The sequence below is a fragment of the Planococcus citri genome, chromosome 1 (assembly GCF_950023065.1).
Source record: "Planococcus citri chromosome 1, ihPlaCitr1.1, whole genome shotgun sequence".
Taxonomy (NCBI): Eukaryota; Metazoa; Arthropoda; class Insecta; order Hemiptera; family Pseudococcidae; genus Planococcus; species Planococcus citri.
The window spans coordinates 83457715-83584887 of record NC_088677.1 but is presented as its reverse complement, the minus strand read 5'-3'; the positions used below and the strand labels follow the sequence as shown (position 1 = coordinate 83584887).

At 35.1% G+C, this 127173-nt stretch overlaps 9 protein-coding genes and 1 long non-coding RNA gene across 19 annotated transcripts; 3 read left to right on the top strand and 7 right to left on the bottom strand.

Annotated features, from left to right (window-relative positions):
• Positions 1-29858: 29858 nt before the first annotated feature.
• Positions 29859-33715, top strand: LOC135838452 (uncharacterized). The gene is made up of 2 exons (XM_065354092.1): positions 29859-30166; positions 30290-33715. The coding sequence occupies exons 1-2, from the start codon at positions 30140-30142 to the stop codon at positions 33128-33130; spliced, it is 2868 nt and encodes a 955-aa protein (XP_065210164.1). The 5' UTR covers positions 29859-30139; the 3' UTR covers positions 33131-33715.
• A 12256-nt stretch (positions 33716-45971) lies between these two features.
• On the bottom strand, positions 45972-50034 carry LOC135838437 (uncharacterized). Of its 2 annotated transcripts, none has more exons than XM_065354071.1 (7): positions 49883-50034; positions 49217-49602; positions 49023-49138; positions 48705-48938; positions 48472-48618; positions 48208-48378; positions 45972-48117 (listed from the first exon to the last, which is right to left on the bottom strand). In XM_065354071.1, the coding sequence occupies exons 2-7, from the start codon at positions 49593-49595 to the stop codon at positions 47878-47880; spliced, it is 1287 nt and encodes a 428-aa protein (XP_065210143.1). In that variant the 5' UTR covers positions 49596-49602; positions 49883-50034; the 3' UTR covers positions 45972-47877. The 2 variants fall into 2 exon arrangements, with proteins under 2 accessions (XP_065210143.1, XP_065210151.1); XM_065354079.1 differs by having other exon boundaries at positions 49897-50013.
• Positions 50035-55665: 5631 nt separating this feature from the next.
• On the top strand, positions 55666-58664 carry TyrRS-m (Tyrosine--tRNA ligase, mitochondrial). Of its 3 annotated transcripts, none has more exons than XM_065354043.1 (11): positions 55666-55738; positions 56475-56534; positions 56617-56764; positions 56842-57026; positions 57095-57311; positions 57383-57461; positions 57523-57731; positions 57800-57866; positions 57955-58140; positions 58220-58345; positions 58440-58664. In XM_065354043.1, exons 2-11 carry the CDS (start codon positions 56503-56505, stop codon positions 58475-58477), a joined length of 1287 nt encoding a protein of 428 aa, XP_065210115.1. In that variant the 5' UTR covers positions 55666-55738; positions 56475-56502; the 3' UTR covers positions 58478-58664. The 3 variants fall into 3 exon arrangements, with proteins under 3 accessions (XP_065210115.1, XP_065210105.1, XP_065210096.1); XM_065354033.1 differs by having other exon boundaries at positions 55729-55867; XM_065354024.1 differs by lacking the exon at positions 55666-55738 and having other exon boundaries at positions 56223-56534.
• Positions 58665-59095: 431 nt separating this feature from the next.
• LOC135838429 (uncharacterized) lies at positions 59096-60134 on the bottom strand. Its single transcript, XR_010557407.1, has 3 exons — positions 59969-60134; positions 59668-59902; positions 59096-59594 (listed from the first exon to the last, which is right to left on the bottom strand). It is a non-coding gene; the product is annotated as an uncharacterized LOC135838429 (long non-coding RNA).
• A 172-nt stretch (positions 60135-60306) lies between these two features.
• Hrs (Hepatocyte growth factor regulated tyrosine kinase substrate) lies at positions 60307-73144 on the top strand. 7 transcript variants are annotated; one of them, XM_065353981.1, is made up of 17 exons: positions 60307-60457; positions 61183-61225; positions 61296-61380; positions 61458-61533; positions 61608-61796; positions 61873-62022; positions 62098-62219; positions 62590-62700; positions 63061-63127; positions 63226-63321; positions 63442-63507; positions 67069-67522; positions 67601-67785; positions 67987-68122; positions 68205-68327; positions 71471-72175; positions 72538-73144. In XM_065353981.1, exons 2-16 carry the CDS (start codon positions 61192-61194, stop codon positions 72154-72156), a joined length of 2580 nt encoding a protein of 859 aa, XP_065210053.1. In that variant the 5' UTR covers positions 60307-60457; positions 61183-61191; the 3' UTR covers positions 72157-72175; positions 72538-73144. The 7 variants fall into 7 exon arrangements, with proteins under 7 accessions (XP_065210053.1, XP_065210058.1, XP_065210035.1 ...); XM_065353986.1 differs by lacking the exon at positions 60307-60457 and adding an exon at positions 60629-60782; XM_065353963.1 differs by lacking the exon at positions 60307-60457 and adding an exon at positions 60888-61066 and having other exon boundaries at positions 72541-73144.
• On the bottom strand, positions 72922-82637 carry LOC135838397 (uncharacterized protein in vnfD 5'region-like). The gene is made up of 2 exons (XM_065354013.1): positions 82464-82637; positions 72922-78271 (listed from the first exon to the last, which is right to left on the bottom strand). Exons 1-2 carry the CDS (start codon positions 82516-82518, stop codon positions 76428-76430), a joined length of 1899 nt encoding a protein of 632 aa, XP_065210085.1. The 5' UTR covers positions 82519-82637; the 3' UTR covers positions 72922-76427.
• A 492-nt stretch (positions 82638-83129) lies between these two features.
• Positions 83130-98332, bottom strand: LOC135838420 (uncharacterized). Its single transcript, XM_065354056.1, has 7 exons — positions 98175-98332; positions 97913-98054; positions 86817-86934; positions 86564-86648; positions 86395-86468; positions 84103-84256; positions 83130-84013 (listed from the first exon to the last, which is right to left on the bottom strand). Exons 3-7 carry the CDS (start codon positions 86904-86906, stop codon positions 83913-83915), a joined length of 504 nt encoding a protein of 167 aa, XP_065210128.1. The 5' UTR covers positions 86907-86934; positions 97913-98054; positions 98175-98332; the 3' UTR covers positions 83130-83912.
• Positions 98333-108469: 10137 nt separating this feature from the next.
• LOC135836888 (glucose dehydrogenase [FAD, quinone]-like) lies at positions 108470-109115 on the bottom strand. The gene has a single exon (XM_065351962.1). The coding sequence runs from the start codon at positions 108839-108841 to the stop codon at positions 108470-108472; it is 372 nt and encodes a 123-aa protein (XP_065208034.1). The 5' UTR covers positions 108842-109115.
• Positions 109116-111427: 2312 nt separating this feature from the next.
• On the bottom strand, positions 111428-113543 carry LOC135838351 (glucose dehydrogenase [FAD, quinone]-like). Its single transcript, XM_065353944.1, has 2 exons — positions 113385-113543; positions 111428-113290 (listed from the first exon to the last, which is right to left on the bottom strand). The coding sequence occupies exon 2, from the start codon at positions 113271-113273 to the stop codon at positions 111459-111461; it is 1815 nt and encodes a 604-aa protein (XP_065210016.1). The 5' UTR covers positions 113274-113290; positions 113385-113543; the 3' UTR covers positions 111428-111458.
• Positions 113544-117948: 4405 nt separating this feature from the next.
• LOC135838343 (glucose dehydrogenase [FAD, quinone]-like) lies at positions 117949-120020 on the bottom strand. Its single transcript, XM_065353930.1, has one exon. The coding sequence runs from the start codon at positions 119847-119849 to the stop codon at positions 118035-118037; it is 1815 nt and encodes a 604-aa protein (XP_065210002.1). The 5' UTR covers positions 119850-120020; the 3' UTR covers positions 117949-118034.
• Between the last annotated feature and the right edge of the window lie 7153 nt (positions 120021-127173).

Sequence of the window (127173 nt, the reverse complement as noted above, 5' to 3'; positions counted from 1 at the left end):
ATTTTTTTCATTATTTTCAACTTAGTTGTTTGATCGTGTAAGGTTGAAAATCGCAAATAAATCAATAAGGCTATTGACGTATTGCGGGTTGCATATCGGTTTGCCTGAACTTTAGTGATGGCAACGATCGATAGTTTTCACTATCGATAGTGTTTTCGAGTGAAAATTTCAATAGTTTTTACTATCGATAGTTTTTTCGGTAGTAACAAAAACTATTGATACTATCGATAGTTTTTTCGATAGCTTTCAATTTTCATTAAAAACTGATAATGGATGTGATTCCACGAGTTTGGAGGTTCATTATTACGTTTTTTATCTGAAAAAATCAAGGGACATCATTTTGAGAGAGAAAAAAAGAAACAATACTTTTTTTTATTGAAAAAATGAACAATAGCGATCCTTTTTTACAAAAATTTGGTTGAAAATTCAATAAAACATTGGATTTTCGATAGTTCGATAGCATCCAAAAACTATTGATAGTTTTTTCAATACTTTTAAAAAAAACTATCGGTCAAACTATCGATAGTTAAAAAAAACTATCGATACTATTGAAAAACTATCGATAGTTTGCCATCACTACTGAACTTTATCGGTTTGGTGGGCATTCTTATCAGTGAGTATCAAAATTTCATATTTTGAGCCATTTTCACAAGGTGTTTTTGAAATTTATAGCTTTTATTTAGTTTTTCCTTCAATTTTAAACACTGTTAAATCCTGTGAAGGAAAAAGATCCGCTCTTTGTCCAGGTTCAAAGACGTTTTGTTAACTTCTTTAAAACTCGACGAAGAGAGGATCTTTTTCCATTACAGGGTTTAACAGTGTTTAAAATTGAAGAAAACACTAAATTAAAGCTATACATTTCAAAAACGCCTTGTGAAAATTGCTCAAAATATGAAATTTTGATACTCACTGATAAGAATGCCCACCAAACCGATAAAGTTCAGGCAAACCGATATGCAACCCGCAATACGTCAAAAGCCTTATTTTTATTCGATTCATCGATTTTTGATCACAATTGATTTATTATTGAGAGGTTTGTGCTCGAGGCTAGAATTGATTGGTTATTATTTCAAACTTGTTTGAAATCAATTTTTGTGTTCGATAAATCGATGTTTGATTACAATTGAGTGTCAATCAAGAGGTTTGTTATTGAGCCTGAAATTGATTTTTTATATCAATTCAAACTTTTTCAATTGCAATTTGTACACGATTACACGTTTACACAATTACACAATTACACATTTACACATTTACACGATTATATGATGACACGTTTAGACATGCAAACGTGCAGACGGGCAGACATGCAGACGTGCAAAGGTGCAGACGTGCAAATGTGCGGACGTGCAAACGTGCGGTTGTGCAAACGTGCTGTTGTGCAAACGTGCTGTCGTGCAAACGTGCAGTCGTGCAAACATGCTGTTGTGCAAATGTGCTGTCGTGCAAACGTGCGGTTGTGCAAACGTGCGGTCGTGCAAATGTGCGGTCGTGCAAACGTGCGGTCGTGCAAACGTGCGGTCGTGCAAACATGCGGTCGTGCAAACGTGCGGTCCTGCAAACATGCGGCCGTGCAAACGTGCAGTCCTGCAAACATGCGCTCGTGCAAACAGGCAGTCGTGCGCAGACATGTAAACAGGCAGATATGTGAGGGCGCATACAAAAAGGGACCTAAGGACCAAAAAAAAAAAAAAAAAAGTTCTCTGAAATTGTTGTGTTCCTACAACAATTTCAGAGAACTTTTTTTTTTTTTTTTTTGGTCCTTATAGGTCCCTTTCCTTATGCGCCCTCACATATGTAAATGTGCTAATACGTAGGTAAATGTGTGAATGTGTGAATGTGTAAATGTGGGAACATGCAAACTTGCAGAATTAAAATAAATTTACCTGCACTTATTGACTTCAGTTATTGCTCCACCTATGTGCTAAAATCCCATTGCTTATTGGCTTAAATAATTATGCCTCTTTACATATATAGTCCTAAAGTGCCACTAATTATTGGTTCTTTATTATAAAAACACAAAATCATGGTAAACCAAAATTAAAATAAAATAGAGCAATAACAAGAACCAAAAGGTGAAAAAATGTACACATTGATAACATACACCAGAATAATTCTGCATAAAAAATACAAATAAAATTACAAATCCAATCTATGAAACTAGTGAGAAAACAAACAAGTAAGAAATACATAATATAATATAATTGTTCACCTAACAGGTAGTCACATGATCCTCTTATTTTATTCACCTAATCACTGCAAATACAAACTCATTCTGACATTGGCCTGTGAAAAGCAAAGATATGAATTTAAAATGAAAACAATTTAAGAATGCACTCATTGTACTATAAATAATTATTAGAAAATACTCATACCTATATAATTACAATATCTACATCTCTAAAAAATAGTAAACTGAAGTGAACTGCAAACATGTAATTGTGTAATTGTGTAAACATGTAAAAGTGCAGTTGTGCAAACGTGCAGTCGTGCAAACGTGCAGTTCTGCAGTCATGCAAACGTGCAGTCGTTCAAGCGTGCAGTCATGCAAACGTGCAAACGTGCAGTCGTGCAGTAGTGCAAACGTCAAATGTGCAGTCGTGCAGTCGTGCAAACGTGCAGTTGTGCAAACGTGCAGTCGTGCAAATGTACAGTCGTGCAAACGTGCAGTTGTGCAAACGTGCAGTTGTGCAAACGTGCAGTCATGCAAACATGCAGTTGTGCAAACCTGCAGTTGTGCAAACATGCAGTCGTGCAGTCGTTCAAATGTGCAGTCGTGCAGTCGTTCAAACGTGCAGTCTTGCAAATGTGCAAATGTGCAGTCGTGCAGTCGTGCAAACGTGCAGTCGTACAAACGTGCAGTCATGCAAATGTACAGTCGTGCAAACGTGCAGTCGTGCAAATGTGCAGTTGTGCAAACGTGCAGTCATGCAAACGTGAAGTGGTGCAAACGTGCAGTTGTGCAAACGTGCAGTTGTGCAAACGTGCAGTTGTGCAAACGTGCAGTTGTGCAAACGTGCAGTTGTGCAAACGTGCAGTTGTGCAAACGTGCAGTTGTGCAAACGTGCAGTCGTCCGAACGTGCAGTTGTGCAAACGCGTGCAGTTGTGCAAACGTGCAGTTGTGCAAATGTGCAATTGTGCAAACGTGCAGTCATCCGCACATGCAGTTGTGCAAACGCGTGCAGTTGTGCAAATGTGCAGTTGTGCAAACGTGCAGTCGTGCAAACGTGCAGTTGTGCAAACATGCAGTCGTGCAAATGTGCAGTCATGCAAACATGCAGTTGTGCAAACGTGCAGTCGTGCAAACGTGCGGTTGTTCAAACGTGCAGTCATGCAAACATGCAGTTGTGCAAATGTGCAATCATGCAAACGTGCAGTCATGCAAATGTGCAGTCGTCCGAATATGCAGTTGTGCAAACGCGTGCAGTTGTGCAAACGTGCAGTCGTGCAAACGTGCAGTTGTGCAAACATACAGTCACGCAAACGGTGCAGTCGTGCAAACGTGCAGTCTTGCAAACGTGCAGTCGTGCAAACGTGCAGTCGTGCAAACATGCAGTCGTGCAGTCGGGCAAACGTGCAGTTGGGCAAACGTGCAGTTGCGCAAACGTGCAGTCGTGCAAACGTGCAGTCGTGCAAACGTGCAGTCGTGCAAATGTGCAGTCGTGCAAACATGCAGCGTGCAGTCGTGCAAATGTGCAGTTGTGCAAATGTGCAGTCGTACAAACAGGCAGACATGTAATCATGCAGATATGTAAATGTGCTAATATGTAGGTAAATGTGTGAATGTGTGAATGTGTAAATGTGGGAACATGCAATAATGCAGAATTAAAATAAATTTACCTGTACTTATTGACTTCAGTTATTGCTCCACCTATGTGCTAGAATCCCATTGCTTATTGGCTTAAATAATTATGGCTCTTTACATATATAGTCCTAAAGTGCCACTAATTATTGGTTCTTTATTATAAAAACACAAAATCATGGTAAACCAAAATTAAAATAAATTAGAGCAATAACAAGAACCAAAAGGTGAAAAAATGTACACATTGATCACATACACCAGAATAATTCTGAATAAAAAATACAAATAAAATTGCAAATCCAATCTATGAAACTTACAGTAGGAAAACAAACAAGTAAGAAATACATAATATAATATAATTGTTCACCTAACAGGTGGTCACATGATCCTCTTATTTTATTCACCTAATCACTGCAAATACAAACTCATTCTGACATTGGCCTGTAAAAAGCAAAGATATGAATTTAAAATGAAAACAATTTAAGAATGCACTCATTGTACTATAAATAATTATTAAAAAATACTCATACCTATATAATTACAATATCTACTTCTCTAAAAAATAGTAAACTGAAGTGAACTGCAAACATGTAATTGTGTAATTGTGTAAACATGTAAAAGTGCAGTTGTGCAAACGTGCAGTCGTGCAAATGTGCAGTCGTGCAAACGTGCAGTTGTGCAAACGTGCAGTCGTGCAAACGTGCAAACGTGCAGTTGTGCAAACGTGCTGTCGTGCAGTCATGCAAACGTGCAATTGTGCAAACATGCAAATGTGCAGTCGTGCAAATGTGCAGTCTTGCAAACCTGCAGTGGTGTAGTCGTGCAAACATGCAATCGTGCAAACGTGCAGTCTTTCAAACGTACAGTCGTGCAAATGTGCAGTCGTGCAAACGTGCAGTTGTGCAAACGTGCAGTCGTGCAAACGTGCAGTTGTGCAAACGTGCAGTCGTGCAAACAGGCAGACATGTAATCATGCAGATATGTAAATGTGATAATATGTAGGTAAATGTGTGAATGTGTGAATGTGTGAATGTGTAAATGTGTAAATGTGGGAACATGCAATAATGCAGAATTAAAATAAATTTACCTGTACTTATTGACTTCAGTTATTGCTCCACCTATGTGCTAAAATCCCATTGCTTATTGGCTTAAATAATTATGCCTCTTTACATATATAGTCCTAAAGTGCCACTAATTATTGGTTCTTTATTATAAAAACACAAAATCATGGTAAACCAAAATTAAAATAAATTAGAGCAATAACAAGAACCAAAAGGTGAAAAAATGTACACATTGATCACATACACCAGAATAATTCTGAATAAAAAATACAAATAAAATTGCAAATCCAATCTATGAAACTTACAGTAGGAAAACAAACAAGTAAGAAATACATAATATAATATAATTGTTCACCTAACAGGTGGTCACATGATCCTCTTATTTTATTCACCTAATCACTGCAAATACAAACTCATTCTGACATTGGCCTGTAAAAAGCAAAGATATGAATTTAAAATGAAAACAATTTAAGAATGCACTCATTGTACTATAAATAATTATTAAAAAATACTCATACCTATATAATTACAATATCTACTTCTCTAAAAAATAGTAAACTGAAGTGAACTGCAAACATGTAATTGTGTAATTGTGTAAACATGTAAAAGTGCAGTTGTGCAAACATGCAGTCGTGCAAATGTGCAGTTGTGCAAATGTGCAGTCGTGCAAACGTGCAGTTGTGCAAACATGTGGTCATGCAAATGTGTGGTTGTGCAAACGTGTGGTTGTGCAAATGTGCAGTCGTGCAAACATGCAGTTGTGCAAACGTGCAGTCATGCAAATGTGCAGTCATGCAAACGTGCAGTCATGCAAACGTGCAGTTGTGCAAACGTGCAGTTGTGCAAACGTGCAATTGTGCAAACGTGCAATTGTGCAAACGTGCAATTGTGCAAATGTGCAGTCGTGCAAACGTGCAGTCGCGCAAACGTGCAGTCGTGCAAACGTGCAGTCGCGCAAATGTGCAGTTGTGCAAACATGCAGTCGCGCAGACTGGCAGACATGCAAACATGCAAACATGCAGGCTTGCAAATGTGCAGAAGTGCAAACTTGTAAAGTTTAATCACTTGCACAGTTACATGTTTGCACGTTTGCAAGGTTACATGTTTGCATGTTTACACATTTGCATGTGTGCAAAATTACTCAATAACACGTCTACACAATTACACGTTTACACAATTACATGTTTACAAGTTTACACGGTTGCACATTTACGTGTTTGCATGTTAACATGTTCACACTTTTCACATTTGCATGTTTGCACGTTTAGACATTTGCATGATTTCTCGATTACACAATTACACATTGACACATTTACATGATTACATGATTCCATGTTTACACGTTTGCAAGTTTTCACATTTGCTTATTTCAACGTTTACATGTTTGCACATTTACATGTTTGCCCATTTACACATTTGCACGGTTACACATTTGCACATTTACACTTCTGCACAGGTACATGTTTACACATTTGCACAGTTACACATTTGCATGGTTAAGTACCAGTGTTGCAAGAGTGGAGTAAGAGTAGGAGTAAGGAGTGCAAGGAGTGAGATTTTTTGAGGAGTATATGCTTGGAGTAGGAGCACTCCATGCTGTAGTGTGGAGCCATACTCCTATGCTGGAGTACTCCCACAGTTTCAAAAAGGAGTAGGAGTGTAGTTGGAGTGTTGCCAAATCAAAACTCCTTACTCCTCCTTTTTTTCCCAATTTTGTGACTAATTACATCAAAATGTTGCTGTTACTCGCGTATTTTTAATTCTCTTGTTTCCAGTACGTGTTGGAACCTGTTGAGAGCGCAATGGAGGTGTCCGAGGAGGCGAAGGTATGGCACCAACGACTCGGGCATCCGAGCGATAAAGTCTTGAATAAAATTGAGGATCTTCCGTCGAACTCCGGATTGTCGATGACCAACTGTGACGTGTGTGCGAAAGTGAAACTCTGCAGGAATCCCTGTAACAATGAGAGACATATTGTAGATAGAATACTCAAGCTCGTTCATACAGACGTAGTGGGGCCATTGCCTCAATCGGTTGAGGGCAGGGATGGAAACCGAAATGAAAAAAAATATCCGTTATTTTTTTAGCGGTTATTTTTTTCAAAATTATTTATTATGGTTACGGTTAAGGGTTACGGTTATGACTCAAAAAAATAAAGGTTAAGGTTAAAAATAAAGGTTATGGTTTTCTTTCATTTATCAAAAATTAATTGCACTTCAATGTCAAAAAAGTGCGCCTGCAGCCAAAAAACCGAAAAAAAATGCTATTTCACAGCCAATTTTTGAGTTTGAAGAAAATTTTAGACAAAATTGAGCCCTTTTTTTCTAAAAAATCATGATAAATGTCATATTTTACACGAAAAAGTGAGATTTTTACTTTTAAAATATAACCGTTATGTATTTAACCAAAACGAAAAAATGAATCGGTTAAGGTTATGGTTAAAAAATTTCAAATCAATAATTTCGGTTATGGTTATGGTTACCGTTACAGTTTTTTCCTCATTTTAGCGGTTAAAATTCATTTCGGTTAAAAATTTCGGTTACAGTTTTCATCCCTGGTTGAGGGCGACTCCTACGTTCTGAATTTCTTAGATGACTTTAGTCATTATAATGTGTCGTACATTATGGTTCATAGGTGCGATGTAGGTTGGTGTTTCGAAGATTATGTGAAACATACCGAAGCCATTCATAGTGTGAAGCTGGTGTTTATCCGTTGAGATAACACGTTGGAGTTTGTGAAGGGTATGTTTTAGAGGATTTGTCAAGAGATAGGTATTACGATGAAACGTGCTGAGGCATTTGTGGGGACCAGGACATTTGACCCATGCGACATATGACCCATGCGACATTTCACCCATGTTTTTATCAATTTTGGATTTTCTCAAAACGACATTTGACCCATGCGACATTTAACCCATGTTCTGATAGATGTTTGCATCACATCAATATGAGACATTTGACCCATGCGACATTACACCCACATGAATATCCGATGTGAAATAGACATTTCGCCCATGCGACAATTGACCCAGGGTAAATCAAAATAGCGACATTTGACCCAGGCAACGATTTAATTACAAATTGGCACATTTGACCCATGCGACATTTGACCCATGATGTTATTAATGCTGAAATGTCTCCTTTGCGACATTTGACCCATGCGACATTACACCCATCATGAATATGAAGTAGAATTCTAGATATTGTGAAAGTAGCACTACGCAGTAGAGGAAATCAAAGGCAGCCAACCATCTACATAAAACTTCTTTTAGATCTTTCCCTGTATTTAAAAATCAGTGCGTGCGGTGAAATACAAAATATACCTTTTCAATTTTCATTCTCTGTTTTATATGGGAATGCCAGTGTACTCTCGTCACAGTATGGTTCCGCATTTCAATGCTTTCGTTTATTGCAGGGTCGTAAATAAATACTTACTAGGAATGTTGGGATATACCTGTTTTTTTCTTCTTTTTTTCCAACAAAACTACCCTTCGGCTACAGTATAGTATAGAAGAGGACGATCTTTTTTTTTATTTCCTATGCTGCATTCTGCATTTGATCTGTTTTCACTGTACGAGTAAAATCCACTTACAAAGTCAAGTTTTCGAATGTTAAGAAATTCATGTAATTGATGTAACATGATTTAAACATATTCTTCACTTACCTACCTAAAATTATACGTACCTAACAAGGGAACCTCTTGAGGTGTCCGCCTCCGATTTGAATGGGACCGCGATTTTTTGAAAGAGCATAGTTTAACACCCGCGAAACCAAATTTTCAGCTGCCCAACTTCATATCTCAATATTTGGCGAACGTTTGTAAATTCAAAATTGACTGTTTTTGGTGATTTATACTTTTTTCAAAAAAGTACCTACGTGCATACCTAATCAGTAAAAATAATCAAAATAAATCCTAAGACTGATATTAATTCCCCAAATCCAAATTTCGCCATTTCCAGTCATTCTGGAGCCTCCAGCGCGATTTTTTAATTTCTCCAGAATTTTGAAGGTGCTGCAGAAGGCGTGAATATGCAGTTGGGCAGCTGAAAATCGAGTTGTGTGTTATACTCGACCTGTTAAACGAATTTACCGACATTTGAGCCGATTCTGGAGGGGACACCTCAAGAGCGGTTTTTTGCATGATCAGCTTTTTTTCAAAATAAAAATATTCAAAAATCAAAAATTTTTTAATTTACCGTTCGCGAGAAATTTTTTGAAATTTGCGCGAATCGCAGTATTTTGTCAACAACTAACCTTCCGAGACCAAATTCCGCCATTTCCCACCGATCTGGAGCCTCCAGCGCTACTTTTAAATTTCTCCAGAATTTTGAATTTGCTCCAGAAGGCGTGAATATGAAGTTGGGCGGCTAAAAATCGAGATGTGTGTTAAACTCGATCTGCTTAACGAATTTATCCATATGTGAGCCGATTCTGGAGGGGACACCTCAAGAGTGGTTTTTTGACCAGCTTTTTTTCAAAATAAAAATATCCAAAAATCAAAAATTTCCCTTTTACGAGAAAATTTTTGAAATTTGCGCGAATCGCTGTATTTTGTCATTAATTAATCCCACGAGAACGAATTTGGCCATTTTCAGCCTATCTGGGGCCTCCCTTTATCGAGAGCTTTTGCCCGAGCGATTCAAAAAAAATCATACCTAATTCGAATACAATTAATATTTTGAAGCACAATAATAAACTTCTTATAAGTTATAAGTGACTCGTCTCACAAAGAAACATCATTTTTCATATCTCTCAAAATATGTACTAATTTTTCAGAGCATTTGCTCTCGCTTCGCTCGGGCTCGTTTGATTTTTAATTTTATTTTCAATTTTGAATTAAAAAAAAAATCATTATTTGAATTTAAAACTGCTTAAAGTTGCCTAGATACTCGTCACACAAAAAAAAACATCGTTTTTTAAACCTCTTGAAATACTGATTCTCGAGAGCTTTTTGCTCTTGCTTCGCCAGCTCTAAAAATTATATTTTCGACATCCGCCTGCTTAAAAAACGTCTTGGGATGTTTGAAGACATTGGAAAAGTGAAAAAGATGAATACCCTCAAATTCGGGGAAAATTAATCTCGTTTAATTTACTTACCTAGCTTAGAGTATTTTTAGCAAAATTGATGAATTTTGATTCTATTTTAGCTCAATTTTGAACCTAGAACCCCCACCACCAAGTTTATCAAAAATCCGCCCATCCCCTCTTTCAAAATTCTCTTTTTTGCTCTATAAAAGTTTCTTTAATGGAAAAAATGATAAAGGCACAAGTACTTGTTCCTTGTTCAGAGTGTCGAGCACTAGTGGAAAACAAGTGGTTTCAAAATAATGTTAATTACCTACTCTCAGGGCTTTTTTTGTGGGGGGGGACTCGGGGGGACGCCGCCCCCCCCAAGAAAAGTTCGAAATTATCAAAAAAATTCCATAAAAACTAAAAATTGAACGAATTTGAAAAAAATGAAAAAATGAATAAATTTTGGTAACTTTTTAAACAAATGTTGAATTATCGGAATTGTAAAGTGCGAAAACGAGATCAGAATTACGATGAAAATTCGTAAATCTAAAATTTAGCATTCAAGTTTGTACCTCAGTACTTATTTTGCACGTCGGGGAGCCCGCTCAAGAATTATTGCACCCCCCCGTCGATCCTCTGGGAGAACTTTTTTCTTAAAGGGGGAGTCCTGAGGAACATTTTTAGCCCTTGTACTAAAAAAAAAGTGGCCCTACTTACAAAATGGCGGACATTTTGATTGACAGATCAGCCGAAATCACAGATTTTGCATTCCAACATAGGCCTTGCACGAAATTTTTAAACCTTACAAGGTAGATCGAAAGATCAGGCAAAAATTTTTCATCTGTCAAAATTTCAAGTGCTTAAGTGCATTTTTCGATTTTTGGTGAATTTTTGAAAATCAAATTCAGGCCAAAAATGAAACGAAAAATCAAAATTTTACCCAATTGACCAAGAAAGCTGAAATTTGGGATATACCATATTTTTGACATGCCAAATCGATTGAAAACTGTTTCAAACCGTTTTGAGCAGTTTTGGAGCCTCCAGAAAATTTTCGAAACTCGAAATTTCCACAAAATTTCATCAAAATAATTTCAATGCGCTACGAAGTACTGCCGGTAAATTTCAAGTCGTTTTGGAGCCTCCAGCAAGTTTTTGAAAATTCTGGAGCCTCCAGCAGATTTTTTAAATTTTAAATTTTTACAAAATTTCATCAAATGGCGATGGAAAGCTGAAATTTACTCTACACTCCAAATTTTAACACTCTCTGAAGACGACTTCAGGTGGGTTCAAGTCATTTTGGAGCCTCCAGCGACTTTTTGAAAATTACTGGAGGCTCCAGCAGATTTTTTAAACTTTAAACTTTTACAAAATTTCATCATTGGAGATTGAAAGTGAAATTTATTTCGCAGAGTAATTTCAATGCGATTTAAAGTCGCATACATGGTGGTTTCAAATGGTTTTGAAGCTTCCAGCTACTTTTTGGAAATTTCAATTTTCCAAAAAACGCCGTACGACCTTTCAAAAAGTCGCTGGAGGTTCCAAAACAACTTGAAATCCACCAGCAGTCGACTTCGTAGCGTATTGAAATTAGTTTGCAGAATGAATTTCTACTTTCCATCTCCGTTTTCGAGTTTCAAAAAAATCTACTAGATTCAGTAATTTTCAAAAAGTCGCTGGAAGCTCCAAAATGACTTGAACCAACCGGAAGTCGTCTTCAGAAGGTGTTAAAATTGGAGTGTGTAGATAAGTAAATTTCAGCTTTCCATCTCCATTTGATGAAATTTTGTAAAAATTTAAAGTTTGAAACTTCGATTTTTTTTCTCTCAAAAATTCAAATTATGTGCAGAGACCGAGTGGGGGGGGGTGAAAATTAGGGGCTTGCAACTTCAATTCAGCGTCCCCGTCAGAAAAGAAATACAAAAAAAGGCCTGCCTACTCTTGTCTACCTATCTTCCAACCAAGTTGGGTAGGAAAATGAAAGTGGTAAATAAGCACTCGAAACTCACATATTCCACTAGTAATTGACATGCTGAAAAACTTTTGTTATCATTATTTTTTGATTAAACGGTCCTTTCACTTGAAATAGATCAAAAAAATGTTGTGAAAAAAATCAAAATTCATCAATTTTGAGCGGAACATGGCCAGAAAATTATCGCGAAACATGCGTTCCCACTAATTTGAGGTCGCTAAACATGAATTTTGATTCAATTTCAACACAACTATACACCCTGCACTCCCCAATCCCGCCAATTGTGTTTCACCACAAATTCCACCCCCCCCCGGCCATAAGAAATTTTTTTTTGAAAAAGTAATCTGCGGGCTAATTAATGATGTTCTGATTGAGCCATATACCAATTTTCAGCTTGTTCGGATGGTTTTCGGCCAAAATAACCCTAAAAAACACATTTTTATACTGTTTTTCGCCTGAGCAGGAAATATCCACTTTAAGAGTATAAGCTGTACTCCACTATACATCGCAATCTAAAAAATCCAGCAGAAATAGTGAAAAAAATAATTTTCTGGGGTTGTAATTAAACGAACAAGCTGAAATTTAGTATATGACTGTTTCAGTAGAACATTGATGTGTCTGTACACAAATTTTACAAAAAAATAAATTTTGGGAGGGGAGGGGTGGATTTTGGGACGAACTTGATGGTGAGGGTTTTTTATTTAAAGTTGGGGTAAAATAGAATCAAAATTCGAGTTCAGCGACCTTGAATTAGTGAGGAAACGTGTTTCGCAATAATTTTTTGGCCATATTTGGCCCAAAATTTGACAAATTTTAATTTTTTTAAAATTCTGTTTTGCTCAATTATAAGAAAATGGCTGTCTTAATCGAAAAAAATGCAATAACAAAACTTGTTTAGCATGCCAAGTACTAGTGGAATATGAGAGTTTCGAGTGTTAATTTCCTAATTTCATTTACCTACCCAACTTGGTGGGAAGTAGGTAGACGAAAGTTGGTAATAATCATTTGAAATCCATGTATTTGAATCACTTATTAGAGAAGGGGCGTAAGTCCCAAAAATAAAATTTTACAGGAGAAGGAAAAAACTGTTTTACTACTAAACTTTTGAAAATTTTTGAAAAACGATTGCACCACGAAAAAGTACTTATCAAGCCGAGTATTTTTCACTAATTACATCAAATCTTGAGTTCAGCGCAACCTAGCGAGGTTCGATCGAAGGTTTTGGACTTACGCCCTTTCTCTAATAGATTTTTTTTTTCAAGTTTTTTTCAAGTTTTTTTCAAGTTTTTTTTGCTGAAAACAGTATATTTTGCCACAAAATGAAATTAAAAAGTCAATTAAGTCGTCTTCTGAACCTTTTTATTACTTCAATATTTATGAAAAAAAAATAAAAAATGGCATAAATCAAACTTATTTGAATTTCGATATTAATAATGTTACATTTTCGACTTTACAAAAATAAAACATGAGATTTTCGACTTATCTAATTGAAATTAAACCAACATCTCAAACGTAACCTAGTAAAGTAGTCAGGATTACAAAAACCTTTTTTTTTCCTTTGGGTTTGGTTCGCAAAAATCATCGTCACTAGCATGATCTGACATTATTGTAGTGTTTAAATCAAGAAAAATTATTCAATATAATAACACAAAATTTAGGATGCCGACTGTTATCGAATAAATTTAAATTTACAACCACCATGAGAGATCCGGGATGAAAGCAAACAGCCAATCTGTTTCATATTTTAATTTGCTATAATGTAGTTCCAAAAACATCCGTACCTATTTCAAGTAGAAGAAAACACATAAATAGGTCCAGGACTTACGCCTTTTCTTCAATAGGCAACATCCGTAGTGTGTTATATGGGTACCATGTTTCCGCAGGAAGAGAAACGGCGCAAGTCCGTACCTATTTCACGTAGAAGAAAGCGCATAGATAGGTTCAGGACTTACGCCCTTTCTTCAATAGGCAACATCTGTAGTGTGTTATATGGGCACTATGTTTCAGCTGGAAGAGAAACGGCGCAAGTCCTCGGACTTGCGCCGTTTCTCTAATAGATGAAAACTCTGGTGCTATCAAAGTAGGAGTATGAAGCATGGACTTACACCATTTTTTAGCATGATGTGTGTCGACATGAAAGGAGTCGATTTTAGTGAAAAAACGATTTATGCCAAAACTGTGACTTACGCCCCTTCTCTAATAAGTGATTCATTTCATTAGTACACGAGATGCTAAACAACTTTTGTTATCATCATTTTTTTGATTAAACAATTCTTTCACTTATAAATTGATCAAAAAATAATTTTGAAAAAATTAAAATTTGTCCATTTTGAGCTAAATATGAGCAGAAAATTAACACCAAACAGGTCCCCCACTAATTCGAGGTCGCTGAACTCGAATTATGATTCCATTTCAGCCCAACTTTCAACCCAGAACTCTCACCAGAAAGTTTATCTCAAGATTCGCCCCCCTCCTATTGAAATTTATTTTTTGGAAAAATTTTTGTACACACGCATCAATGAGGTACTGGAACAGTCATGTACCAGATTTCAGGCTCTTCCGACGATTACAACTTCAGAAAATGAATTTTTTCACTATTTCTACTCGTTTTTAAGATCACGATGCAAAGTGGACTACAGCTCATATACAGCACATGGATATTTCTCGTTTAGGCGAGAAATGTACCAAAAATGCGTTTTTTGGGGTTATTTTGGTCACAAACTAACCGAATGAGCTGAATTTTTGTTTATGGCCGAATCAAAACACCATTGATAGGCCTGTAGATTATTTTTTCAACAAAGTAAAATTGTCAAGAGTGGGGGTGAATTTTGTAGTAAAATGCGCTTGAGGGGACAGGGTTTACAATTGCATAAAAATGGAATCAAAATTCGAGTTTAGCGACCTCGAATTTGTGGGTAGACCTGTTTTGCATTTATTTTCTGGCTATATTTAGTTCAAAATGGACGAATTTTGATTTTTTTTCAATTTTTTTTGTCCTTTTGTAAGTTAACGATTCGTATAGTAAAAAAAGTGATAAGAACTAAACTTCTTCAACGTATGGATGTGAATAATAAAATATAAACTGTGAAAAAATCATTTTTTCGCGTTGTAACTATTACATCAAAAATTTGAAATAAGAATATAGCAATATACCTACATTAGCGATATGTTGGTACCTATACCTACTATTTAAAAAATAATTTTTGGGTGTTTGACAATGTAAGGGCAAGGGCTTGTTCGTATTGCAGAATTGAGGATTAAATTGACTTCAAATTCGAGTTTTGTGACCACGAATTAGGAGGGAAATAAATTGTTGCTTGGGTAGGTATAGTTACCTATATCGTGCAGTTATTATTACTCGTATTACCTCGTTATTCTGTTCAAAGTTGATGAATTTTAATAAATTTACTCCCAAAATGGATGTTTTGAAGAATGATTTGAACGGGACCGCGATTTTCGGAAAGAGCATGGTCTAAAACTCAATACCAAATTTTCAGCTGCCCAACTTCATATCTCGATATTTGGCCAACGTTTGAAAATTCAAAATTGACTGTTTTTGTTGATTTATGCTGGAGCCTCCAGAACTATTTTTCAATTTCTCCAGAATTTTTCATTTGCTCCAGAAGACGTAAATACGATGTTGGACATGCTAAAAATCGAGTTGTGTCTTATACTGGACCTGTTTACGATTGTGTTCACATTTGAGCCGATTCTGGAAGGGACACCTCAACAGTGGTTTTTTGGCCAGCTTTTTTCATAATAAAAATATCCAAAAATCAAAAATTTCTCGTTTGCGAGAAAATTATCGAAATATGCGCGAATCGCTGTATTTCGTCATTAATCAAGCCCACGAGGGTAAATTTCCCCATTTTCAGCCTTTCTGGAGCCCCTGGAGAAATTGAAAAATAGTTCTGGAGGCTCCAGAATGGTTGGAAATGGCGAAATTTGCCCCTCGTGGGTTTGATTCATGACGAAACACTGCGATTCGCGCAAATTTCGAAAATTTTCTCGCAAACTGGAAATTTTTGATTTTTGGATATTTTTATTTTGAAAAAAAAGCTGCTTAAAAAACCACTCTTGAGGTGTCCCTTCCAGATTCGGCTCAAATGTGAATAAATTCGTTAAACAGGTCGAGCATAACACACAACTCGATTTTCAGCTGCCCAACTTCATATTCACGTCATCTGGAGCAAATTTAAAGTTCTGGAGAAATTGAAAAATAGCGCTGGAGGCCCCAGAATGGCTGGAAATAGTGAAATTTGGATTTGGGTAATTAATATCAGTTTTAGGACTTATTTTGATCATTTTTACTCATCAAATACGTACGTTTTTGAAGAAAGCATAAATCAACAAAAACAGTCAATTTTGAATTTTCAAACGTTCGTCAAATATCGAGATATGAAGTTGAGCAGCTGAAAATTTGGTTTAGGGGGTGTTAGACCATGGCTCTTTCCGAAAATCGCGGCCCCGTTCACATCGGAGGCGGACACTTCAAGAGGTTCCCTTGTAAGTAGGCTACTTAAAATTGGGGGTATTACCTATCACATTCCTATAAATATGTATAACGCCGGGGGAAAACACAGGTCTCGTCTCTGTCTAATCTATCCAACTTACGTTAATTTATAAAAATTAACTACATACTTATGTACATCTACATACATAGGTACAATATGCTTAAAATAACGATTCCGCCATTCAACCATTGGCGACTTCGCGTCTTCCTATTTCATTCATTCATGGGTGTAGTTGGGGGGAAGGGTGAAGTCGGAAGGGTCTTTAGCAGTTTACTGTTACATTAGTACGTGTTACATAGTTAGTATAGAGCTGTTAGAGGGTGTACAGAGGGAAGTAGCTGTACCATAGCTACAGTAAGCATTTCCGTCCGTCGCATTTCTAAATAAACTAGTTTGAAAAAAAAATCAGGATCGACCCACTGGCTACCATCTAAAATCAAAATCAAACCAAGTACATATTTTCAAAGGGAGACATTCCTGTTAGTTGCATACACTGACAACTCCCATCCTTGCTAAATTTAAAGAGCTTTAGGTAAATTCAACGTTTCAAAAATCTATAGGTTGGCAGCGGCGCTGCGTTACCTGGATCTTGCCTTACACCAAATACTATCAACTAACAATACTGGCAACTTCATTTAAAATACCGCGCAGGGATGGTAACCGGTATTCGTACCGGTAAAAATCCCGCTACCGTACCGCTATTTTTAGTAAAATTTGTACCAGTACCAAAATACCAGTACCGGATTTGTTTTCGGTACAATACCGTTATCAATACCGGTATGGAGCAATATTTTTAACAGTGTAATACCGGTATACCGGTATTGATACGCCGTTTTCGGTACATCATTGAAACCGGTACAATACCGGTACAGCCTGTTTTTCACAATTTCGAGTAAAAAAAAGTAAATTTTCAAAAAACGTCAAGACATGTTATAAAATGACCTCTACTTACGATCAGGGTTGTTGCGATTCGAATCGCGTAATGAATCGCTAATCTGCATTTGCGGCTCCCAAATTTTCAAGATTTTGCCAAATAAATGTGAAATTTCACAGTTGACTTCTTCAATTTTTCCCCTAATAGTCCGACATATGACAATAGGAGTAATTGCACTCCCCCTGCTGATCCTCCGGGACAACTTTTTTCTTACAGGGGACATCCCAAGGAACATTTTAAAGCAAACTTGCCAAAAAAAAGTTGGCCTTACTTACAAAATGGCGACCATTTTGATTGACAGGTCAGCCGAAATCGCAGATTTTGCGTTTCAACAAAGGACTTGCACAAACTTTTTCAAACCTTATAAAAGTAGATCGAAAGATCATGCAAAAATTTATCACCTGTCAAAATTTCAAGCGCTAAAGTGCGTTTTTTGATTTTTGGTGAATTTTTGAAAATCAAATTTTTAGGCCAAAAATGAGGAAAAAAATCAAAATTTTACCAAATTGACCAAGAAAACTAAAATTTGGGATATACCCTATTTTCGACATGCCAAATAAATTGGAAACGGTTTCAATACGTTTTGAGCAGTTCTGGAGCCTCCAGCAGATTTTTGAAGCTCGAAATTCTCACAAAATTCCATCGAATTAGAGTTGTAAAGCTAAAATGTATTCCAAAAACTAATTTCAATACGCTACAAAGTACTGCATGTGAATTTCAAGTCGTTTTGGAGCCTCCAGCGACTTTTTGAAAATTCCTGAAACCTCCAGCAGATTTTTTAAACTTTAAATTTTCACAAAATTTCATCAAATGGAGATGGAAAGCTAAAATTTACTGTACACTCCAATTTTAACACCCTCTGAAGACGACTTCAGGTGTGTTCAAGTAATTTTAGGCCCTCCAGCGACTTTTTTTGAAAATTACTGGAGCCTCCAGCAGATTTTTGAAACTTTAAAGTTTCACAAAATTTCATCAAATGGAGATGGAAAGCTGAAATTTACTCTACACTCCAATTTTAAATTTTTAACACCCTCTGAGCTACTGTTAGGAAATTTCAATTTTTCAAAAAAACGACATACAACCTTTCAAAGAGTTGCGGAAGGCTCCAAAACGACTTGAAATTCACCATCAACCAACTTAGTAGCGTATTGAAATCAGTTTGTAGAATGAATTTCGACTGTCCATCTTGGTTTGATGAAATTTTGGGGAAATTTCAAGTTTCAAAAATCTACTGGAGGCTCCAATAATTTTCAAAAAATGCGTTGGAGGCTCTAAAATGACTTGAAATTCACCTGCAGTACTTCGTAGCGTATTGAAATTAGTTTTTAGAATACATTTCAGCTTTACAACTCCAATTTGATGGAATTTTGTGAGAATTTCGAGTTTCAAAAATCTGCTGGAGGCTCCAGAACTGCTCAAAACGTGTTGAAACCGTTTCCAATCGATTTGGCATGTCAAAAATAGGGTATACCCCAAATTTCAGCTTTCTTGGTCAATTTGGTAAAATTTTAATTTTTTTCCCCTCATTTTTGGCCTAAATTTGATTTTCAAAAATTCACCAAAAATCGAAAAACCCACTTTAGCGCTTGAAATTTTGACAAGTGATAAATTTTTGCATGATCTTTCGATCTACCTTTATAAAGTTTGAAAAAGTTATTGCAAGTCCTATGTTAAAACGCAAAATCTGCGATTTCGGCTGACCTGTCAATCAAAATGGCCGTTATTTTGTAAGTAAGACCAACTTTTTTTTGGCAAGTTTGCTTTAAAATGTTCCTTAGGATTAGGATGTCCTCTTTAAGAAAAAAGTTGTCGCGGAGAATCGACGGGGGGGGTGCAATTACTCCTATTGTCATATGCCGGACTACAAGTAGTGTAGGTTTAAAACTAAAAAGTAAAGGGAATTTTTTTTCGTTGCTTTGCTCAATATTCGTCTGATTTCAAAATTTAAAAAAAAATGGGAACCGCAAATGAGAACCGAGAGTAGAACCGCGGTTCCTATGCATAAAGAACCGCAAACAAACGATTCTATTACAAAAATCATAGAATCGCAATTTGAGAACCGCGATTCTTTTAGCCTGAGAATCGCAACATCTCTGGTACCGATATACCGATATTATACCGGTATTATATCGGTATACCGGTATTATACCGGTATTGTACCGGTATACAAGTCTCATACCACTATAATACCGGTACAGATACCAATACCGCATTTTTTATTGGTACAGTACCAATATCTGTACCAGTACCATCCTTTTTTTTGGTACAGTACCAGTACCAGTACCGGTACCGTTATCATAACGGTTTCCATCACTGATTGGGCGTTTTTGTCGCAACAAGGGCGCTATCTGAGCGACTTGGCAAGTAACAGTAATTAATAGGCATTTATGTCAAGGGCTGTGATTGGTCGATTTAAATCTCGCGGATATCAGTAGTACCACACAACACACACAACAAACTAAAAAAACGAACTGATAAAACATCATTATCCCGCAAAATTCAATTCAACCAATCAGAATGCTTCTAATAGGATTTAGTTACTTGCCTGGCCGCTAGGAGGATTAAACATAATTTTTCAACAGAGTTGCCAGTATTGTTAGTTGATAGTATTTGCTTACACACAACGTTCCGTGATGGGTCTAATGTCGCATGGGTCAAATGTCGCAAAGGAGACATTTCAGCAATAATAACATCATGGGTCAAATGTCGCATGGGTCAAATGTGCCAATTTGTAATTAAATCGTTGCCTGGGTCAAATGTCGCTATTTTGAATTACCCTGGGTCAATTGTCGCATGGGCGAATTGTCTATTTCACATCGGATATTCATGTGGGTGTAATGTCGCATGGGTCAAATGTCGCATATTGGTGTGATGCAAACATCTATCAGAACCAGAGCTGTGGGACCGAAACGATCCCGAAACCGGAACCGATTAAATCCCGATTGAAATCCGATCCCAAAACGAATCCCAAAACCGAAACCGTTATTTTTCTTGATCCTAAAACCGAAAAAATCCCGAAACCGATATAATTTTGAACCCTAAACAATCCCGGAACCGAAACAAAATCGTTTCGGTTTTGGGATTTAAATTTTCGCCTTTTTTCCGCGATTTTATTATGAAAAATGGTCATTTTACATCATTTATCGTATATCATTCAGATTACAATAAAAATTACTCGACGAATTCAACAAAATATGCACTTAAAACGTTAAAATAATCACTCCATTGGATTTTTCACATCAAAACCTCCCATTTTTTGGACCCCTGCAAGGTCCATTAGTGAATTTGGGCTTAAAATTGGTTGAAATGAAAATCCCGAAACCGAAACCGATTCAACCCGGAACCGAAATGAATTTTTCAATCCCAAAACGAATCCCGAAACCGAAATAAAAATTCTAATAACAAATCCCGAAACGAATTCAAACCCGAAATGAAAAAATTTCAATCCCGAAACCGAAATCCAATCCCGAAATCGTTTCGGTCCCACAGCTCTGATCAGAACATGGGTTAAATGTCGCATGGGTCAAATGTCGTTTTGTGAAAATCCAAAATTAATAAAAACATGGGTGAAATGTCGCATGGGTCATATGTCGCATGGGTCAAATGTCTCACTGCCGATCATTTATTCGTTTATTTTACAATTTGAATTTCGATTCGAAAGTTTATTTGTTCGGGACCAGGACATTTGACCCCTGTGCATTTGACCCATGCGACATTTGACCCACGATTTCGTAAATTCGCCATTTTTAAAAAACGACATTTGACCCATGGGACATTTCACCCAGGTTTTTATCCATGTTTACAAAATACCAATGAGACATTTCACCCATGCGACATTAGACCCACAGTAAAATATAAAAATAAATCGACATTTCACCCATAGGACATTTGACCCACAGAAATTTAAAATAGAGACATTTGACCCATGGGACATTTCGCCCACAATTTGAAACGAAGTAGGACATTTGACCCATGCGACATTAGACCCACAATAAAATATAAAAATAAAATGACATTTGACCCATGCGACATTTGACCCATGGTAATTAATGTCAGTGTTGCAATATGCCGCGGCAAAAATTCTTTTTTCTTATTGAATATTGAAAATCAAAACAATTTTTCTCCTTTGAATCATCCAGCGGCAACTAAATTAATTTTTTCAGGGTTTGTTGGGGGGGGGGGGGTTTGAACAGTCTTGTTTTTTACCGATGGGTCTTTGTAGTCTTCCTGAAGTCCTGCTTTCATCAATTTTATACAAAAGTCGAAGTCCTTTAGTTATTTTTCTTTTCAATGAGACTTTTTCAAATTTTCAATTTTCCTCTGCTTTCTGGAATTTGAACCAAATTTTGTGGAAAACGGAAAAGGCTCATTTGTCGACCTTCCTAGAACTTAAATTACACATTTCTGAGAGCTTTTGCCCTTGCTCCCATATAGAACACTTGTTGTTCAAATTCAAGAAACATTCAAAGTTAAAATCAAAAAATAAACTCCTCCGTCCCTCAGTGGGCTGTGAGCACTCTCAAAACGCCTGTAATTCAAAAACTTACAATGAATCCTAAAACAATGGCACAATAATATCCTCCCTTATGTTTTTGGGGTCGCAGAATACGAATTTGACAATATTTATTTTGTAGCCGGGGTGAAAGGGGTGAAAAATTCAAAATTTGACAATAATGACGTGTGATTTGTCAAAATGTATGTTTTTGAAGGTGAAGATCACGAATCTGATAATATTTTTTTCGTGGGGGTGAATGGTGGGGGAGGGGATGAAGGGGGTATAAAAAGTGAAAATTCAAAATTTGACTATAATGATGTGTGATATGTCGAAATGTATGTTTTTGAGGTCGCAGAATACGAATTTGACATTATTTTTTCGTAGGGATGATTAGTGGGGGATGAAGGGGGTGAAAAATTCAAAATTTGACCATAATAATGTGTGATATGTCGAAATGTATGTTTTTGAGGGCGTAGATCACGAATATGACAATATTTTTTTCGTGGGGGTAAATGGTGGGGAATGAAGGGGGTGAAAACGGTAAAAAATTCAAAATTTGACCAGAACGATAAGTGATATGTCAAAATGTACGTTTTCGAAGGTGAAGGAAGGGTGAAGGGTGGGGAATGAAGAAATTTATGTTGGGGAGTCGTCAAAGTCCCAGTAAGAAAAAATTTGTAACATTTAAACAATAGTCACCATGATTTTTCACTACAATTGACTATGGAGGTCGTTGGGTCACTTTTGGTCAAAAATGGCAATTGACATCTTGAAATACACTATCTCAAGTATTACCAGCCACTGGAATTTCTCGTGCATCTACGTGCGAAAATTTTTTTCTATTCCAATTTATGCAGCCAAGTAGGCAAAAAACGGAGTTTTAAGGTGAATTTTATCTCTATAATCACTTTATAAAAACTAAAATCCAGTAAATTGATGAAAAGAACTTACTTTCATTTGAATTATTCATACTTGGTACATTTTGACATATCACACATCATTATAGTCAAATTTTGACTTTTTCACCGTTTTTACCCCCTTCATCCCCCACCTTTCACCCCTATGAAAAAAATATTGTCAGATTCGTCATCTACACCCTCAAAAACATAAATTTCGACATATCAAACATCATTATTGTCAAATTTTGAATTTTTCACCCTCCTTCACCTCCTCACCCCTCGCCCTTACAAAAAAAATTGTCAAATTAGTATTCTGCGACCCCAAGGAAGGATATTATTGTACCATTGTTTTAGAATTCATTGTAAGTTTTTGAATTACAGGCGTTTTGAGGGTGCTCACAGCCCATTGTGCGTATCCTCCCACCATGAAAAAACTTTATTTTTACTTACTCAAGTTCTCAAAACACGAATTTTTGAGTTGACAGCTTTTGACCTAGCTACATTTGGAATTGTTTTTCTTTTTCCAATTCTGACTTCTTTTTAAATCATCATTCAAATGAAGCAAAAATAGCTAACTTCCTTCATTTATCACACAAGAATTAAGAAAACGATCGTTTTCATACCCCTCAATATGCTAATTTACGAAAGCTTTTGTCTTCTCTTCACTTGGGCCCCTTTGCTTTTATTTTTAAATTTTGAATTTTTGAATTTAAAACAAAAAGAAAAAAATCATTCGAAAACTGTTGCTTTGTTTCTCAGAAGGCTGATTTCCGTCAAGAGTTTTCGCCCTCGCTTAGCCAGGGTCCAGTTTGTTTCGCTTTTCCATAGTTGAAAAATTTCAAAATTGAAAAAAAAAATGTAAAAACGACTAACTACCTTCAATGATTTTTTAGTATCCTGCTCGAAATTTTCAAAAATCTGCATAATTTTTTCCAAGTTTGGTGAAAATACTTGCAATGGAACGTTTCAAGTCATTGCCAGTTGGTACCAATTTTGCCCTCTTTTCACCATAGCATGAGTATTCATAAAATAACTTCCAATGAAGGCCTGTGAAGTTTTGAATTATTTCCCAAAAATGTTGACAAATACCCAAAAATTCATTTTTTTTCAATCATTCTGGAAGTTGACATTTATCATGCGAGAACGCTGATTCTAAGAGTTGTAGCAGGTTAGGTAATTGAACATTTCAGAATTTTGAGCCTTTCTTCAGAAAAATTTGGACACTCAAAACTATAACACTGTTGTCCTGTCTTATTGAACCCAATATAAACGACAAATGGGTTTTCAATGTTTTTCGAATAATTCTCTTTACACATAGGCATATACCATACCGCATTGTAATTTCATAATATGATACGAACCAGAAAAATTGTTTTGTTACTTTTTTTCACTTGTATTGAAGAACAAAATATTTACCTATTTGAAAATAGTTACTTTTTTTTGTTTTGTTTTTTGTTTTATTTTTGTTTGTTATTTTTTCTTTTCCTACCATTTTCATGAGGTGTTGACGTTGTCCATGTGTGCGTTATTCTCTCAGTCTCACTGTCTCAGATCAGAAATCTAAATAACTTTTTGGCCAAGTTGAAAAATTACAAATTTTGAAAAAATTGTCTGATGCGGCTCAAATTTGGCAAAGAGGTAGTGAAGGGAGAAGACTGAAATGACATCCTAATTTTTTTCAGCCCCCGACGAAATTTTTTGTGCCTCAAAATCCAAATTTTGGGTACAGCCCCACCTTTTGGTGCCTGAATGGTCCGAGCATCCGTAAAAAAATGGGAAATATATGATCGCACGACAGAAAAGGGTGTTTGAACGACACCAGCAAACGACAATAAATGCTGTGGTAGCGACAAATTAGGTCTTTACAACGACAGGTTTTCAACGACAAAATAATGAGTCAGAGCGACTATTTTTAATTATTGATCACGACAAGTCCTCCCGACAAAAAAGGATGTCTAAGCGACAGAATAAAATTTTAAACGACAGAACAATTTATCCAATTGCAAATCTGAAAACACACGAAAAAGCGATAAATAAAATGTTGGTTTGGGAAGCTAGCAAAAATACTTACTTAAAAATTGCTCTGAAATTAGTGCAAAAACTGTGTGACAATTTTCAAACGTAAACTGTGAGGTTCCTATGGACTTATTGAGATTGCAATTCGCACAATAATACAGTAGGTACCTTTGCGTTCTATGATAATGAGAATTCGTCAATTTTTTCAACGAAAAAAAATGAAGATCATTACACTTTATATATCATTCATTTTCAAAAACATGGCGCTTGACACACAAGTCGAAGGACATTTTGGGGTATAAACCCGAATGTACACTAATGAAAGAAGGGCTAAAAATCTCTAAAATAAAATAAAAATAATTACCTAGGCCAAAACCGTTGAGAAATTTGCTGTGTACACAAAATTTATCACTGTTTGAGAATTACCCTCCTATCATTTTATGAAAATTTCTATTTTTTTTTTTTCATTTTATTCGATTTGTAACTTTTTTGGTAAAAATAGGCGTGTTGATAGATTAAAAAAAAAATTAAAAATAGACGTGTTAATGGATATTTCTGTCGTGATTTTTTTTTACTATTGTCGTTGAATTTTTTTTAACTGTCGTTCAATTTTTTATTTGTCGTGGACATTTTTTATCTGTCGTGCAAACATTTGATTGTCGTTCAACTTTTTTTTCTGTCGTTCAATTTCTTTTTTGGTCGGGCATTTCTTTTATTTGTCGGGCCTGTCGTTTAGACCACCTTTTCTGTCGTGCGATTCACCTATTCTGTCGTAACGATAAATCATACCCTAAAAAAATGAGCGTCTTTTTGGGTGATCTGGAGGCCGTCTATTGATATTTAAAATTTTTCTTCAATTTTTCGAGAAAATTGATTTCAGGTGGGCCTGTACTTTGATTTTTGATATACCTCACTGGCAATAATTTTTTAATTGAACCCCTCCTCCCATAAAGACGTCCTCGAGGGGTTTCAAGTGGGTCGGACACCTATTTGGGTCACAGGATCGTAACCATGCACCGCCTACAAAAACGTACATTTTCTGATATGAAGATAGATTTCAAACAAGACTCGAGACTTCAAGATTTGAATACCCCCCCCCCTCCCCGGCACAAACACATTTAAATACCCAAATTTGGGTAAGAGAGTTTCATATTACAAGAGAGATATGAAAATACTAAGTACCTATATAAATAGAGAACTGCCAATGAAGCACAACATTTAATTTACTTATTGTTGTGCTTCCTCATCCTTTTTAGTTTTATTTTTTATTGAAGGCAATTCGCCTCCAGCTCCAGCTCCGGCTCCGGAGATTTTTTTGTGAGTGCCTCCGCTCCAGAATCCAGAAATTTGTGGCTCCACTAGAAAAATTTTAAGTAGCTCTTTACTACAATACAACATGACAAGTACCGGTGTCGTTGAAGTTGCCGCTAAATGATTCAAACAATACAAATTGTTATTATAGTCCAGTCAAATTAGCTCATATTTTTCTGCTACTGGGGGGGGGGGGGGGGTTAATTGGTCAGCCCTTGCATCCAATGGAGGCAGTTGAATGTGCGAGTGTAGCAGAAAATCTGACGTCATATTCGTGCTCAGCAGTATCAAATCGTAAGAAAACTACACGAAAATCATCAAAGTAAATTTATTTTAAAAATCTTAAAAATTGAGGGGTGAGACTGAGGGGTCCGGAGGGGCTGTGTAGGTGTAAAACAAAATCTGAGGTCATATTCGTGCTCAGCGGTATCGAATCATAAGAAAACGACACCCTACTCATTGATATTCATGTTTCTCAAAATTTCAAAATCACGCCCACCCCCCTAAGACACATTTTTTCAACTTTTCAGCACGGCGCACCAAAGCAAAAATTTTGAAAGAACTACATGATTTTTGGGGGTCGAAAATACATCCAAAAAACGTGTTTTTAAAATTGTACCTCGCAATCTTGATTGTTAATAGGCATAAAAAAATGAAAAAAACGCCGTTTTGAGGGGTAAATGTAAATATGAGGGGAGGGGGTTGAAAATTTTTGTGGGAGTACCTACTAAGGATATACATAACTCCCAGAAAAATTTTCAAAATCAGTTAAAATGGGACTGAGAAAAGTGTTATTGAAGTTTCAGAAAAGGGGGGTCACCAAAAAGGGGAGGGGATGTGAATCTGAAATTTCCCACGCGCAAGTTCCTCCATCGTACCCACCTTCCATGCTGATATCAACTCGAACACTTTCGGGGACCATTTCACCCCTCTTAGGCGCCTATAGCCTTTATGTATTTTTCAGGAAACCCCCCTTTTTTGAATGGTTCCAGCCCCACCCCCCTTGGGGGTAGAAGGACAATTGATACATCACTAGATCGGAAATTTGACGTAGAACGCAAAAATAAGATTATTTTCGACGTAAAATCAACTGCTCGCGAGAAAATCGCGAAAAACGGTGCTGGGGGGCACAAATGTGGGTCTGGGGGGGAGAAGCTCCAGGCGGATTTAGGGTGGGTTTTAGTATGTCATTTAGGACACCATCCTGAGCATTTTGGTGCAAAAAAATTTTCCCCCCAATTTATTCCAGGTGAAATTCCTATTTGACTGTATTATTAATATTTCAAAAAGAATTTTCTCCATGGCATATTGGTTGCAACACTGACATTATACCGTGGGTCAAATGTCGCATGGGTCAAATGTCATTTTATTTTTATATTTTATTGTGGGTCTAATGTCGCATGGGTCAAATGTCCTACTTCGTTTCAAATTGTGGGCGAAATGTCCCATGGGTCAAATGTCTCTATTTTAAATTTCTGTGGGTCAAATGTCCTATGGGTGAAATGTCGATTTATTTTTATATTTTACTGTGGGTCTAATGTCGCATGGGTGAAATGTCTCATTGGTATTTTGTAAACATGGATAAAAACATGGGTCAAATGTCGCATGGGTCAAATGTCGTTTTTCAAAAATGGCGGATTGCTGAAATCGTGGGTCAAATGTCGCATGGGTCAAATGCACAGGGGTCAAATGTCCCACTGCCTATTTGTTCATTTTAGTTTTAATCGCCTGTTTTGTTTTTCAATGATTTGTATAATCATTTTAGTTTTAATCAAAGTTTAATCTGTTTCAATTTTAAGTTTGTAAGTTGAAAATCAAATTGATGTTTTAGTTTTATGATGCCGCTAGTGTTATCATGGATAACATTATTCAATAGTTTATTTCGATAGTTTTATTCTCATTAATTAGTAATTATTAGTTTCAAGATTGTATTCGCCAATCACCATTCGTGTTTTAGTTTATCATTTTATTCAATAAGTGTTTCAGTTTCACTGTTCGATCAATGTATTTTTTTCAATTTTTTTTCATTTTCCCATGTTCATTTTTGATCAATTTTTGTGATTTTTTTTTTTCACTTTGAATTTTTTTTTCTCGCTTTCCCCCCAGTGTCGTGTACATAGTACACGAGTATGCCGTTAGGCGCGCTATTTATCGAACTGTGTCTGTGATCCTAGTTTTAAGTTGTTATAAAGTTGTTAATAAACCATCAAAAATGGTAAGATGTTCGCGTACTTATTTCGCTCATTAATTCGCAATTAACAATAATTTGCTCGTGAGAATTCTATTCTCTCGACAGTATTTATAGTTACCAGGTATCCAGTACTTCCAGTACACATAAATCACCCACGCCTAGATGTACAAGTGGCAAGTCCTTCAATCTGTCACACATTTACAATTACACTGCATACGTGTCGAGAATCGGTTTACTAGGTGGGCAATATCGTTCGGATCGGAAGTATTGCCTACATTCGGCTGTCCTGCTATATTGTAGCGACCTCGCTACACAGCTCTGATTCGGTTACGGCTACGGCGGTATCGTCGGATGTGGAAGCGGTTTCGATAAGATTTTCTAGATCGTATTCGGCTGTATCATTCGGTTCATCTGGTGTTGGTTTCCAGGGTCTCAGTTGGCTTATATGAAGGTCTATTAGTCCGGTCTGTGTACCTTCTCGTCGTAAATCTTGTATGCGGTAAATATCTCGGCCAATTCGTTCGACTATGACCATTGGTCCACGGAATTTAGGCTGTAATTTTCCAGGTGTCGGTACCTTGTAAAACACAATTTCGCCAACGGTGAGCTCGTCGCCTACGCAATGACGGCGATCGAAAGCTGTTTTCATCTGCTCCTGAGCTTTAGCGATGTGCTCGTGGGCTAGATGACGCATAATATCGAGGTCTTCGGTGTTATCGGCTTTGTCGATGATCCTTGCCATCGACCTACACACACGTCTGAACCAACTCAAACGTTGATCCGCTGAACACGCTCAATCATTCATTCAATGTACCGCCAATGCCGCCGATCAGCGATTCCAGGAATCCGCAGTCAATGCCACCGCCAGTACACAGGCACAAAATTTTCGCCTGTCCGTAGCGCGATCCAAATTCGCTGTCCTCCGTGTCCAATTGTGACTGAATCCAGTATTGAGAAAACGCAGCAACGTCGCCGCAACGAACATCGATGCTGCCATCCAATTCGAGGAATTCACCGTCAACATCGTCGCCGAAGCACTGACAGCCCTGTAGATGTATTCCTAGATACTTCTTTTTTCGCTTTTTTCTTTTTTCCCTCGGGAGTGTCGCGGCGATGCGTTCTGACCCAAAAACCAATAAAACGACACAAGCATCTCGTTATCCGCTAATGTACTTACGATTTACGATGTAATGAATGAAATAAAACGTCAATTATATTCGTCGCTTTATTCGAGTGTAATTTAATTATACCGCAAAGTGATCTGGAGTATTCGCACTTCCAGATAGCGGATAGGCGGCATCCCTGGGCGGCTATTACCGAAATATTTTTGCCTCCGCAATCGCCGCAATCGACGTAATGAGCGTTGCAAATTATTGGCGTTATCTGGAAAAATAAAAAATTTTAATTGTTAATTGGGCTTTTATAAACATTATTGTTACTCAAATATTAAAATAACGCACATTACGCTCAACACGGTTGCTTTTTATTTACGCAAACGACGCAATCTTTTACGTTCATTGCGTTGGATTACGTCGATTGCGGAGGCAAAAATATTTCGGTAATAGCCGCCCTGATCTATACCGCTTGTTGTAGTTCTCATCATTTCCGCTACGTGGCGACTCTTGTCATGCACCATCCGAAATATTAAACACTTGACAGAAAATAAAAACAGGGACAGCGAGGCATCGCAGACGGAGATTCCACTTTGTAATTTGAGGGTTCCACTTTGTCGAACATTTCCAAAAAAACAAAATTTTCGTCGTGTATTTTAATGAGTTCTAGTCAATTTTTCTATTTTAATTCGATATATCGAGTTTTACGTAAAAGAGAGTAATTCGAACATCAGATACGATAGCCTTACCATCACTACCAACTACCATCACCGTCACCCGCAATTTGATAATTTCATCTATCGAGCTTTCATTCACCAATTCACCATGTCTTCAATTATCAATGATGAGAGGGTAAGTCTACTCCGGTGTTATGTTATTCGTTATTCTATATATTCTCAGCAACTATAGCAGAAAAAGTTATCAATTCATCTAATTCCGTCAACTTCATTCATTACGTACCGTTTTCTGTTACAGGAATGGATCCAAAACGCTATAAAACGCTACGCAGAATGGGATAAATCACTGTATCTATGGAAAGCGTTTCAAGCAGACCAGTACGAGTCGCTGAAATCTTACGTTAGTCGTTCACTGTACGGAAATCCATCTCAAGAAGAACAGAATATAAGTGATATTTGGCGCGAATTTCCCGACAAACAACAAAAAAATATCGACGAGTTGAGCAGAAAATTCAATTACGAGAATGGTCGAGTTATCGTAGCTCGTACATATTTGTATCTTGATGATGATGAAATAGCTTGCGTTTTCAGACAGTTGAAATCCAACGATGAGGTTATTTTCATCGACGATATCGGACGTGTTTACAAATCGTGGACCCATTTCCTTAATACGAATCGATTACCGAATTGCCATTACGTAGCACCGGACGACGGAATGCATAAAAAAATCAAACAAACATTACTGGAGTATAAATCTCCAGCCGCTGGTATAGGTCATGTAGTACTTAAAGTAGCAGATATTGCAGCGGCAGGTACTTCGATTGTGGGAGTTGTGCTATTGACATTGGTTACAGCTCCTATTTTAGGCTTTATTATAGCCGTCGCTAGTACGGTGTACGCCATCGGAAGGAATATCGGTGTCTTAGTTGATCGTGGCGTACATGAAGAATCGATCGGTTTCAATAATGCTCAGTCGGCCTTGGCTTGGTTGACTATAGGAACATCTGTGATAACTGGAGCTTCATCTTTGGTTTTATCTCAGTCCGCTTTGATCGTTGAGAACGCTGGTAATTTCGCTAACGTAGCCAGAATAGTTTTACAAGGATTTAATTACGCAGCTTTGGCGTCAAATTTGTGTAATTTTAAAACCTACGCGTATTTTCTGCAGCTCAAAATCGAAAATGACGAGGAACTGACTGTGTTCGATTTGATTCAAGGGTGCGTCAGTATATTCTTGATATACGGAGCTGTTTCCAACACTAAACAAATGCATAATTATATCAATAGCTTGGAGACGGCACCCACAACACTTACAGGACGTTTGACTCGATCTGTTAAACAAAGTTTAAAAGAATTACAAATTCAATTGCATGATAATGAAGGCAACGCTGGTGTAAAAGAAGTAACCTTTTTGGAAGAGAACATACCCAGTTGGGGTAAGAATTTTGTGTTGAATGCTGGTCAACAATTCTTAGCGAAGCATACAAACATCGAACATATATATTACAAGTGCTTGGAAATTTTGAGTACTTGTTGCGATTTCCGGTACAAGAAAATTGACGACATTGTTTTCTTCTCCAATATGACTAACCATATTCAGAATCTGCTTATTTTAGTCTCCAATGGCTTGGTTTCGATTAAAGAACGATTACAGACATTTTTGAAACCGTATTTTTCGTGGGCGATCCCTGATTCACTGATTGAACAAATCGGTCATATGATTGGAAATACAACGACCGCTGTCAAGAACGTGAATGAAACGTTGATCGAAGACGAAGAACAACCATTTGCCGAAAATGAATCAAAATTGTACTACGAAATTATTTTCGAAACGGCCAAAAATCGTATACCTGAAACGACCAAATCCAATGACATCATCAGTGTGTTTAGTTATCAACTGCTATCTCTCGTTTGTGAAATAATGATCGAAGCCCACGATAACTACGAAGAATGGGTATCGAAAAATAAAGAAAAAATGGGCAAAACTGACGCCAGCAAACGATTCTCCAAATTAGGCATAAAAACGCCAAGTGATTTTGCCAACTTGAACTTCGTTCATATCATGAAAAATAAAAATACCACATCGGTAAATCGAAACATGGAAAATGAATTAACGCTCCAGAAAGTATCTACTCTGTATGAAAAACTACTCTTCAAAGTGACACCGAGGAGTACTCTCGTCGAACTTGGTGTTTTGGAAACGTGCCAATTCCTGAAAAGATCCATTATCGAATTTTTCCCGCCACTTGGTGAAAGATTCAAATCTGCTAAAGACATGTATGAACTCGGCGCACCGTTAGGGCACCACATCGCAATGAATTCGGTATTCTACGTACTGAATGTGAGATCGAATAATAGATCTTACGTGATGAATGACTCAACCTTTTTCGAACTAGCTGCGGACGGTTTACCTTTGGATAAAATATCTCGAGAACTTTCAGCAGAACTAAGTGACTGTAAACAAATATCTAAAACCAGTAACCAGCTTTCCGATGAAAATATTCGCTGCACTGTGTTATTTTTATGCGATAAATTCTACCGGAAAGTTGATTCCATGCTTCGTGTGACCGGTCAAGGCGAACGTGAAGAAAGAGTTAAAGATTGTTACCACTATCTGATGGGAAAATTCACCGCTTTGATTCAAAATATGGAAAAAGAACGCAAAAACGAGCTCTCTGATTGTTTCGAGTTTCAAAACGACGTTTATTTTGATCGAAGAAAGTTCGCAAGCGTTTTCAGAAAAGCATGCGAAGCGCAAAAACACGAAATGTTCGCTTCTGCGGTGGAGTATTTTACTCAAGAGGAAAACCTGCAACGCTTAGCTCAGCAATATATCACCGAGCGTAGAAATTTTGATAATTTTTTCGTCGAGGTGTGTACCGAAATTGATAAAGAAGATGGAGTGCAAATGTTTTCCATTGATGAAGGCAACTTTTCAAGTTTACGAGCTTACATGCAACGAGCTGCTTCCCTATTTGACTTGGATGAGAATCGAATGGAGCTCGTCAAATGGGAGAATGGAGTAGTGATTTTAGAATGTGGTGATAAAATTGTCGTATTTCGGAATGTTGATACGAAATCGATGATTGTAATGGAGCTCGATACATCTAATCAACTTAATTCGAATTATTTCCAGTGAAATGTACGTATCTAATACTGTTTCCTCAATTTAGTAGAGATTGACTATAAGCATTATAGAGCTTTATTTTGATGTGATTTTTTTCACCTTCGCACTTTCTAAAGTGATTGATATTTTTAGCACAATCAATCAATCATTTTGTTCATTGAACCGGTTTCATTTTTAATTATTAATATCGATTTTTTTTTGTTATTTTTTTATTATTATTAAGGTACCTATGCCTATTTCTACTTTTTATAAAATGATACTAATATCGACTTATTTATGTATATTTTTAATGTTGTCTTACGAATCGCGGTGTTTATTTATAGATAGCCAAGCTATACTATATACAATGAATGTTGCCCAAAGTGTATTATGAAAGTGTAAAATTTTGCAAAATGCATTGTCCAAAGGTACGAATTTTGTTTAAAAATGGTTTGCATTGTGTTCCAAGTTGCAACTTTTATCACGTTTAGATTTAGATATCACTACTTTGAACTTTCGATATCAATTGTACCTACTCATATTTATTTTTATCGAATATCATTACTTAGGTATTCACGATTGTTTTGTAGTTTTTAAAATGAAAATCTTTCTTTCTTAGTAAGTACATTTTTTTTACGTGTGTTTGAAAATAAAAATATTGAAAATTTCTTTCCAATTTGAAGGCGACAACAATTTTTAAAAACCGCGAGCTCTGAAACCCCATAACCAAAATTTCAGCTACTCGAGTGATTTTTCGAATTTAGGTGAATTTTTAAGAATTTAAAATTGGCCATTTTAAGGGACTTATATGCTCTTTTAAAAACTCGAATAAGTATTAATTATTGGGTGCCATTTATCGGCACGACAGATTAAATGATTTGAACGAACAAAAAAAAGTGTTTTGCACGACAGATGCTAACGTCCAAAACCACTTTTTTAACGACGGAAACAGTTCTCAACCATTGCACGACAACAAAAATTCAAGTGCACGCCAAAAAAATCAAGTGAGCGCCAGCGTATGCCCGACAAATTGAATGAAATGCATCGACGACTTTAGGAAATGAACGACGACATAATGATATGTAGAAGCGACGAATTTATTCACAAAACTAAAATTTCCAAAAACGATTTAGGTATGTTGGTTTCGAACCAATCTGAAGCCTCCCCCTCCAGTGCATTTTCCAATAAAAACTTCCTAAAGCTAAAAAAAATGAAATTCAGCACTTAAAAAGGCACATTGGGTACATATCTTAAAATTCTTTTTAAGCAGATTCAAATCCAAAATTTTCTCCAACGATCACTTTTTTTTTGAATTGGAAAATTAAAAAACAAGATGAGAGGCACTAGGAGTCCTGAAAGTAGCTTTTATTCACACTTGAGAATTTTTTTACAATTTTTGTTGGCTTCCGCTCCCTTTATAGTTGTTACTGTTTTTTTTTTTGAAAAAAAAAACAAAAAAAACGCTGAAATGTGTATATTCTATTTTCCGATAAAATTGAGACATATTCGGGGGGGGGGGATGGTAGCGCAAAAACTCGAAGCTTCAAAATAAGTTCAGCCATATTGTGCTACTTTGATATGAAATTATTTTGAATTTTGTTTAAAATTCCTATTTGATAATTAGGTACCTACCTTGTGAGTAAGAAATAGGATTAAAAACTGTTTTCGCTGCAATTTTTTTCAAATTTTTAAATCGTAGCTTTCGACTTAATTCTCATTGCAAAAAGTCAAACTTTCAGCTTGAAAATTTTATTTTGATTATTTTTAAAAATTTTAATCAGGTAAATGTTCACCAATTTCGAATCATAACCCTGCAAAAAGACTCTCTCTAACATTATTCACAAATCAGCCCCATTCATGTCCACTAATTCAAACGACAGATGAATAATTTGAGATGTCGGTCAATTGAAATTATTTCGTCGTGCATTCCCTTTTTCGAGGCGTGAATTTTCTATGCTTGTCTTTCGAGGTCTGTCGTTCAATGCTGTCGTTTTAATGACCAAAACTGTCGTTGAATCGCTGTCGTTCAAAAACACGATTTCGTCGTGGGATTTTTCTGTCGTGCAATCAAAGTTTTCCCTTAATTATTTATTTAAAATTATGAGTATTTAACTAATATCAACTCTCCTGATCGAATTTCATCATTTCTAGTCATGCTGGAACCTCCAGCGTAAAAATTTAGTTGTGACTTAATCTTGACCTATTTTATTCAACGAGTTTATTCACATTTGAGCTGATTTCCAAGAAGGACCCTCCAGTGCATTTTTTGATCAAAATACTTGAGAAAGAAATTCAATTTTTGTTCATAAAAAATTATTATCATTTTTTCACAGACGGCCAAATCTTGTCTAAAATTAACTTCAAACCCCCCCCCCTCATTCTTTAAATTCGAACTATCCTGAAGTCTCTAGCGTGATTTTCAATCTCTTCAGGAAATGCGGAAATTAATGTGACCCACTAAAAATCGAGTTGTGGCATATTCTCGAACTGTTTGGAAGATTTATCCACATTTGAGACATCTCGAAATGTATCTTACATACCTATCTAAAACCACCCTTCCCTCCTCGAAATCAGAATTTCGCAATTTAGAGCCGTTCTGCAGCCTCCAGACTCCAGAGTGATTTTGGATTCCTCCAGAAAGTTTAGAAATTAATTTAATATCGAGTTGTGGCTTATTTTCGACTTATTTAACCAATTTAAATTCACATTTAGAAGTCATAACTGATCATAAACCGTTATGTACCATATTTGGACCCCGTTCTAAACCTTGCGCTCGTTTAGAACGTTGGATCATTGACCTTTTGAGATATGGACTGCTAGCGGTAGCGGTACATAAGCCAGATCCAGTCCTGCCAGTTCAACCAATGTAGTCCAAGGGAGAACCAGGCAGGAGGGCAGTAGTATGAACAGGGTTGCGGAATGATAAAACAAAACGGTATCGGTACGTGGTATTGGTACCTATTTCAAATGTGGTGGCTAAAACGGTATTGGTTTTTCGGTTTTCATCAATTTCTACCTCAAAATTTCGGTTTTCGGTATCGGTTTTTCCAATTTTTGTGAATTTTATTTCGGTTTTCGGTTTCAGTATTGGTATTTTATCACTCAAAAATCAAGCTAATTACAGAACACTTTGGCTTAAAATTCAGAAATTGAGAGGGTAGTAGTATAAAAGTTGAAATGAGAATGAAATGAGAGGAAAATCAACAAAGAAAAGTGATCATTGAAATGAATAAACTCATTTTGTTTGATGTTGGAATTGTTTCATTTGCAGAAATATGCAAAAATGAGTACCAAAATACAGATTTTAAAATAATTTCGGTAAGTATTGGTTTTCGGTATTTTGTACCGATTTTGAAATTATATTGGTATTTTCTAAATCGGTTTTTCATTTGTCAACTTATTGGTATCGGTTTTCGGTTTTTTCAATTTTTTTCAAAAATTAGGCGGTTTTGCCGGTATTGGTTTTTTGGTATCGGTATCGTTCCGCAACCCTGAGTATGATTGTATGAAGACTGATTTATGACTTTATGAGGGTGAAAAACTAGCACAGCTCAGGGTAGAAAAATATAAAATTGGGTGGGGGAATGGTGCGCGCGTTCTTCTGCTATCATTGGTTAATAATTACGTCATGATAAGGGCTAATCCACTCCTAAAGATAAGGAATCACGGCGCGGATGGCGCGGATATTCGCATCAGGTTGTGTAATTATGTAATATTTTTCTCCCAGTAAGGAGGTATGAATATATTTCTCCCTCTACAAATTGAATGATGCTTTTCAACTTCCGCATCAGCTCTGCTATTTTTCTTAGTTCTGTCAGTAAAAATTATTCTCCATTTTTTAGTTTTTCATTCAGCGTTTCATTTTTTTTTTTTTTTTCGTTTTTAATGAAAACTGCAGTTGATTAAAGTGTAGCGTTTTTTTTTTTTAATCCGAAGAAGTATCCAGTTCGAAGAGAAACGTATGAAAAAAATCCCCCCCCCAAAAAAAGCCTCTTCCTTAGTTAAAGTAGGTATGGGATAAGTATAGAAAATTGAGAAACTTGGAAAATTGGTCTGGAAAACCTGGAAAAGTCAGGGAAAATGACTCGCCATAAATTGTGGACACCCTGTTCTAAAAAAAAAATGTCACTCAACTTTTTAAGTGAAAGAATGAACTTCTCGCATAAAAAGTATTATATTCAGGCTTGCATCAAAAAATCGCAAATATGCATCAAAACGTAAACAAGAAGAAAAATTAGTAGTTGAAATGACTGGAAAAAGAACAGTCGAAGCAATTACAGTTTTAGAGTCAAGTAGAAAGAAAAGAAAAGAGGAAAGCCCGAAAATTTGGATGACACGATTTAAATGCTAAAGAGAACATTGGTTTTGCACAATTCTTTGCTTTGTCCTTAGAGTATGTATGTATACTTCATACGTATATTTTATGTCGAATGGAAACTCCACCCCCCCCCCCCCGCAGTCGCGAAAAAAGGTGAAAAGTAGCGATTTTTGAATATCAAATTTTGGTAGTAAGTAGAAACTCTGAAATCGGATGGTTTTTATGGCATTTTTTGAAAATATGGAATTTCCAAAATTCATCTAGGTGATCCGGAAAAGCTTGAAACCACGTGCTGTCGAAATATATACCTACTTTCTGTGTTTGAAGTAAATTTCAGCTTTTCAAATTCGTCGGGTAAAATTTTGTTGAAACAACTTTCAAAAATTTTCTGGAAGATTCAGAAGATAGGTACCTTCTCAAAACTGCTATAAACTGTTTCCAATCGAGAGAGAGAGATCCAGGAAAATGCTTTCGAGGTAAATATTTTGACAAGTTTGATTTTCTCATGTTTCAAACCCAAATTTGATTTTTAAAAATTCATGAAAAATCGAAAAGTGCAATTCAGCGTCTGAAATTTTGACTAATGATTGTATTTTTAATTTTTTGCATACTGTTTTGATTTGCCTTTGTTCAACTGAAAAATTCTTGTGCCAGTTAGAATGCCTCGTTATAGTCATGCTAGGTAGGTATAGTAAGAAGTAGGTACCTACTGCAACTTTCTTACAGAATAAGCCTACTTATTAAATTTGAAAGTAGGCTTGGCAGGCTGGAAAATGAAAAGAGTTAAACTGACTATAAATGAAAAAAATTTGCACTGAAACTGAAAGTTAAAAAATCAAAATCAAAACTGAAATTTTGATGGATTAGTAAATTGACATATTTGTGATTGTCAGGGGTGCTAACCTTCGGTTTCACTCCAATTTTTTTGTTGACATTTTTCGGTTTTGATTTCGGTTTCGGTTTTGAAATTCAAAATTTCGGTTTCAGTTTGGGTTTCGGTTTTACTCACAAAAATTCCGGTTTTGGTTTCGGTTTTCGGTTTTTTTGGGTTTCACATATTTTTTAAAAAAATTTCTTCCCAACCCAAACAGCAACAACCAAGGACCCAATTTGTTAGGTTCAGTTCATTATATTTATCAATTTCCCTGGATTTCGACTTTCGAGTCTCAAAAGTCAAAAATTAGAAAAAATCTCCCCAAAAAAATTTAAAAACCGAAAAAAACCCAACAGAAAACCTTAAAAAACCTTAAAAAAACCCAAACTGAAAACCGAAAAAAACCGAAATAAATTATATCGGTTTAGGTTTCGGTTTCACTCACGCTGCTTCATTATTTTTGTTCTGGTTTTTTACGGTTTTTAAAAAACCTATGAAATTTCGGTTTTTGTTTTCAGTTTGGGTTTGAAAATGGCTAAAATTATGGATCTTGTTTGAGTTTGGGTTTGGGTTTTCGGTTTTTTGCGGTTACGGTTAGCACCCCTGTTTTCAAGAAGGTCCTATCGACAAAAAACTGGTTTTGAGAAAAACGCATTTTTATATTTCAGTGTTTTGCCATTTTGGTTTAAGGTGGTTCTTTACACTTTGAGGGTAGTATATTCAAGATGTCAAGGCAGAGTGTATACGATTTTTAATTTCGTATTTTTTCTAAAACGGATGCATTAAACTGTTGGAAATTTATGTAGTGCATGTGATTACGATTGAGAAAGTGAATTAAATTATTAAGAAACACTCAAATGGCTTTAAAGGAAAAATATTAAGCTCATTGTGAAATTATCATGCACACGGACACTCGCTACGGTTTTAAGGATTTCTCAGGATGTACTCGATGGAATTTGATGAATTTTGGATATGTTGTACAAAAATGCCCACTTTACATCGAGACAAAGCCCTTTTTTTCGAATTTTCATTTTTTCAATGACTAATTTTGGAAATTATGAAGTCGCGAAAAGATGTAACGAATTTGGGGTCTCAAACTCAAAATTTTGAAAAAAGGGCTTTGTCTTGATGTAAAGTGGGCATTTTTGTACAACATATCCAAAATTCATCAAATTCCATCGAGTACATCCTGAGAAATCCTTAAAACCGTAGCGAGTGTCCGTGTGCATGATAATTTCACAATGAGCTTAATATTCTTCTTTTAAAGCCATTTGAGTGTTTCTTAATAATTTAATTCACTTTCTCAATCGTAATTACATGCACTACATAAATTTCCTACAGTTTACTGCATCCGTTTTAGAAAAAATACGAAATTAAAAATCGTATACACTCTGCCTTGACATCTTGAATATACTACCCTCAAAGTGTAAAGAACCACCTTAAAATGATATAGCGAGCTCCGTTTTTTTTTTTGTTGAATAGAAGCATCTTTCCACTATTTATTTCCTGCGTAGTAATTTTTTTTCCACCACCAACATTTCCATGGGAGGGCTTTACAAAAGAGACCTCGATAGGACCTTCTTGCGGTTATTCACCTAAAAATCGATTTTATTCCTTCTCAAACCCACCAAAAACATGAAATAGTAACTCTTGAGTAGTAATTTTCAACGCAGAATTCAAAGTTTGAGTCAATTTTGCCCCTCGACCCAGGGGGGGTGGTACCAAATGAAAATTTGGGGAAAATGTGAAAAAATCGAGTATAGTGTCAAAATCTTGATACTTTGAGTTAAAAACCACGATTTTTGACATCGATATTACACTAAATGGATACACAGCGTGTAGAGAGGCGGGTGGGAAATGCAGTGCTCGCGAAGTTCACAGGGGAAAGGTGAGGTTATTGAGGCGCATCCGTTCGACGCAAGTGATACCCATCGAAACGTTTTGCAAGGGGGAAGAGGCGATCAACTTCAAATTTACGCGGATCTACGCGGCCACCAAATTTGAATTCAAAATCAAAATTGACCAATCAGATACCATGCGCAGAAAAAAAACGCATCAATAACTAGATAAGCCAATAAGCTATCGTTGTTGTTCTTGGCGGCGGGGTAAATGGACTTGCTGGGTATCCATTTAGTGTAATATCGATGATTTTTGAGTCAATTTCCCTCGTAGCCCCCCAGGGGGGTGGTACCAAATGAAAATTTGGGGAAAATGTGAAAAAATCGAGTAGGGGACCCTGCCCTATGATGGCGCAGTTCCTAAGACGGCGCAATTCAAATTTCTGGCATCTAGCAGCGCTGATGTAAAAACCAACTGCACCCTGTCTTTGTGCTTCACATTCTTGACTTTTTACTGTAGTCATATCCGCTTGAACAATTACCTTGCGTTCTTGAAAACGTATTTTTCTTTTCTTGCTTAAAAATTCGATCATTTCGAATTTTTGGTGGAAGCTTTTTCAAATTGGTTTCATTTCTAAAAGTGACTAAAAGTATCTTATAATGTGCGAAATTTCATCTACTTTCTAATGCGCTACTCAGTTTTTTCATTAGAGTTCATGTTCATTCATAAATTGACTGAAATTTGGATTTGTATAACCAGTCCTATGATGGCGCAGCCGCAAAAGCAGGCGCTTTTCAGCAACAAAAACGGGTAGATTTAGGTGAATCCTGTAGTAGTGTATATAGTGTGCCTAATCTTACATATTTCTGTTCAAAATATTTCATAAAAAGGTATTATTGCGAAAATATTGAAAAAAGTGGGATTGTCAGCCAAATCACTAAAAAAACTTCTAACAGCCTCAAACAAAAAAATTGGGGGTAAATTAGAGATCCTAATACATTTTAAAATAATAATTTCAATCGAATTCAAACGATATAGTTACAGTTTTACATTTTAATTGAATTTGCGCCGTCTTAGGAATGGTTTTGCGCCGTTGGCACATTTGAACTGATTCACAGTTCATTTGATTGAGACAAGAGATTGAAACCAAAAGTTTTACGTTTCTGGTGGTAAGTAGTAGATAGTCTGAGGGACCTTCCATCAAATTTTTGTCCATTTTGGTTGGATACTTTAGGAGCACCAAGCTTCAGAAAAAAAATTGCGCCATCTTAGGGCCGGATCCCCTATAGTGTCGAAATCTTGATACTTTGGGTTAAAAACAACGATTTTCGAGTCAATTTCCCTCGTAGCCCCCCAGGGGGGGTGGTACAAAATAGAAATGCGAAAAAATCGAGTATTCGCCAAAGAAAGCATTCTAGACGGCGCTAGTGTAGGGCTCGCGAAAAGTAGCAAAAACATAAACATTGATAACGAAAATGGTGAAGATCACAAAACACCATTGTTTTATATGTAATTTTTCGTGTAAAAAATGTAATTTTTTCGGTTGTTCGGAAGTTCGGGTAAAGTTTTAGGTATATCAATTTAAAGAGAATGAAATTCTCTATCGATTGATGTGAAATTTATATCATTTCGCGTAAAAATAACGATTTTCTGACCATTTCTATTTACGCTTTTTTCATACTACATATGTCAACTTCAAACTGTAATTACTCAAAATTTAGAGTGGACACCTAGGTATTTTAGTATCGCAAAATGTTCGTTATTTTATCCTCTTCAAAATGAGTGTTTACCGAAAGCTCTACGTGCAACCGTTCAAAAGTTCGAGAAGTTTAAAGTTGCGAAAACAAGCTGAATGCGGTAAGTATTGAACTTCAAACTAAAATTACTCGAAATTTTGATCGAACACATAGGTATTTTATTATTGCAAAATGTTCGTTATTTTATTCTCTACAAAATGGTTCTTCACCCAAAGCTCTAGCTTTTACCGTTCAAAAGCTCTCGTAGTTTAAAGTTGCGGAAAGTGGTCGAATTGTGTTAATTTCTGTTATCAGTAACTTGTGTTGATCAGTAACCACTTTCCGCAACTTTAAACTACGAGAGCTTTTGAACGGTAAAAGCTAGAGCTTTGGGTGAAGAACCATTTTGTAGAGGATAAAATAACGAACATTTTGCAATAGTGAAATACCTATGTGTTCGATCAAAATTTCGAGTAATTTTAGTTTGAAGTTCAATACTTACCGCATTCAGCTTGTTTTCGCAACTTTAAACTTCTCAAACTTTTGAACGGTTGCACGTAGAGCTTTCGGTAAACACTCATTTTGAAGAGGATAAAATAACGAACATTTTGCGATACTAAAATACCTAGGTGTCCACTCTAAATTTTGAGTAATTATAGTTTAAAGTTGACATATGTAGTATGAAAAAAGCGTAAATAGAAATGGTCAGAAAATCGTTATTTTTACGCGAAATGATATAAATGTCACATCAATCGATAGAGCATTTCATTCTCTTTAAATTGATATACCTAAAACTTTACCCGAACTTCCGAACAGCCGAAAAAATTACATTTTTTACACGAAAAATTACATATAAAACAATGGCGTTTGATCATCTTCACCATTTACGATGTTTCCGAGGTTATCCGCCAGATAGCGTATCTTTGCTTTGACGAGCGAATAGTGTCGAAATCTTGGTACATGTAGTGCACTGCTACATAGACGGAACCTGGCAACCAGCAACTAGCAACTCCGCGACAGTGGAACGAAAATGATAAGAAGTTGCTCGGTTATTGGCTGGAACTAGCAACCAAATCAAAATTTTTTGATTTGGTTGCCAAGTTGCCAGTTGCTGGTTGCTAGTTGCTGCTTATGTAGATGTCGACTTAGGCTGAAAACCCGATTTTCGAGTCAATTTTGTCCCTCGGCTTCCGGGGGGAGGGGTGTGGTACCTAATCAAAATTTAGGATAAAAGTGAAAAAATTGAGTACTTTAATGTAACATCTTTAATACTGTAGGGCAGAAGTTTCTTCCGCCAGCATTCCCCAAAACGACAAATATGAAAAATTATGCATTTTAGTGTATGTAAAACAACTGCGATCGATTTACCTGCGGAAACCTGCGAAAATCTGTATCATCTCATACTTTAGCCATGCATGTGTGAGTGCGCACTCGATTTTTTCACTGTTTTCCCCAAATTTCGATAAGGTACCACCCCCTTCCTCCCTGGCGTGCAAAGGACAAAATTGGCTCGAAAATCGGGTATTCAGCACAAATGTACCAAGATTTCGACACTATACTCGATTTTTTCGCATTTTTATTTGATACCACCCCCCCTGGGGGGCTACGAGGTAAATTGACTCAAAAATCGTTGTTTTTAACCCAAAGTATCAAGATTTCGACACTACACTCGATTTTTTCACATTTTCCCCAAATTTTCATTTGGTACCACCCCCCCTTGGGGTCGAGGGGCAAAATTGACTCAAAATTTGAATTCTGCGTTGAAAATTACTACTCAAGAGTGCCTTCTGGTATAGTTGTGATCAACCATTTCGGAGAAGAAGATAATGCGCGCATTTTCCAGTTGCGTTTCCTAGCCAACTTCATATAGCTGCTGTTTGTGAACAACACCACATGGAGCGCTGCGGTTTGCACCATCTTGTGTAGAAAACGTCAGAGATTCAAATTTCATGAACTCCTCAAAAAGGTCCTATCGGTCGATAGGACCTTCTTGAAAAGCACCATTCAATTAAGGCTTTTATATTCGTGTTCAGCGAAATCGGAATCATGTCACACAAGTTGAATCTTTTTTTTGACGTTTTCCATTACCCTCTTTGAGGAGGTGCCGGAGGCTGTGGATGGGGTCTAATCAAAAATTTGACGTTATACATATTTGTGTTCAGCATCACCAAATACATATAGTTCTAAGTACGTATATGCCCCAGATTTTTTTTTGAAATTTTTTCCCAAAGGTGGAGGGGGTGCTTTCCCTATATTAAAAAACCCCATCTCGAATATTGAATTGTTCCAAAAAAACATCAAAAGGTACACCCATGGAATTTATTCAGAGGGTAATTTTTGAATTGGTTTTTGGAGTTCGCATGGCCTCTAAACCATGGAAAGGCAAACCAATGGTTTCTGCTTTCAGGCTCTCCATTCATATTGATTTTTTGGGGGCCTGCATGGCCTCTAAATGACAAAATTTCAATACCTTTTTCAAATATCTCAAAAATCATGACCAAATTTGGGGGCTTAAAGTTCTTCAAAAAACGCTCCAAAGTCAAAATAGGTACATTTTCATCCAAAGTTTTCAATTCATCATGAAATTTTAACCAATTTTGAATTAATAGGTGTAAGGCTTTATTTCAAAAATCCCGAGTAATTATGTATGACCATGCATTTTAGTCTCGAAATTCTTCAAAAATGCTCAAAATCTATTTTCGTCTAAATATTTTTATTCATCCGGAAATTTCACCCTCAGGAGATTTTTCAAAAATCCTAAAAATCATGATCAATTTTTGGGCTAAGGATTCTACAAAACTGCTCAAAAAAAAAATAGAAATTTTAGATCTTCTTGTGAAATTTCAACCCATATGTTTACGAGTCACATGATTCCTTTTTCAAAAATCCCAAATATATCATGACCCAATTTAGGAGCTCATGCAAAATTCTTCAAAAAATTTCTTCTCAGTGTTGTAATTTCTCGTGAAGTTTTAACCTTGAAATTCTTCAAAACCGCTGCAAAAAATTTTGATGAAAAATGTTGATTTTCTAGTGAATTTTTAATCCATTTTGATAAGTCACATATCGATACCCTTTTCGAAAAGTCCAAAAAAATCACCCAATTTTATTGGCTTCGAAATATACATATTTATTAAAATACGTAATTTTCTTCTTTGAAGCATTTGCAATTCTTGCCAAATTCTAACCTATTTTGACAGGTTGCAAGATCATTCTTGAATAATTCGTTGCTCTATTAGGAAAAGGTCGTAACTACATGAAAGTTGATTTCTCAGAAAACGCATTTTAATTTTTAAAGAGCATTCTATCAAGTACACTTGATAGTTTTAGATGAGGTAAGAGAACATTTGGTTATTGCAATCATTTTCCTGCTAATTTTCAAAATAAACATCCTGGTAGCACTGATTTTTCATTTTTTTATTTGAGGAACTCTGAACTGAAAAAAGTAAAATTCAACAAAGGAACTTTCACCTTAAGTCAAGCTTTTTTCATCAAAAGCCCATAAGAGATACACAGGAACGATATCCTTAAGGTGATGAGGTTGATTTTCTGCAATTTGTCAGTGAAATGACGTGAAATTATTTGTTTATAATGACTTTTCTTACCAACAAATTACAAAAATCAAAAGAAATAGGTTCAATCTGAGAAACAATATCATTTAGAACCTTTTCATTGTAACGGTTTTGAAAACGTGTATTTAAAACCATTTGTTTTCGGCTATTACAAGAACAAAAAACATCGAAATTCAATTTCAAGTGTTGCATCATGTAGAGGACAAAATTCTCTTTCCAATGATACCACTATCTCATTTTTTATAAAAATTGTAGTTACGACCTTTTCCTAATAAAGCAACGAATTCTTCATCATTCATTATTCTAATTGAGGTCAAAGGGGGGGGGGGGCTTAAAACAGAACGTTTTTGGTAATTTCTATAAAAAGCTGAAATTTTTCTTGAAACATCAGCAAAAAATGTGACTTCTTTGTCGATTTTATTACAATAAAGCAAGACTTTTTTTGGCAGGTTTATTGGCATATTTGATCAATTCTGTCTTTATCGTCACCACTTGTAAGAAATTCAGTCAAGATCTGCCAAATAAAAGAATCAAATATATTCATCATAATTTATTTATTCAATTTATAACGAATAATAATACAATAGACTATTTAAGAAAATATCACAATTTGGACGGATAAGTAATGTATCTAGTTAACAACTGCAGGTATCTATAATGAACAACTTGATCTAAAAATCAACTTTAAAAAAAATAATAAAACAATAAACCGAAAAATTATACAAGTAATAAGTATAATATTAATAATACGATATATTAATAAGAAGTATTAAAAATAGTCTATCAATTACAATAACACATACATAATGAGCATTCCACGCTTCAGTTATAAGAAATTGAAAAAAAATACTCGGTTTTTTTACTCGAGAAAAAAAATTGTAAGTAAGTCATGATTGATTATATTATTTATCGTATTTCTAGAAAAAATGCCTAATATAATAAGTAAATACTCGTATTTTCATAAGTCTGAAGTTAGATACAATAATTATTATCTTTTCATAACAACATACTCCTCATTTCTTTCTTCATACAGTGTCACCTTATTCAATACCCTAAACAATGAAAAACTAAATACTGTGTAATTCTGAAAAATTAACGACTTCTTTGAGACGTCGATGTGAAAATTGCACTCCTGTAGGTACATTATTTTTGCAGATACGAAAAATTAAATTTTTCTTCTCTTACTATAGAAAAAAATTACACAATTGACTCGCAATTTTTCAAAGTGAATTATCAACAAAACAGATAATACGTTCAAAAGCGCAAAAATAATAACGAAAAAAAATGACAAAATTCAGTGGCACGTGAAAGATGGCCGAAGGAGGGGGGGAAAGGCTTGGAATGTTTGATATAGGGTTTGGGGCCGAATTAAACTTCAAAAATGGGAACTCGATACGGTGATAAGCTCTGGCCAGATTTCTTCAAAGAAATTAGGCTTCTAAATGACGAGTTAATCGATTGTAGAAATCCAAAAGGCTGAGAGAATGGAGGGGGAGTAAACTGAAGCCTTATTAGTCTCCTTCTAACGCGACGCTGGAAATTATCATCAAAATAGGTAACGATTTAACAAATTAATACTATAAAAAAAAAATTTCATTCGAGAAAAAAATAAAAGCTCAACTCGATAAAATCTTAGAAAAAAAAATTACCCTGTTAATATTTTTGTAAAATAATAACAAAAAAATAAACGATAAGTAAGTTTAAAAAAAAACATCATCTAACTTGATGGTAAAATTTTTAGGATTTTGATTTTACAGTCAATTAAGTACACGACAAGTCTACCAGGAATGGAAACATAAAGGAAGAATAGGAATGTACAAAAGGCAATTTCGAAGATGAAGAAAAGCTAGGAACATGTTAGTATAAATCTGTGATTGTTTTGGTCCCTTAAATATGTACGTATGTAGTTAATTAAGCTCGACTTTGGTTCAAGTTGGAATGATTAAAATAATATTTTTTAGTCTTCGAATAAAAATAGTGAACGATTGGAGAGAGAAACACGAAGGGAGGGTAGATTGGAAATTGGAATGCTAATCCAGGGGAGAATGATTGGATGTGATCAAATTTGGACGTTCCTTGAATCCAATTTGACCTGATCAAATCAGATTTGGTCAGATCAAAATTCTGATCCGATTAGATGCTCAGTCCTGATCAAATCCAGTAGGAAAGATCTGATTGGATCTAATCAGATCTAAACAGGCCTGATCAGACCCAATAAAAAAGACCAGATACATCCAAAAATTCTCCCTTGAGGAGAAAAATGATTTTTTATAAACCAAGAAGGGAAAAAAGAATACAAAAATGCGTAAAATAATACAATAAAACAACCTAACGTCTTTAAACGCCTCATTGATGTGATCGATATAGTGGAAGTGCGACAGTTTTTTTCTTCGGTGCTAAATATAACACGTGTGAATCTGTGCCATAGGCACCTCTAATTGCTAATCGATACCTTTTTCTCTCATATACGACGAGAAGACCGGACAAAAAGCTCTTTTATCGATACGAGGCTTGCAGCGAAGATATTCCTCGATGTATTGGCACGGGCATAGAGCAGTTGACAGATGACGAGCATCGACCGGATTACCTCTTTCTTCATCTACGGTCCAATCGAGACGACGACGCAGGAAATCTTTACTCCAACGTTGAATATATCTCGTAAAAAGCTGCTCACCACGTTCCTAATAATTCAATTCATTAATAAGGTATTAAATCACAGCTTGGGTTATTAAATGCATCCAGTAGAGCGTGCATAATAACTCTGTACTTACTTGTTTACGAGAAATACGAACTGCATTCGCGCCTTGTATAACGATATCTTGATTATCGATATCTAATCGTTCTTGAAACTGGCGTTTGGTTTTTTCGTCATTTTTCGATAAAGATTTGCTCACCGTACGTCCGGCTGCTTCTTCGGCTTCGATAATATCTTGTAGTTTTTTCTACATCGATATGAAAAGGGAGGGGGGAAAACACGTGAAATGAGAGCGATTAAATTCCATATTATTGATTATAGGTTTATCGTCTAAACTCACCACACAATCGGTCGTATCGAAATATATGAAACATAAGTTCACTTTGTGGCAGGAAATCTTTCCACGGTCGTCTAATCCTAGGATGATTTTATGACGCATTAGATGCCGGTTGACTTGAGCTATGCAACGTTCAAGATTACGATTCAACTGCACAACAAAAATACCTCTTAGTTAATTATCGAGTCAGACGTGTGATTTCGTAAACGATCGAATAGATTCGAATCATCACGTACTTTGATTTTGATCCACATGCATAAGAAAATGGCCGCTGAATTCATCATTAACCAAAGTACTCCCAGGCTGAACAACGTCAGACCTTGAACGCCGGACAATATCAAGCCGAATAGTACTAAAAATGCGGTAAATATCCATAAAATGAGTACTCTTTTGTAGCACACGTTGTACAACGTGAATCTCAAGTCGTTGGTCAACATTTCCATTATATGAACGTAGTCTTCAACGGTAAGCTGCGAAAATACAACGCGAATTAGTTAGTATTGCAACCGAGTACCTATATAATAATCGTTTTGAATGGATAATTAGCAAATTACCGTTAAACCTTGAGCCATTAGCTCTTCCGGTACGAGCTCGGGACGAAATTTAGCAGGAGTTATCCAAGGGAAATTTGTATTGACTGGTAACAACGTTACAATGATATCGCCATTTACTGAAACATTTCCAATAAAGTGTGTAAAATCGTTGAGATTTGTATATCGATGAATTTTACTAAAAATATGTCACGTACCAAAGCCTTGTCTAATGGTGTTATGCGAAGAAACCCCGTTAGAAGTTTCGTTCAAATCGACATTTCGCATCGGAGAATTTTGAACTGAAATAGAATCGAGATTCTGTTGTTCAGCTAAACGAATATCTTTAACTTTAATATGGACGGATTCGGTGGGTAAAACGGCGCTGGTAGTTTGTTCATTTCGTTTGTGAAATTCAGCGGTGGTTGTTCGATTATTGGTATCGGATTTACCGCTGTCTTCTTTACCATCGACGTTGTTACCGTTCGATTTGGTTTCATCTTCGAATTTGACCCATTTTTTCTTCGTGTTGGTGTTCGTTAGCTTTATCTCGACTTCGGGCGTCAAATCTGAATTCACCGTTTCCACTGTGGCCATGGTAAGGCTGCGAATGAACAATTTAGGATCATTATTTTGATTTAAAACTCAGATGAGGTTCCAATTTTCATCTTTCGATGTACTATATTGAATAACTCGGTCTACGAATTGGGATACTGATAAAATATATGTACGAAGAGTATAATTATGTATATGCAAGCAAAACTCACTCTTCTATGCTAATATTTGTATGTTTACGTTTGCAAAATGTAAACAATCATTACATATTCAACGATATAGGCATTACATTATGGAAAATAGAATGTAATAACGAGTATTATACTTACAAATTATATCATACTTTGTTTTCTTCAATTATATTTGGTAACTGGTTGGTAAATGGTAAGATATGAACGCGATGCAATTACTTACATCGTAAATTAACGCCTAGGGCCGTGACCCTTCAAGATTACTAAATTACAAAAGGTAACCAACCAGGTAACAACCAATCAGCGGACAGGTAAAGGGTTACCTGAATGGATACTTTGTTTTGATTGGTTGAATAATGAATCATCGCGAACGACATGCATTTCATTCATTTTTAGGCGAATTTCTACTATTTTTTTTGATGTGACTATTTTAATTTCTGCAATTCGTTACCTTAATGCCAAATCCGAGTATGTCCATCCAAAAAAACAACGTCGTTTTGCGTCACTGATAAGGCTCTGGGAAGCCCTGAATTGAAAAATTTGCATCGGAGTACAGCTAAAATGCACCACCGAAGAAACACGAAGCTGACCGATGTTCAATCAGAACTCAACGAACCCTTCCGAGCATATCCGAGCCTTATCAGTGATGCGTAAAATCGTCCTTTTTTTGTATGGACATACTCGGATTCGGCATTAAGGTAACGAATTCTGCTTGGAATTAATTATTTGATTATTTTGTTGGTTATCAATTTTGGATTTGGAGCACATTTTTATTTTTATCAAAAAGCTCCTCCCATCATTCTGTTTATAATCTTTTGAAATACCTATCAATGCATTTTTCATTTTTTTTAAGATTGTGGATCTCAGTGGAAAAGATTTGATCTGATCTAGTGATCCGATCTGAATTCTGAATAGATGTAATCGGATGTGGCCAGATCGAATCAGAGCTGTGGAATGTCCGGATTTGATCAGATCTAATCACTAATCAGGTCTCGATCCTATTGGATCTGATCCGATTCACAGATTATCCAAAATCCAATCAAAACTTCGATCTAATGAGGTCTGATCAATGATCTGATCTGCTCAAATCGAATTGGATCCTGCCAGGGAATTTCTGGATCAGATGTAATTGATTGGTTTCCAAGCCCCCAGGCCCCATGGATAGTGAACACAATTGGTAAAATAGACCTTGTGCCCCTGTGTAAGTATTTGACATTAAAATCATTGAAAAATGAAAAGTAAAAATTGCCAAATAGGTACCTACTGAGGAAATTCTCATGAAAGTTACTGAAAAGTGAAAATGCATAAAAACAGTGCTGTAAAAACGCATCAGGCTGGAGTAAAAACACTCAAAATACATATTAAAATCGAAAATGACTATGAAAATTGAAAATGACCAAAAAGTAATGAAATACCTGGAAAAATGGTTAAAAAAGAATGAAAAAAATACAAAATGCTAAAATCATATTATTAAGATGATGTAAAAACACCCCGAAAACGCATGAAAAGTTGTCGAAAACCTGTTAGGCTGTTAAAATGATGTAAAAATACCCCCAAAAAATGATAAAATCATTGCAAATTAGGGTATCAAAAGAAAAAAAAATGAAATTCCAGTCAAATTTGTCAAAAATGCATTTTTGGTTCCCTGGAACTCTGGAAGTTTCCCTGAACACATTTTTCCAATCCCCCAGCTCTGTTATCTCAAATTCACAAATATGGGCAAAAGTTCTGTTTTCAGGAAAATTTTCAAAAAAAATCCTACTTTTTTAATCAAAATTGTCAAGAACAATCTTAAACCTGATTATACCTACTAATTATACTGATTATCGTCGGAATAGTCAAAATGACAACTAGGTACCTGTTTTTTTTTTCATCTAAATCACCAAAAAGCAGGGCTTCAAACCCGAACGTTTTCGGGTACGGGTATCGGGTACGGGTATGAAAATTTTAAACGTTCGGGTACAGGTACGGGTTCGGGTATTTTAGGTGAAATACCCGAACTGTACCCGATCTATCGGGTATTTGGGTTCAAAATAGTCTCTATCGGGTACGGGTACAGGTTCGGGTATTCCTCATTTCATTTTTCGGGTACGGGTACGGGTTCGGGTACAGAAATTGTTGGATTTTCGTTCGGGTATTCGGGTATTCGGGTACGGGTACGGGTACGGGTTTGAAGCCCTGCCAAAAAGTCTTGTGGGTTTTTTTGACAAGATTGTAACGTTTATTTTTGCACAGAACTTTCAAAAAGCCTTATTTCTTTTGTGTCAAAAAAAATTATCTTTGTTGAAATTGCAAACAAGAATTTGTCAAAATACAAAAAAGCCTATTTTTTTTTGTAAAAACTGTAGAAAATTTTAAAATTGCAATTTTTTAAAATCAAAGTGTTGTCAAAACGAAAATACTTGGACTTTTTAAAATCAAAATTGTAGAAAAACAACCTTTTTTTTGCTCTAAACTTCCAAAAACTCTTACTTTTTGCCGCCAAAAATCTTTTTTCTGAGTCAAAATTGCCAAAAAATTTTAGCCAAATTTTTGTAAAAAATGATTGCAATTGCGGTAGGCTCAACTTTGGATAAAAAGGTCGGGGGTCAAAAATTTTGATACTTCTCGACGTTTTGAGCTCAAACTAGGTTCTATTAGGACCTAGAATTGACCCCCGCAGTTTGAAGGGTCAAAGTTGAAAATTACGGAAAAGTCATTTTTTTGGAGGGGCATAATATGACCCCAAATAGATGAAAAGGGTCCAAAATCATACCATTGATCAGTACTCTCATTGTGATCAACATATCCGAATTCCAGCTTCCTAGGTCATCTCCACCCTGATTAAGGTGGGAAAACCACATTTGACCCTAATTTTAGACCCCCTCACCCCTAAAATGGATCCAGAAGGTCCAAATTTTCAGCATACAATAGGAGGGTGTCCCATGAGTGATTATTGCAGGTTTCAACCTTCCAACTCTATTTGACCTCTCTCCAGGGTCAAAAGGTGGATTTTTGGTCCATTTATGTGTTTTTCAACTTTTCAGACAGCCTACAGCCCCTCTAAATTGACCTAGGGGTCCAAATTCTCACAGTACAATGGGAGGATGTACCCAAAGTGCCTTTTGCATGTTTCAACCTTCCAACCCCATTTTTACAGAAAGGTCATTTTTTTGGAGAAGCATAATATGACCCCAAACATATGAAAATGGTCCAAAATCATACCATTGGTCAGTACATCTATTGTGATCAACATATGCAAATTTCAGCTTCCTAGGTCATCCCCACCCCGATTAAGGTGGGAAAAACCACATTTGACCCCAATTTTTGACCCCCTCACCCCCAAAATTGATCTAAAAGGTCCAAATTTTTAACATACAATGGGAGGGTGACCCATGAGTGATTATTGCAGGTTTCAATCTTCCAACTCTATTTGACCTCTCTCCAGGGTCAAAAGGTGGATTTTTAGTCTATTTTATGTGTTTTTCAATTTTTCAGACAGCCTATAGCCCCTCCAAATTGACCTAGAGGGTCCAAATTCTCACAGTACAATGGGAGGATGTACCCGAAGTGCCTTTTGCATGTTTCAACCGTCCAACCCTATTTTTACAGAAAGATCACTTTTTTCGAGGGGCATAATATGACCCCAAATAGACGAAAAGGGTCCAAAATCATACCATTAATCAGTACATCCATTGTGATCAACATATCCAAATTTCAGCTTCCTATAGGTCATCCCCACCCCAATTAAGGAGGGAAAAAGCACATTTGGCTCCAGTTTTTGACCCCCTCACCCCTACAATTGATCTAGAAGGTCCAAATACCAATGATCTGATCTGCTCAAGTCGAATTGGATCCTGCCAGGGAATTTCTGGATCAGATTTAATGTATTTGGTTCCCAGGCCCCCATGGATAGTGAGCACAATTGGTAAAATAGACCTTGTGCCCCTGTGTAAGTACATATTTGACATTAAAATCATTGAAAAGTAAAAATTAGCAAATAGGTACCTACTGAGGGAATTCCCATGAAAGTTATACTGAAAATGCACAAAAAAAGTGCTGTAAAAACGCATCAGACTGGAGTAAAAACACTCAAAATACATATTAAAATCAAAAAATGACTATGAAAATGACCAAAAAGTAATGAAATTCCGGGAAAAGGTTAAAAAAGAACGAAAAAAATACAAATGCTCAAAACACATTTAGATGATGTAAAAATACTTCGGAAACGGATGAAAAATTGTCGAAAACCTGTTAAAATTATGTAAAAATACCCCCCCAAAAAAATAATAAAATCATTGAAAATTATCATCAGAAAAAAAATGAAATTCCAGTATAAGTCAAAAATGCATTTTTGGCTTCCTGGAACTCTGGAAGTTCCCCTAAACACATTTTTCCATTCCACCAACTCTGTTATCTCAAATTCACAAGTATAGGCAAAAGTTCTGTTTTTAGGCAAATTTTCAACAAAAAAATCTTACTTTTTTAATCAAAATTGTCAAGAAGAGTCCTAAATCTGATTCTACCTACTGAATTACTTACTGATTATCGTCGGAATTATCAGAATGACTGCCTGGTTCTTTTCCTTCTAAATCGCCAAAAAGTCTCGTTTTTTTTTTTTTTTTTTTTTTGATAAAATTGTAGCTTTTATTTTTGGACAGATTTATCAAAAAGCCTTATTTCTTTTGTTTTCAAAAAAAATTATCTTTGTTGAAAATTGAAATTACAAACAAGAATTTGTCAAACGCAAAAAAAACTATTTTTTTAATAAAAACTGCAAAAAATTTTAAAATTGTCATTTTTTAAAATCAAAATTAAACAAACTTTTTTTGCTTTGAATTTCCAAAAACTCTTGCTTTTTGCCGCCAAAAATCTTTCTTCTGCGTCAAAATTGCCAAAAAGTATCGTTTTTTGCAACCAGTGCAAAAAAACCTTTGTTTTGGTAAAAATTTTCAAAAGTCTTGCTTTTTTGTCACCAAAAAATCTGCTTCTTGAACCAAAATTACCAAAAAAATAAAAATCAGTTTTCTCTCAAAATTATTAAAAATTTTTACTTTTTTTCTATCAAAATTTGTCGAAAAATCCTACTTTTTATTTGCATATTGTTGATCTAGCACTTTTGTTAAAATCGTGAAACATGCCTACTTTTAAATCAAATTTTCCAGAAAGTTTTTTTTCGAAAAAATTAAAAATTTTAGAAGAAATTTTTGGTCAAAAAACTAAAATTTCCAAAAAGCCTTATTTTTGGTCAAAATTGCGATGAAATCAATTTCTTATCAAAATAGGTACCAATCAGAGTCCTACTTTATTTTGTAAAAATTGCAAAAAAAACCTACAATTTTTCCAAAATTTTACAAACAGGATCCATTTTTGGTCGAAATTTCCAAAAAAGACTATGTTTCTATCAAAATTGCCAAGAAGTCTTGTTTTTTGCCAAAAAAATTGTAAAAAAAAAACTTCATTACCTATTCGTCAAAGTTGACCTATTTTTTTCTTGTCATAATTTTTCTAGAAGTCATACCTTTTGTTTGGCCAAATATTGCAAAAAAATGAATCCTGCTTCTGTATAGGTATCACAATTGCAGGGAAGACTCGATCGTTTTATGCCCAAATTGCATACAAATTTTGTTTTGTTGCTAAAATTTCTAAAAATTCGTATGTTTGGAAATTATTTTTCGGGAACAATTCGTTCAGAGAAGGGCCGAGAACTCGTTCGGGTACACATCAGTTTCCGAAATGATCCTTTCTAGGCTTTTTTTCGTGTGAGCCTTATTCATCCTTAGATCCATCACGATTATTTTCTACGTTGTAATTGATTAAAAAAATTATCAACTTGAAATCGATAAGCATCTACAGAATCAAGCTTCGTAGCCTCATCAGCTTCTATACATTTATCGAGTTGAAGTCGCATCGATTTGTTGAAGTTGAATTAATTTTCAAAGATAGGTGCCTATGAAATTAATGATGTCGGTTGCAAAATTGTTCGATCAGAACAGTGATAGTGAAGCATTAGTAGTAAGTACGTTCTCTATTCTCTAACTCTATTCGTATCCAATTGCTTTGAAAATTGGCAAAATGGCTTTAGAATAAACCGTATTGCATCGCATATTCAACCTGAAAAATCAAGTCCTCCATATTCACCATGTTGGTTTCAAGTTTGAGTATTTTTTCTACCAATTTTTTATTTAATTAATGATTGATAGGTAACTATACGTGAGGCACGAATGAAGAATGATGAATAAATAATAAATTATTATCTGTTGTAAGATTTATGATAGAAATAGGAGATGAGTTAATGAAGCAATGTTAGTGTGAATGGGATAAAAGAAAAGAAAACAGCAGGAGAATTAGAAATATTTTATATTTTATTCTATTTTATTTAAAATTAAAATTAAAAACTTTGAAGTTTGAATTTGAAAAGTGAAAGTGGATCGAAGATTGTTCAAAAGTAAGGAAATTTCAACTCCAAAAGAATCAAACCACTCTTATCACTTTTTTGAATTTTTTATCAAAGCTCAATGCGGTGTTTCTCCAACTTTCATCATGTTAAATTTGAACTTTAGCTGACAATTTACCCCTAAAAAATTCGAATATATCATTAAATTTAATTTAAATTACACCTTAAGTATTAAATAACCATGTTCCTAAGACATATAAACAAACAGTGGTGTGATAACTTCAACATATTTCGTAAACTCAAACGAAATGCATTACGAGGAACCTATATTTATCGTACGAAATTTTGCCGCAGGAATGTATTAAATTTACACGAACGTGGAATGTTCGAATCTATATTCCCCGAAAACTCAACGTAAGTATATCTCGAACCATAATTTCAACATGTCAGCATTTCGTTTCGATATTAACAATCGTGCGAACTTTTCCATTTCCAGCAACGAAATAGTCCAGCTTCTGAATCGGAAACCTCAACATGTCTACGCCGGATTTGATCCAACCGCTAGTAGCTTACATGTCGGTAATTTACTCATATTAATGAATTTATTGCATTGGCAAAGAGCTGGTCATAATGTAATTGCTCTGGTACGTAGAAGACATCATTACCTAATACTCTTGCATTGTTTTTCAATTCCTCATTTGAGTAACCGGTAAATTTACAGATTGGCTGTGCAACTGCTCAAATCGGCGATCCTAGTGGCCATAACAAAGATAGAGAAGAACAAGACGGTGGTGTTGTTCGTGAACGAGCCAGACATATTCAAAAAAATATCGAAAATATTTTCAATAATCACGAGAAGTATTTCTGGAGCAAGAATCCTGATCCTAGTCCTTTACCACCGATCAAGTGAGCAAATATTAAGCTATATAGCTGATTTCGTGTACTAGATGCTCATTTATATACGATGATTTCAGAGTTGTCGATAACGAAGAATGGTACAAAGATGTGAAAGTGATTGATTTTCTCAGCAAAGTTGGAAGGAATTTCAGAATGGGTACCATGTTACTCAAGGATAGTGTAAATAAACGAATAAAATCCGAAGGTGGTATGAATTTCGCTGAATTCACGTATCAAATCTTTCAAGCCAACGATTGGCTTCACCTGTTTAAAACCTACGACTGTAAATTTCAAGTACGAATATTCGCTCATTTATTACTTACCAAAAGCTTTGATTTTTTTTCATCGTGATTTATTAATTCCAGATCGGTGGTAAAGATCAAATGGGTAATATCGTCGCTGGTCATAATTTAATCAGTCGAGTCGTAGATCAACCAGTATATGGTGAGTTCGTATAATCTGCCTCGTGACTGGTTCATTTTCACCATCTCATTTCTTTTGCCAGGTTTAACGTTACCTTTAGTTACGAACGACGCTGGAGATAAATTCGGCAAATCGTTACCAAACGCAGTATGGTTGGATAAAAATCTTACTTCGGCATTTGATTTCTATCAATTTTTCGTCAGAACTGAAGATAGCAAAGTAGAACACTTGTTGAAATTATTCACTTTCCTGCCGTTAGATCAAATAGCTCACATAATGGAAAAACAATTAGTGAGTGGAAAGATAAACATTTCTATTCCTGTGTCATTTCTTCTCCTAATACGAATTTACGTTTATAGAAAAATCCAGAGCAAAGAATAGCTCAGACTAAATTAGCCGAAGAAATCACCGTTCTAGTTCACGGAGGTCAGAATATCCCTCAAGATAATTCTTTCAAGTCTCAATGAACTCGAAATCTTGACTATTTAATGTATTGTTATTGTTTTTTTTTCAGAAGGTGGATTGAAAGCAGCTCAAACCGCATCGTCTATTTTATACGCTAAAGATCTCGAAACAATTGGTAGTATTCCTGCCGAACATTTGATAAATCTAGAAGGAGTTACGATAGTCGAGTTGCCTTGGAAAGCCGGATACTCGGTATTAGAATTTGCAATGGATATTCCGTGTTTTCTATCAAAGAGTAAGATATTTTATAGTTGATGGATATCTGGATTGCCAGAAAAATACGAATGAAAATTACCGATATTTTTATTGCACAGGTGACGCTAGACGAATAATGGATGCCGGTGGATTTTATATTAATATGCAGAAAGTGAAAAATATCGACGAAGTGCTGTCTCAATCCGTTCATGTGTTGCCAAATAATATAACACTAGCTAGAGTAGGTCAGTATATTTTCTGAATCAGATCTGACACCTTCATTAGTTATAATTTAGCAATTTGGACGAAAATTGTTTCTATTTTCTTTTAATATTGTAGGAAAGAAAAATTACTGGATTGTAAAATGGACCTCGTAATTTCCACGCATTTTGTTCTTGGACCGAACGAAGTACATTTTGAAAACTGCCGGAAATACGCGGTTGCTTGGATAAATCTTGGGCAGATTCAACAACGCGATGAAAAAAAAAATGATGGAAGCTATTTTGTAAATGTACTAAATTGCGAATGGCTCTAATATATAATATGAAAATCCTTTTCGTAGAACTGCTGTTGTTGAGTAGTTGTTCTTTAGAATCGAAACGAGATTCGTACTATCAGTGTAAATATTCTTCTGTCGGAGAGTATTCTCAACTAAGTGAAAAAAGACACGTTCATCACGATGAATCCTCCGAAGTGATACCGGCATCGCGGCTTCTCTCCGTTCTTCTTCTGATTGTCATATTCCTCATAATAATAGTATTGATTGGAATACCTTCGGTGTGTTTATTTATTTACTGCTTCAATAAATGTATCCCGAAGAAGGAGGGCGAACTTTTCTTCACCGATAAAGATTTCGAATGATGTAATAATGTAGTAGGTAAGTTGGTTTGCGTTAATAAATAATCATTAAAATTATGAACCTTGTAACTCGTTTAAATACTCAATATATAATGAAAAATACGAATCGTTTCATAGAAAATAATTGAAACACTATGTAACGAAATTTAATGGTTTATTATTCCAGTCACCGAACAATCTCTAACGTATTAGTGGAAAAAAGTCAACGTAGTTAGTTATTCTTAAACAATTCCCATCCTAACCAACTCCATAATTTAAAAAAAAACCACATAGGTATGAGAACAGATAATACTAAACAGTAAAATTCAACGAAGTTTAAATCAGTTGTCATGATCAAATCGAGTAAATTGTCTCATTTCTTCAAGTCAGGAAATTCCAACAAATGCTACGAACACGGATTCAAATTCTTGCCAAATTTAGCATCGAATTAGATAGCTAATTCTGTAAAGATGAGGACAAGAGCAGATTGTTTTATAGGTTAAAAACGTGAAATGATTATCTCTTTGTAATGTTTCGATCAATCTGGTTCAAAATTCATCAGCATGAGTTTTCCAGCAGCATCTTATATATGTTGAATAGGTAATCGCTGAATAGCTTTTTTAGTGTTTGGAAAGCACGTTTGCCCTCATGGAACTGCTGTAAACATAGAATATTGTTAGTACCTTATATTTGCATTCGTTTCAAGTGTTCATGAATTAAAATTATTTACAACTTTTGACAGGAAAATTAATTCGATGAGACGAATTCAAATCGTTCGTCTGGGTGGAAATTCATGAATCTTCTGCCCTGATGTTTTCCTGTACTCAAAACTTCTTCTGTAGTAAATTCAATAATGAATGATCGATCAGTTCTTCATCTCGATCTCATTACAATGCGAACTTTGATCGATCACACGATCGAGATCAAGTTTTTCTTGAAAGCTTTCGAAGCTTCGAGTAGCTAATCTAAACAAACGATGAAACTACAATAAAATAATATTAAAATACTGCGAATTAACTGTAGATACTTACAATAGGCTGATGCAGGATGATCCTGTTTCTGAAATATAGCTATGTTTCCTCAACTCCTTCAAAAAAACCAAAAGTTCAAAGCTTAGAACTTTTCAGATCTTCAAAAATCAAAATTTATTTTTTCAATTAGACATCGGCTATTTTCGTTCACTTTCGGATTTTTTGCAGTGTTTCCGAAATTCAGCACACAAAATTACATATGTTGTTACGCAACTTTCGAATTGAAAAAATTGGAGCTTTTTTCAAATTTAAGTACTTTTAATAATATTTTGAGATATTATAAAAAATAAAATATCATTATTAAAATGATAAAAATCGACTTGAGAAGAGCTTTTTCATTACGTAACCTGGTGAACATTCGATTGAAACTTTTTTGATTGCTGAAACAGCTACACTGATTTCGTATTCTAAAATTTTGATCAAAGTTGATATGTTGAAAAAGAAAACCAAAGTTTATTATTTTGATTGAACTTTTATTCGAACTTTCAGGTAAGATTTTATTTAAAATTAAGTCTACTTTGTTACAATGTATTGTATTTTGTCTTGACAATAACCCCATGTTATATAATTACATCGTTAAACAGTGTCAAAGATGAGAAAACATTTGGTGCAATGCACAGTCATGTAATCATCATATCAAATCAATTCAACGAAAAGGGTCGAATTTTCGCGAACATCTGTACTCTAAATTATTCTGTTGCTGAAATCTCAGGTCATTCGTTTCAAATTGATAAAATGCTATAAATTCTGAGTAATCATTTGATAAGTTTGGTCATCGGAAAGCTATCTAAATTCAAAAGGCGAGCACAGTAACGTAAGTGATGATTCATGATTTCGTGTTAGTCGTAGCATATAAATGTCAGGATAGATTAGTTTCATCATTATCGCGCTTCTATTCGATAAAATACGATAACGTCTTTGTCATCCTACAGCTTGAAATAATTATGTTGAAAAGTTTTATACGAATTAATTACGATTGAATTCATTGACACGTAGTATCAGTTGTTGATAGGGTGCATCAATTCTAACATCTGAATACCTACTTACTTGTCTAATTCGTCATCGTTGGCTCGAAGTTTTTGAAACTGATTCAATATGGTATAACGTCTTACATAAGTTACTAATCATCCGTTACCGTACTTTCTGACTTGGTAGATATTTCGTTCGATTGTTAAGTATGATGTAAGTAATTGATTTCTATTTTTTGATTCCAGGTTGCAAAAATGCTTCGTAAACCAACTTTCGAACAGTTTCTAAGTGAGTATGAGTTGCTAAAGGTATCATTTTGCGAAGCTGGTATTATTAACTGTTAATTTCATTCGAACAGATGAAGCCACAGATAGTTATCGATTAGAAACAGATTGGGATGTTATTATGAAATTATGTGATCTAATTAGACAAGGAGATGTTAAGTAAGGAGTAATTTTATTCGATAAATATTCACGTCTGTTTCTGTACGGTTGGAGTTCATTTTAACGATTGTTTTCAGACCGAATAACGCTTTGAATGCCATCCAGAAGAAAATCTCTAACCCTAATTCAGTCGTTGCTTTGTATGGTCTCACTGTACGTATTATTTTACCATTTTCTGCATCATTTTCTTCGTATTCTTCGTTTTAAATTTACATCATCGTTCATAGGTATTAGAATCCTGCGTTAAAAATTGCGGTGCATTAATTCAAGATGAGATCAGTACGAAACAGTTCATGGAAACGTTCAAAGATATCATTAAATCGTGTCAGAACGAGAACGTTAGAACCAAATGTTTAGATTTACTTCAATCTTGGGCTTTTGCATTTCGTAACAATCCGAAACATCGATCAGTTCAAGTAATTACTCTTTTTTTAATGCCACCGAATAATTTACGATTATCTAGACATGAATTAAGCTTACAAATCTGTTCAGGATACGGTAACTATTATGAAAACCGAAGGCTATAAATTTCCTACGTTTAAAGAAAGCGACGCTATGTTTTTGGCTGATACTGCACCTTCGTGGAAAGACGGTGATCGGTGCCATCGTTGTCGTACCATGTTCACTTTAATGAATCGAAAAGTACGTACATTATTACTCCTAATAATCTATTGAAATCGTAAAAACTGACTGCGATATTTTATTCTATTTTTCTAGCATCATTGTAGAGCCTGCGGAGAGGTATTTTGTCAACAATGCTCATCTCATAGTATCACGTTACCAAAATTCGGAATCGAGAAATCAGTTCGTGTATGTGATACTTGTCTAGAAAAATGCCAGTAAGTGTGTACTTTTCATCAAATTAGAGTCAGCTGTGTGGCAACGTAGCGCTATGAAATTCGTAGAAAACTTCCAGCAATATTGCGTTCGTTGATTTTTAATATTTTTTCGTTCATTTTAGAAGTTTATGGACGTCGTATTTGCTTTTTTTTATCGTACTGTAATGGCTGTTTATCTCTAGCTATTTATGTATATTTTCAACGTTGTGCTACTGAATGATATTGACGCTGGAGTCGTTTAATTTTTCGCTATTTTGAACAGCGTACGCTTCCTAGTGTAATGGATGTATGTTGTATGAGCTTTAGCATTGGCGTACTCTTATCGAATGATAATCAGCAAATGTTTTTATCGAACGGTTTCGAATTACAGGAATAGTATGATCAGCCATAACGACTCGGTTATTGATGGGTCGCATCAGAAAACTATCAGAAGTTCTTTTAAGAGCAGAAAATCGTCTCCTTGGTCGAGTATGACGTTGAAGTAAATTTTTCATCGTCTGTATTTCATTTATTGCGTAGTGTTTGTTGGATTTTTTTTCTCTGGATGGACGACTAGTTTTTTTTTTTTTTTTTTAATACGATTTGTGTATTATCGTTGGAAATGGAGAGAGATGGTGAAATATGCGCTACGTTGTTACAATAGTGAGGAGAGACGTTTCAGTGTTTGATTGTAAGATATTTACATAGGTTTAAAACTGATCAGTAAAAAGGTGCGAGAAAAAACCAAGATTAATTAATATACTGCATGTTGAATTTTATGTTCATTTTTTGTTCATTTTGATAGCTTGATTGTTACGGTCACGTTTAATGATCTTTACTAATACCGAATTTATTCTTTCAGCAGACCCAGTAGTGCGATGAAAGCCGAGGAAAGCGAGTATGGCACCAACACCAGTACTCCAACTCAGGTATCTATTTCAGTTTTTCAGAATAGCATAATTTTTTCGATCTCGTTTACTTTTTTTGAACGTATTATCACGTTTCTAAAATCTGTTCCCTTTTCTAGCCTCGTTCAGCGCCTAAAAAAACAGACGAAGAATTGAAAGAGGAAGAAGAACTTCAATTAGCTATCGCTTTATCGCAATCCGAAGCCGAATCTAAAGTAAGTGCTTCCAAATATCAGTCATTTTCCAATCAGTTGACGATTCGATCCTCACCCTCGATGAATGATTGAAATATGTGACTGTTTTTGTATGTTTTAATATTTCAAACCTGTTTTCAGACCAGAGCGCAGCCTTATAAACCAGTTACGAGGTCTAAATCATTTTCACCGCCTGTAGTTCAACATGTGAGTATTTGTTTCAACTATAAGATGAAAGTCTCGTAGGGAATTTATGGTGATTAGGAGCTTCGAAGCGATTTTATGATTGAATTGTTGTTTAGGTCATATTTAAAAAAAAAAAAAATGATTCGTGGTTCCATTTTCGTCAGGTCTTTTTTTTGAAGGGTGTGCTTTTGAGCGTTGGCTCCTTTTTTAAAATGATTTTCTGTCTTTAATCGTCTGATTTCTATTCAGAACTTTTTAAAACAAAAATTGTACATTGAAAACTTGCAAACATTTTTATTTATGAAAAAAATTTAAATCCAAGCCCTCCTTCCTCTCCTATTTCGAAAATCGAGTATACCAAACGCTTTTGGATTCAGTTTTTTGTGTTTTTCATTATTCATAATCAAAAAGATACACATCCACCTTAAATCCATTCTCCCTAATTTCCGAGAGTCCTTAGGAAAATATCGATTCAAACCATCCCTTTTCTCCAATTTTGAAAATTGGGCGACCAAAGATTTCGATCCGAACTCCCTCCCCTCCCCCTCTAGCTTCTCCCTCCATTTATATCAGATTCGTAAGTTGAATTTATTTTTTTGTTTTAATTAGAAATTCAAGATCTCATGAAATTAAACTCTGTTCAAAAAAGTAGTACAAAAATCCCTCAAATCATCGATTTCTTGCATCAAGTTATTGTAGGAGTAGAAAGTTGAAATTGGGCTGATGTCCTATTTTCGACTTCCTTGAATGGATAGGCATCAGTTTTGGTGTTTTCTCAAACTTTCTGTAAATTTTTGGGCTCCCAGGTTTTGAAAAATGTCGAAATAATGGTCTGAATAAGGTGAAGGGGAGGGGGGTACAGAAATTTTTTCCTTGAAGTAATTTCATTTTCATTTTCATTTCCATAAAAAAATTGTACAATTTGAAACATTTTTTAAAAATTATCTCAAATTTTGATTCTATTTTTATTTTGTGAGTTAGAATCTGATTGAAATCAGGCACAAACCCGAAAAATGCTGGAAAATTGGACCCATAACGATCGAGAAAAGTCGTGAGAACTGTTTACCCCAATTTCGCAAGTGATGTATTTTATCAGGAAATTTTTCTCCTCCTCTTCCCTTCGCACCATTGATTTTTTTAGGATTTTGAATGTAGGATGTAAACTAGTCTGAACCATATTTCAACTTTCTACCACAATCAAGTCAAATTTTGGATATTTTTCATTTTTTTCGTAATCCGCAAGTATTCCAAAATTTATCAAAACGCTTAAAATGAAAGTTGAGACTTGAGATTTTGCGGTGTGGTGTATTTTTGAAATTAGGAAGTGAAATTCAAAAATTTTTTAACTGTCAAAGACTCGTTTTGTGGCAAAAATTGCAAACGGTCTCGCTGTTTGTCAAATTTGTCAAAAAGTCGTAATTAAAAATTGTATTTTTTTAGCGATAAATTCCAAAAAATCTCACTTTTTTGGCAAAAACTTGCTAAAAATCTCGTTTTTTACATAAAATTGTGAAATGTTCACTTTTTTAAAAACAAAAAAAATGGTAAAAAAAGAATCACTTTTTTGCCAATGATTGCCAAAAAGACTCCTTTTTGTAAAAAATGATGAAAATTCTAAATTTTTCCAGAATTGCTGAAACTTTATGTTTTTTTAAAAAAAGTTAGCAAAACTTGCTAAAAATCTCGTTTTTTACAAAAAATTGTGAAAAGGTTTGCGGTGTGGTGTATTTTTGAAATTAGGAAGTGAAATTCAAAAATTTTAAACTGTCAAAGACTCGTTTTCTGGCAAAAATTGCAAACGGTCTCGCTGTTTGTCAAATTTGTCAAAAAGTCGTAATTAAAAATTGTATTTTTTTAGCGATAAATTCCAAAAAATCTCACTTTTCTGGCAAAAACTTGCTAAAAATCTCGTTTTTTACATAAAATTGTAAAAAGGTTCACTTTTTCAAAAACAAAAAAAATGGTAAAAAAAGAATCACTTTTTTGCCAATGATTGCCAAAAAGACTCCTTTTTGTAAAAAATGATGAAAATTCTAAATTTTTCCAGAATTGCTGAAACTTTATGTTTTTTTAAAAAAAGTTAGCAAAACATGCTTAAAATCTCGTTTTTTACAGAAAATTGTAAAAAAAATTCGTTTTTCCAAAAAAAAAAAAAAATGATAAAAAGAGACTCCCTTTTGCCAATGATTGCCAGAAAGACTCCTTTTCGTATAAAATGATGAAAATTCTGAATTTTTCCCAAATTGTTGAAACTTTATGGTTTTTTTTATTTAAAATTAGCAAAACTTGCTTAAAATCTCACTTTTTACATAAAATTGTAAAAAAAGTTCGTTTTTTCAAAAAAAAAAAAAATGATAAAAAAAAGACTCACCTTTTGCCAATGATTGCCAGAAAAACTCCTTTTTGTAAAAAATGAAGAAAGAAATCTGAATTTTTCCAGAATTTCTGAAACTTTATTGTTTTTTTTTTTTAAATTTAAAATTAGCAAAACTTGCCTAAATTATCTCGTTTTTTTACAGAAAATTGTAGAAAAAGTGCGTTTTTCAAAAAAAAAAAAAATGTTAAAAAAAGGCTCATCTTTTGCCAATGATTGCCAAAAAGACTCCTTTTTGTAAAAAATGATGAAAATTCTAAATTTTTCCAGAATTGTTGAAACTTCTGTTTTTTTTTTTTAAATTTAAAATTAGCAAAACTTGTTTAAAATATCGTTTTTTACAAGAAATTGTAAAAATAGTTCACTTTTACAAAAAAAAAAATCCAAAAAAAAGACATCACTTTTTTGCCAATAATTGCCAAAAAGTCTTGCCTTTTGTTAAAAGTTAGATAAATACGGAATTTTCCCAGAATTGCATTTTGTACGAACATTTAGTTTTACTTTTTTGCCAAAAATGGTTGAAAAAAAACCTCACCATTGTCAAAATTTCTATAAGGTGTCGTTTTTTGTCAAAAATTTCCCCCTCTTTTGTGCACAAAATGCCAAAAAGCTTGACTTGTTCCCCAAAAATTGCCTTAAAGAATCGTTTCTTGTCAAAAATTAATCAGAATTTTGTCTTTTGTCGAAAATTTCCAAAAAATTTAATTTTATTCCTCAATAAATTGCCGAAGTCTCATTTTCTTGCTTAAAATTTTGAGAAAAAGTTTCACTATTTTGCCAAAAATTGCTAAAAAGCCTTGCCCATTTGTCTTTTTGCCAAAAAGTTGCGAAGTAATCTCATATTTCTGGCAAAAATATTGTAAAAATGCACCTTTCACTTTTTGCCAACAAAAAGTTTTGCTTTTTGTTGAAATTGCCAATGATTCCTCGATCGAATTTCATTGTCAGATTTTAATTGGAACGTTTGGTTTCGTAATTTTTTTGTAAACATCATTAAATTCGGTCAACATTTTTTTTTGATGCAGGGAGGGGGAGGGTTCTCTGTATTGAAATGTTTTGCACACGTTTTAAAAATTTTTTGATCACTACTTTTCCAATGTTACTTTCAACCTCCTGATCAAACCGATACTCTTCTTTCTTCTTTTGAATCCTCGCGTATTAGTAGTTTAGTACCTAACTAATGTCTATTTTTTTTTCTTTTTTTGCAGAAATTGGCTGACAGTTTCGAAAACGACGACGTAGAACTATCGCGTTACCTAAATCGTACGTACTGGGACGCGAGAGCATCGACCGGAGGCGAAAAAACTCGCGACAGTTTAGGCTCCGCGAATACCGTAGGCTTAAACAACACCTCGCACAGCAACCTGAGAGACGAGAAATCATTACCAATTGACATGAAATCCATGAGCATTTACGATTACGATACGATGCATCGCGATAAAACGGCCAGCGACGAGAACGGCGTCGAAACGCCCGACGAAATGGAGTATTTTGTGAACACGTTGAACAACCAGGTGGAAATATTTGTGAATAGAATGAAATCGAATGCTAGTCGAGGTCGTTCGATCGCCAACGATACAACGGCGCAGAATTTATTCTTGAATATTACAGCGATGCATTCGCAATTGCTGAGATATATTCAGCAACAGGACGACAGTCGAGGTAAATTAGGGGCGAAGATTGTGGTCTATTTTCTGTCGTTTTGTGATTCAATTTTGAGATTTTTTTTCTGTTGTGTAGTTTACTACGAAGGATTACAAGATAAATTGACCCAAGTTAAGGATGCTCGAGCTGCGTTAGATGCTTTACGCGACGAACACAAGGAACGACTTCGAAGAGAGGCTGAAATCGCCGAAAGACAGAGGCAGTTACAAATGGCTCAGAAATTGGAAATCATGAGACAGAAGAAACAAGAATATTTACAAGTACGAGTTGAATTTATTTTTTCAAGTACTTTTCACGGTCTTATTTTTTTTTCTTTTGTGAGAGAATGTTTTTTAGAAATTTATTCCTCACCTTGATCTCAACTATGGTTATAATGGAGTGTGATTTTTTTATAATTGAGAAATGAGGTTCTGATCGTGTGAATAGCAGTTATTGTACGTTTCTTTTTTCTTTTTTTGCAGTACCAAAGACAATTGGCTCTGAAAAGAATTCACGACCAAGAACGCGAACTACACATGAGGCAAGAACAACAAATACAACAGTATAGATTAAATAACACGTACGGTTCTCTGCCTTATATTCCTCCAGCTCAACCGAGTAAGTCGTCGAGTGGATTTCAAAACGTTGTGTCGTTTTTTTTTCAAGTATGTGGCTGATTTCTGAAAAATTCTTGTTTTAGGTGGAGTATCTGCCTTCGAACCTGTAGCTGTTTCGATGCAGGCTATGAATTTACCAGCGAGTACTGCGAATTCTGGACCTTTTGCATCATCGACGTCATTTGCTGCACCTCATTACACTGCTGGTGAGTTTGAAGAGCTAGCTCGGTCGTGAAATCCTCCCATTTTGCCTTTCGCAGGGATTATACTCGGTTATTTTTCAAATAAGTAAATTACTAAGTTACTTTTTCCTAATTTTTTCACAAATTTCCATTTTTTATGAAAATTACAACCGAAATTCTTGAAATACGAGTAAAAAAAATTGATCTTATTTAAAATGGTCTCGCTGTTTTTTCAAATTTACGAATTTTATTTTTCCAGATTTGATGATTTTTCTTTTGAAATTTTCTCAGGTTTTTTCCTAATCTTAACAAGTATTCTTGATTATTTTTGAATTTCTCGATGGTTTTTGGTAGATTTTCTCTTATTTTCATTAATTTTCACCTAGCTACATCTTAAATTTTGGTGATTTTTTTCCCAAAATTATTTTTCCATGACTTTTGTTCTGAATTTTGATTAATTTGGTATTTTTTTTCCGACTGAATTTTTGCTGAATTTTATTACTTTGAGTTCTCGTGATTTTTGCTAAAAAATGTTCCCTGGAGTTTGTGTGATTTTTTTGATGAAATTTTTGTCAGGATTTGTTCGATGACTTTTTGAATTTTGTGAGTTTTTCCCCCATTTGGTGATTTTTTTTTAAAAATTTTCGTTCTCTTTTTTTAGTTTTTCTACGATTTTCCCTGAATTTCAATTTTTTTTCTCTTTTCAAATTTTGGCAAAGTATCTTTAAATGTGACAGATTTTTCAACTATGAATTTTCACGATTCTATAGTTTTGTTCAAAATTATGGTTATTTTTTTGCCTTAGGTATTTTTGATTGTTTTTTTTTTTATTTCAACAGTTTTTTTTTCGAGTCTCGTGCTTTAAAAAAACTTGAGATTTTTTTGCTTACATTTTTTTGGAATTGTGATTTTACTTGTTCCAAATGTTATGATTTTCTTTAAATTTTGACAATTTTTTTTATGATGGGGGGGGGCTTCTTTGAGATTTGATGAGTTTGTTTTTTTCATTTTCACTTTTTGTGGTGTGGTTTTTTGTATCTTTATATCCTTCTTTCGTCGATTCCTCTCTCCTTTCCCCTTCCCTCCCAGTTATAGAGGAAGGCCCTCCGGATTTCCTTTTCTCTCTTGAATCATCTGGAGTTTTGCTTGAAGTTTTTCGACAAGTTTTCTCTAAAAATGTTGTTCATTTTTTTCCAAATTTATGCTTTAAATTCTCGCGAATTCTCTGTTATGAGTTCTCGCCGATCTCTTATGATTTTTCTCGAATTAAGAGTTTTCCATTTTCGTCATTTTTATGATTTTGTGTTAAATTTTTTTTAATGATTTGTTTTTTGTCTAAATTTTTATGTTCTTAATTTCGGCGAAACCTTTTTCTCGAATTTTCGCGATTTTCATAAAATTTTCTCCTAATTTTTCTCTAATTTTGGTGATTTTTTCTGCTCAAATTTTTGTGGAATTTCCCTTTTTACAATTTTTTTTTTGAGGTTTTGAGAGTTTGTTTTGGATCTCGAAACTTTTGATGGTTTCATTTCAAACTTTTTTTGGGGCTTTTTTGATTTTTCTTCACGTTTCATTTTTTTTTTTTTTTTGAGTTCTCATGGATTCCATTATCCAATTTTTCGACGATTTTCCCCCAATTTTCGTATTTTTTTTTTGTTGTCTAAATTGTTGTGATGTTTTTAAAATTTTATTGTGAATTTTCGTGAGATTTTTTTTTTAATTTTTATGATATTTTTCCTTTAATGTTATCGATGATTTTTCCCAACATTTTTAAATTATTTTTCCAAATTCGTATGTTTATTCTCGCGAGTTCTCTGTTCTAAATTCTCAGTGATTTTTCCTGAACTGAATTTTCGAGAGTTTTCCATTTTCAATTTTATTGATTCGTTTTTTGTCCAAATTTTTGTTCTTTTAATTTTGGCGAAATCTATCTTCTGATTTTTATAAAATTTTACATTAATTGTGAAATTTCCCTTGTTATAAATTTTTTTTTTTTTGAGTTTTTGAGAGTTTGTCTTGGACCTCAAAACTTGATGGTTTTCGTTTTATTTCGATTTTTTTTTGGTTTTCTTGATTTTTTTCACCTTTTATTCTTTTGAATTCTCATAGATTCTGTTTTCCAATTTTTCAACAATTTTCCTTAAGTTTTCTTTTTTTTTTCTTTTTTTTTGTTGACTAAAATTTTGTAAAGTTTCTGCAATTTTCTATTTTTAATCAAATTTTTATTTTAGAATCCTCGCAACTTTTTTCAAATTTTTCAAATTTCTGCAAAATTTTTCCAATTTTTCGAGATATTTTTTTGTTTTGAATCTCGCTCTTGAGTTTTATTCTTAGTGACTTACGATTTTGATTTTAAAAGAAGGTCACAGGAAAGTTTTTCAGCATTATTTTTTGACTAATTTTTTTCTCTCCAAATCTTGATCTTTCCTTTGCTTCCTGTTTTGGTCATTTTCTCTCAATTTCAATAATTTTGTTGCATTTTTTCCATTTTTCATTTTTTTTTATTTTTTTGAAATGTGTGTCAATTTTTCCAAAATTTTGGTGTATTTTTGTCGTGAATTTGTGTATTTTTTTCTTTTTGAAACACGGTACATTTTTTCGTACTTATTCGAATTTTCAAAATGATTTTCACAAAACATCATTTTGTCAAATTTGGATTACAATCCCCCCCCCCTTTACCTTTGATTTTAATAAGTTTCTCGTTCTAATGATTCTTCTATTTATGGAATTCTTTTTCAACACTTGAACAATTTTTTCATAAAATGCTTGCTCGTGTCAAAATTTCCACAGTTTTAAAATTGGTATTTTTGTGTTTAATTTTCAAAATGATTTTGGATAAAAGATTAAATTTTGTTTCTCCTTATTTCGGTAGACTCTCCCTCACTTCTGTTTTGAGCTTTCGATAGTTTTTTTTGTTTTGGTTTTTATTTGAATTTTGATGATTTTTTTCTGTGTTTTTTGTTAATCTAAAATAAAATGTAACATTTTGTTTGGATTAGAGTTTTTTGGTCTCCTCATTTTTTTTTTACATTGAAATTTTTTTCGGTTACTTTTCCCAGCTTTTCTGGTTACTGAAGTTACTTACTTTTTTTTGAGTAAATTTTCGAGTACAATCCTTGCTGCTTTCGTTTCGACTTACGCATTTTCAACTGTGGAAACGATTTCAGGTCAAAACACGATGCCTCACCAACCGCCTCAAACCGTAATGATGGGCCAGTCTCAAATACCCGCCTCGAACGTCTACGCTCCCTCTTCGAATCCATTAATGTCCGGCGCATCCGGCGGTCCCGGAGGACCAGCGCCATCTCAACCTCTCGCAACCGGTTCAAACGCCTCCAACGTCGGCGGTCCACCTCCACCACATACCCATCAAATGATCGGACAACCTGCCGCAGCAAATCCGCAATACGTATCCAGTCCTCAAGCTACCGCCTTACATTCCGGTCCTGGCCATCACATACACCAGCCTGCGCCTCAATCCGGCGTCTACGTCGATCACCAGCAGCCTGGTCCGGCCTCGGGGCCAGGTATACACATGGATCAAAACTTACAGCACGTGATGGGACCGCCGGCATCGTCGACTAATCGACCAGCCGGATCGGAGCCTCCGCAAGGGCATATGCCAAGCGCAGCTCAACCTGTACCTGCGGCAGCTGCTTCTCTCATGCAACATACGATGGGCAGATCTGTGATGGCGCCGCCGTCTTCGTCGCCTTTATCGTCACCTTCGAGCTCCAGCGAGCATTCGCTTATACAACACGGTCCGCAGCCTGTACCTTCGGCGCCTTCAGCCACCAGTACGCCTCAGCCGGAGGAAAAAGATGAAATCGCCGAGCTCATATCGTTTGATTAATCGTCGTCGTCGTCGAACGGTAAGTTTTTGAACATTTTTTCAAGTTATTTAACTCCTTGAATTTGATCTAGATTCTTGAATCGTGAAATTTGATTCGTTGATGTGAAAATTTTGTATGAGAACGAACTCGCCGATTACCCATTTTTCGATTATGGGCCCCAAAGGGGGCAAATTTGATTTCTGAATGGTTCATCTGTGAGCCTGTTTCTCTTTCTCATGCAAATATTTTTCGTCTCACTGCTCACGTTAGCTCGAGGAAGAGGAATCAGATCTCTAACGTTTGAATCTAGAACACCTACTCGTATTCTGTACGATTGTATGTTCTTTTTTTACCTGACGGGTTTATTTTATTTTTTTTATGTGCGGGATCATGGTACGTAGCAGTCTACGTGGGTTTTTATACATTACACTACTCTACACACTCGATGCCAGTCAAGGGGTGCCCAACCATAGACGCACGTGACATATCAACGTTTCCCGCACATCGTCATCATCGTTTACCTACTTAAATGACCAATGAGCAATGGGCAATGGGCAGCTGGATCGTTGGTTTGGTTCCCTCGATGACGGATTTGGTTTTCTTCTTCATTCCTTACAGTACTACATACAACCTCATTTGCTCGATAATCATCGTTAATAATTACACAGCATTGAAAGCGATTATCAAAATAATACCTACGTTATTAGTTAATTTTTACGTATAGAAAATAACGTCGTCGCGGGGTGTTCCAAAGCGACGATATGATACAATTTTTGGATAAAAAGGTTTGCTCAAAAGCGACCAAATTTACTCGTATGTGTATTTTACTATTTAAACGAAAATTGATAAAATGATGAAAAAAAAATCACCGATATACATACTATATTTACCTACGCTTTAAACATTGTTTTTATTATTTCCTTTTCCTATTTTTACTATCGTTTAATTATTCATTCTAAGTTGTTTTACTTTCGAAACTGAAATACATAACCAGGTTAATTGGGTAAAGTACGTTTTATTGCTCTGTTTTCGAGATGAAGACGACATCTGGCGAGGAAAGTTGAATTGACGATTTCATGGAGAAATTTCTCAACTTTTTTCTTCAAGGTTTCTGATACTGATCTTTTTCGATGATGGCACCTTCATGGTGAGTAGGTAACTAAGCTACCCATATTTTTTGTTCGAATATCCGTATCACGCTTTAACGATGCTCCTTTCTTTGCATTTTCAATTTTTAGAAATTTTTTATCGCCATTTTTTTGGTTTTCTGTTTATGTTGCTTCAGGTAATCTGTACTTCTGTTGGTTGCTTTGTTTTTGTTTCTGTTATGAGTTAGCTCTTTTGATCTATTTGGTAAAATTTTGATTTTTTTCCATTTTTAATTCGAGTTTAATTTTTTTAAAATTCATTAAAAATCAAAATCGTTTTTGAACTCAACAATTTAATGTACTGTTTCCAAATTCGTTTTCCAAAAATCAGATCACTTCGATTCAAACCTGATGGACAATTATTTCAGGTGATTTTCAAATTCCGCGATGTACGTAACTTTTTTCATAAGGATTATAAAATTACTCTTTCATTCTGAAACGCGAGTATTCTATACGGACTGCTCAAATGCTTACTGCTTAGATTAGATTATTAAAAGATACCAAGAATTAATCGGAAATTCTCAAAATTGAATGATGATTTGTGAAAACTGCAGAAAGTGTCATTAAGTTTGTCAAATTGACCCCCCCCCCCCAATAGTTGAAAATTACATGTGGTTTGAACAAATTTGGGAGGGGGGGTTGAAAACCGAACTGTTGGATTATTTATAATGTTCAAAAAATAAAAATGATGCTTTTATAAATGATAAAAAAATTTATTTCTTAGTTGATTTTTCAATTTTTTGCTTGAAATCTACAAAAGATGTAAAAAATGCATTATAATAATTGCAAAGTATTTCCCAAGGCCAACAGTTCGAGCTATAGGTTTCCTCACTGACATTAACTTGATTCGTTACCTGGGCATATCAATTTGATGCATCACTTTATCTGCAAGTACTAAACTGTACCACAAACACAAAAGTAAGTTTCAATTCTGAAAACAGCGCTGTTGCAAGTGCAGCGGCAGTGGGAACAACTACAAATAGGTTGACAAATTATTTTCATTAAGACCCCCCCCCCCCCGGCAACTCAATATGGCTGAGCGGCAAATGGCCGTAGGACTGGGTACAGTCGACATATGTCACTCTGTACAAAAAAGGATCTCCTGGGAACTGTGGGAACTACAGAACAATCGTCCTGATATGTCATGCCAGCAAAGTACTATTGAAGATTGTGTACAGCAGGTTATACTCACTTATGCACAGTCAAATCCCTCCAGAACAAGCTGAAGATTGTGTACGACAGGTTATACTCACTCATGCGCAGTCAAATCCCTCCAGAACAAGCAGGATCAGTGAGAGGAAGAGGAACGAGGGAGCAGATCCTCAACCACAGATTGCTGATTGAGAAAGCATAGAATACAATGTGCGTACAGTTCTGTGTTTTATAGATTACAAGAAAGCATTCAACTGCGTCACAGACACTGCACCTGGGCCCTCCTGGAAGACATCAAACTGCAGGCAACAGGGAAAAGGGATGGTAGTAATGTTTTGTGTTATGCCAATTTCTCCCGCTGGGTGCTCTTGGCAGTGCTGTACTTCAATCTGCTGGCAATGAAGAAAAGGGACAGTAGTGTGATTTTTTGTGTAGCGCCAATTTCTCCCACTGGGTGCTCTTGGTTGCACTGTATTTTGTTTAAGAATTTGACAACAGCGCAGCCAAGAGCATCCAGCGGGAGAAATTGGCATGACATACATAATTCAGCCAAAATGGCAGTTAGTTTGATGTCTTCCCCCAGGTGCAGTGTCTATAGACTGTGTACAATGGCAAAAACTGTGGAGAATTCTACTCGAGATAGGTGCCCCAATACATCTGGTGTGGCTGATAAAACAACTGTATGAGGGGAGCATGGCAAATGTTCGAATTAACAGAGAAGCAACATTGGAGAAGTTCCACTCATAGAGAGGAGTATGCTAGTGCTGCATTCTGTTCCCACTCCTGTTCAATCTATACAAATAATACCTATATAGATCAGGAGACTATACAGCTACTTGTATCAGAAAGCACCAGTGATGATGGCTCAGACAAATGGCAGGGAGGAGTATTGATCGGAGGTGTACAAATGTCAAACCTCCGTTATACTGATGACACAACCCTCATCGCCTCAAGTGCCAAAAATATGACTGGTTTTCTGAAATGCTTGGAAGAGGTTAGTGCAAAATATGGCCTGCTGATAAATAAAGCAAAGATGAAGATTATGATTGTGAATTGGCCAGAGAACAACTCGCTTGAGATCATAGAAATTGAGGGAATCGAAGTGGTGAACCAATTTGTATACCTGCGGGGTCCATTGTGGATAACGAAGGAAGCAGTGATGCCGAGATAAGACGCAGAGCGCAAATCACAAGAAGCTCCATGTCTTGCCTAAAGAAGATTTGGCCAGATACAGCTTTGAGCAAGACCCTAAAAGAGAGACAGAAGAAAAATTGATGCATTTTGAAATGTGGTGTTGCAGAAGAATGCTCTGGATTCCTTGGATGAAGAAAAGGACCAATGTTTCCATCCTGGGTGAAGTCGGTGTCCAGAAAAGGCTGTCTGCAGTGGTTCTCAGCAGAATCCTCAAATACTTTGGGCATGTCGCAAGGACTGATGCGATGGAGTCCCTGTTCACCCAAGACCAGGTAGAAGGAACAAGAGGGCGTGGACGCTCCCCCATGAGATGGACAAACTCCATTCATTAGACCACCGGGTGCACCTTCCCAACATCCATCAGGAGCACCCTATAAACAGGGACAGTTGGAGGGAGCAGGTGTATCGGGTCACAGAAATGGCGACTGGTGCATCATAATCATGATACCTCCGGAGGGGTGATACGGCACCAAAAATATGACCACCTAATATATTTTTTTAAATTTTGAAATGGATTGAAAAGGGTTTCTAAAGCAACAATTGCCACCTTCTTTTTAAAATTTTGTACAAAGAATGGGAAGCTCAACATTGCAGTTTTTTATATCTAAAAATGAACTTCTGGTATGTGAGGTTATGCAGAATGTTCTGATGTGGCAGTTCAGACTATCACTTGAAGAGAATGGCTTCCTTCTGAGACATTTGTAGTCGCTTGTGTTCACAGGGATGTCCGGTGATATTTGGCAACATGCGTGTGTAGACTGCCTCTGACGCGAATGATTGTTCGCACTGTTCAGTGTTCACAGATGAATAGGTTTCGTAAAAATTTTATCAGGTTTCAAGAGTTCACATACAGTCCCATTTGCGTAATATGTAGCACCTCTCCAGTTGTAGAACCCCTGGTTGTCGAAATTTAGTAAAAGTCTCGCCTTAATTTTCTCACAGTTGGCGTCAGAATCTGGGAAGTTGTAATTTTCTAATTGTATCCAACCTTGTTCCATTTTTGTTTCATCGGCGCCATATTTCCCTTCTACCATTATTATATGGCGTGATGTTTCAATGAGAAGATAAATTTTACCTTTTCCACCATTTACTTTTTCTGTCTCAACTTCCGGTTGAACATTCAGTATTGAGGCATGCTCATTCGCTGTTGAAATCAATTCCGGAAAAGGTTTCTCTTTAGGCTGCCCCAGAGATAGTAGATTTCGTAAAATAGCCTTCACTATACTTTCATTATCCGTGGTTGTTGTCTCCAGCAGACTCTCAAAGTGGTACTGTTGTATGAAAGATCTAAATGTTTCTTCCAACTTTGCAATATTCAAGTTTTGGAGGCTTTCCTTTGCTGCTTTATGCAAACGCAAGCATTCATTTTCTTTTCCCATCGCTAATTCAATGGCATACATAAATGCCCCTCTAATTTCCTTATTGGGAAACTTCAATTTGTATTGCTTGCGCTTTGGAAAATAATCTTGAATTGTCAAATAACCGTTTTGAAAAAGAATTGTTTCAAGGGAAACCTGGTTCAGATTAATCTGATTAAGTTCATTTGAAGTCGCACCTACTCTTATAACTGGAACATCTTCAAGTGGTTGAAACAGTGTATTCGGATTATAATATGTTTTCAGGTTCAAGATCACACTCCTACTTTTCATTCGGGCTTCTACTAATGCTTCCATTGCAGTTTTGGGATGATTCTGTGTTTCAATCCAGTAATTTAATCCTCTTAGAACGTTTTTGTCATTTAAATAGTACAACAGTGATATTGGGTTATAAACTGATACCGGCGTTTCCGTGAAGCGATAACCATCGTAACAAGATTTAATTTCATTGAAAATTATATCCGGTTCAACTTGGTGAATTTTTGCCTTTTCTTGCACACTATCATTGAAATATTTCTCAATCTCATCGTCAGTAAAACCGCATACGGAAGCATACACTGGGTCAAGCGAAATGTCTCGGATACCAAGCGTTGTAGATAGTCCAGTGTTGGCAGGAGAAATCAAATTAGCCTTGTTACAGCCTGTGAAAAGAATGAATTTTATAATATTGTCATCAGAAAGGGCTTTCAAAATGATGAAAATTTGTTGGAAATAATGGCGGGTCTCATCATTTGCATTTTTGAATGGAAGGTCGTATTCATCTATAAGCACAGCCACTGGTAGTTTTTCTGGTTTTGACTTCTCAAGGTGTGGTCGGGGGGCTATTTTGCGTAGTAACCGCATGAAATAAAGAGGGTCAGTGGGTTTAATATGATTTAATGCTCTGTCAACACCAAAGTCTTCTGCTATGTCGACCAGTTCATCAGCCAGATACATAATGGAGTCATGTTGTTGAAAAGTGAGTTTTATAACAGTATGTGGTTGCCATTCGTATCCACTTTTTTCATCACCAATAAAAGTATTTTTGAAGAACTCCTTCTTCCCTTCGAGAATTGACGCAATCGTATTGATTAAAAAAGTCTTTCCAAAGCGCCGAGGACGTAGAAGCATGGAATATTTGCCTGCAGTTTGTATTAATTTCAAAGCAATGTCAGTTTTGTCCACGTAAATAGCATTCTTTGTAAAGCATTCTTCTGCAGACCTCAAATTCATTGGCAGTATTTTACGTCTTGATGTATTCGCATCGACAGCAATGGTGCAGGAAACTGTAAATATCAACAAATGTGAGTAATGTTGTCAGCTATACCTAAATCAAAATATCAAACTTGGTTAACCCGTTGTAGGTTCTCTAGGTTCCCATGTTGGGGAAGCGAATTGCTTTAAAGAGTGCAATAGCAATTGACCAAATCATAAAAAAATTGAACATTCAAAGAAGTAGTACCCGGTGGCTTTTATTTTCCAAGTGGAAAGAGCAGCGAGATGTATGCAGCGGCGTTGAGTAAGGAAAAATAAATGCTTTCGAAAGCGACCTTGAAAATTTCAGGCCCATGTACAGGGTGTCCACAAATTGAAAAACCAGTTTGGTCAAAAAATTCAAAATGGTTTGTATTGGCGCAATGTATTCCACACACTAAGGTGACAAAAACGTGATATGAATTTTTGAAACCGGTTCATTAATTTCCAACCAGTTAACAAACAATAGGTACTGAAAAATTGTAGATAGAGAAAAAAGCTCAAAACAAAAGTTGTAGGGCGTGAAAAATTAGACAATTTTGTGCAGTCACATTTTGAAACCGGTTCATTGGTTCGCATTTAGCAACCAGGTTTCGACAATCACCTAAAAATTAAAAATACAAAAAAAAGGTTGAATCAAAAGTTGTAAGGTAGAGTGGGGTACATAATTGCAAAGCACTTTTTGATTAGTGACAATTTGAGAGGGCTCTGTGAGAAGACTATTGCACGGATGAAGCTGAAATTTGTACCACTTATACTTCAGTGGGTTCTCTATCAATGGTAAAATGTTGATACAATTTGGTCCACAAATCGTGGAGAAAATTGCAATTTAAAAATTTGAAAATCGACTTTTGTATTTACCCCATGTTGGAGTAAATGCAAAAGTGGGTGATATTTTTCATGTTTTTATTTTTTTGCATTTTCAACACACTCGCTGTATTTTACGTGTCATTTGCTAACTTTTGATGTATTCATGGTCTTGATTTGATCAAAAATTCCATAACTTTTCCACTTCCCGAAAAAATGTTGAAAAATTATTATTTTTAAACTCGCTAAAATGAACAAAAAATCAACTATTGATCATTTCTGTTGTTTTTTATCTAAAAAACTCGTCATAGAAACACATTTTTTGTCAAATGTATTAGTGAAACATTAAAAAGTAGCAATAATTTTAAAATTCAGTAAAACTGTTAATCACTTCTCTAATGTGTAACTTATCATGTGACCGTGGAAGTTTACTTTTTTTGTAATTTCCAAACATTTTCAAGTTATTTAGGGCAAAAAATGTGGTAAGTGCAAAAATGAAAAAAAAATTGTTTTTGGAATTACCCTGAGTCGATTTTTTCTGGGGTAACTGCAAAAACGCAATTTACAGCCAAAATAAAAAAAATCAAATTGCGATATCTTACCTTAAACGTCAATCCTTCATGACCCTAAATCGTGAAAATTCCAGATAAATCAACAGTTTTTTCTATTTCACATGCATTTTTTTAAAAAAACACCTCTCACTTTACTTATGAGTGGTTTCAACATGCCTTGATAAAAGTGTTTGCTATGGAGCGACAAGTTGAACCCCGTGAGTTGTGACCAGGGGAATATGTCAGTAAAGATGACTGTACCAAAGACGGATGAACATCATAAGTGAAGAGATACCAAAAAGCCAGGACATGGAAGAAGAATGGAAAAATATCAAATCCATTCACCATTGTGACAAAAGTGGCAAAAGAAAGCTTAGGAATGGTTCCTTGCAGAAACGGGGCAAAGCGAATAAAGAATTGGGACAACAAAATCCAAGAACTCATAAAAAAGAAAAGACAGGTATTTAGAAAATTCATGAGCACATAAAGTGAGATTGATGGTGAAGAATATCGAAAACAGTTGGCAAAAGTCAAGAGAAAGTCCAGGAAATTACAGAGAGAGAGAGCTGGGAAAATTTCATCACATTCCTGGAGCATGACACATAGGTACAAGTTATGGCCAAAGGTGTACAAGATCATAAGAAGAATTTACACAAATTTTAACGAAAGAGTGGGTTTGCCAAAGATTAAAATAAATGATGCAAAGGAATATTTTGAAGAACTCTGGAGTGATGAAAATGCACAAGATACAAAGATAGAAGATGAAATTGGAGAAACAGAAGACAGAATTTCATTTAAAGAGCTACCAGAAGCTTCGAAAACGGCAAAAAATGCAAAAGCTCCAGGAGAAGATGGCATACCAACAGAATTGTACAAATATGCAAGTGGCGAATTCAAAAGAAGACTTCTGGAATTCCTAAATAGGATGTATCAAGAAGAAAAGGTACCTGAAGATTTCAAAACAGTAATTGTAATACCACTGTTTAAGAAAGGCGATATGTCAAACCTGAAAAACTACCGAGGAATAAGTCTACTCAACACCTGCTATAAGGTATATGTGACTGTCCGTGATAAAACCAACCATCCATCGCAAAAATCGAAAAATGTTTTTTCGCCTATTTTTGGGCTTTAAATGGTTTAGGAGACAAAAATTCGTGAAAAAAAAATTTTAATTTTTTTGTGACAGATGGTTGGTTTTATCACAGACGGTCACATATGCAAAAATACTGGCAAAATGATTGGCAGATCATGCAGAAGAAAAGCTGTCAGAAATTCAAAACGGATTTAAAAAAGGAAGATCATGCACTGACGCAAGTTATATAGTGAAACTACTGATGGAAAAAAGGATCGAATACAACCTAGAAACACACATGTGCTTTATAGACCTGGAAAAAGCATATGATAGGGTTAATAGAAAAAAACTGTTTGAAGTCCTAAAAGATGAAGAGATAACATATAAAATGAGTAAGGTGATAAACAGCATATACGTATAAGAACACTAGAATAAGAGTACAAATTGGAAATAAACTCTCAAAACAAGCAGAAATAAACAGAGGAGTTTGCCAGGGATGCCCACTGTCATGTGTCTTATTCAACATGTACATGGATCACATGGCAAAAGAATGGCAGAAAATGAAGTCAAAAGGAATCGAAACAGACAGAAGGCTGGAAATATCAACAGTGCTATTTGCAAATGATCAAGCAGTACTAGCTGAAACAGAAGATGACCTACAGAGATCAATGTACAATCTAACAAAGACATCAGAAAAATATGATATGAGAATATCATCAGAGAAAACAAAAACAATGGCCTTCAACGGAAAGGAACCAGTAAGAAGCAAGATTGTAATTAATGGAAAAATCATTGAACAGGTCAATAATTTCAAATACCTGGGAAACACGATATCATACCAGGGAGAAGTAGATGTTGGTGGAAAGATTGCAAAGTTCCTGAGAGTCACAGGACTGATAAATAGGACCCTGAGAAGCAGTAAGGTGCGAAAAGAAACAAGATTGAAGGTGTTCAATACCCTAGCAATACTAATGATGACCTATGGAAGCGAGGTATGGGCACTGAAGAAATCTGATAAAAGAAGAATAACGGCAGCAGAGATGAAGTTCATGAGGAGAACGGCAGGGGTGACTCTCAGAGGCAGAGTCCCATCTGAGAAAATAACAGCAGATCTCGGAGTGAAGCCAGTCATGAAGAAGATAAAACAGTATAGGAAAGATTGGAGAAATCATGTCAAAAGGATGGAGGAAACAAGATCACCAAAACAGGTCCTCCAATATACACAGACGGGGAAGAGAAGCAGAGGGAAACCAAGGAGGAAACTCACGGATACCTCAGGCTCATCCTCAACAGGTTCCACACCTCAGCAGACAGGCCAACAGGCCTACCGCTTACAAGAAAACAACGACGACGACAACTTTTGTTTCTAGCTTTTCTCTCGATCTCCGATTTTCAGGTGATTGTCAAAAACTGGTTGCTAAATGCGAACCAACGAACCGGTTCAAAATGGGATTAGACAGAATTGTATAATTTTTCACGCTCCACAACTTTTGTTTCAAGCTTCTTTCTCTATCTACAATTTTTGGGTATTGTTTATCAACTGTTTGCAAGTTGATGAACCGGTTTCAAAAAATGTCAAAATTTCGATGGCAGTGTTGCACATTTCCAACATGATTTTTACTCGCGTTGTTGAATTATTTTCGAAAAAAATACCCATGTTATATTAATTTGTTTTGTTGGAAATTGAAGATTTGATCTTTTTCAAAACTTTAATTTTCCGAAATGATTTTTATGCTCAACATTTTTGTGATTGGGTCATAAGGACGACTAACTAATAAAGTATACTCAACTCACCTAAAAATCCCGCGAACATGAAAAATTTAAAGTAACTCATTTTGAACGTTTTCATTTCAATACATGCCAAGAACGAACAACGAACTAATGATGAAATTCAGTATCACTAAAAAAAAATACTGTTTGAGATTTAACATTGCAGCTACAATTAGACATAAGCGAATTCCAATCTCTTCGTTTAATTTGATGTAACATCGAGATTTATGTACATATCAGATGTGCCTAACTGATTTCTACGATTCAATTAAATGGTATGTAAATTAACATGAATTTTGTTATGTGTGTTAGAGAATAGGAAAATATACTGTGTAGCAAGATATTCAGATCCATTTATCTTATGTAGAAGAGAATGAAGTGTCCTTAAAACCATGCATTTTATTGCGGTTAAAAATGAGCATTTTTGTCTTAACGTTTAGGTTGAATTTTTTTTTTTCAATTGGGAATTTTCTCGTTGCTGAGAGTAGAGTGTTGGGTACTTATTGGAACGTTTTTTTTGGGAAACTAATTGTTTACTTTGAAAATTGATCATTTTCATAAATAATTCAATTTTTGAAATGAAACTTTCAAAAACTTTATTTCATGTTTCATTCTTCTATACTTATTGAAGTCCTTATTAAAATATTTTAAACAAATTAATACAAGTCGAGGAAATGGTTACAAATTGAATAAAAATATAACAAATATTTTATTACAGTTATTATCATTACATTTTTAGTCAACTTGAAATACAGAATAGTTACTCTTAATTTGATTGGAAAAATACTTATGTATAAATTAAAACAGCTTGTATTATGAAGAGTACTAATACATCAGTATAAATAGAAATAAAAATATGAGCGTGCAAATAAGCCAGCAGTACGCCGAGTAAGTACATGAAGAGGTTTAGAGTTAAAAACATAGTGATTTGAGTTACCTAACAACTATTTTTTCTCAAGTTGAACTATATAGATAGGTAAGGCAAAGGTACATTATACATTTACTGGCATCTTAATAAATAGATAGGTACGCAGCGGCGTTAAATTATTCGCTCGTGAAGGTGGGTAGGATTAAAATACCTACACTTTTTAAAAGTATATTATTAAAAATAGTATCACAGTTACAACAGAGTGTAGAAATCTTGAAGAATAATTTTTTCAGTGGCACGTTTGTATAAATGCGCACGTCTACGCTTATAAATAATGTACCGGAATTTTGGGAAGCTCATTTTGTAAATATTTTGTTAATTTTTGTAAAAATATCGTATACCAATGTAGAAGAAATTTTAAAATGTAGGTAGACAGGTTTGAAAAAAAAAAAGTAGAAACTGTAAAACATTATAAATTTGATCTCAATGAGTTCTGTGCTTGTTAAAAATATTGTAGACAATAGCGTAGACGCAGATGTAGGTAAATAGTTTAAATAGGTATTAGAAGTACTCGTTCGTATGTAGTTACCGCGACAAACAGGTAATTAACGAAGATGTGCTGGTTTGTAATAAGGTAGTCGTTCGTCTTCCTCTTTCAGTTTCAGATAGAAACAGTAAACCACCAGCCATAAATAGAAATATAACACTGTAAAAACGGATAGAAATCAGGTTAGATACATTGCAATGATCTTCAACTTTATTTCCGAAGTAAATACTCGTATGTATTATAATTACCCGAAATGACTATTCCGATGATGAACCATACCACTGATTCTAGATACTGATGGTTTATTAGATAATAAAAGCCCCAGTAGATGACCGAAATTAGCCAACTTATTACCAGCATTATACCCAGAACGATCCATACCACTAAGAAAAATTTACGCTCCTGGAAAAAAAAATTAAAAATTAGTAATGTAAGTTGAAAAGCTTCTCAATGGAAATGGAGTTCTTACAGTCGTATTGTATTTTTAAAATTTCTTCCCTCTCCGAGAGGTCAGGTTTTATTTTATGGGGAAACAGGTATCAGATTAAGAATCAGTGACTGTGAAACCTTAGAATTTGACCCCCCACACATTGCATTTTTCAAAATTCTGGGGACCCACATTTTTCCTCTGAGGTGCCCTGAAGGTTCATTTTGTCCTACAGTTCTTAGCATATTTCTCAAAATTCCACTTCCTCTTTCTGAAAGTTCAAAACCTTGGAATTTGACCCCCACATTGCATTTTTCAAAATTTTGAGAACCCACATCTTTCTTGTGAGGTGCTCAGAAGGTTCATTTTTGATTCTAGGGTCAACCAGTTCTTAGAATATTTCTCAAAATTCTCCCCTCCCCCTCTCTTTCTGAAGGACCAGGTTTGATTTTCTTGATGAACAGGTATCAGATTGAGAAACAGTGCCACTGAAATCCTAGAGAGAATGTGACCCTCACATTACAGTTTTCAAAATTTTGAGATTCCATCCCTTTCATCTGAGGTGCTCCGAAGGGTCAAAATTTGATTGTAGGGTCATACGGTTCTCAAAACATCGAAAACTCAGCCAAATTTTTAGATTTTTGGTGAATTTTTGAAAATCAAAAAGCCAAAAAATGAGCAAAAAATCAGAATTTTACCAAATTGACCTAGAAAGCTGAAATTTGGAATATGCCCTATTTTCGATCTGCCAAATCGATTAGAAACGGTTTCAAACCGTTTTGAGCAGTTCTGGAGCCTCCAGCAGATTTTTGTAACTTGAAATTTCCATAAAATTTCATCAAATGACGTTGAAAATCTGATGAATTTTACGCTGCACTCCAACTTGACCACACCATTGAACCAATTGCTGGTAGATTTAAGTTATTTTGGAGACTCCAGCGACTTTTTGAAAATTCCTGGAGCCTCCAGTAGATTTTTGAAACTTGAAATTTTTATCAAATGCAATTGGAAAGCAGAAATTTATTCTGTAACTGGTTACAATACGCTATGAAGTCGACTGCAGGTGGATTTCAGGTCGTTTTGGAGCCTCCAGCGACTTTTTGGAAGTAACTGGAGCCTCTCGCAGATTTTCAATGCTGAAAATTTCCATCAAATTCTACCAAAAATGGATTAGGAAATTCGAACTTCAATTTCAACATGCCATCAAGTTGACTGTCGTTAGGTTCAAGTCATTTTGGAGCCTCCAGCGACTTTTTGAAAATTTCTAAAGCCTTCAGCAGATTTTTGAAACTTTTGAATGAATTTCACCTTACAACTTCATTTGGTAAAATTTTGCAGAAATATCAAATTTCAAAAATCTACTGGAGGCTCCAGTAGTTTTCAAAAAGTCGCTGGAGGCTCCAAAACGACTTGAAATCCACCTGCAGTCTATTTCATAGCGTATTGAAATTAGTTTTCAGAGCGAATTTTGGCTTTATAATTCCATTTGATGAAGTTTCAAGTTTCAAAAATTTACTGGAGGCTCCAAGAATTTTCAAAAAATTACTAAAGGCTCTAAAATTACTTAAACTCACCAGCAGTCGACTTGATAACGTGTTTAAGTTGGAGTGCAGCGTGAATTTTGAATTTCCAAATTTGTTTGGCAAAATTTCAATTTTCAAAAATCTGCTGGAGGCTCCAGAATTGCTCAAAACGATTTGAAACAATTTCCAATCGATTTGGCAGGTTGAATATAGGGTGTAAGTCAAATTTCAGCTTTCTAGGTCAGTTTGGTAAAATTTTGATTTTTTTCTCCATTTTTTGGCATGATTTTCAAAAATTTGCCAAAAATCGAAAAATACGCTTTAGCAGTTGCAATTTCGGAATTTCGTGCGAGTCCTATGTTTGAATTCAAAATTTACGATTTCGACTGACCTACCAATCAAAATGGCCCCCATTTTGTTAATAAGGTCAACTTTTTTTGACAAGTTGGCTTTAAAATGTTCCTTTACGATGTCTCCTTCAACGTAAGAAAAAAGTTTCCCCAGAGAATCGGCGAGGAGGGGGGGGGCAGTTATTCTAAATATCGTAAATGATGATTTGAAATTTTTGGGTATGAAATGAACCAACTTACTTTTAACACTCCCAATACCAATACTCCTGAAATGACAATGGTCATGAATAAATTGAACACCAGAATGATTTTAACTGAAAAAAAAAAAACGAAAACATTAGTACTCGTACAGATTTTTTAAATTTTCAGAAAGTGGAGTGGGAGAGTTGCACGATTTATTTATACTCACTGGTTGTCTGTGGAAGATCTATCAATATTGTATGCAATCTGTCTTTTGTAAATATTATGTATATCATTGTTAAAGCAGCTGCGATCTAATTTGCAAACAGAAAATGAAATAGAGATTAGAATCTGTGGATGAAAGTCGACAGTTATACCTATTATTGAGTTACAACAGACAAAAATGACAAAATTTGCTAAACGTGGAATGACTTCATAAACATATTATGTAAAATCTCATTATATTTTGTTAAGATACCTACCATCGATAAAATTCCAGTGATGAGTGACCCGGTCTTCAAGGAAATACACCCACAACACGAATCCAAAGGTCGTTTTCTCGTTCGAGCCATTTTTTCCTCAATTTACTCGCGGATTTTCCTAAAAACAAAATCGTCAACAAAGACAGAATTTGAGATAATGCATCATTTGTATGGTTATATCTATGTACTTAATCATAAATCAGACTAGTTTGTGTAGCATAAGTCTTGTATATTTTGAAGGAAGGTCATGCGCGAATGCTGCGCCGCCTCGTCATTCCAATAATAGATTTTGGCATCATTTTCTTTTTGAAAAAAATTCAACGGGGCTATTTGTTGGCTATCGAAATGCGATCGTAATTTAATGTATAAAATCAACATTTCTTTTTCGCTCGTTTTACTTTCTCACAGCCTACTGCCTACAACTTGTACGTGATTCTGGTTCAATTGAAATGACGATGCTTTCGAGTGTAGGTATTTGTATGTTTCACATATGCCTTATCCGGTGCACCTTAGATGTTTGTGTAGGCGGTTTATTTGATGAAATTCACTTGATCGTGTAAACTTGGCTACGTTTTGCTTTTGCTATAGGTCTATGATGTTGGTGTGTGGTTTTTTAGTTTTGGTCTCGTTCTGTGAGTATTTTGCTCGTGTTTCGAGTTCGACTCCAGCAATAATCTAATTAATGACCCGTGACGAAAACTGGGAACACCTTGAAAGATCGTTGAAAAATATATTATCTGGCGGTGTAATTTCGCGTTTGTGCGTTCGAAGATGCGTTTTGTAAAAATGTCTGGGTATTGTTTGGCAACTCACGAGACTGAGTGGACTTGTTTGTTAAGAAATTCATATTGAAATTTGAAAGTCTTATTCTTTCTGAAAAAATGTTGGTCCAAGTGTAAATTTGACTTCATTTTCGAAATCTGCGCGAAATTTCATTGCATTTTAATAGGTTACTCGACTATGATTGGGCTAAGCTAAAATGTAATGTGTGGCAACGTTGTGAGGCATGGCAACACCGCATTCAATTTTTTCAAAATCAATGGCGAACATATTTTTTATCTGATTATTGAAGGGAATGATTGGTCTAAACTAATGTTCCTGTTTTCAAATGCTTCATTTGTAGCAATTTTGCAAATGTGTGGCAACACCGCATTTTAGATCCGATAAAATGAAGTTGAATTGAATTTATATAGAAAAATTTGGTATAGTCGCCAGTTTTGAGTAAATTAAATTTCTTTCGCGTTTTGATGCATTTCAAATTGGGAATGGAAAAAGGTGACCTGAAATGTGGCAACGTTGTATGTATATATTTTCAATTTCAATGTTTTCCATTCCTATTGAAATGATCTATTTAGATTTCGTTTAGGTGTAATTTTTGTTTTCATTTTAAAGATTTGGGCAAAACTTCATAGTATTTTGATAGGTGACTCAATGACTGAATTGTGATTTGGCTAAGCTAAAATCTAATGTGTGGCAACACCGCATTCTAGATTTTCTTTGAAGAATGGCAAGCAGATTTTATCACATCAATGATGGAAATAATTAGTCCTCAAGCTCTTATTTTTAAAGGCTTCACGTATTGAAACGTTGCTACAAGTGTGGCAACGCTGCATTCCAAACCACCTTCTCTCCTCTCATCTACATTCACAAAATGTTTTCGAATTATTCAATGAAAAGATTTGGTAAATTCATTAATCGAATCAAAAATAACGCATTTTGAACAACAAATGAAAAATTGTCCTGAAATGCGGCAACCTCGCATTTTAGATTTCATACTGTTGCGTTTTTGCCTGATGAAATCATTGAACAATAAAATTTTGCTTTTATATCTCAACTTATCTCGAATTATTCAAAACTCATTTTGACTTTTTGCCTCTCATCACGAGCTGTATCTGTAAGAGTATCTTGAAATTGTGAAAAAAGGCAACGTTGCGTTATTATCTCCCTTCTGATCTGCTCCCGAATCAAATACATACATATTGTGTGGCAATGTTGTGTAAATATGGCAACAGTGCGTTTTGATTTTTTTTTAAAATAAAGAACTTTTTGTGATAGAAATTGAGATTTTTGAATTCTTAATTATGATTATGACCAAAATTCAAAGATTGACTTTTCAAAATTGCAATGTTTTGTTAACTAGATGTGCGGCAACATGGCTGAAATGTGGCAACGCTGCATTTTGAATTTATTTCTATGAGGAACTTTTCATAATGGAAATTTTTTTTTATTTTTTCAACATTCTTAATTGATGGCTAAATTTGAAAATATAAATATGTTTACAAATTACAAACTAGATGTGTGGCAACGTTGCTGAAATTTGGCAACACCGCATTTTGGATTTATTTGAATGAGAAACTTGTCATAATGTTGAATTCTTAATTTATTATAGCCAAAATTTCTGACTTTACAAATTGTAATGTTTTGTGAACTAGATATGCAGCAGCATTGCTGAAATGTGGCAACGCTGCATTTTGAATTTATTTCTAGGTATGAGGAGCTTTTCATAATGGAAATGTTTTTTACTTTTTTAACAATCATAATTGATGGTTAAATTCAAAAAATTTGTTTACAAATTGCAAACTACATGTGCAGCACCACAGCTGAAGTTTGGCAACACCGCATTATGGATTTATTTAAATGAGAAACTTTCAAATAAAGGCATTTTTTTTTCAAATTCTCGTAATATTATGGCTAAACTCTGAAAATCTGTTCATAAATTACCATGTTTTGGACGATGTCGCCGGCGTGAAATTTGGCAACACCGTATTATAAAATTTTCTCACTAAAAAACCTTTTATACTGTCTTATTTAATGGAATGTACATTTTTTTTGGATTCTCATTTTATGGTTATATTTTGAAAAACTGTTCACAAATTGCAATGTTTTGCGATCTAATTTTCAGCAAAGTTGTTGAAATGTGGCAACACCGCGTTTCGAATTAATTTCAATGAGATAGGTACTTTTCATATGTATTAGAAATATTTTTTTGAATTCTTATTTTATGGCTAAATTTTGAAAATCTGTTTACAAATTGCAATGTTTTGTGAATTGAATGTGCGGCAACGTTGCACAAACATGGCAACGCAGCATTTTAGAATTTTTTCAATAGGTTAGGAAACTTTTTATGATGAAAATTACATTTTTTTCTAGAATTCTTATTTTATGGCTAAATTTTGAAAAATCTCTTTACAAATGGCAATATTTTCTCAATTTTGTAAGCTGAACGTGCGGCAACGTCGCAAAATTTTGAAACCCTGCCTTTAATTTTACCTATTCACTTACTGTTTTTTGAATTTAATAATTTTGTTTTGGATGGTGTAAAATGGACATTGGACAACTTAGTAATTGAGTCGTTATAATACAACTATTTTTCTCTGAATCAGATGTGCGGCAACATGGCATAGGCATTCAATTTTTTCCTTTGATTGAAACAATGTCACTCGATCGCACGAGTCTTTCCTACAATATCAGTAAACAAAATACTTACAAAAAATTTGCACAATTCTTTGGCAATTTCACGTTTATTTTGTTTTCAAATTCAAAATTTGGCAACGTCGCATTTTGAAAATTTCACTAAACATGATCGAGTGAGTGCTCGATTTATCGGAAATTTCAAGCAGAATTCACTGAAAATGAAAGAATCATTCGAATATATTCTCTCATTCGCATCACAATCAGTCTCCAAAAAACCATCCTATAAAACTTATTCATGAACTTTCGAGTCTAAAACTGTTGACATTTTTACGCAATGTGCGTAGTGTAAACGCATCGCAGCTAGATGCAAGGAAGCGGGGAGCTATGAATGACGCAGCTCCGCCGCCGTCTTGTGTACATAAATATTGTAGCATGTACGATGGTTGACCTATTTCGAAGATGCCTCGTCCCATTTACTTATTCACGTGCTTGTAACATAGGCAATAAACTTGTATAAACAGAAGAAGCCGAGATAGACATACCCAACGCAGATGAACCATTTTATAGAGTGCAAGTTACAAGTTCAACTATCAACGACAAAGTGGAGAACATTTTCATTGACTCGATAAACCACTTTGTTATGGGCTCGTACATATACCTAACTCATTGCACTACTTGTACTCTTAAAATGTACCTACTTGAAACCGGATAAAAACGAAGATGGAAGTAAAGAATTCCCAAGACTCGAGGATGGTATCAATTGGATGACTTTCGACGCGACAATTCTACTTTTTTATCTTAGTAAATTGAAAATTTATGTACCAAAGAGTCGAAGTCACTCTCAAGTGATAATTTTTTTTTGATACCTGCTTAATCTTTTCTCGTCTCTGTTGAAAGGAAATGAGGCGTTTATATCTGGTAATTACTACGATCACGTGCCCTTATGATATCGGAATTTATTTAATTGCACCTTTTTTTTTTTACAATTCGGGTTTATTAACGTTGGAATTATAGCGCCTTTTATCATCAAAGCACTAACGTATAGTAATATCCGATGGATGGACGCTCACTCTCATCATAATGGATTTATTAAAAGCGACGTTATGGTACTTCGCAGTTTATATATATTTTTTAGCGGTCATTATCAAAGGTAATGTTGATTATTGCAAAGCTCTCTTTAGATTATTGTCTATAAAACGAGCCAGTGTTGCCATAAAAGGAGATAAATTGAACATAATCGAGTCTCTACCAGCGTCATTTCCGTACGAGTGATCGATGACGCTGTATTTTGAGGATTTCTGACGAACTGACTTGACTTTTTTTGTTCGAAATATCGCGGAAAATAAAGAAATTTATTTTAGATTTAAAAACAATTAAGAAAGTAACGCCTCGACTTTGCTCTATAGAAATCAACGTGATTCGCACGAATTGCGAAATGTCACCTGGATCGTATTGTGCCAGTGAACTTTTTATGTAATATCTAACCACACCCTAAGGTAAAATCAATAGATTGTTGACAGTTGGCTATTTTTCTTTTTTTCATACCTCGTCCATAAAGACGTTTAAGGTTATTTTCGGCCATGGCCAAATTAAATGGGTGTATATTTAGATGGGCAGTCAAGGTGGAGAAGGAGACTTCTTTATTGCAGTACAGTTTGCTCATCTTCGTGCTTCGTATCGTAACTTCGCTCATACGAGAAATTCGGCGCTATTGTCGGGTTTTATTTTGTATGACTTGTGTATAAGTAAATGTTTGCATATGTGATGTATTATTACGGTTGATAAAAAACTCGAGTAAACAGACGTGAGATAAAAGGATGAGTGCAGATGTTTGAACTGGCGTACATTGGACTGTGAAAATACGCATATGTGGGTCCTTTGAGACTTTGGGCGAGGCAATGATCTTTTATCAGGTTTTGGGAGTATTTCAGATGATAATCTTGGGACTAGAAGTAGCGAAATTGAATCTACGTTGGGGGGGGGGGCAGATGATATTTTTTGAGATTATATTGGAAAACAGAAAACCTCTCATTTTAGTGTAAAATTGATCAACTTTGATTGAGATGGTAAGATTTAATTCGCTATTCGTTGAAATTCTCTCTTGTTGCAGTTTCCACGATCGATCGCTTGCTGACAAGATCAATTCTTCGTTGAATTTTTTCGATTTTTTGTTTCCCCTTTCCCTTCTACATTGGAAATATTCGAATTCCTAGCAATATTTCACACTTTTATTTGGATCCAAAATTTTTTCTAACATGTGATGTGGACGTAAGTCATTCCCAGAACTTGATTGAATTAAGAGATTGTGCTCCCATTCATGGAATTCGAGCTCGAAATCAGATTTGTGTGAAATTTTATGCGTCAATTTTATCTCAGAGTATATGATTCTAAAATGATTTCACAATTTTAATCGTAATTGAGGAGAGGAGGGACATAGGAAAATCAGTCAACACATCTCTTCAAAGTACGATTGGAAAAATTGATGGTGACAAATATTTTTCGTGGTCGCTATATGAATGAATCAAAATTTCATTCGTGTAAATTAGAGTGGATCACAAAATTAAAAAAAAAAAAAAAATGTTGAAGGATTTTGACCAAATTCAGTGAAAACATTCAATTTGAACTGAAAATCGCCCAATAAAATTTTTTTTTAGCATTGAAGGACGAAGGTACACGTAAAGGGGAAAAAGAGGGAACATTTATGAGTAAATCGTACTTTTTTCACTATAGCCACTGCCCAACCTGTTTTGGGAAAAATGGCTCAGTTCCAAAAGATAGTATTTCAGATTCTGGGTCGATCTAGCAGCCCTTGCAATCAAAGTCCAAAATAACTTTTAGACTTTCAATGAAAGGTTGAAAATTTGCAAATCGACTTTTATTGGGCAAATTCGAGTTTTGAAATTTTTTTCTTCTCAAATATTTCGCAATAATCAAGTCAAAACATCGAAAGATATCCTTTCTGAAACTGAGGAAATATTTTAGAACGCAGTAGTGCCAATTTTTTTAGTCGTTATTGCTAATTTCAGAACGATATGAGGAAGTTTTGTACTCTCTTCACCAATAATTTTTGATCGACTGTTAGTTACCTTTTCAGATATGGTCTCTTTTATGGTTTTTGGGGGGGGGGGGAGATGGGTGATAAGAGAAGAGGGGAGTGATGAGCGGAAAGAGGATGATGAAAAAGACGTTAGCAGATGAGTGAGTGATGCAATTTCAACTCAGTTGTTTCCTTCTTCGCTCCTTTTGATTCAAAATATTGAGTTATTGTGAATGATCCTCGCAGATATTTGGGGGGGGGGGAGAAAAGAAGTATTTTTGCAAGTGAATAAGTATCCAATACGTTATTTCAATTTTGCTCTTTTCTCCTTATTTTTCAATTTTAATTATAATTTTTTCAATTTACAGGGTGCTCAAAAAAGTTTAATCAAAAATGACTTCATTTTATTACGTTTTGTTACTTTTTTTTTGCCAAAAGGTCGCTGAAGTTACTTTTTTTTCAAATTGATGCCACGAATTGAAACAAAAATGAAAGTTCTGCCAAATAAAATTGAAAATTCTACTTTTCAATGAAAAAATTGAGAAAATGTTGAGAATTTTACTCGATAATTAAATGGGCTTTCAGTCTACCAAGTGAAGAAAGCTCAGAAGAGAAGAAGAGAAGCAAAATTTTTAAAATGTGTTGAAAATTATTTACATACTTAGTAAAAAAATTAGAAAAATTCTAAAATCATAACAATACCCGGAGAATTCAATTTTTAAAAAAAATGTAAATTTACTTATTAGACAGAAAGTACGATATTTTGTGTGTGCCTTTGACCGAAGAAAAAATGAATTAAATTGTTTCTGGCAACTTGAAGCAGAAATTTTTTTGTTCCTTGAATGGTAAATTTACCGAATAACGTTCGCCCCTCGTCTTAAAAATCGACTGTCGCAGTTATTATTTTATTAGGGGGGAGGGGAGGAGTCGATTTTTAAAAATTGATTCCAAAATTGAATTTTTTCAGTCGTATTCCTTCAGATTGCATTATGAAATGTGATTTTCGTCTCAAAAATCCATTTAGATTTTCATTTTTCTGGGGAGGGGGGGAGGGGGCGTAAAACTTTTTAAAAAGGCCATGAAGTAGGTAATTCAATTCATAGCTCTGTAAAAATCTAATTTATCAAAAGTTGACATTTTTTTCCAGAAATGGTCTTATTTTTTGGAAGATTCCCCCCCCCCAAGGGACTCTCTTGGTCACTGAACCTCAAATTTTGCTCATTTTTTAAAAAGAGCATGGAATCTTGTGAGGCAACTTTTGAAACCAAATCTGCTTCTTACGAGGATTTTAACTTTTTCACATTTTTGAATTAGGTAGAGTCACATTCAGAGGTTCAATTTTGGAGTAAAGAGAAATCGTGAATTCGTGATATTTATAGAGAGTTCAATTTCGTCAGAAAATGCCTTTTGAGCGGCTATAAATCTAAAAACTTTTTTTATAGGTCATACAGGGTGTCTAACAGGTCCTATTGGTCCTATTAGGCCTACTAAAGTCCTACTTTTTCTCAAAATCCTACTTTTTTTCAATAAAACTTTTTCAAATTTTCAATTTTCCCCCCTTTTCTGGAATTTTGAACAAATTTTGTAGGAAAAATCCTCATTTGTCGACTTTTTTAGATTTTGAATTACACATTTTTGACTTTTGAGAGCATTTGCCCTCACTTCACTCGGGTCACTTTGCTTTTCTTTTTTAATTTTGGATTTTTCAAAAAAAAAAATAATCATTCGAAATTGTTCTATTGTTTTTATACCTCCTGGAATACTAATTTTCAAGAGCTTTTACCCTCGCCCTGCTCGGGGCCATTTGCTCTTCTTTTTCCATTATTAATTGTTCAATAAAAGAACTAAGGTAAACTACCAGTCATGGACCACTTTTATACAATTAATCGCCAAGACATCATTTATGACCCAATTTTGATATTGAAAAAAAAAATAATCCTTGAAGCTTCCTCTTTCACTTCAAGGTGTTCACCTGTTCAGTTTTGAAAAAAATTAATTTTGATTTCCCTAATTCCTATTTGAAATAAGGTCTACAAAAAGGCAGTTTTTGAAGAAGTACCAATTACGGATCATGCAAATATGAATGGAAGCGTTTTAATTTTTTTTCACTCTGAGACCAGTTATAGTACCCTGAGAACCACATTAGAAAATTTTCATCATCAAAATTCACAAATATTAAAGTTGAAAAACTACCAGTTGTGGACCGGTCCGCAATTGGTGACTGACAACCCTTTTGAAATAAAAAAATTCATAGAAAAAAATTAGCTACTAATTACGGATCATACCAATTGCGGACCAAAACTGAATTTCACAATTTGAATGTTTATTCACCAGAACATGAAAATATATGTGGTATGCAACACTGTCCTTCCTACCAAAATGAACGCTCCAGACTTCTAAATTCCAACCAACTTCAAGTCCTCCTTTCTGATGACCCCACTCATATAGACAATGTCATCAAATTTCTTTACTCTACTAAATTAGATAAAAAAATTTAAAATTTAAAAACCAGGTAGCCCATTTCTTTGTACTGATTAACTTTATTTCTAGATTCTAGATATGTAAGTATATACCCTAATCATAAGTTTGTCTTAATATAGGGCCCCTAGCCTAAGTTGCTGTAAATGGCTCTTAATAAATAAATAAAAAAAAAAAAAATAAGTATTCAAATTTCAAAATATATTTACAATCAAAATAGAAGAATTCGAGTTTTTGATTTTAAGCGAACATGATGTGATAATTATTCATCAATTTTTAAAATTTATTAGGAGGAAATAAAACGAAAAATTGGAGTGAAACGTTATATTTTTGGGTTCCACTTGTTTAAATAAAATCATAAAGTGTTTGAAATCATCAGAAAAGCAAACATTTTTTACAAAAATTTGGCTAAAAACTTGAATGTAAATTTTTAACCCCCCCCCCCACCTTAAAAAATTCCATAAGTGCTCAAAAAATGACCTGCTGAAAGTCCTACTTAAGTCTTACTTTTTCATTTTGAAATTTTGTTAGACACCCTGTCATATTTATTTTAATTTTTCATTGCTTTTTACAAATTTTCAGAATGACTTTCCTCACGAGTGGAAGAAAAAGTGTTTTCTTTGGATCTAAAAAATGTCCAGAAACCTTAAAATGTGTGATTGAAAAGCCAAAACTCTGAAAATATTCTTTATAGGTTATATTTCAAACGTCCTGTGCATTTTTGAATGCCATATTCAATGTGAGTAAGAAAAAGTCAATTTCAGGGCTATTTTTTTTGTTTTTTTTTGTTGAGAAATTGCTCTTAATCTTGAAACATGAAATCCTGATCTAGAATCTTTCTGCCATTAAATTTGGTATCCATTTTTCAACATGAGTGAAATATACCTAGTGTATTTTTCGACATGGTATGCACAACGTTTTTTTTTTTGTTGAAAAATCCCCTTCCCTTCCCTCCCCTCCAATAGTACGATTCTCCAATGTCAAAATTGGGCTTCTGAGGTAATTCAAATATGTATAACTAGAAATAAGATTTTTCGGTATAATAACTGGCCATTTTCGTTTTTGGGTGGCTGAAATTTTTTTAGTAGCCAAAAAAATGATATTTTCCAACATTTAGCTTCATCTTGGGCATTTTTGGATCCAATTGTACAAAACTTGGCTTGTAAGTAAAGGTTCCTTGGCCCAAAATGCTCTCAAACTTCTTCAATTTTTTCTAAAGCTTTTTAAACCTTGAAAATCAATTTTTAAAATTACGATGATTTAATTACATTTTACCCTCTGAAAAGTGGAATTTTTTCTTACGAAAATTAATTTTTAAAAACATTAAATTTTGAAGAATTAAGCTAAATGACTGCGAAAATGTGCATTTTAGGGGAATCGAGCTCCCTGAATGCAAATTCAAAATTTTTAGCTCAATTTTTTGAGTTACTAGATTTTGTAATGAAAAATTTAATATTTATAGTTGAAGAAAGGAATATTCATTTCCACCCTCACTCTCTTTATAAACTAAAAGTTGTATGTACCCCCCATCCCCCCCCCAATGGTCCTCTTTTGGGTCCCATTTTGAAATTATTTATATCTAATAAACTGTCAGTAAAATTGTTGACGTTTTTCAGCTCGTGCGAATTCGTTTCCACGAGTCCTTGTCAATTGCCATATGTGGTATTTTGTATTATTTTCGGTTTACGTACGTTTTGTTCTTGTAAGGTCACCAGTGCAGGTCACCAGACGACTATATCAGTTGGTATTTTTCAACTAATTTTATGGTCTAGATCGCGAAATTAATCGCTCTATGGTGTGTGTACGTGTTTTTTAATGACATAAAATAAAATTAATCAAGTGGTTAATAAGTATACAGATGTGTATACTTTCGAAGGGCAAGAATGAATTGAATTGTCGTCGAGTGTTTCGTTGAAGTACATCGCAATATACCAGATAAAGAAAGATAGACCAGAGGGGTGCTGAAGTGTACCCTATATGAGATGTTTCATTCACTATTCGTATAGTAGGTACAAATTTTCACATACATGTGGTATTTCCACGAGCCATGAAACAGGTATAATATTCGGATACCTACTCGATGAGTATTCGAATACGTACCACCTACACCTACGTAATATGTAATACTGGATTCGAGCTCGATGAGCTAATACGAATTATTCATTACCTGAAAATTTACACAGATGTTTGGATTTGGCGCGGAATTTATCTGAATACTGGCAAATCGAGTATCTAGTTCCAAGGGATCGATAAAATTCACTCCAATTATCACACCAATTGAAAGATCACTTCACTGTTTATTTTCGACACTATGGGAAAAAAATTAATGAAATCAAAACAATAACAAATCGTCAGCTAATATACGAAAAAAAAAAATGAAAATAAATATCGATTATCGACTACGGTACCACTGAATTGCGAGCACGTACCTGTAAAAAACGTTAATACGTAATACCGTCGTATATACACTGAAGAGTAGAGTATATTATATTTGGCTAATGTAAGCGTTGTTCACATTCTTTCCACTCATTTTAACGTAGGAGGAGCGAGAAAGAGTAGAGGAATAAAAACATCGTAGTACGTTGGTATAGCGAGCGGCAAGATCGCAAGGCAAAGAGCTGAAGAGCAAGAAGCGAACAATTTATTCTTCGATCAGTTTATTACGATGGTTTTGTTCTTCTTGTGAATCGTTCTTCGTTCATTTTTCATCACGACTCTGCGCTGGTTTTTTTATGGCTTATGGCGGTTGTTTATGGATAATGGAACTCCCTCGTTGGATGGAATATTGCGCGGATCAGTTGATTATCTGTGACGTCGTTGTTGGCGACAGTTTTTATGACGATGACGTCGCCATCGTATAGCGTTTATGGCTGGTGATTTGGTCGACGGTCGTTGAGTAGTTTGTGTCATAAAATTGGAGTGATTTTTGGATAAGTGCAGAATTACAGGAGTATTGAGAGGTTTGATGGAAGGTGAAAGGATGAAAATTCGATTTTTGAGCTGATCCGAAGCATTAGGTGATTCGTGAATTTGAGGTGATGAGTTGAAAAGTGTATATTTTCACGAGTTGGGAAGATCTCAAATTTCAAAAAAATCCTTAAATTGTTAATTTTGGATACAAATTTTTCAAAACTTCTTCTACCACTCAAAATTGACCTCCTGAATCGATTGCTGTCATTTTCGAGCCGATCTGGAGCCTCCAGCGAAATCTGATTTTTCTCCAGCTACTTCAAATTGCTCCAGAAAGCTTTGTAATCTAATTCAGCAGCTGAAAATATAATCCTGTTATAATTTCTACATTCAAAAGTTAATTAGGGCAGGTGAATTTCAAATCTGAGGTGAAGAGGCTGAAAGTGTATTTTTTTAAAAGTTGAAAAATCTCCAAAGAATCCCGAAGTTGTCAATTTTTGTTGCAAATTTCTTAAAATTTATCCTGTTGTTTACAGTTGATCCTTTCGAATCGATTACTATCATTTTCGAGCTGATCTGGAGCCTCCAGCAAGAGTTGACTTTTCTCCAGCAACTTCAAACCGCTCCAGACGGTTAAAATCAATTTTGGCTGCCGAAAGTTTAATCCTGTCGTAAGTTCAACGTTCAAAAAATTATCAGGGCTGGCAAATCACAAATCTAAGGCGAATAGTTGAAAAATTGATTTTTTTACAAGTTGAAAACTTTCACTGCTCAAAATTTGCTTCTGAGGTTTGGATGACATGCTTTTTCAGTACGTCTAATTTCAGCTCAATGGTAGTTGACGAGTGTTGTAATCGTTGTACAAATCCCCTCTTTTAAAGACACGAATCGAATGGAACTTGAAAACTGAATGAATGATGACTTTGGAGACTCATTTACACCTTTTTCGAGGCATTGTGGGTACTTTTCTACGTAGCGTTATAATTGTTGTTTTAAATAAATATTACCAACTGTTCGCTAACGAGTAGGTACTGTATTGTCGATGGAAAAAATCCTAGAATAAACAAAAAAGTGAGTCAGCAAGAAAATACACACATACGTGTCTTGTATCAACAATTATTCGTTTTGTTACATGGTATGGTATGGTAGGGTATCGCCTTTCCTGAGAGACTGAATTTTCTACTCGAATAAACAAAAATTCTGCTTTGATGTGCGTCGAGGTGTGGATATTTTCGTGTGTAAGCGTTTTTGCAATTTGCACTAGTTGATCACGTTGTTGATTACACGTGATAATTTATTGTTCGAGTGAAATAAAATAATATCGACCTATGGGATTGAAATCGTGATGAAAGTTTTGCCTATCGTTGATACCGAAGGCAAAGTGAAGCCTTCGATGTGATAGATTTTGTTTCAATTGAAATGAATGAGTCTAATTTGCTTTTGAGATTTGATATGTGTATTTATTATCAGGAATATGTTTGCTACGGTTATCTTATCGTACGATTCGGAGGTTAACGAATGTACTTACCTAGGGTGTTAATTAATTACTCGTAGATTTGCTATCAGAGTCTCACATCAGCGAAAGATAATCGCGAATAAATGTGTACTGTGAACTGAACCTGTGTTTGGCTGCGTTATTCTTTCGATGTGAATGCAGATGAACATGAAATTAAAATCTCGACAAGAACTCTAATGTGTCACCCACCAATGGATTAGTTTCAAATTTAAAGCATAAAATGGATATTTTGCTGCACAGAATGTTTTGTAATTTAAAAAATACTCGGAAATTATGATAGATTTGGAGGGGAGGGGAGGAGGGGAGTATTTTTCCAAAAATTGAATGAAATCCGATTAAAAATGTGTAATAAGTAGACATATAATAAGTAGACGGACAGGTCAATGACCTTGAGAGGTCAGACAACATGTAGACAGACGATCTTGGGAAGCTATTCTCGTATTGACGAGTCAGTGAGCATAAGAGACCAGATAGGTGGACAGACGACCTTGTGAGGTCAGACAAGTGAATCAGTGACCTTGATAGTTCAGGCATACGGGTCAATGACCTTGAATGGCCAGAATGGCAATCAGACGACCTCGAGAAAACAAACAGAGAGAGACAGACAGACGGAATCGGAAAATCAGACAAATGGGGCAATGACTTTGAGAGGGCAGAAAGGGGGAACAGTTCACGTGAGAGGTCTAGACCAGTATATCAGTGACCTTGAGAGTGCAAAAAGACGTATAGACGACCTTGGGAAGCCAAACAGATAGATCAATGACCTTAAGAAACCCGGTTGGAAAACAAATGACCTTCAGAAGCTGAACTGAAAGGTCAATGACCTTATAGGGACGAGAAAAGCTTACAAACGATATTGGAAGGATACACAGAAAGGTTGGTGACTTTGAAAGTCCAGGCAGATGCATGGGTCAATGACCTTGAGAGGCTAGACAGAAATACAAACAGATAGAGAGACGATTTTGGAAAGCCTGAAAGATAGGTCAATGACCTAGCACAAAAGGTCAGACAGGAACAAAGACATCTTTGATAAGCCAGGTAGATGGGTCAATGACCTCGAGAGGCCAAACAGACATACCGCCTTGGGAAGCTATTCTGACGGGTCAATCACACAATTTTGACAGTACAGACAAGAAGGCCAATGACCTTGAGAGTCTGGACACACAGATCAATGACCTTATGATGCCAGACAGACTAATGGTCTTGGGAAGCCATACTGATTTGTCAGTGACCTTTAGAGGCCAGACAGGTGGACACACAATCTTGAGGGTCCAGACAGGTGGACCGGTGATGTTGAATGTTCAGGAACATGAGTCACTGACCTTCAGATGTCAGACAAACAGACCGCCTTGGGAAACCATACTGACATGTCAATGACCTCAGAAGGCCTGACAGGTGGACATACAATTGTGACAGTACAGACAAAAACGCCAATGACCTTGAGAGTCCAGACACACCGGTCAATGACCTTATGATTCCAGACATGCAAATTGTCTTGGGAAGCCATACTAATTGGTTAATTAACAAGAGGTCAGGCGAGTGGACATACAACCTTGAGGGTCCAGACAGGTAGATCGGTGATGTTAAATGTTCAGGAACATGGGTCACTGACCTTCAGATGCCAGACAAACAGACGACCTTGGGAAGCAATACTGATGGGTCAATGACCTTTAATGGCCTGCCAGGAGAACATACAATTTTGACATTACAGACAAGAGGGCCAATGAACTTGAGAGTCTGGACACACAAGTCAATGACCTTATGATGCCAGACAGCCGAATGGTCTCGGGAAGCCATACGAATTGGTCAATGACCTTAAGAAGTCAGGCAGGTGGACATACAATCTTGAGGGTCCAGACAGGTAGACTGGTGATGTTGAATGTTCAGGAACATGGGTCAATGACCTTCAGATGCCAGACAAACAGACGATCTTGGGAAGCCATAGTGACAAGTCAATGATCTTAAGAGCCAATCTTGATGGTCTAGACAGGTAGGTCAGTGACCTTGAGAGTCCAGACACCGAGGTCAATGACCTTAAAATGCTAGACAGAGAGACGGTCGTTTACTTACTTTTTAAATATTTCAAATTTTCGAAAGATTAAAATATTAAAGCCAACAAATGTATTTATGCAGAGAAATGCCTCATTCACGAGTCAATCACAAATTCAGAATGAAAATTTTAAAGAAAATTTGTGAAATTTGATTCCTTCTCTCCTCCCTTAACTCATCCAGAAGTACCTACTACTTCATCGGGCATTCTCGATTAAAATCTAGAAAAAATGCAGTGTGTGACAGCCAGCTTTGTGCATGCTTTTGCTTGTGTAGGTGTTTCCTTCTATCCTGCGTTTATTCTGATTTTTGGACCAAAATTGTCAAAAACTTGTGCTTTTTTTATTTTTAACTAAATTTTTTAGTAGTTTTTCATAATTCGCACCTCGGGAGTAATTGGTGACATCTCAAAAAAGTGAAATTTTACAGGAGAGTGATTTTCTTTTTTTAAAAAACTTGATTCATTATTTTTATCAACTTATAATTAATTGTGAGGAATGAATAGCACCTCATTTTAAAGATCTGGTATCCTACCTTCATTTAGCATAAGAACACTTTGAAAAATAAAATCTTAAAGAGGAAATATTTCAATGTTTGGAAAACTTTTTGAGTTAGAACCTTTCATTAAAGTTGATGTGGAGGCGAAAGGAAGCGTCCAAAAAAAATTTCATGTCACCGAAGTTGTAGAGAATTAAATTTCCAATCGACATAATGTCGTTAGTTTTTTTCTAGAGTGCTTAGTTTTTGAGTTTTTCTCAAAAAACTAAAATTTGATCAATTTAAAAAAATTTTTCCATTTGGTACAAACCAATAAAAAATGCACTCCTTGTGACTATTTCTAACTGACAAACATTCAAAACAATCAAAACTGTTTGTTAACACTTTGTATGTACGAAATTTGCTCAAAAAAGGTGGAATTTTTTGAGATGTCACCTTATAACTCCAAATAACTTGCAATGTTGTTGGGATTTTGAGTTAGGCCATTTGGATTTTTTAAATGATCTAGATAATGTACCCAACTCAAAGCGTTATTTTTGGTTGAGGGGGGTCATACAAGCCCCAAAAATGCAAAAACATCAAAATCAATTTTTTTTGAGATGTCACCTTATTACTCCCGAGGTGCGAATTCACTTTTTCTTCTTTTTAATAGAATTTCAAAATTTTTGTTTTTCATTTTCCTTTGTTTGAAGAAGTTCAAAAAAATTTTCAACTTTCTTTTTTTTGACATATTTACTGTGATATAGGATTTCAGTAGACGAACATAATTTCTTGGTAGGATTTCTGCAAGTTTTGATCGGAGACCTTCGTGCCATACTCGGTCAAATGCTTGTGCTACGTCAAGAAATGCTGCAGAACAGTATTTCTTTTCCTCAAATGCTTTTTCAATGATAACTGCAACCCTGTGGACCTGATCTATCGTTGAGTGTTGATTACAAAACCCAAACTGATGATCTGGTATTTTGGCTAGAGGTTTGAGGCATTTCAGAAGTAGCTTTTCAAATAATTTTGATATTGCAGGCAATATTGAAATTGGTCTACTACGATTCCACTTTTTCTTCAGACTTGTCTGGTTTTTTCAGCATGATGATTTTTGCAATTTTGAAGCACTGTGGCACATACTCTAGCCGAAAGCATGCATTGAATATTACATATGTTAGATAGCATCACAATACCTTTTTTTGATAACTCCTTTAGTATTCTTGGTGAGATTTTATCAACACCCGCAGATTTCTTTGGATTAAGACTTCTTTCAATTTCTTTGGCAACTTCCATTGGAGTGACTGGTTTTGTTTGGAGATTTGGCATTAAATCTTCCGTTAGAAATTTTCAACATGAAAAAAAATTTTAATTCAAAGAAATTTTTACTCAGGTACATTTGGCTTAAAAGTCTCGAGTCCTGAATTTTTTTATCAAAAATTTATTGAAAATTCCGTCCTTTCGAATTCCTACGGAATTAAAGTTTCAGGAATTGGAAATTTTTGGCAATTTTTATTTTTATTTTTTTCAAGTAGATTTTTTTATTGACTGAATGTTGAAAAATAAATAATCGAGAAATGTCTACTTTCACTCTATAAAAATTACTGGAAGATGAACAAAAACAAAGGAAATCAAAAGCTTACCAATTAAAATAGTAGTAGTAGTAGTAATATTTATTCAATCTGTTACTTAGGTAACATTCAGAAAACACAGGTGAAGAGGGGTTTAAACCTCTAAAAATTAAATTAAATAAATTAAATAAATCTAAATTTTAGATCACTTATATGATATCTGCTAAGTCTATATGTATCTACAGAGTTCACCATTTCTAACATAAGAGAGTTGGGGTGTTTATACAATTGTTTGGCATATGCTTCGCTAAGAATTGAAATTTCTTTTTTGACAGAATTAATTTTAAAATCGTTGCGTAGAACTTGATTTTTAACATACCATGGCGCATTTGTAATCTTGCGAAGAGTCTTGGACTGGAAGCGTTCTAGAATTTCTATATTTGACGAACTGGTTGTTCCCCATATTTGACAGCCATAAGTCCAGATTGGTTTGAGAATGACTTTATAGAGTAAAATTTTGTTCTTTAGGCTCAGACTAGAGCGACGACCAACAAGCCAGTAGAGTTGTTTGAGCCTGAGTTCGAGTTGGGTCTTTTTCATTGAGATGTGCTTTTTCCAGGTCATGCGAGTGTCGAGATGTAGACCTAGATATTTAACATCCTCTTTTTGTGGCAAAGCGGTATTATTCAAGTAAACGGGCTGAGAGCTTTCTTTTTTCATTGTAAACGTGATGTTTGAAGATTTACTCTCATTGATACGAATGTGCCACTTTTTGCACCATTTCTCGATTGCTGAGAGTTCACATTGTAATATTCTTGAGGCATCATATGCATTGTTACGACAGACCAAAACAGCTATGTCGTCAGCAAAAGTGGCCATGGTTGAGTTGGCCGGATTATGAGGAATATCTCTGGTATATAGACTGTAGAGGATAGGTCCAAGAACGCTTCCTTGAGGAACACCGGCTTTGATATCTCTGAAGTCTGAGAATACTCCATCAAATTTAACGCGGAATCTTCTTTTGGAAAGATAAGATTTGAGTAAATTGAATAGTTTTGCTGGCAGTACTTGTTTTAGTTTCAGAAGGAGTCCATGATGCCAGACACGATCAAAAGCTTGAGTGATATCCAAGAACGCAGCAGAACAGGTATCTTTGTTTTCAAGAGCATTATTGATGGTACTGGAAACACGATGAAGTTGTTGAATCGTACTGTGTTTTTTCCGAAAACCAAATTGGTGACTAGGAATCAAACTCTTTTGATCAATTACTTGTAGAAGGCGTGACAGGAACAATTTCTCAAAGACTTTGGAGAGGATAGGTAGAAGACTTATTGGTCGATAAGATGAAACTTCATTCGAAGGTTTACCTGGTTTTGGCACAACAATGATTTCAGCGTACTTCCATTGGCTCGGATAATGACTTAAATCCAAGATTTTGTTGAATAATTCAGCAAGAAATACGAACATTTCCCTGGGAATATTTTTGAGAATAGTTCCGTCAATGGCATCATAACCTGGAGATTTTTTCCTCTTGATTTTATGTGAGATAATATATTGGATCTCGGAAGGTCTAATTGGAGCGATGGTGTTTGATGCAATACACAGAGAATCATCCTGATGGTGTTGGTTGGCTCGCGAATCAGTTACAAAAGGCGTGAACTGGTTTTCAAAATGTTGAGCAAATGCAAAAGCCTTTTCTGCCGCACTTCTTGCCCATGTATTGTCTGGGTTACGAATTGGTGGAACGTTTTCTTGACGCTTTTTTATATTACTTGTCATTTTCCACAAGGAGTAATCAGTAACTTCTGTTGGATCAAGTCGAAGTAGCTTTTCTTGAAAGATTTCATTGTGGAAATTTGATAGAATTTTCTTCAGGGCACGAGTCATTCGATTAAGTTCTCTTTTATCCGTAGGATTTCTGGTTTGCTGCCACAGCTTTCTTTGAGCCCTTTTTTCAAGTATTTTATGTCGAATAAATCTGGGCACAGTAGGGCTGAAGCTACGTGTTGAAGGAAGAGGTGGAGTACACAGTTGAATTGCTTGGTGGATCATTCTGTTGAGATACTCAACACCTTCATCAATTTGGTTCGGAGTGCATAGATCTGGTGGAACGAAGTTGTTCAGTAGCCAGTTTTGAAACAAAGTCCAGTTAGTACTTGCAGTATACGGTTTGCGTTGGAAGCACTTAGAAGTTGAAGCAGAATTTAGTGTAAGAATTAAGGCATCATGATCTGAGCTTAAATCTTGGCTCGCCACAATATGATAATCTGCACGGATATTTTTGCACAAGAACAAGTCAATAACATCAGGAATACGTAGAAGATCTGAAGGCCAGTATGTTGGGTTTCCAGTAGATAGTACATCCACGTTGCATGTATTCAATGCTTCAAGAAGATGTTTACCACGGGTAGAAGTTAGACGACTGCCCCAGTTGACATGTTTCGCATTGAAGTCACCTCCAATGATGAAGCGATGACCAAATTTACTGAAGAGCGCATTGAAGTTTGCTGAGTTGATTTTGTAACGAGGTGGGCAGTATGTAGCTGCAATTGTAATATCACCTTTAGGATTTTGCAAGACAATTGCTGTTGACTGGATAGATTTTTCGATTATTTTCTCTGATTCGAAGTGCATAAGACTTTTCTTAGCAATGACCATACTACCGCCGCGTGCAGTGCCATCAGGATGATTGGCCATGTAGATCGCATAACCAGGAATGTTTAAGAAGTTTTTATCAGTGAAATGAGTTTCAGTGATTAACATCACGTCGATGTTGTTCATTTTGATGAAAACGGTTAATTCATGGATCCGTTGAAGAATACCATTTGCATTCCAAAGACATATTTTAGTTTCAGTACTCATGGAAGATGATTTAGATAAGTTTGGTCAGAACCTTGTTCAGGAGAGTGAGCATGCTGTTGATTTGACACAGAAGAGAGTCGAACTGTTTAGATTGCTCTCTTAACATATTGTAAATGCTCTCGTCAAGAACTGTTGTTGTAGATTTCTTTGTTACTTCAGCATACGAAGGAGAGCTTTTCTGATTAGCTGGAGTAGAGGAAGCATTTTTTGTTACTTCAGCAAATGAGACAGCAGCTTTTTTACGAGGTAGTTTAACTGACAAAGTGGTAGCTTGCGGTACTTGCTTGTCAATTGATTTTTCTGTTTTTGAATGGATCGAAGCAGCATTACGCATTCTTTTCTGGATATCTTTGTAAACTACGCAGCCTTTATAGCTGGCCGTATGATCATCACCGCATAATGCGCATCTCGCTGGTTCTTCTTTCTTCATTTGGCATTCTGCAGATTTATGAGATTCGCCACATTTGACACATATAGGCGCTCGATGACAGTAACGCTTTGTGTGCCCATACATCTGACAGTTTGCACATTGAGGTAGATGTTTTGGCTTTCTCGGCGATTCGACGGAAATTTTTGTATTCAGGAATATATTAAGTTCGAAGATCTTATTACACGTTTCTCCTGGCTCCAAATCAACGAAGAACAATGGGAGATTTTCCTTCGATTTAGTACTTTTAATATTCGAAACATGCCTCACTGCATAGCCTAGTGAAGATAATTCAGCAGCTATTTCATCAGTTGGAGTTGACGGATGAAGATGACGAATTACGACCTTGAATGGCTTCTCTTGTTTCAGCTGGTAAGAGTGGAAGGCAATTTTCTCAGCCAACAACAGTTTGACAACTTGTCTGTAGCCATCAACGGAATTCACATGAATTTTAACATCATTACGTCGACAAGTGTGAAGAACAAAATCATCATTACCAATTGCAGTTCTTACTAGCATACGTAGCCGTTTCATATCCGAGACATTGTCGACAAAGATTGGTGGTGGTTTTGGCTCTTTTGTAGTGTCCTCAGAGTCATTGGTTTTCAGGACTTCGAAGCGATTTTTAGACGGAAAGAATTTCATAATTTGCTTAGTAATTTGGATGTTGACTGCACGAGAGTTAAAGCGAGACTCTGAATTAAAATGAAAAAAGAAATTTAAAAACCAAAACCAATAGAAAGAATTTTTTTAGCAATTTTGATGATTTTAATTTTGGTTCCACTTTTATTCTCGACCACTGCTATGAGCAATAATGCTCTTCTAATAATGATTAACTCGAGAAAAAAATCTAGAAGTGTATCTTTTAAGTCGGTTTTATTTATTGAGCAATAAGTTTATTTCGTGATATTATTATTTAATATAACCATGTTCTCGTTTAATTATATCCGCAGCCTTCTCTGCAATCATTATCGTCGGTATGTTGGTATTACCGCTGGTGATTTGAGGCATAATGGAAGCGTCCACCACTCGAAGACCATCCACTCCATACACCTTCAAAGTAGCACTCACCACTGCACCGGGATCTCCTTCAGGGCCCATTTTACAAGTGCCAGCAAAGTGATCCGAGGTTAAAGTGAAATATCGTAGTATACACTCGTAATACTTATCGGAATACAGAGTGTAAGATGAACACTCTGGCGTGGTCAAAGGAGTAAAAGTACCACGTTCTTTGAACGTTTTCGTTTCAGATATTTTTCTCAATCTACGAAGACCCTCGATCATAACTTTAACATCGTCCTGATTGGTCAAATATCCGTGCACTATGTCAGGATATTGCAAAGGGTTTTTGCTTTTTAGAAACACTCGTCCTCGACTTTTAGGTTTCAGGTTTTGTTGGTATAAAAAAAGCGTGGGCGAATTATTATTGTCCTTTAAAGCTTTCTGTAATACACCGGGTTTTAAATTTCTATCCGAGAAATACGTTATACCATTAGAGCCACCTTGAGGAAACAAGTAGTGAAGACATTGTATATTAGGATCATCGACGAAATACCCGGTTGTGACAATCCAAAATAGAAATTGCAAATGAATCGATTTTTAGGGTTCGGTTAATCGATTTTTGATCCGAAAGTCTACTTTTGAGGCTAAATTTGATTTTTAATTTCGAACATGATTGATCATACGAGATCGAAATTCGCAAAAATACATTTTGTTTTTGAGTTCGATAAATCGATTTTTGATCGAGAGGTCTATGTTAGAAACTATTTTTTTTTAAATTTCAAACATTTTTGATCACGAAGAATTGCAAACGAATTGATTTTTAGCCATAAAAATTGCAATAGAATCGATTTTTGGAATTCGATATTTGCGACGCTAAAACAAAAGAGTTTTACATCTTAAAGGCGATTTATCATATTCGTATTTCATATAATATGAGTGGGATCAAACATCATAAATCAATCGATTTTTTGTAATTCGATTATCGATTTTTGTAATTCGATTATCGATTTTTTCGTAATTCGATTATCGATTTTTGATTAGGTGGCGTATTTTTGAAGCCAAAAGTGATTTTTCATTTTCAAAGATGAATGAGATCAGAAATCACACATTGGGATTCGATTATCGATTTTTTGGGATTCGATTATCGATTTTTGAGATTCGATTATCGATTATTGATTAGGTGGAGTATTTTTTAAGGCAAAAGTGATTTTTCATTTCAAAGATGAATAGTCGATATCAGATCGAAAATCACACATGAATCGTTATCTTAGATTCGATTAATCGATTTTAGATCATGATCGATTTTCGGCGCAAAAACAGAATTTTTCATTTGAAGATGACTGATTATATGGTATCAAATATCGCCGATCAATCAATTTTTTTGGATTCGATTTTTCAATTTTCGATAATGAGAGAGTTTCAATTAGAAGCCATATTTTTGAAGGAAAAATGTATTTTTCCATTTTAAACCTCAAGCGTGTTCAATTCAACCACATCATATTATTACATCGAATAGCACCATATTGAATTGATTTTTGGGGTTCGATTAGGTATTCGATTATCGATCATGGTCAATTTTTGATTTGGATGCCTATTTTTGGGATTAAAAATTATTTTTTCATTTCATTATCATATAACTCTATAAATGATCAAATCTGATAGAATATCACAGATGAATCGATTTTTGAAATTCGATATTTTATTAATTTTTGATAATGATCGATTTTCAATCAAGGGGTCTGTAGGACTAAAATTAACGAATTTTTCATTCCAAACATGTTCGATAATGTGAGATTGAAAATCGCTAAGAAATCGATTTTTGGGTTTCAATCGATTTATTTTTGATCGTGATCGATTCTTGATTTAAATTGATTTTTCATTTCGAACGTGATTTATTTTATGATTAATTGTATGGAATCGAAAGTAGCAAAAAAAATCAATTGGATTATTCGATTTTCGATTTCGATCAGAATCGATTTAATAATCACTGGTGGCTCCAAAATGACTTAAAACTGGTAGTTTTTGAAGTAGAGAGGAAGGAAGGGGTGCTTGAAAAAAAATATTGTATGAAAAATATGAAAAAAAATCGCTGCAAAATCTGTCAAAAATTTAGAAATGAACTTGAGCTCTTAGAATTTTGGCTGGTATGATATTTTGCATGATATTTAAAGTTTCAACGTAGCTTTAATTGAACCAAAATTTTTTCAACCGGTTTGAATGCTTCTTTGCAAAAGTAGGTAGATTCTCGTGGAATTTTCTTGAACATTTTTTCATAACGTACTAGACTCCTTAAGCGCTGTCGTATGCTCAACTAAGTTCTAATTTCAATTTTACCTACTTTGTCATAGACTTTTACGTCAAACTATTCTGCTTGTTATCTGTAAATTTTATTGCCTTTTTTCCGCTATGTCTTCGCAGTAATAAACATACCGTCCTTGTCGATATGCCCAGGTATATTGGCTTGTTCGAAATTCTTTTTGATAAACACTCTCCTTCAACTTGAAAAAAAACAAGCCATCAATTACGTATTCACATTCACTTTTGTATTTGAGGTTTGAATGACCCGAAAGTATTGAAAATAATGATTCTGGTTCAAAAATTGATCGATTTCGATACGTTGCACAAATTTGAATTCAGAGGTTCTTAAAAAGTAACTCGAGTTGATTTTTTTTTTTTGTTTGTTACAAATAATAATGGTGAAAAATCGACCGGTTTCTCAGTGAAATTCTTACCTGTCAAGAAATAGAAATAACTTTGACTAGTTTTGAAGAGGACTTGATTAGAAAAATTTGTTTAAAAATAAATGGCGTGTGTTTATAATTATAGTGAGTAATATCAACTATCAAATCAATGATGAAAATCAACAAATACAAATTTCAAATAACATTATAATGCACACCTATTTATAACCATATTCTTGTTTAATCATATCAGCCGCCTTTTCTGCGATCATTATCGTCGGTATGTTGGTATTACCGCTGGTGATTTGAGGCATAATGGAAGCATCCACCACTCGAAGACCATCCACTCCATACACCTTCAAAGTAGCACTCACCACTGCACTGGGATCTCCTTCAGGACCCATTTTACAAGTGCCAGCAAAGTGATCCGAGGTTAAAGTGAAATATCGTAGAACACACTCGTAATACTTATCGGAATACAGAGTGTAAGATGAGCACTCAGGCGTGGTCAAAGGAGTAAAAGTACCACGTTCTTTGAACGTCTTTGTTTCAGATATTTTTCTCAATCTACGAAGACCCTCGATCATAACTCTAACATCGTCCTGATTGGTCAAATATCCGTGCACTATGCCAGGATATTGCAAGGGGTTTTTGCTTTTTAGAAACACTCGTCCTCGACTTTTAGGTTTCAGGTTTTGTTGATATAATAAAAGCGTCGGTGAATTTTGATTTTCCTTTAAAGCTTTCGGTAACACATCAGGTTTTAAATTTCTTGCTGAGAAATACGTTATACCATTAGAGCCACCTTGAGGATACATAAAGTGAAGACATTGTATATTAGGGTCATCAGCGGAATACCCGGTCGTGTTGAAAAGTAACAATGTATCGCCTGTCAAACCAACGTCGATTCTGTTTGTCAAAAAAAGAGTCAAAAATAAGCTCAAAGGGTATTGCCGTTTGTAATCTGGAAAATCCACTTGACCTATGAAACCAAACGTAGCCACGTGGTCTTGTAAATTGTATCCAACTTGTAAATCCTGAACTACTTCGATACCCACATCTTTCAAGTGATCTCTCGGACCGATACCAGAGAGTAAGAGTACCTGAGGCGAATTTATAACTCCTCCAGAGAGAATGACTTCTTTCGTAGAATATATTTTTTTGTACACCCCATTCTTGAATACTTCCACCCCTATGGCTTTCTTCTTATCGTTGATTAATATCTTCGTAGCCAAAGTTCCTTTCATCAGGGTCAAGCACTTGCTGTTCTGAAGAGGTTGAAGGTAGCCTTTAGCAGTACTCCATCTGAGCAGATTTTTCAAAGTACCAGGTATCGAGGTGATACCTGCAGAACGCATAACGCTCATATCCTTAACTGTGGGATACCCCAATTCATTGGAATACCCTGAAATGAAATCTATCACTTGTGGGACTTCGTAAACGGTTCGATTTGAGAATTCCTCCACATAAATTGGACCAGAATATCCGTGTTTATCAGATATCGGCCATTTGGGTATCCTTACCCGTTCCAGTTTCTTGAAATACGGCAACACGTCTTCGTAGCTCCAGCCCGGATTACCCATAGATGCCCAACCATCGTAATCTGTAGGACTGCATCGGTTATATAAGTTCCCATTGATCGAACTCGTCCCTCCAAGCATCTTGCCCCGAGGTATTCTCATCTGATTATTGATATACGCTCCGCAACTGTTGTTGGCTGGTTCGGTGAGGAAACCCCAGTCGACATACGATCCATAGAGCCCCAATTCCAATACAGTTAGTTCTGATTCGAATACTGGCGGATTTGGCCCTGCTTCGATTAACAGCACGCTTAAATCGGGTACTTCGCAGAGTCGATTCGCTACTGTACTTCCGGCTGATCCTGCTCCGATCACTATGAAGTCAAAGGTGGGGTTTGGCTGTTGAAATACAAATGAGCTTTTGTCTGTAGGAAATCTCGGTATCAAGTCGAAATTCGATAGCAACGATGGTAGCAGGTAGAAGGGAAAAGAAGGTAGCACTTGGGATAGCATCTTGGATCAGCTGAAAACTGTTAAAAAATTCGAGAAAGTAGAAGAAAGATTGACTTGATTTGATTGTCTTAATTTTTTGTGTATAATTTAATTATTGAGAGCTCGACTTACCTTAAAAATTCAACTTGTGGTTGGAAACAGCGAACATTGCAAAGTCGTCCTGAAACTACTCAAGGAAAAACTGAAATGAATTTTTTCGAAACACACTAAATGAATAGGTTGACGTATCGTGACATTTCCCAGAAACAATAAGCACCTATTTTATCGGATTTTCGCAAAAAAATAAAATAATACACAGATTATGACGTTGAAAATGTAATTTTGTAAAGGTACAACTCACCATGATAAATCAATTTTTGTTCTATTAAAAAAAATATATATATAGACTAGATAATTTTTTGGAATCTTTGAGTGAAAAAGAAATGAACGTATTGAATAAATCACTCCAATTTCGTTCGAACTAATCTACCTATTTCCGACAGTTTTTTTTAGCTTGTGTTGTCCATACTTATCTCTTTTTTTTTTTTTTGCCAAAAAGGGGGATTATCAGAGTGCCTTCAGCGATAAGACAACTACTTGAAAGTTTTTTTTTTTTCAAATATTCATATCTCAAAGTCAACATGTCTCAGTCAACTGATAGCTTGTTAATTTTCAAAATTTTGTTAACATTACGCTTATTGGTGAAATTTTACAAACCCTCAATTCTAATTAAGCTGAAATTTGATTCCATAGAAGACTATGTAGATGTACACAACTCAGACCTCAGAACCAATCAAATTTTGAGCTGTTGTACAGGGTGGCCAGAAATATCGGGTACCCCTAAGAAAGTTTTTCATTAAAAATATAGGTTGGCAACGTGAAATAGATGCATATGATTGGTGGAATGTTATCTCTCCAGTCCAACAACCAATCATGTGTTATCATTATTATCATTCACTGTGACCAACCGAAGTATTTAGTTAGAAAACTTTTTTAGGGGTACCCGATATTTCTGGCCACCCTGTAGTTGATGTTAATGATGTTTCGATTCTTGGCGAATGTTTCAAAATGATTGAAGGTTCTTGCAAATCTTGAAATGAAAATTTAAAAAGTACTTGTGTACAAATGTCAACTCCTCCCTCCCCCTCCTAATCAACTGCCTTCATTTTTGAATGAGCCGATTTGAAGCCTGCATCAAAAGTTGACTCTTCTTTAATAATAATATTTGAAATAATTGCTCCAGAATTTGTTCTGAAAAATAATTTCAGCGGCTGAAAATTTAATGCCATCACAAGTTCGAGAGTCGATTTTTCGTGTATGATCGATCAATTTTCGATCACGAACGATTTTTCATCGAGAAGTCGATTTTCTGAGGCTAAAATTGACTTCTTATGTTCGAGCATAGAATGAAATCGAAAATCTCAAACGAAGCGAATTTAGGAATTCGATTAATCGATTTTGGGAATTTGATTAATCGATTTTGGGAATTTGATTAATTGATTTTGGGAATTCAATTAATCGATTTCGGGAATTCGATTAATCGATTTTGGGAATTCGATTAATCGATTTTGGGAATTCGATTAATCGATTTTGGAAATTCGATTATTCGATCTTTGATTCTCGAGTTCATTTCAAAGTTTTTCATTTCGCTGATGATTGAATATATGAGGATTGAGGATCGATTATCGCTAGTGAATCGATTTTTGAAGTTCGATTTATCGATTTTCGATCATGATTGATTTTTGATCGGGAGGGTGACCTTGAGGATATTGCGAAATCGTTAGAAACTCTCAATCCGAAATAGAAATCGCAAATGAATTGATTTTTGATCCGGCAAATTGAGAAAATTTTGAAGATGAAACTCAATCCAAAATGAAAATCGCAAATAAATCGATTTTTGATCCAAAAGTCTACTTTTGAGGTTAAATTTGATTTTTAATTTCGGATATGATTGATCATACGAGATCGAAATTCACAAAAATACATATATTTTTGAGTTCGATAAATCGATTTCTGATCGAGAGGTCTACGAGTATGTTAGAAGCTATTTTTTGTTTCAATTTCAAACATGTTAGATCATGAAGAATTATTGCAAATGAATTAATTTTTGGGGTGATGATAAATTGATTTATAGGCATAATTGTACATATATTGATTGGGAAGGTGTAATATTTAGAGACCAAATTGACTTTTTAAAAATTTGAAATATTTATTTATTTATTTATTTAGTTTAAAGTCACTATCGACAACATTAAGGTCATTAAGTGACATAATAACTTAAAGCAACGACACACTGAAGTAAATGGTATACATTGATATCTTGTAGGAATTTTATAAGTTTAGGAGAAATTTGAAATATGTTTTATCATAATATAAGATCGAAAATTGCAAATAGGTAAATCGATTTTGATCGTAATCGATTTTCGATCAGGAGGCCACTTTTTTATTTTTGAGACAAAATTTATTTTACAATTGAAACATGTTTGATCATATCAGATCAAAAATTGCAAATGAATCGATTTTTAGAATTCGATAAATTGACTTTTGCGATTTTCGAGGCTAAACATAGAGTTTTACATTTTTTATAACCTACAAAGGACAAAGGTTGAAGCGAGGATAATTTTAAATACTTAAAATGAAAGACGATTTATCATACTTCTTCTATAATTTGAGTGAGATCAAATATCACAAATCAATCGATATTTTGGGATTCGGTTGTCGACTTTTGAGATTTGATTATCGAATTTTGAGCTTTGCTTATCGATTTTTGGAATTGAATTATTCGATTATCGATTTTTTGGAGTTCAATTATTCGATTATCGATTTTTGGAATTTGATTGTCGACTTTTGAGATTCGATTATCAAATTTTGGGATTCGCTTACCGATTTTTTTGGAATTAAATTATTCGATATTCGATTATCGGTTTTTGGAATTCAATTATTCGATTATCGATTTTTTGAGATTCGATTATCGATTTTTTGGGATTTGAATATCGATTTTTGGGATTTGATTATCGATTTTTGATTGGGTGATGTATTTTTAAGCCAAAAGTGATTTTTCGTTTCAAAGATGAATAGTTGATATCAGATCGAAAATCACACATGAATCGATATCTTGGATTCGATTAATCGATTTTAGATCATGACCGATTTTCGGCGCTAAAACAGAATTTTTCATTTGAAGATGACTGATTATTTGGTATCAAATATCGCCAATCAATCAATTTTTTTGGATTCGATTTTCAATTTTCGATCATGAGACTTGTAATTAGAGGCTACCTAGTAGGTACCTACCTATATTTTGGAAGAAAAACTTGATTTTCCATTTCAAACCTCAAACATGTTCGATTCGATCAGATCACATTACATCGAATATCACCATATTGAATCGATTTTTGGGGTTCGATTAGGTATTCGATTATCGATCATGATAGATTTTTGATTTTGGAGGCCTATAAATATGATGATGATGATGATGAAATTAAAAATGATTTTTTTCTTCATTTCAATATACCCAACACTATAAATGATCAAATAAATGAATCGATTTTTGGAATTTGATATATCAAGTCTTGATAATGATCGATTTTCAATCAAGAGGTCTATGGGGCTAAAATTAACTAATTTTTCATTTCAAACATGTTCTATAATGTGATATCGAAAATCGCTAAAAAACCGATTTTTTGGTTTCAATCGATTTATTTTTGATCAAAATTGATTTTTCATTTCAAACGTGATTTATTTTTGGATTTGTACATGGAATCGAAAGTCGCCGCAAAAAAGTCAATCTCGGAGGTTGGATTATTCAATTTTCGATCAAAATCGATTTAATACTCACTGGTGGCTCCAAAATGACTCAAAGCTGGTAGTTTTTGTGGTAGAGAGGAAGGGAGGGGTGCTTGAAAAAAAACTTGTATGAAAAATATGGGAAAAAATCGCCATAAGAACAACTGTTTTGATTTTCAAAAAAATCTGTCAAAAATTCAAAAATGAACTTCAGCTTTTGGAATTTTGGCTGGTATGATATTTTGCATACTCTTTCAGCGTAGCTTTACCTACTTGAACCAAAATTTTTTCTATCGGTTCGAATGTTTTCTTTGCAAGAGTAGGTAGATTCTCGTGGTATTTTCTTGAAAATTATTTCATAACGTAGACTCTTTAAGCGCTGTCGTATGCTAATTTCAATTTTTATGATACCCACTTTGTCATAGACTTCTACGTCAAACTTTTCTGCTTGTTATCAGTGAATTTTATTGCCTTTTTTCCGCTATGTCTTCGCAGTAATAGGTAAACATACCGTCCTTTGTCGATATGCCCAGTTATATGTATTGACTTGTTCGAAATTCTTTTTGATAAGCACTCTCCTTCAACTTGAAAAAAACAAGCCATCAATTACGTATTCACATTCACTTTTGTATTTTAGGTTTGAATGACTCGAAAATATTGAAAATACGTAATGATTTCTCGTTCAAAAATTGATCGATTTCGATACGTTGTTGCACAAAATTTGAATTCAGGGGTTCTTAAAAAAAACTCGAGTTGAATTTTTTTTTTTTTATTTGTTACAAATAATTGGTGAAAAATCTACCGGTTTCTCAGTGAAATTCTTCCCCGTCAAGAAATAGAAATAACTTTGACTAGTTTTGAAGAGGATTTGATTAGAAAAATTTTTTTGAAAATGAAATGTTATGTGTTTATAATATATTGAGTAATATCAACTATCAAATCAATGATAAAAATCAACAAATACAAATTTCAAGCAATATTATTAGGCATATATACCTATTTATACCCATAATCTTGTTTAATCATATCCGCAGCCTTTTCTGCGATCATTATCGTCGGTATGTTGGTATTACCGCTGGTTATTTGAGGCATCACCGAAGCATCAACAACTCGAAGACCATCAACCCCATGCACCTTCAAAGCAGCACTCACCACTGCACTGGGATCTCCTTCAGGGCCCATTTTACAAGTGCCAGCAAAGTGATCCGAGGTAAAAGTGTAGTAACGCAGAATACACTCGTAGTAAGCGTCTGAATACAAAGCATATGGTGAGCATTCTTCAGCAGTCAAAGGAATATAAGTACCTCGTTCTTTGAAAGCTTTCGTTTGAGATAATTTTCTCAATCTACGAAGACCCTCGATCATAACTTTGACGTCGTCTGGATTGGTCAAGTATCCATGCACTATGCCAGGATATTGCAAAGGGTTGTTGCTTTTGAGAAAAACTCGTCCTCGACTTTTAGGTTTCAGGTTCTGTTGATATGAAAGAAACGTGGGAGCTTTCGCGATCAATTTCATTAATTGGGCCATCGCTTGAGGTTTCAAATTTCTATTCGAGAAGTACGATTTCATGGCTGATTTTTCGGGGAAAATAAAATGAAGACATTGTATATTAGGATCATCCGAGGTGTAACCTTTTGTATTGAAGAGCAGCAGTATATTGGCGATGAAACCAACGTCGATTCTGTCGATTAACAGTAAAGATAATTCTAATAATTGGGGATACAGAATTCGGTAATCTGCGAAATCTGTCTCAGCCAGTATACCAAATGTGGCCACGTGGTCTTGTAAATTATAACCCACTTTTAGGTCGCTGATTACTTGGATGTCTAATTTTTTCAAATCAGCTTTCGGACCGATACCAGAAAGCATTAGTATTTGGGGCGAACTTATCGTACCTGCGGATACGATGACCTCTTTTTTGGAATAGATTTTTTTAAACAGCCCACCTTTAAATACTTCAACTCCGATAGCCTTTGACTTTTTACTATCGAATATCACTTTCGTAGCCAGAGTTTCTTTCATTATGGTCAGACATTCTGTATTCAAGGGTGGTTGCAGGTAAGCTTTAGCTGTGCTCCATCTAATCTCATCTTTCAACGTAGCAGGCACTATGGTCATACCTGATCGACGTTTAACGCTGATATCTTCAACCACTGGTAATCCCGACTCGAGAGCGTAGCTTGCTATGTATTTGGCCAGCTCCGAGACTCCGTAGACTGTGCGATTGGTGAAATCTTCCACGTAAACAGGACCATCGTAGCCGTGTTTAGTCGACGGAGGCCATCTGGGCACCCTTACCCTTTCGAGTTTCTTGAAATAAGGCAGCACGTCGTTGTAACTCCAGCCTGGATTACCCATCGATGCCCAACCATCGTAGTCGCTCGGACTGCCTCGATTGTACAAGTTTCCATTGATCGAACTCGTCCCTCCCAGCATCTTACCCCTGGGTAATGTCATCTGATTGTTGATGTAACCTCTGCAAGAGTTATTGGCAGGTTCGGTGGGGTAACTCCAGTCGACAGGGGAGCCATATAGGTTGAATTCCGTTGGCACCAGAGCCGAATCTGGAAGAGGTGGATTTGGCCCAGCTTCGATTAACAGTACTTTTAAATTAGGTGCTTCGCAGAGTCGATTGCCCAAAGTGCTTCCGGCTGATCCGGCTCCGATGATGATGAAGTCAAAGGTGGGGTCTGGAAGTTGAAATATGGTGTAGCTTTTATCCGGCGGGTATAATGGAATGAGGTCGAAATTTGATCGCAATGAGGGTAGCAAGTATGGGAAAAATGACAGCAATACTTTGGCTAACATGTTTGATCTTCGATTCGGATGTAAATTATTCAAATATCGTACCTACTTGAGACGAATTACGATTTTAATACCATTTTGCGTTATTTTACCAATAACCTGAAAAGCTGATGTAAGGTTGCGAAACGTACTGTGAAAACCAAAACTACGAGTAAAATGAAATTTTTCACCAAAATTACTCATTGTTGGCCTTCTTGTCGCAATTTTTCCTGCGACATTATTTTTCTATTTATACGACAACTAATCGTGTACATATTTTCTATACGTACGTGTTTTGTAATTTCTCTCCATAGGCGTTTATCGGTACCGATAAATTCCCTCGTAAAACATTCTACATATTTTAAAGAATTTTTTTCTTACACGTTTTGTACGAGTCAATTAAAAAAAAAAAAAAATTTGAAATTTCAAAACCGATTACCTACCTATACTGATTTCGTCGTTGAAAATTTTTTTGAGTTAGTGAATCTGCATTTTGTTTTAAAAAACAGGATTCACCAAACCGAAATAATTTCTCGTGTGTACTCTGCAGGAGTAGAAATATCAAAACTCCTTCAAAAATACACTTTTCTACGAAAAATTATCCACAAATACGAATACAGTTTTAACAACACGATACAAAATGCAATGTCAATAGCTTTTTAACGCGTTAATTTGTCAAATTTTCCATCCTCGAACTAATTTGAGCCAGTTTGACGTGTGACGTATTATGTTTTTTTTTATTGTCGAAAGCAAGCGCGTGGCTATCTTTATTTTGAATTGACATTTTTACTAGGTACCTAACGGTCATTATAGGATCTTGTGTCACACTCGTGACGTCACGTCATTTTAGCGTTATTTTCATTGTTTTTGAGTTGCACATGGAAATATTCACGATTTTATGAACATGGAATTAAAATGAAATGAATCTGAGTGTTTTTCAGGGTGTCTAACGGTGCTGCAAGTCCTGCTTTTTTCAATCAGATTTCAAATTTTCAATTCATTTCTTTTTTTTTGTAGAGTTTCTAAGGACTCATTTGCCAACTTTTTTAGTCCTGGAATTACACATTTTTGAGAGCTTTTACCCTCGCTTTGCTCGGACTATTTGCTTTTATTTTTCCGAATAAAAAACTTATTATTCAAATCCAAGAAATTTTCAAAGTTCGAATCAGAAAAATAAACTCACTCTTGCATAAAGAAATTTTTTTACTTCTCAAAACATGAATTTTTGAAAGCTTCTTGCCTCGCTTCACTCCGGCTCGTTTGCTTTTCTTTTTCGAGTTTTTTTTTTTTTTTTTAATCATCAATATTGTAGTGCTTGCTTCGAGCTCCGAACGCTTTTGAAAGTACATGTAAAATTTCAGCCTCCTAGGTCAAGGTCAAATGAAAAGTTGAAACGTCTGAAAAATCACATCTAGAGCACACCCTAAATGTGTATGTGAAATTTCAGCCACCGAGGTCAATTTAAAGAGGTTCAAGCAATGCCACAAAATCAAAAACTGTTGAGGAAGGACCGTAAAATTTGCATAAAAATACAAAACTTGTCTTAAAAATAGTGAAATAGCCGAACGGTTCACAAACAAATTATAGTTCGTTTAAAAACAGCCTGAAAATGTCATTTAAAATGTTGAAAATGAAGAAAAACTCGATAAATTGTTTTTCGAAATACTCATAATAATTGAACTATTGTTGGCGAAAACGTGAATTTATTTTAAAATAGTTGCTAAATGTACGAGAAAGTTCTCGAAATTACGACCAAAATTCCTAAAAGAAGGCTAAAAAACATTCCATATTTTCAAAAAGTCAAAAAATCGCTCAAAAAAGTAGAAAATGAGAAAAAAATCAAAGTAAAAACGCTGAATGTGATTTTGTTTCAATCTTCAAAAATGTGAAATCACCTACTTACTCATCTCAAGAAAAGGCACAATTACCGAAAACTTTTAAAAAATTATTTCTGAAAACTTCAAAAAAGAATACAACCAAACATAATTGTTGAGAGAAATGAAAGAAATTGATGAAATTAAATCAAAATGTTTACAGGTGCATGAATAAAAATCGCTGAGAGTTTTCAAAAACTTTGCTCAATTGTTTAAGATTTCAAAAAAAAAAAATATTGAAAAAACTCAGCTTTTCAAAAACACTCTAAATTTTGACCGTGAAAAGGACATTGAAGAAATTTCATCAACATTTCTACAAAACCGTGCAACTGTCTCAAAAACAAATCACCTAAATCTTCAAAAACTTACCCAAAATTTAAAAAAAAAACAACAAAACAAAACAATTGAAACGACATACTTAAAAGTCACATAAATCAAAATTATTAATGACACATAAAAATTGCTAAAATTATTAGTATGAAAAAAAATTATTGCTTGAAATTAAAAAAAAAAAATTTGGGAATTATTCAAACATCTAAAAATATTTCAATAATGAAGAGAAATAAATTAACGTAAAAATTTCCAAAAAACTGACCTAAAAATTGTTCCAAAAGATGAGAAAATTTATCAAGCGAAATCAATTTTGTTGGGTACATGAAAATGGCTGCTAAAATTTTTTTAAAAATCAATTACAATTCTTTTCGCAAGAAAACGTCGTTTTTATACCTCTCAAAATACTAATTTTCGAGAGCTTTTGCCCTCGCTTCACCAGGGCCAGCTTGTTTTCTCTTTTCCGTAATTCAAAAATTCCGGATTATCCCCCCTCCCTCCTCTTAAAAAATACTAAGTGTTTGAAAAATGTCCTGCTAAACATTCTACGAAAATCTTGATTTTTCATTTTGAAATTTCGTTAAGACATCCTGTTCATAAGATTTTTAGGTCGGTTTTTCAGACTCAAACATTTAATGAATAGAACAGCTCTTATGTTGAAATATCTTACTCATAATATCGTCATAAATGATATCGAATTATCGAAAGTAGTACCTAACTTCCTATGAAAGATGTCGAAGTGTTGCAGAAGGAGTTGTCGATCTCGCAGTTTGAAGGAGCAATGAAGGAATTATGTTTTTTATAGCAACAGCATGCTGAATTGCTGATTGCTGCGAGACGTTAAAAGTTGAAAATTATTCTAAGTAGAGATGAGAACGTGATAAATTCTTGATAAATACATCATAATATTTCTATTAAATATTTTCATGAAAACTCTCAATGGAGAATCAGTTTTGAAACTCATGTAAAAAGTCATTATGTCGTGTGGGATTTACGTACTAACCTACCAGTATTAGGTAGGGAATTATTTTCAGTTGTGGAAGCAAGTGGGGGGGGGGCGAAAGGGCTACTGCCCCCCTTGCGAGCGAAAATTTGAAATGAAACATGCAAAAGTGGACGTTTTTTTGTTGTTCGGACGCATTAGTTCTAAAAATTTTCGCTCGAGCAGTAATTTTGCCTTCGTTTTCATAAAATCATGCACCACACATCACGACAGGTTTCCAGAAAATTACCCCTAATTTCGATTTTTCATGCCTAAAAATCTGGTTTTGCCCCCTCCTTGAGAAAATCCTGGCTACGCCACTGATGATTTATGGTCTCATTTGTTCCAGAAAATTCATTTGTCAGCGAGTGAAACGATTCCCATTTTCATCAGGGGTTTTACGAGTTTTGCTTTTTCGAGTTTGCTTTTCCTGAACGAATAAATGATTTGAAATGAGTAAAAAAACATTCTGATTGAATCAGGTTTTTTTAGGGCAATATTTAAATTATGAGATACAGTGGAATTTATTGTACCCATTACCTACTTACCCAGAACTCTTGGTTTTTTTCAAAAATTGCTAGAAATTTAGGTAATTTTTTTAGGGTGCCATTTATCGGCACGACGAGAAAAAGGGATTTTGCACGACAGATGTGAACGCCTGAAAACCCGGTATTGAACGACAGAAAGTGTTGGCATCCATTGCACGACAGAAAAATTAAAAGTGCACGCCGGCGTACGCCCGACGAATTAAATAAAATACACAGACTGATTTGCTAAAGAAACGACAAAATTGAGATCAAAACGACAAATTATGAAATTAAAATTTTGATTTCACCGAAAATATGTACAGGAAGCGCGAGTCTATCTACATGAATATTTTCGAAAATGTTTGCACCCCCTCACCCCCCCCCCCCTCGAGGGAGAGATACTTATTTACAAAAGAAAAATTAAAGCTGTCGTATCCCAAACCTAATTTGAGCACACAAAATTGTTTTCCTTCTAAAAATATGTTTAGATGATCACGTATGTAGTATGTACTATTTTTGGAAATTTTCTCAATTTTATTTCCAGGAGGGGTCATCTTTAAAAACTTGAATTTTGCGCGTGAACCTTAAAAAACTGTAGAAAATGCAACAATTCATTAAAAAGCTTATTTTGGGCACATGGGCATCTCCCCACCCAATTTTGGGTGTGACAAAAGTTGAGAATATGGATGTAAGGGGTTGGTCATTGACCAAAAATTTGACATTTTTCTACATCTTGTTGAAATCATTTGGTTGCAATTTTTTGTTGGGTTTCATCGATTTCAAAAATAAAATAGATGAAAATTCTTACAGTCTGGCAAAATCTATTTATTCATTTTTTTTTTCAAATGAAATAAATAATGGTACCGCTCCCACGACCAACTAGTAATTCAACTATACTGTGCAGGACTCTGGTACCTCTACCTACTACCTAGATACTTTGCAAATCATTCAAATAAAGACATGAATGAAATGGAAATGGTAAGATATGAGATGAGATAAATTGTAACGAACATTCGTCGGGCATTTCCTTTTTCGTGACGTGAATTTTTCATGTTTGTTGACCAAGGTCTGTCGTTCAATGTTGTCGTTCTAACAACAAAAACAGTCGTTAAGTCGCCTGTCGTTCAAAAACCATTATGTTGTCGTGGGGTTGTCCTGTCGTGCAATTCATTTATTCTGTCGTTCAATTAAAGTTTTCCCATTTTTTTACCTATCGTGGCCAAAAAGTGCTGATTTTTACAAAAAATCAAAAAATGCTCGCTTTTTAGCAAAAATTAAAGGTCTTGCTTTTTTATTTAGAATCGCCAAAAATCACCAAAAAAAGTCTCGTTGTTTTCCCCCCCCAAAAAAAAAAAAAATGCAAAAAACATTTTTCGCCAGTACTTTCTAAAAATTAGCTTACCTACTGCTATTTGCTAAAATTGTCAATTTTTTTGACAAATAAATTTTCGCGTTGAGCAAAATTACTAGAGAATGTCGCCTCTATCCTAAAAATTACTCACAATCAAGTGTCGCTTTCCAAGTCCACCGTTTTCGGCCACACTGATGCCTCAAATACAGTTTTTGATTTTTCCTGAATTTTTAAATTTCTCCAGAAATCGTATGAAAATTAATTTGAACTTCTAAAAAATCAGGTTCTAGCTTAGACACGACCTGTTTAACGAGTTTTTTTTGACAATTAGGGCGATTAGGTGAAAAATAAAATCAATTGAAAAAATTTGGCCAAAAAAAACGTTATTACTGGGGAATTGATGTGTCTGCCGCAGAACTCAATTTTTAGCAGCTCAAATGAATTTCTGTTTCTTTTGAAGACACCATAGGTTCTAGAATGGCTGAAGGTGAAGAGTGCAGATTGTAAAATTCGGATCCGGAAGGGGGGGGGGTGGGTTCGGTTTCACTCGCAGGCAGAAATCGTCCATTATCATGCAGGCTTCAAATATTTCTCCGGATATTTTTAAGATCATGAATGGGACCCGAGCAAGGCGAGAGCGAAAGCTCTTGAAAATTCACAAACCTTCATCTTTTTCAACCCATAATTTTTATACAATTTTCAAAAACAACCAATTTTGGCCAAAATTAAATTTCTTTTTTTCATAATTTTTGGCGAAAATTAGGACATTTTTTGGTCTATTTTCAAAACAGAGCTGGAAGAGCTTCCACCTATTACTGAAGAGATTTTACAGAGCACTGAAATTGACTCTCACCTTGACTCTCTGTCTAGATCAATTCTTTGTGCTGCCTCCAAAGCTCAAAAAGCAATCTCTAAAGTCAGTGTAACAAATTCTCATCTTCCTTTTCCCATTGTTCGACTCATCCTCAAAAAAAATTGCTTGAGAAGACAATGGCAAAGAACAAGAGACTATTCCTTGAAAAATCGCTTGAATCATCTAATCCATAATGTTCGGAAAAGATTGGAAGAATATCGACATGCCAACTACCAAAGATATTTTGAGAGCCTATTGCCCAATTCTTCTTTATGGAATCACACTAGAAGTCATCTCAACAAACCAACAATATAACCTCCACTAACTCATAATAACAAATCAGCAACTGCAAACGATGAAAAATGTGAATTATTTGCTGATTTTTACAAAGATATTTTCTGTAATAGAAATAGAGACACTCTTGATATTTTGACTGAACCTAACAATCATTGTCTTCACAAAATGCTTTGTCAAACCTCAGTTGAAGAAATTCGCTATATTATCAAAACAATCAAAATCCGGAAATCACTAGGCTCGGATAACATCAGTAACATTATGCTTAAAAACCTTCCAACAAATATCCTAGCTAGCTTCAAAACACTTTTCAACTCTTGCCTTTGAATTGGTTACTTTCCTAATGCCTGAAAATTGCCAAAGTAATTGTGCTTTCCAAAAAAGAATCTCCTTCTTTGTCTCCTAATGATTATAGACCTATCAGTCTTCTATCTTCTCTATCCAAAATCCTTGAAAAAATCATTTGTAAATGTCTTTTGGACTTTCTGAAAAAGGAACAGATTTTGCTATCTTTTCAGTATGGTTTTTGTAATAAAATGAGCACAGTTCATTAGTTGCATAGAATGGTACAAATCATTAACAACGGCTACGAGAAAAAGCAATTCACAAATCTTTTATAGACATCAAAAAGGCCTTCGTTTCTGTATGGCATTGCGGTTTAATTCACAAATTAGTTACTTATAATCGAAACTCCCACCTTTCTATGTAAAATCATTTCTTCCTTCCTTCAAAATAGGAAATTTTATGTTCAAATCGACGATGAAAGCTCTTCATTTTGAGAAATCAGCCAAGGTGTACCGCAAGGCGCTGTATTGAGTCCAACATTGTTCATCTTATACTTACTGCTATGATATTCCTAAACCAGTTGATAATGAAATAGCAATGTTTGCTGATGATACGTGTTTACTCAGCCAAAATAATGATCTTCTAATTGCTTATAATCAACTTCAAGCTGGTATCAATGAATTGAAACCATGGTTTGAAGGCTGGAAACTTGAGCTAAATCCTCTTAAAAGTGAAACGAAAATCTTCACACTTCGCAAAATCTCACCAACTTCAGAAATCTTAATCGATAACACTATGGTACATACCATGGAATAGGTACATCTACAGTTAAATATCTCGGCATACACTTGG

What these genes read in the sequence shown, in the direction of transcription:
- LOC135838452 (XM_065354092.1), top strand. Translation starts at nt 30,140, where the DNA reads ATGTCTTCAATTATCAATGATGAGAGG. An exon ending in CAATTATCAATGATGAGAGG is followed by an intron (nt 30,167 to 30,289) that starts GTAAGTCTACTC and finishes TTTCTGTTACAG; the next exon opens with GAATGGATCCAAAACGCTAT.
- LOC135838351 (XM_065353944.1), bottom strand. Translation starts at nt 113,273, where the DNA reads ATGCTATCCCAAGTGCTACCTTCTTTTCCCTTCTACCTGCTACCATCG.
- Hrs (XM_065353963.1), top strand. An exon ending in AACTTTCGAACAGTTTCTAA is followed by an intron (nt 61,226 to 61,295) that starts GTGAGTATGAGT and finishes TCATTCGAACAG; the next exon opens with ATGAAGCCACAGATAGTTAT. An exon ending in TCACTTTAATGAATCGAAAA is followed by an intron (nt 62,023 to 62,097) that starts GTACGTACATTA and finishes CTATTTTTCTAG; the next exon opens with CATCATTGTAGAGCCTGCGG.
- LOC135838343 (XM_065353930.1), bottom strand. Translation starts at nt 119,849, where the DNA reads ATGTTAGCCAAAGTATTGCTGTCATTTTTCCCATACTTGCTACCCTCA.
- LOC135838397 (XM_065354013.1), bottom strand. Translation starts at nt 82,518, where the DNA reads ATGAAAACGTTCAAAATGAGTTACTTTAAATTTTTCATGTTCGCGGGA. An exon ending in CATGTTCGCGGGATTTTTAG is followed by an intron (nt 78,272 to 82,463) that starts GTGAGTTGAGTA and finishes TGATATTTACAG; the next exon opens with TTTCCTGCACCATTGCTGTC.
- TyrRS-m (XM_065354024.1), top strand. Translation starts at nt 56,362, where the DNA reads ATGTTCCTAAGACATATAAACAAACAGTGGTGTGATAACTTCAACATA. An exon ending in GTCATAATGTAATTGCTCTG is followed by an intron (nt 56,765 to 56,841) that starts GTACGTAGAAGA and finishes GTAAATTTACAG; the next exon opens with ATTGGCTGTGCAACTGCTCA. An exon ending in AGTCCTTTACCACCGATCAA is followed by an intron (nt 57,027 to 57,094) that starts GTGAGCAAATAT and finishes CGATGATTTCAG; the next exon opens with AGTTGTCGATAACGAAGAAT.
- LOC135836888 (XM_065351962.1), bottom strand. Translation starts at nt 108,841, where the DNA reads ATGATCGAGGGTCTTCGTAGATTGAGAAAAATATCTGAAACGAAAACG.
- LOC135838437 (XM_065354071.1), bottom strand. Translation starts at nt 49,595, where the DNA reads ATGGCCACAGTGGAAACGGTGAATTCAGATTTGACGCCCGAAGTCGAG. An exon ending in TAATGGCTCAAGGTTTAACG is followed by an intron (nt 48,939 to 49,022) that starts GTAATTTGCTAA and finishes GTATTTTCGCAG; the next exon opens with CTTACCGTTGAAGACTACGT. An exon ending in GCATGTGGATCAAAATCAAA is followed by an intron (nt 48,619 to 48,704) that starts GTACGTGATGAT and finishes TTTGTTGTGCAG; the next exon opens with TTGAATCGTAATCTTGAACG.
- LOC135838420 (XM_065354056.1), bottom strand. Translation starts at nt 86,906, where the DNA reads ATGGCTCGAACGAGAAAACGACCTTTGGATTCGTGTTGTGGGTGTATT. An exon ending in TCACTGGAATTTTATCGATG is followed by an intron (nt 86,649 to 86,816) that starts GTAGGTATCTTA and finishes TTTGCAAATTAG; the next exon opens with ATCGCAGCTGCTTTAACAAT. An exon ending in AGATCTTCCACAGACAACCA is followed by an intron (nt 86,469 to 86,563) that starts GTGAGTATAAAT and finishes TTTTTTTTTCAG; the next exon opens with TTAAAATCATTCTGGTGTTC.